Here is a 144,179-nt window from a genome sequence, read left to right on the forward strand (position 1 = left end):
TGAATAAGTGAACTTTTTCTGATGAAGATAGTACTCTTAGATGGTTTTGAAATCAGATCAGTGCTATAGAATTTGGGCAACTGGTTACCTGTTTTTATCCTCACCACACTAATTACATAGGACATTTATAAAAATGCTTCAAGAAATTATTTAAGCAAGCTAATTTCACACAATTTACGCTAACTTAATTTTATTTAGGAACATAGTATTATTGTCAAAAGTTCTGTCATTCCTCACAGTAATTCATATATTTATTAAGGTGTCAAGTAAATATGTCCTAGTTTTCCAAGTTGGATTCAAGCAGTGTGCCTTATTAATTTTTTTATATAACTACTGAAACATTTAAAATAAAATAACTCCAGGCAGATTAAAACTGTGTGCCCGACCGAGACTCGAACTCGGGACCTTTGCCTTTCGCGGGCAAGTGCAAGCAGAAGTAAAGCTGTGAGTACCGGGCGTGAGTCGTGCTTCAGTAGCTCAGATGGTAGAGCACTTGCCCACGAAAGGCAAAGGTCCCGAGTTCGAGTCTCGGTCGGGCACACAGTTTTAATCTGCCAGGAAGTTACATATCAGCGCACACTACGCTGCAGAGTGAAAATCTCATTCTGAAAATAACTCCAGTTTACTGCCTATTAGATCAAATGAAAAAAATTTCTATAATCAATAAAGTTGGTATTGTATGGTAAAGATTTTTAGTGAGGTCAAAATCTGTAGAGAAAGAATTTGTACCAAGTTTCTCCTGGAGCAGTTCAGTATAAAGTATTTGTTGCAACAAAGATAGAGTGTGAACTACAAATGATGCCAGAAGATGATAATGTTGAAAGGGAATCTGAGAATATTAAACATTACAAACAATCGGGAAACTCCATGGATATATGATGACCTTAGGAAGTTGATTTTGGAAAAGAATTTATACAAAAAATGTTATCAACTAAATCACCTCAAGGTTTACAAAATTAACAGACGATAAAATGGGACGAAAGAAACAGAATTAAATCAGAAAAGAACAAGATATAGAACAGAAATCCATTCAGACAGAGTTTAATAGAATGAAAGTGTGACAGACAATTACTGATATGAAAAAAACACTGGTAAACAAAGCATACGAATTGAAAAAGCATTACACAGATCTAACTGAAGACAGACCCCAGTACACAAAAGAGGAAGAAGCTAAGACGGAAGAAACTGACATCTTGAGGTGTCGGGTGTTCTGCCGGATATCAGCGTCATCCATGCAAAACATTTCAACATGACATGTTGGCTTCATCAGGTCCTACTTGAGACTGTCAATCTCAAGTAACATCTGCTGAAGATAATGAATCATGTTAAAATATTTTGCATGGGTGAAGCTGATATCCAGCAGAACACCCAAAACCTCAAGATGTCAAGATATTGCATGGAAAGTCTGAAGAATTATACTGAAGAAACTGTTATAAATATGACCATTGTGATAAGTCATTAGCTAAAACAAAAAGTGACTAATCACCTGGTCCTGGAAATACTCCTGTAGAATTAGTGGAAGCTGGAGTACACCGTTTGAAGAAAACAATGCTGTCCCCTAAGAACAACTTGTCAACAGGTTGAAATTCCTTCAGAAACGGCAAGATCATAAATGGTCTCCAATTTTCAAGAAGGGCAATGGAAGAGAGAGTAATTGCTAGAGGCATTAATGTGAACTAAATGATGAGCTGCTTATTTGTCAAAATTACATACAAGAAAATAAGGCAGAATTTTGGTCACTATACTGTGGAATACCAAAGTGGGTTTGGATAGAACAGATCCTGTAATGATAACCTCATTATTTTACAACAGCTAATGGAGAAATTTATACAATACAGGCCTTACACAATACCTTTGTAGATTTCACAGAAGCTAACTAGAGCAAAACTGCGGGAAGCTTTGAAAGATACAGATATGGATAAACTTTTACAGATTATTATTGAAATGTACACAGATAATAAGGTACAGATTAATAGATCGTCAAAATTATCCAAACCTATTAATATCACAAAAGGGCTGAAAAAAGGTTGCACTACGTCACCCAACTTGTTCAACTTATACACAGAAGTGGGTCTCCAAAGATGGGACAACAGCTGTGAAAGAATGGAAATCATTGTTAATGAGATATATATGTTTTCATTAAAATTTGATTATTATTATTTTATTGTGTGGCAATTACTTATCACTTTAGAAATACAAATATGTACATAATTTACAAATTTACAGACATATTTTTTACATAGTTTATCACATCTGCTGTCGTGTCCAAGAGGTCCAGGTCACGAATATTGAAGGGCACTCTTCAACAATGTGTCTGACAGTCTGTCTTGAGTGGCCAGCAGTTTTTCCCCATCTGAATAACTGGTCACTACATCTCCAGTGGTTTGTTATTAACTTGAAGGAAGGTATGGAGCTCTGGTAAAGTATTATACCATTCTTTCATCCAAGCTCCATGGAGATTGAGGTTATGGTCCACCAAGTTGGCAGCTGTTCTGAATGGGGAATGTCTTGAACAGAGTCTGTCAGTTCAGATATCAGGTATATCCTCATGAACTGACAGCTGCTGGTTGTTCCATATCTTATTCCACAGGAGGATATTCTTTCTTCTTAGGTCAATGATGGAAAGTGGTTCAGGGCAAATACACTCCTGGAAATGGAAAAAAGAACACATTGACACCGGTGTGTCAGACCCACCATACTTGCTCCGGACACTGCGAGAGGGCTGTACAAGCAATGATCACACGCACGGCACAGCGGACACACCAGGAACCGGGGTGTTGGCCGTCGAATAGCGCTAGCTGCGCAGCATTTGTGCACCGCCGCCGTCAGTGTCAGCCAGTTTGCCGTGGCATACGGAGCTGCATCGCAGTCTTTAACACTGGTAGCATGCCGCGACAGTGTGGACGTGAACCGTATGTGCAGTTGACGGACTTTGAGCGAGGGCGTATAGTGGGCATGCGGGAGGCCAGGTGGACGTACCGCCGAATTGCTCAACACGTGGGGCATGAGGTCTCCACAGTACATCGATGTTGTCGCCAGTGGTCGGCGGAAGGTGCACGTGCCCGTCGACCTGGGACCGGACCGCAGCGACGCACGGATGCACGCCAAGACCGTAGGATCCTATGCAGTGCCGTAGGGGACCGCACCGCCACTTCCCAGCAAATTAGGGACACTGTTGCTCCTGGGGTATCGGCGAGGACCATTCGCAACCGTCTCCATGAAGCTGGGCTACGGTCCCGCACACCGTTAGGCCGTCTTCCGCTCATGCCCCAACATCGTGCAGCCTGCCTCCAGTGGTGTCGCAACAGGCGTAATGGAGGGACGAATGGAGACGTGTCGTCTTCAGCGATGAGAGTCGCTTCTGCCTTGGTGCCAATGATGGTCGTATGCGTGTTTGGCGCCGTGCAGGTGAGCGCCACAATCAGGACTGCATACGACCGAGGCACACAGGGCCAACACCCGGCATCATGGTGTGGGGAGCGATCTCCTACACTGGCCGTACACCACTGGTGATCGTCGAGGGGACACTGAATAGTGCACGGTACATCCAAACCGTCATCGAACCCATCGTTCTACCATTCCTAGACCGGCAGGGGAACTTGCTGTTCCAACAGGACAATGCACGTCCGCATGTATCCCGTGCCACCCAATGTGCTCTAGAAGGTGTAAGTCGACTACCCTGGCCAGCAAGATCTCCGGATCTGTCCCCCATTGAGCATGTTTGGGACTGGATGAAGCGTCGTCTCACGCGGTCTGCACGTCCAGCACGAACGCTGGTCCAACTGAGGCGCCAGGTGGAAATGGCATGGCAAGCCGTTCCACAGGACTACATCCAGCATCTCTACGATCGTCTCCATGGGAGAATAGCAGCCTGCATTGCTGCGATAGGTGGATATACACTGTACTAGTGCCGACATTGTGCATGCTCTGTTGCCTGTGTCTATGTGCCTGTGGTTCTGTCAGTGTGATCATGTGATGTATCTGACCCCAGGAATGTGTCAATAAAGTTTCCCCTTCCTGGGACAATGAATTCACGGTGTTCTTATTTCAATTTCCAGGAGTGTAGAATACTGCAGTGGACTTGGTGGGGCAATGACAATCTGCATTTTTAATTTAATTGCCTATGTACCAGCATCGTATGCCTGCTGTTTATCCAGACAGGACTGTCAATTCTACCACTCGGTAGATAAGGCTGGGTCAGATGATAAGAGTCAAAACTGGAGGATCCAATGTATTACGGCTGTATTTTTGAACAGCATTATTTTTTGACCTCAATTTAGCTGCAGCCTGATAGATGCTGTTTAAATGACAGCACCCTGTTAGCTATAACTCTAAGGTACCACGGATATTTGCTACAGACCACGCAAATACACTCGAATAATATGGCCAGTTCACAATTGGCTAGGGCATTTCTCACATGAAAACAAGTGTGTACAGTTTTCTAAAGTTTGGTTGAAGTTCCCATTTACAAAAAGATTTTCCCATTACATTTAGCTTAAAATATTTTCAGTGAACTCTATTTGATTGTGCTTTGTTGCTTTCACACAGTTATCAGCAAAACCAAACTTCCTGGACTGAGTGGCTGGTATGTCTGCAACATACACGCTAAGTAGTAACAGTAGTGTCACTGCTGTGCCTTGAAGCAGACTACTGCTGAGGATCAGTTGGTCAGTAGTGGCATTACCAATTATTACCAGAAATGGTGTCAGTGAACATGTTGAGAAATTGTGCTATTCTTCTGCAGTGTATTGCACAGAGCAGCTGTCTCCCCACGGTATCGCAAGCTGCAGACAGATGAATAATCACAGCAGAGGTATTTGGCTGTTTCTGGAAGCCATCTTTTATGTAAGTTAAGGTACTTGATCCACAAAAATTATGTTTGGTTGGAATCAGGCCTGTTAAACAGCAATCTTTCCAAGTATTTTGATGCATATAGATAGACAGCAGCCTCTCAAGAAATTTGTACATCATACTTGACAAAATTATTTAATTGAATAGATAAAAAATCTAAGCTCTGAAAGCTTGCCAATTAAACTGTATTTTGTGTGTGTGTTCTGCCGCCACTTGGTGAGTAGATTTTTTATGTATCCAATTAAATAATTTAGTCAATATTGACTGTTTTTGTTGGTACATCATACGCGGACGGACAATAGGATGAAAACTTTGAGGCTTTTTATTGGGTTTACCTGTTTTTAAGGTACCAATGATCTTCATCTGTTTTGTAAATTGTGGAATGGATTCTCTTTGCAGAATGTCAGAAAAAAATTGGCCTACCCATATTTTGGTGTATTTGCCACACTGCAGAAGAAATTCTAGATGTGTACCATCAAAACCTGGAGCCTCACCTGATTTAATGTCTTGTAAAGCCATTGAAATATCTTCAGGAGTGAACAGGGGAGAATATGTGCTATGATGTGAACATTCTTCCATGCATCCTCCTCAGTTTTCACTTAACTTGTATGGCGTGAGTTTGGGAAATTATCAGGCCATTCTAACACAAGATGAATACAAAATTGAGTTCTTTATACTAGGTATATATCAAGATTATTACAAATGGTCGTACAGATGAGTCTAACACAAGCCGAGTATCTAGTAGTGAATAGTAACACTAGATTTGAAGTTCACATCAGAGCAGTTCCAAGACGGGTCGAAGAATTTAGATATGTAAGGGCGTATACTGACAAAAATGGATTGAGTAACACCAAAGTAAAATACAGAATACAACAAAGCAGGAAAGTAGTAGAGCATATGAATTCTTTTTGGTAGGACACAAATATTTCTAACAACAAGAGAAGAATGGATTGGATTTTAAACCCCATCTACAAAATAATGAACCACTGTAGTGTACACAAGGAGGATGCCCAGAATAGACACTTGGCAGAAGGTAAACGGATTACAGCAAAATGTTATTAATTGATTTTTGAGTTAATTAATCCTATAATAATAAAATCTGTAGAGCAGATATTACGAACTACTACCTGACAAACCCAGCATTGTCCAGGTATTCATTTTGCCAATTTCTATAGAAAATGAAAACAAAAAATGAACTGTTTGTAGTGAAGTATACAAAAAAGTTCATTTCCATGTATTTGTGAAAACACCTTTGAAATTATGAAGTGGTCATACAAATAAATATGCATAATGTACAAATGTGTAAGTACAGATTCAAATTAAGAAACAAGATCGCAAACAGTTTCTGTACCCAGGGTACAGCTCTTCAGCACATCCACAACCTGATTTTGTAAATGTCTCTTGGGCATCAGCTCTTTATAGCTCTATAGACTGCTATCGTTTTCATCTAAAGCTGTTTGCACTTCGCAGATGAAAGCTGTCAAAAATGCTGCCAGATGTCAGGGATTTCCATAAGTTACCTTGGCTGCAGGAGTGTCTTAATACAGGGTGTATACGTGGACAAGGAAAAAAAATTCCCGGATTTCCCGGTAAAAATACACTTTCTCCTGGGTGAAAACATGCTTATTCCCTGTTAACTGACAGTATATTTTCTCTCGGAACAGTATAACTTATCAGTCCTTTGAATGATTATGGTTTTATACACGGGCGTAGAATTTCCCGGCGCTTTAGAAAACTAAACACGAGGAAAAAACACATTTCGGAATGATCTTTGATGTGCAGCAACAAGTATTACGAAAGTATAAATTCGAATTCCACCAAACATCGCATGTTACTTTCCGAGTATTGAAATCGCGATTGCGATGCGCTTTGGAAAGCCAGTCATAGCTCATGTCACGAGATCTTTCCAGCCGATGATTGCGGGTATTCAGAGCTTAGGACACGTGATGTAGTCAGCCAATAGCAACATCACTGTTAAGCAGTGCGAACGCACAAACAGAAAAAGTTAATGGTTTAAATTAATATACAGAGTGTTGCTACACGAAACGGAAAGCTTTCACATATAATATTGGTCTATAAAATTAATAAGCTGCAAGAGAAGCTAAGCTTTCACATATAATGTTGGTCTTTTGGCGTTTATTACAATTTACGATATATCACACAAATGTGCCAGTAAAATTTTTGATAACGACATAAATGTCTGATCTTCTGGGCTCGAAATTCATCTAAATGGCTCGTTATCAAAGAGTTGATTTTTAAATGAGAGTCAAACGCTCTGTGATTTAGGAAATTCATTGTACGAGGTGCATTCAAGTTCTAAGGCCTCCGATTTTTTTTCTAATTAACTACTCACCCGAAATCGATGAAACTGGCGTTACTTCTCGACGCAATCGCCCTGCAGACGTACACATTTTTCACAACGCTGACACCATGATTCCATGGCAGCGGCGAAGGCTTCTTTAGGAGTCTGTTTAGATCACTGGAAAATCGCTGAGGCAATAGCAGCACAGCTGGTGAATGTGCAGCCACGGAGAGTGTCTTTCATTGTTGGAAAAAGCCAAAAGTCACTAGGAGCCAGGTCAGGTGAGTAGGGAGCATGAGGAATCACTTCAAAGTTGTTATCACGAAGAAACTGTTGCGTAAGGTTAGCTCGATGTGCGGGTGCGTTGTCTTGGTGAAACAGCACATGCACAGCCCTTCCCGGACGTTTTTGTTGCAGTGCAGGAAGGAATTTGTTCTTCAAAACATTTTCGTAGGATGCACCTGTTACCGTGGTGCCCTTTGGAACGCAATGGGTACGGATTACGCCCTCGCTGTCCCAGAACATGGACACCATCATTTTTTCAGCACTGGCGGTTACCCGAAATTTTTTTGGTGGCGGTGAATCTGTGTACTTCCATTGAGCTGACTGGCGCTTTGTTTCTGGATTGAAAAATGGCATCCACGTCTCATCCATTGTCACAACCGACGAAAAGAAAGTCCCATTCATGCTGTCGTTGGGCGTCAACATTGCTTGGCAACATGCCACATGGGCAGCCATGTGGTCGTCCGTCAGCATTCGTGGCACCCACCTGGATGACACTTTTCGCATTTTCAGGTCATCATGCAGGATTGTGTGCACAGAACTCACAGAAATGCCAACTCTGGAGGCGATCTGTTCAACAGTCATTTGGCGATCCCCCAAAACAATTCTCTCCACTTTCTCGATCGTGTCGTCAGACCGGCTTGTGCGAGCCCGAGGTTGTTTCGGTTTGTTGTCACACGATGTTCTGCCTTCATTAAACTGTCGCACCCACGAACGCACTTTCGACACATCCATAACTCCATCACCACATGTCACCTTCAACTGTCGATGAATTTCAATTGGTTTCACACCACGCAAATTCAGAAAACGAATGATTGCATGCTGTTCAAGTAAGGAAAACGTCGCCATTTTAAGTATTTAAAACAGTTCTCATTCTCGCCGCTGGCGGTAAAATTCCATCTGCCGTACGGTGCTGCCATCTCTGGGACGTATTGACAATGAACGCGGCCTCATTTTAAAACAATGCGCTTGTTTCTGTCTCTTTCCAGTCCGGAGAAAAAAAATCGGAGGCCTTAGAACTTGAATGCACCTCGTACGTTCTCGCACATAGTTCAACTTGCGTAAAATGAAATGTGCTTTGATTGTAACGCTTTTCAAACCATTATTCGGAATATTTTTCCGCGACCTGTTAGAAATAGGTTCGTTTCTGCAGTTGGCAGAGAGCGCCAGTTGGCAGGTGTCACCGCGCTTGCGCAGCTATGGTGCCCTAAGGAGCCCCATATGTTCGTATGTGTAAAACATTAAAAGATCTTACATTATGTCATAAAAGAAAGAAGACATCAGAGGATACTCCAAGAGCATCGGAATTTCGTGACCCATACTAAAATGTGCACATTTAAAGTGCACATTCGTATGTCCAGATTCCCAGTGAAGTAGGCCACGACCTGATATTAAGCTTATGAATGTTGTTTTCGGGATGTAAATTTTCTTGGAGTACCAATACTGTGTTATCTCATGATTGGTTGTTTATTATGGAATAGCGCCATACGTGCTAGAAGTTGAAAACGCGCACTTGAAATGCAGCAAACAGTGTGTGGAATTAAACATTTCGTTTCAAATATATTGTCTGCGTCAGCGGAAAAGATTAATAAAAGAAAATTTCCTCAGCAAACCGACAAAAATAACTTCATTGTTGTGCAAGGCAATTACTGCTTGACTGTCAGGAAGGTGGAAATAAAATCAAATCTGCAACTAACAACACATTTTAGCCTTCCATAATTATGTGAACGTATTTTAATTCACTTGATAGCTCCCGGCCACAGAAATCTGTTTTGTTTTCATTTGACGTGAGAGCAGTAAACGAAGAGGAAACAGCAAAATCACTAAATGTAAACACGGGTCACGTGGAGACTACCCACTTACCTACTATTACTCAGACTGCTCTGCGCACCAGCCCCGGATCTACGATATTTTCGAACCGGGGCAATACCCCGCCACTCCCCGAGCATTTGAGACAGGACGCCAAAAATAGAAAAAAAAGAGGATTTTCAAAAATATGTTCATTTTGTAGCGCTCAGCTTTCTGAAGAGTCTGAAAACATATGTGTTCGAGGATATGTAAAACGTTATTTGGTCTAAGTGTGCCAAAGTGCAGTGCCTCGCCTCCTCACACAGCATTTTTCTATCGCATGTCACTGTACTTCGCTCTGTGGAATTGAAACATGTATATTTTGTATTTTGTAATGGATGCCATCAAACCATATTCAGGACAATGGAAATTAAAATGATCTGCTTACAGTCAGCCGGTTTGAAATCCTGTCTCTCCTTTTTATTATTATTTAAAAAGAAAGAAAGAAAGAAAAGAACTCTTCAGAAAATATGCACTCTCTATTCCCTACCAGCTAACAACTTGCTGCTTTGTGTGGCATAAAATTAAATATAGGACACACAGACCCAGTAAAGACATGAGACAAGCAGGACAATATACAATCCTTAGCCCCTAGAACTTTTTTCCCTCTAATCTTGCTACAGCTTTATATGGCGTGCTTTCCTTTCTGCGAAAGTTCGACAAACGTTTTGCTACATGAAAAACCGAAATGTTGCTGTCTAATACTGAAAAAGCTGTTAATACAAATAGGGCCTAAGACAGGTGTGGTTTCCCGATCTAATTACGTCTATTTTGTCACGGCAACAATTGTAACATACACTAAATAAACGAGACTGTTTTGGCACAAACGGTCTTTTTTGTAACGACAGAATATAATTCACAAAGTACCAATATCAAATGCCTATTAGGCCTACTACAAGCAAAAAGCTTTACGTTAGGGGATGGTTTCACACTTCATTCATACGCTCCAGTTTCTCAAACATGATCGAAAAGTAGTAGTACGGAATTTTTATACAAACTTGGAATCGTCATATTGTTCCATAATTTGTGTAATGTCCCCGTTTCTTCTCCTTCCTCGTTCTAACAAACAGGCTTGTTATCACTAATTCTGTAACTATTCCTGACAATGTCAAAGCTTATTCACAAGTTAACTTCACTAACTCTGCTAGAATCACCGGTTTAGCTATTCCGCGATTATTCTCTGGTTAGGCGTTGTTACATGTTCGTACAACGCGTTTTCCGCACTTCTTCCAGATTAGAACTTAAAGCGGCTGCTAGCTGGGCACTGTGCAACTGGCCCTTACTAGTATAGCGATCTGGCCAAAAATTTTCCGTCAAAATTTCATTTTCTTCGATACACCGAGAAGGGAATGTGTAATCTTTATTACCTGTTATTCGTTTATTTCCACTTCTGTAGTCTGAATCTATGGATTTCGCTGATGATTATAAAAACGCTCATGATTCGCAAACCCAATCAACCAGACAATCAGACAGCGGTTGGCATTCTGCCATTGGGCTCTCCTCCGGTCAGCTTTTGCCTGTAGGAAAGTTTGTTTCCACATGCGCCGAGGATTGACCCGACGGACACATGTACACTATGCACGCATTCATAAATCAACTTAGGATTCATTCAGAAATCAACTTATGTGTTCAAAACACGACAGGGATGCGTTTCAAAGTCATATGAATACTCGATAGACTTCAGTGCGCTGGATGCTAGTCGCTTTGTGAAACAACGTTTTTTTCCCTCTCAAGAATATGAATTTGCCCACACCCCTCCCCCTCCTAGATCTGGACCTGCTGCGCATGCATGAATCTGGCAAGTTGGGCGCTCCAGTAAAATATTTCCCGGTAGCATCTAGCTGCTTGCTGCGACTGCTTACACGGCCAACAGCCACATTTCTGTAGCCAGAAGGAGAAGGTACTACTCAACTGCGCATGCGCTTGATCCCGCTCGTAACTGCTAAAACGAATCTAATGTAAACAGTTGTGACGTCACGCTCATCAGAGGCAATTTGTTGTTACTAAGCATCGCATAGTCTTCCTAAAGCCTTTGATTCATTTTGCTGTTGGTAGACGCTTGTGTGAGCACTGTATTTTGTTGCTGTATATGGCGCATTTAATTTGCAATTTGTTTTATTTTCGTTTTTTCTCTCGTTCATGTCTTATTGCTTATATCTGTAGTAGCGGGATGCAGTAATATCCTTTGTTAGAGTATCAGTTCTTACCAGTCAAAATTACAAAAATTTAACTGAAAACAAAAACAATGAAAAATTCCCGGTTTTCTCCCAGTTGAAAAAATTCCCGGGTTTTTCCCGGATCGTATGCACCCTGTAATATATTAAAACTCCACGCACTATGCGACATTTTTTCACGTCTCACAATCAGCATTTATGATGTATCTCTTTGTGTCATACAGTGATATAGTTGTGTAGATACATTCAGTGGCACATGTGCATACTGTCAGCAAAATATGTTGCGAACAGAGTTAGCAGCAAAGTAATAAATTTAAATGTCATGTCTATATTTCTGATTTGCAGCTCCTTGTATTGGTCGTGCTTGCAATTAAAATTTTTGGATGTGAGGTCCGCCAGTTATGCAAAACAGTTTTTCTCCGTACCCAAACATGTTTCGGCACCGCTGTGCAATCATTAGTGGGTTTTTGTTTTTTATTTATTCTGCAATGTTAACATTTTTGTTACATGATTATAAAATTAAGTGTGTTTTTAATTCAAACAACAGATCGTTTCTTTTTGTAAATACATTTACATTTGGTGTGCATGAATTTTCTGAATCACTTTTTACTACAGGTAGCTTGTCATCTGCAACCAAATGATGTTGAGAAAGTTTTTTGCTGGGAGTTAACGTATCTTTCAGAATGTAATTCAGTTTTTTGCGATGTTTTCGCACCTATTTTCGTATTTACTCACGTTTTCGTGTGGCAAGCACTTCCATTCTCCGCATCATGCTGAGATGATGTGATGCATACGTAACTATAACAAGTATTTTCCACAAATAACTTCGTAAAACACTTTTCACTACACCAGAAAACAGTGTGATTGTGGTTTGTTGTGTGTCGCAGCCCAGTCAGTGTTCATTTGTTCACCAGAGAGTTCGGAGCCAAATTTGAATTTTGTTTGCATTTTATCTGTGTGTGTGTGGGCGTGCGCGCACTGGTGGCTTAGCAGTTCAGTAACCACACCTGTTTTCACAAAATCCACATCTATCCTATGCAAAGTATGCTGTTCAGAACACCACTGGTTCCCTGACAACATACTTGACCTGAACAAGTCAACTGCTCACCAACGTTAATGTTCCAATCCTGCCAAATGTGACCCAAAAGGTGACTAATGTCGCCCCTTGAAGAAATAATAAAATACGCCTTTTACTCATGATACTGTTAAATTAACTTCAAACATACGAGTTGTCCATTCCCTTGCATACTTACTTTATCTGTCCACAAGGAGGAGCCCTGCCTCTGAAAGCTTGTAAAAGTTAAATCCTTTTTTGTGGGTGTTCCCCTGCCATCGCTTGGTGAGTAGATTTTTTTATCTATCCATTTAAATTATATTATCAATAATTGAATATTTTCTCTGTCGTATTAATTGATACAGCTTCGCCGGCCGAAGCGGCCGTGCGGTTAAAGGCGCTGCAGTCTGGAACCGCAAGACCACTACAGTCGCAGGTTCGAATCCTGCCTCGGGCATGGATGTTTGTGATGTCCTTAGGTTAGTTAGGTTTAACTAGTTCTAAGTTCTAGGGGACTAATGACCTCAGCAGTTGAGTCCCATAGTGCTCAGAGCCATTTTTTTTTATACAGCTTCAGGCACATTTAAAAATATAACTTTATAACCAGGTGATTGTCCTGGTTCATAAGACAATGTTAAGTTGTATATTGTGCCAAAAATTATCATCTTCCATCTATCCTATTTTTCACCACCAGTCCCATTGTCAAAATCTAGTACACCTTCTGAACTGAAAATGCTCTTTGTGTGAAATGGTATTACAACTGAATATGACGAAGCTGCACAGAGTTATTACTCCTTGGCAGTTCAAAGCTGAAGATTTTCCCACAATGTTGGAGCTTTTCAGAATGTGGAAAACGGCTGAAAAACAGCCTAAATGTAATTTAATGGAGGAAAAGTTTTTTAGACAGAGTGGAATGAAAATTTGGCAAACTGAAACCTTATGCCACATCATTAACTAACTTTATGTCTGCCTTCTTTGGAAGAAAAAACTGAAAGACTACAGCCAACTATTGTTAATGAAAAACATTTAGATGGTTAACTGCATATGAAAGTTTTAACCCAAACTACAGAGAATCAAATACTGGCCTATTGTAAATATTTCTTACATTTTAGAACACTATGGCTGGCAATTATTTACTACATATAATTTTACTTTCAAAGTGTAAAGGTACACAACACAGTTCACATCAATTTTGTAGGAAAAACATTTGGAAAAATCTCTGGACAGCAGCCACACATGAAGTACTTGAATAATGAGAAAACCAACAGCTGTACAGTTGTCCAACAATGTTTATTGAATGAACGAAGTTGGATTACAATGCAGCTGTTGTTTTCATCACTATTAAAGTAAATTTGGGAAAGGATCATCAGCATTACAAGAAACATGATTAAAGAAAATTTTTGTAAATACCAATTCTGATAACCTTTATTGAATTTATTTGAAAATATACACAAAATAAAAAATTTTACAGTCTTACAAGTGTTCAAAGTTACTTAGCACTGCTGAGATTCAAGTGCACGCATGCGCGCGCGCGCGCACCCACCCACACACACACACACACACACACACACACACACTATTTACATGAACAGCTTCCATGTATGTTATCACATTAGATTTTTGCAACTGCTGTAATGAACATGTGGTAAAGGATTAAATTTTACACGTTCTTTGGAAGCAACTAGTCTTAACTACTGAGAAAGTTACCTCCACCTAAATAAAATGAACTGTAGGCTGTTCATGGTATGACATTGTAAAAACACTTCAAGCCTTTAGCTTGTCAGTATACTCATTACAAATAACATAAACAAAGAACTGAAATACTTCCAACTAAACAGACAGAAAACTAACATTAACAGCAACATATTAAATGTATCAGCAAACAACTAAATGTGGTTTCTCATATTTGAAAACATGATGACTGTTACTCAATTCATTTTTTATTTCTTGTCCAGATGTAGTCAGCAATTTAATAGACAGGAACCTGCCAAAGAAACATACTAAAAATTTGTAGACCTATGAACCTCTGAATTATGCACCATATTAAGCATCTTCTGAACCATCAGTTTTCCCGGAGTTTTATTTTAGTAAATGTTGAGGAGAGGACAGATGTAACCAAGTGTTTTACAAATGGTATGTCATCCAAGAATAAGAAAGAAAGAGCTCACAATAAATTTTGGTATGACAATTATAGCTCATATACAAGGTATCAACAAGGAATACATTAAATTTGGCTCCACCAACCAGGTACTGACAACAGAATGATAAATCATGTAAAACTGAATTCACACTGAATACTGAATAATTTACGTTTTCTCATTATTTTTGTTTAAAATCTTTCGGTTCAAAGCTTTTCATACTCACTAAAAACAACAACTCCAAAATTTAGATTAGGGGAAATGGACTCAAGATCAGTAAGAAAATGAATTGAAACAAAAGAACTTAACTGTAAATAATGAGGAAATGTAAAATATGGTAACAATTTAATATTACCCTTTCAATGCTCTACTCTCACTCTCTTCTTAATTACTCACAGCTTCCAGTTTCTCCACTAAAATGCGAAGAAACAGCACTTCACTGCACCAGTCACCAACTGGTGCACACTACCATTCCCCTATGTGACATTTTCCAATACATTTGATGTAGGGGAATTACTGAAAAAACTGGCTCAACATCAATATTTTACAAACAGAGAAATGTTTAGTTTTCTATCTGTCAACAGGTTTACTGTTGCCTGTCTTAGGATAGCCCTTTCTGCTTGTTGCCATTGACACGATAGTGTTAATGACACAGTTTCCTTCACAGAAAATGCTTGTCAGCAAATAAAAGACAGCAAGGATGAAAATAATTCAATTCTAAACACGATTCTCCAAAATTAAGTAAAATTTATAATGTTGAATGACATTCTAAAACATAAAAGCAAAATGAAATGCAAATACTTTACAGATATTTACATTTTTGCTAACTCTATTTAAATTGCAGTCAAGTGTTCTTACAATGTTAAGTTCTTACAATGTCAACTACAATTCTTGTCTGAAATTCTATAAATCAGTTACTAACAACATTTCAGAAATATAGCATTTATCACCCCAGTAAAGTCAGGCCTTAAAACTCAGCACAAATGCTACATAAAACATCAAGCTCAAATTAAGGAAAGAACATTTTAAATGCAAGAACACACTTTTGTAAAAGAGAACACACTTTTGTAAAAGATGGCTTAACACATCATAGTCAACTTAGAAGTGCCCTGAGGTGACAAAGGAGACAGCCAGTTCAGCCTTGTAGTTCCTGTAACTATAAGGCACTAAAACCAATGCAGGCCATACATAACTGCTTTACTCCACATTAGAAGCCTGTTACACTATGACTGCGATTAATTTTCTTACCAATGAGGCGAGAGGATCGAGAAATTATATTCACTTGGGGACGACAATTGGCATCTACACTAATGCCACCTGCACCAGCGACTTTCATGAGGATTGTAGGAGTAACTGACTTGAGACACTGTGCAGCCGCCTCCAGGCGGCGTGACAGGAACTCATTCTTCAGACGTTCTGCATTCAGCTCTCGCTGAAGCTGGGCCTTACTCTTATTTTCAGAAGAAAGCGCACGGTGCTGCAGGATCTCCACTGCACTCGGGCGGTGACTGGCATCACGTTGTATCATGTCCTGAAAATTTGAAATTTGTAGTGACAGCAGCATTTAACACTATAAAGCTAGCTGAGTCAATTGTAAAATATTACTTCACTTTTTGTTCCATTTTCCATGCAACAAATAGATCCCTCTCAAACTGAGGTATGAATGAACTGTCTCTTCCATTCCGAACTTCCCAATATATCCCCTCTTTCCTACCCGAGGAAGGGACAAAGTTCCAAAAAGCTAGGAATATTGTTTTCTGCCGTTATGTGCGCAAATTGGCAGTACTCGGTATTTTACCATGTACGGGTAAGTGCTGGTAAGCTACCATCTTGTTTTTATTTTATACAACTTTACAACCCCAAGGAAAGAATATTCTTTTACATTTTTAAAAAGCATACGATATGTTTCTACAACTTATCAGACATAGCAGAGTGGCCCATTGGCAATTTCCCATAATCATGAGATGTAACCTTATCTTTATAAGTTCTCTCTCTCTCTCTCTCTCTCTCACTCTCACTCTCACTCTCACTCGCTCCCCCCCCCCCCCCCCACAAATTTTTTTGTCTCATTCACATTACTACTACTATATTGTTTCTTCTTCATTTGGTCCCTTAAAGAGCATGTAGAGCCATTATTAGCTTTTCTCTTCCTACAACTTACTCTCCATATCACAACAGGTCTGTAAGTTTTACAAACCATACACTTAGTTTCAACTAAGTTGTTTGAACATGAACTTGTTATGTGATGTTTAAAGCTTTCCCGGCGTACTGATTGTTCCATAAAAACACGGGAGAACTGCCGGATATCAGTAACTTCCTGCAGGAAGTTACTTATATCCGGCAGTTCTCCCGTGTTTTTATGAACTTGTTAGTTCATAGTTGCTAGTGGGTCACCAGTGAGGTCCTCAAGGTCTTTTTGGATGTTATGTTCACTTTCAATTCTTTCACATGCTGAGACCCTGGGTATTTAAAGATAAATTACAAAGAGGAATTTTCACTTTTATACTTACAGCTATGAAGAAGATTATGTTAAGTTCTAACCCTGATATGTAATTTGTGATCAAGGCAAATAAAACTTTTATTTGACAATCAGATTATATGTTCCATGAACTGACAGTCAAGTTTTATAAAATCTAACAGCCAATCAACGGGTTTAAAACATGGTATAACATAGCCTATAAAGCTGTGTGGTGAAATTAACTGAACACAGACATTGTTAAGGAATGGCACACTCAAAGAACTTGTGCAGCATTATTACCGTAAGAACATCTGATACTGATGAAACTGGTTTTCCCTTCAGAGTCCTCTTGAATAAGAAACTAGCTTTTAAAGGTGAAAATTGCCATGGAAGGAAACACATAATAACTTTTGGTGTTAATGTTGATATGACTGAAGAGATTGGAAAATCACTAAAAGAAGTCCTTTTAAAAATATGAAAACATGACACACTAATTACAGTGAAAAAAATTCACAATGTTTGGTTTGAGAACTATTTTTAAAGAAGTGCATAGCCCTAATGCAAAACTAGGAACCTGTAACAGGAAAAGTCTCATCTTTGTATATTTTTGCCAGCACTTTCCAAGAATGTGAATGTGTTGTTTGGCAGCAAGAACTGTAACTGCACAAATAACTTTCAGTCCTTGGAGATCTGAGCATTATCAATGCTTTCATGACATTATAGGAAATCTATTGTGCATAAGGCAGTAAGTTTGAAGGAGAATGAAAAGGACCCAACCTCCTTTGAGATATCAGTTCTTAATGTACTGTCAAAGGCATGAATGAAGGTTGAGGAGACCATCTTCAGCTGCTCCCAAAAAGCAAGATTATTTCAAACAGTGAAATTATGTGGAACTGGCTTACCAGATCTGAGCAATAATAATCAGAGAGTGGAACTCTCCTAATTTCCGTGTGGGGAGTTGCAGTTGAAACATTCAGTGCAAGATTTCCTATACAATAATAATGGCACCACTGAACGCACGCCAATGGACTGTAAGTGATCAAAGGGAGTGCCTCCCACTGCAAATGTATATGCCAAGGAAAACAATAATGAAATATATTTATGCTGCGGATGTGGACATCTAACCTTTTGAATATATTTATGACCTAGAGAAATATAGTGAAATATTTCACCAAAAGAAATTTAAACAATACACAATCCTGGATTTTTTGGTAAACTGTAGGAACTACCAATGTTTTCATTAATTGTCAAGACTTATGTAAGCCAATGAGTTTCAAATTAGACAATAGTAGAATTAATAAAATAACTGTTTGTGCTTAAAGAGCAATTTCCCACCATTTAAATTTTCTCACGATTTACAGTGTTCTTTACAAGGCCTTGAATAGTGTGAAATAGAAGTTTCACTGTAGTGCGAAAATATGTCTGCAGCAGTTTGATCTAATGTCACATGTACTAATATTCCCTAGAGATACATAGACAACAAAACTGAGCATAGAGTGCAGATGTTTCTTTTACTGTCTGAGTGGCACATTAACACTGTCACACGCACACCAGGGCACCACAGAACTCACAAGTGAGTATACCAGAGCAAGTTTTTTTACACCTTTCATGAGTGGAGATTTAAACAAAAAATAAATGAATAAAAATGAAATGGAGGTGGGCAGGGAGAGAAATGGGTGTAGCAGAGTAGGGCCACTGTAGAACCCTTTTGCAAAAGTAAAATAACATCTTGGTCCATGAACAATGACACCCTTCTACTACCTACTCCAGTCCTGTCTCCCACCCCTATCAAAGGCAGGGCTACCTGTGAAAGCAGCCATGTGAACTAAGCTGCAACCATTGTTCTGCTTTCTTCTACATCGGCATGACAACTAACAAGCTGTCAGCCCACAGTAATGGACACAGTGAAACTGTGGGCAAGAAACAGATGGACCAGTTGCTGATCATTCTGATCAACATGATGTGCTTGGTTCCAGTCTCCCACATAACTATCCCCTTCCCTTCTCGCATGCCAGTTATGCATATACACCATCTGTCCCACCAGCATGCCGACAAGTCCTTCCTCTGTCTCTACTTATCCCCTCTCCTTTCCCCCTCACCTCACACAGCCTCCCAATACTGCAACTAGCAGTCCTAAGCTGTCCCCACCACATCCCTGCACACTCAGACTCACAGCACTATCACTCCAGCCCACCCCACCTACTAACCCCCTACCCATCTCATGCTGCCTCTCTACCCCCATCACCCATCCCAGCAGATACCTGCTGAAATTGGACACAGTCACAGTCAGGCCTCAGTGTCCAGAGACAGCGGCCATGTGTGTACCAGTTGGGCTTGTGTGACTGTATCTGTGTTTTCTACTTTGCCCGAAAGCTTCATGAATTATTTCCAGAAGAACAGAAAAACTGGTAGAGGCCACCCTCAGGGAAGATGAGTTTGGGCGGTAAAATGAAACAACATGTGATGGAATACTGACCCTACAATTTATCTCTGAAGATAGATTAAGCAGGGGAAACCTACTTTTATAACATTTGTATGTTTAGATGAATGATTTTGACAATACAATCTTCGAAATTCTGTTAAAATACAGAAAGTAAAATGTTGTCTACAACTTGTATAGAAACCAGACTGCAGCTATAAGAATATGAAAGGAAAACAATAGTAGAGAAGGGGAGGAGACCAGCTTATAGCCTATCCAGAGATCATTCGATAGGTATGCTGAGCAAGCAGTAAAGGGCTCCAAAAAGGAATTTGGAAAGGGAATTAGAGCTCCAATTAAACAAAAAGAAAAATGAACTTTGCCATCTCTGGCAGTATTACAAAGTCATGGACAAACCTCAAAGGACTTTCAACAGCAGCAAAACAGAATGGAAAATATCGAAGATTTAAGACAAATATAAACCAAATAAAATAGGTTATCAGAGTACAGGAAATGGAGCAACAAATACAGTACATGAGTTTTTAGGATTAGGCAGAAAATTCATTGATGAAACAAAATGCAGATTGGCAACAGCAATGACATCATTGCTGAAAGAGAGAAAATTGTTAATATCAACTGTAAATTTAAATGTTATTAAGTATTTCCTTGTTAAGATATTAAAACAGTTCAGGCAAGAGGAGAAATGAAGCTTTTAAAATAGAATACTACAAAAGAATGATTTAGGTTAGACAGATTTTCGTGTAAGTAATAATGAGGTAGCGACTCACATTGGGGGAAAGAAAGTAATTCATAGAACAGCTTGATTAGGAGGAGGTAGACGTTTTCACGACATATAATGAGACACCAAGGAATATTCAGTTTCATAATAAATCTGACCACCTTACGTGACATATACAGTCCCTTGCAATATCACAAAAGAAAGTAGACCATGTTGGTTGAGCTTTGTTTACTGCAGGGCCGGCCAAACGCTGCATAGTGTGCACACGTGCAGAAGTGCTGCACATGTGAGCACGTGTGCGACAGCAACATCTGTTATTAGACATGTGTCCTAAATGAATGGCAGCGGCTCCACTTCCCTGTTTATGTGGTACAGGCAAGAGCGCAACATACCCAGTCTCTTTTACCCCTGGTGACCGTAACCTTAACAGAGAAGTACTGGGAAATGGCAGGTATTGTGAAAAAGCAAAGGACGGGAGATCAATGTTCTCAGTCGTTTAAAAATGACTGGGAACTGCAATTCTTTTTTGTAGCCATTGGCGAAAACTCGCCGTGTTTGCTGTGCCGCTAAATAATAGGCAGCCAGTGTAAGTTTTCAATTGAAAGACACTACAATACGTATCACAAAGACGAGTGTAGTGTACTCAACAGTGGCGAACGACAAGCAAAATTAAATGTCCTTAAGAAAATGGATGAGACACATCAACTCGATTTTACTGTTTGTCAAAGTAACTGATACTTCTTGAACTCTTAGTTTCTTGTGTTACATTTATGTCTATTTCACTGTACGCTGTACAATGTACTGTTTTCAATTTTCCAGAATGACAACCACAGTAAATCTTCACTGCAAGCAAGTTTTAAAATCGCATTAAGAATTGCACAATCTGGGAAACCCTTTTCCGAAGAGGAGTTTGTGAAAGGGTGTCCAATCGATGCTGCAGAACTTGTGTGTCCCACAAACATTAGCAGGTTTCAAGAAATCAGTCTATCCAAACAAACAGTGACAAGACGTATCAGTGCTATGGCCAGCGATGTGCACAGGCAGCTAATAAATAAGGCTAAAGACTTTGTTGCTTTCTCTGTTGCGCTTGATGAAGCAACAGATCTTACAGATACAGCCCAGGTTGTGATATACATACGAGGTGTCGATAATGCACTTTGTGTAACAGAGGACGTTTTGGACTTAGTACCTTTGAAAGGGACTACTACAGGTGCGGACTTACTCCAAGCTGTCGGGCAAGCACTTGATGGTGTCGGTATGGACTGGAATCTGTTAAGTCTCAGAGACCACAGATGGAACACCATCAATGCAAGGCCATTAGAGAGAACTCATAGCATGAATGCGCAAAAAGCTAGGGCACACAGATGAGACGTTGTATGGAATTCACTGCATTCTGCATCGAGAGGCGCTTTGTGCAAAATCAGTAATGTTAGCAAACGTCATGCAAATTGTTGTGTGTACTGTATACTATCTTATGTTGGAAGATCCTTGTTGGATATCAGACCTTGCATTTCTCATGGACATTACGTCTCACATGAACAGCCTGAATGTCATTTTACAAGGTCAAAATAATTTAATTTCAGACATGTTGGAAAAAGTAAATGTCTTTGAAAGGAAGCTTGCGCTTTGGGAGAGCCAGCTATTGACAGAAAACACTGCACATTTCCCGACTCTTTGACTGGTCCATGAAAGTGCTAGATTTCAAGAATACGTGTCAATAACTGTAAAAATTAAGGAACAATTTCGAGCACAATGTGCAGATGTTACAAGTTTGTCTCCTGTCATTCGCCTCTTTGCTCGACCATTCTCGTCGTCAGTTGAAGATGCTTCAAATGATCTACAGATGGAACTGATCGACCTACAGTGCAATACAAGACTAAAGGATAAGTTCTTTGCAGTGCGAAGTACAAAAGAATTCTACAAAAATTTTTCACAACAAGAATTTCCATGCCTGCACCGAGGAGCCGCGAGAGTTATGTCCGTGTTCGGGTCTATATATGTTTGTGAAAGATTTTTCTCAGTAATGAAAATGAATAAATCAAGGTTTCGATCAAGCATAAGTGATGAAAATCTTCGCAACTGCTTGCGTTTGTCAATGAGCCGTGCTTTTGTGCCAAATATTAACTATATCATTGCTCATGACCATTGATAAACGTGTTTGGATTTATTCCTTTCATAATTAAAAATTATTGTTTACTAACTGTGCATTATTGCCTCATTCTGCTCCATGTTACATTATTCACAGGAAAATTGGTCATTAAACCGATTGTTCCAATTTTTTTTTTTTTTTTTAATGTGTGAAGGGCTACGCTCAGTTGAAGTCGATAAAACGTAACATTCACCTAATTGTCGGTTATTATGCAGATTTCAGACGGAACTGATGAAAGATGTAGCAATAATGGTATTGAAATAACAGGTGATTACCGAGAGGTCTGTGGTTATCATTCTGTTCAGAGGTCAGTGAGACAGAAATTATGTGAGTGTAACTGAGGGCACCGAGAATTAGTTATAGGAAACCTTGCATTAGTTTAATGTTACTTGAAATCATGAATAAGGTTCGTTAGGAGTTGCTAAGTGCTCTCTTTCTTAAATACTAGATCAAAAATATAACGCGTATTTATGTGACATCAGTCAAGCTGCCTTAATAAAAACCCACGGTTGTTAACTGTATTGCTTGTCTTACTGGGTTAAACTGTTAACATAAAAGTAGACGTCTCAATGAGTAGACTGTGACAGTATTTTAAATAGAATGAAATTTTCACTCTACAGCGGAGTGTGTGCTGATATGAAACTTCCTGGCAGATTAAAACGGTGTGCCGGACCGAGAGGCGAACTTCGGACCTTAGCCTTTCGCGGGCAAGTGCTCTACCGACTGAGCTACCCAAGCACGACTCATGCCCCGTCCTCACAGTTTTAATTCCGCCAGTACCTCGTCTCCTACCTTCCAAACTTCACAGAAGCTCTCCTGCAAACCTGTTTGGTCTCGGTCCAGCACACCGTTTTAATCTGCCAGGAAGTTTCAGTATTTTAAATGTTTAATACGCGAAATACCTTCCCATGGTTGGCTTGCAAGCTGTGGAAAGAGCACCAGAATGCGTCAGAACAGAGTATCCCAGCAAGTGGATAAAGCGACATCTGTGCGTAGAAACATGCACTACATGAACACTGACGGCTGCGGCATGCACGCTGTGACCCAGAAGTTGCACATGTGCAGGAGCACCGCAAGCGTGCAGAATTTCTGGCCGGCCCTGGTTTACTGCACATTCCATATATCATATTCGCAATAACTCTATAAAGGGGCGTTTACATTGGGCCCAGAACATATTTTTGTTCGGAACATTGTGTGCAACTTGTTCCCTCAACATGTTGGCCACATTGTTCGTTGCTCGCATTCCCGTTTACACTAGCGACCAACATTTCTATGTATTCGCATAGTCTGCTGCGGTGAACTGATAGGTTACTTGGTGTATTCACATCAAGAGATATGCTATGCCAAGTGAAGAGGAAGAATTAATGACATTTGGTGCTGCATTAATATTACTTAACGAAATAAACGGACGAAGAAAACGTTGAAGTAGTTGTCGGTGGCCCAGAACATACTATAGAAGACGTGGCGGGAATGACATGTTTGTGAGCTGAATTTGGAAGACTGTTCTGGCTTTCGTAACTTTACTAGGATGTCGCCGTCAGATTTTGAAATGTTGTTGAATATTATAAGACCAGTTGTTTCAAAGAAAGTCACAAATTTCAGAAAAGCAATCACTGTGAACCAAATACTTGCTGTTACTCTGTTTTCTGGCATCAGGAGACTCTTATCAAAGCCTGCCATATTTCAAATAGTTCCATATCATCCAGGAAACTTAGATATTTAAATCCAAACCACTTCGTTTCGTAAAGTGTGTCAGTAACAAATACAGATTTTCTACTTTTCTCTATTTTTCTATTCTCTCGCCGGTACTGAGACGAGAGATTTAACTTTTTTGTCCTCGTCACCGCTGCTAGTGCCAAGCACCACAGCAACTTTTTGTAATGAATCATGTTTGATTTTTTAGTATTTTTGTAACCTGCGCAACGTACATTCCACAGGCACTCCCCTGCCTCACAGAGCGACATCAGCTGGAAAATTTTGTCTCGTGACACTCCATTTCAAATAAAAATGAAGGGACATAAAATAAACGCACCACTACACTCCAGCAAAACAAACACCAAAACACTCACTCAGAGCAAACTAACACTAGTGCTGCGTAGCGGAATTTAGTGGTAGCAGGCCACGAACAATGTTTCTTTGATCTCTACTGACGCAGCCGTCGAACATCGATTTTGTGTTGCGAACATCGGTAGTCCAATGTTGCAAACAATGTTCCGAACTCAGTGTAAAGGCACCTTAATGGAGAATGTGTTTGTAGGCGTACATACAAGATATCTTTTCTTTGTGAAAGCAAGGACATAGGCTGGTCATTTAGATAAAAAGGTAAAGTTTTTATTAATTTAAACTACAACGGACCTGATAAACGAAAACCAACCACATATACACAGTATCTATTCAGAAATTTATTTATGGAGTAGGAGTTGTCAAGCAGCAATGACTTTCAAATCGTTTTCAAAACTTTCATTACCAGCCAGCATAAATTCTGTAGCACAACTGTAAGAAGAATTAGTGTAAGGGGAATTTTATGAGTAAAGCACATCTGCAATATTTACCCATTTTACCAATGCTGCACTGTTTGAAAGCAAGATGGGTCAAGACAACATTCAGCCAGTGATGTGGGTGAATTCACATGGACATTCTCCTGAATGATTACATTGGAGGCAGTCAGTTCTATACGCAATATACCTTTATTGCACCATGTATATACCTGGCATTAATGGCCAGTTTTGCCCTGTTGCCATTTTCAAATGTCAGCAACTATAATACCAAACACCGCAGAAAAGTAAGACACATAGTAAACATTGTAATGCTTTGCATATAACAATTACTGTTGTACTACTACTACTACTACTATTGCGTCAGTGATGTATGTGGCACACTGAAAACCTGTTTCATAGTAGGTGTTGTGTGCATTATTGCATGCCTGTCATTATTCTTAGTGAAAGGTCCTTCTACTGTTACGCTTTCACACTCTGCAAAATCTCTTGCCTAAGCAAAGCCTTTGACGCTGCATGTTCCCCTGGTTTAGTAACATCTGTATTAATGAATGAGGAAGCAAAAGGACATGTTGAACTGTTAAATGTATTTGATAATGCCCTGTAAGCCAGCTGTTAAGAATATGTTACTTAGATGACATATATATAGCGAAATGTGTTCTTAGAAGCTGTGCGTGATGTGCAAGACCATTTATGTAGACTTTCTAAATTGTGGTTATTTGTGTGTGTGTGTGTGTGTGTGTGTGTGTGTGTGTGTGTGTGTGTGTGTGTGGGGGTGGGTGGCGGGGGGTGGGGGTGCGCACACAAATGGGTGGGTTTGAAGTCCACATACATGGCCTTTCACATCACAAATTGCTTCCAAGCACATATTTTGCTACAAATCATTGAAGTAAAACATTCTTAACAACCGGCTTCTTGGATGTCGTCACATACATTTAGTGGTGCTTCCTAATACATAAATACGGATGTTACAAAACTGCAGGAAAATGTAGCACCCAAAAACTTTGCTTAGGTGTGATTTTTGTGAAGTGTTAAAGTGTAACTACACAGACTGAATAACTACAGACACACAACATTGAGGACACATGACTGCAGGTCCCTCCACCATTATACTTTGACACTTTGCAAAATGTCATATCTACGCATATTCTTTGGGAAATGCATGTTCCTGCAGTTTTGTAACATCTGTGTTCATGTTTATGACGCAGATAGGACACATTGTACCATTAAATGTATTTGACCAAGGCCAGGATGTTTGCTGCTAAAGACACTTACGTGATGTACTGCAAAATGCATGCTTGAAAGCTGTTAGTGATGCGCAAAATCATAGCTTTTAAATACGACATGCATCACTGACAAATGTAAGTAATATAACAAGAATTCCAATATGCAAAGCATAATGATGTTCATCTAATTCATTCAACAAGAAAGAGGAAAGCCTTAAGGTAAACGGATCCTGGCTTCCCGTTCTGCAGCGAACGACCGTCGCAGGTAGCAAGAGGAGAACCGCACCGGAAATGACCGCTGAGAAGCCCTCGGACGTTGGCGCGCCAGGTACATATAGTCTGCGGCCGCGAGCTCGCCTCCAGTTCACCACCGGCAATGGAGGGTGAAGCTTTGACAATGCCAGCCACTCGTGCTGGCGAAACGTCAGAAAAATCATTAGATGAACGTCGGCCGAAGAACCCGAGACAGAAGCCAATAGGCAGTTTGTCAACAAGTGGCCACGAAAGCCTTAACAATTTTGTATAATGATGTTCACCACATATCTTGCCTTTCTACTGAGTTTGTTATTATAATTGCAGACTTTGAAAATGGCAGAAGGCCAAAACTGTCCAGTAATGCCACACATATCATGATGCAATGAAGACATCTCACATGACACAACTGACAATCTATGATGGTTTTCAAAAACAGTTTCATCATTCAGGATTTATGTTGAGGCTATGGAGCCACTCAAGAAGCAACTAATCACATTGACATTGTGAATATGAAGGCCACCTAGCAGATCCACAAGGATAATCAACAGGCAGGGACGGTTATGATGCAATGATGTGACAAAGGAGACATGATGGGTGCCAGCTGTATGGCTTCAAAGCTTTTACCAGTCACTCTGGTTATTCATCATTAAGCCTTTTCCATAATTTGGCAAGTACCCAACAATTAACATAGATTAACCTCCGTGTTGAAAACTTCGGGTCAAGGCAGTCAGGCAGATGCGATATTTCTTGATTTTCAAGAAGCATTTGACTCAGTACCATATGTACACTTATTGTCAAAAATATGATCGTAGTAGGTATCAAGTGAAATTTGTGACAGGATTGAGGACTTTTTGGTAGAAAGGATGCAGCAATTATCTTGCACGGAGACTCATTGTCAGATATAGCAGTAACTTCAGGTGTGCCCATGGGAAATGCATTGGGACCCTCACCGTTCATGTTGTATACTGATGACCTTGCATACAATATTTGTACTAACCACAGATTTTTTGCAGATGATGCAGTTATCTATGCTAAAGTATTGTCTGAAAGAAGCTGCATAGATATTCAGTCAGATCTTGATAAGATTTGAAAGGTGCAAAGATTGGCAAAGTGCTTTAAATGTCCAGAAATTTAAAACTGTGCACTTAACAAAATAAAAGAACATAGTATCCTGTGACTATATCAACGAGTCACAGTTGAAATCTAACAACTCAACTCATACAAATATGTAGGGGCATGTAGGGATATGAAATGGAATGATCACATAGGTTCAGTTGTGGGTATAGCAGGTGATGGACTTCAGTTTATTTGTAGAATACTGGGAAGTGCAATCAGCCTACAAATGAGACAGCTTAAAAATCACTTGTCATACCCATGTTGCTCAAGTACGTGTGACCCTTACCAAATAAGACTAATCGGATATTGAACATATACAGATATGGGCAGCACGAATGGTCACAGGTTTGTCTGACCCATGGGAGTATGTTATCAAGTGGTTTAGGAAACTGAGCTGGCAGACTGAGGTAGGCGTAAACTAACCGGAGAAAGACTATTAACCAATTTTCAAGAACCTGCCTTCAATGACAACTCAAGGAATATACAACAATCTCCGACATATTGCTCACATAGGGATCCTGAGGACAAGATTAGAATAATTACGGCATGCACAGAGGCATTCAGACAATCATTCTTCCTACACTCCTCCGTGAATGGAATGGGAAGAAATCCTAATAACTGGTACAATGGGATGTACCCTCTGCCATGCACTTCACGATGGTTTGCAGAGTATATATGTAGATGAAGTACTACAATTTGACATAATAAAGATGTGTCTAACACCATGCAACTTTGTGCTTACAAGATTGCAATAGTGTGTGGTTTCAGGTCATGTCTTGGTTATGTGGGAGGTAAGAAGAGCATAGACTGCACTAAGAAGTTTCTCACATCCCATTTTGCTACCACTTCACCTGAAATAGCAAGTATAATTTTGTAGAACACACTGTTATCTATATAGTTTGTGCCACAGGATGAACTTCAACTATTTCTCCTTACATGTATCAAATTTACCTTGATAAGTTCATTGAAGTCACGACTCACATTAGGCAAATACTTAATTTTGCCATCTCTAATGTCATGCCATTCCTGACCATTCTTCGGGAGAGGACCAGCACCTCCAGCTTCGTAGACAGTTAAACCTGGAATTAATTTTGAAGAATTATCTAACTGAAGTCAAGAACACAGAGTTGAAGTTTAGTAAGAGACACACAATAGTATGTTAAACATTAATCCTGAGTACATAATTTACCCCCCCCCCCTCCCTTCCCTACACACACACTTTTTTTTTGTCAATGTGACAGATTTGATTCTTAACAGATTATTATGAATTTCACAATTTTTTTCAGAGGATGATTCCTCTCCAACAACAGTTTCACTTACCTAACGTTACAACCTATCTTTCAGAAATTCCTTGCTTCTAACCTGGCCTCATCTTCCTTTCTTATAACCCTCCTTGTTGAGGTCAACACCTCTCCTCTCTTAAGCTAGTGTCAGTGCTGTTTTCTGTTGTGTGTTACTGTGCTCCATGCATCGATCCACTGCAGGTGAGTGGCTGCCTTTCCCTTATTTTATGTACTGCCCCCTCTAGGACTTTTCATTATTATATTATTACCTACAAATATATTTTAGTAAAGAAAAACCTCACAAGATCCGCATTTAAACAACTGTCCAATACCAAAGTACTTATTCAGCATAAGTATTGTACTGCATAAATCAAGAGAAGCTGCGGCTAAACAAATACTGCTCAGGTGAGCTGTTAAACTGCTAGTGCATGTCTTTCAAGCCCTCTCAATGTTCAGTTTTGAATTATTGAGGAAATGTGCTTTGAAGGGAGTAGACTTTAATTTAGAGTGTGGTAAATTACATAGCTGTCAGCATATGTAAATTTTTTTTTCTAAAAATATGGACAACACATGATCATACAATAACTTCTCATCAGTAGTGTTGCTCATTTGGCTGCAATACAATACAGACAAAGGCTAGCTTTAATCCCAGCTGCATGTCAAAATCTACAAAATAATTATTACTACTGCAGTCACTTTTTACCAATCTTTATTAGCATTATACTTTTTGGCAGCATTACGCTACAGTTTGATGAGGATTATTTGCCGACTTTCATGTTGTACAAAAAGATTTTCATTCATTTTAGTACACACCATGGGTGAGTTATATGTTTAAATCATCAATTTCTGTATTTACTTATCTTTTGATGGGAATTAATTTCTCTGGTACATAGAGCATAAGAATGAAAACATCACCAGCACGTAGTACTTTCACATTCAGTCATTTACATTCCAAAGACTTAAATGGTAAGAAACTTACTTCAGTTTCTAAGATCAATGAGAATGAAACCCTTTCTATATAACCATATTTATGTCATGGTACATATTTAAATATTAAGATTATATGGTACTTCGTAGCGTCAAGACAATTTTAAGTTAACTCTTTCAATTAATAAATTAAGCATTTCAATTTGGATGTATTTTTGAACAACTTTATAACTTATCAATTAGTTGCCAGTTATCATGTACCATGCCTTGAAGGAAAATTTACAGTCTTTCGTACAAGTTCATTTGGTAACCCTTCTCCATTTATTATATGGCAAGAATTTGTGATATTCTAGAATGGGTAGACAGTGCCCCTAATATAGGTGGCTACTGTGAATTTAGTATAATTGTTTGTGTGAAACAAATTTGTGTGTTCCTTTTATCTTTTTCAGACATCTCTCCCAGTTTGACCAACAAAGAGGCTTTGCGTGTACACTGTTTTGTAACACATACCAAGACACAAAATGAAATCTGATAGACACAATGAAGCACTTACTAAAAATGATGTAGCACATGCAAAGCTCTCTATATAGGTCAAACCGAAAGAGACTTCCAAAATTGATATAACAAATACAAACAAATGTTGTACAAACAGTTATGCTTAATCATCAATAGCAACACACATTAAGAACACTGGCCACCCATCCTGGGGCATTGTGAATGGTGCTCACATGTTACATAAAATGAACAAGGTGAAATGGACTTCTAGTTCTTCATACAAGTTTTCAATCATGGCACAATACAGGGTAACAGGCTGCTAAATGGTAAGCTAGAAAGTAACAATGTAAATTTCTCCAAATTAGAATGCTTATTTTATTAACAAAGAGTTAACTGAGATAAATAAATAAAATAAAAATTATATGAACATTACTAAATAAAACTGAGAAATACCAAATGATCATTATTTACTGTGCCATGACATAAATATGATTTAAAAAACACCAGTTGTATCTTGATCGATTGTACCATCTAGGCAATTGAAATAAACTTTTCTTAGCCATAAAGAGTCTTTGGAATGTAAAGCTGCTCAGCCATAATGAAAATCTCCACAAAATATTTATTTTAGTTCTTCATTGCGCACTTCAGTAATTCACCGTTGTCGAAGGAACCAAATGTAAAACTTGAAGAATAGCCAATAATGCAGCAAAGATTAAGCATCTTTGCTGCATGACAATAGCAGATACTGCAAGGCAGGGTGGTTTGCAAGTTACTGCTGGGGTACTGGTCAGTCATGTTGTGCTGTCCCTCTTAATACATATTGATAAATCAAGTATCAAACTCTACTAATCTGCAACGTTCTATCAAGTAGGCACGTGAAGTTAATTTTATTTGAAATGGGGAGACAAAGTGACACTTTCCACAGACACTAGGCATCATATGAAAAACAGTATTTGTTGGGCTGACTGACAACAAATTATAAAAATGACACTGCAAATATCTGTTAAAACACCAGAGAAAATGGAGTCAGTTTTTATATACGCTTAGTAACATTAAGTTGGACATGATACTTTGTATCTACACTGTTCTCATTGGTGCAAGTTCTGCTGTCTGTATCATTGTATTCAGTATGTGATGTAGGTATGTTTCTCACTGTGTGCTGCTTCTTTTACATTTCATTCCTTTGAAAATGGAGAAATGTGGAAGGAATATACGAAATAAATATTTTGTAGTCATGACAAGAGGTTCATCTTAAGTACAGAACATTATCACCATGTCTCTAAGCTGGAATATATATCCAAAAGCACAAAGTGGTGATGTGTTTATTATTGTGCTTTGTGCCAAACAAAGCAATTTCCATCAAAAATGTAAGTAAACACATTAAATAAATGACTCTCACATTCAATTCAATTAACGTGTACACACAAAAATAAATCAATCTTTCTGTATGGGATGAAATTTAAGTACATTACCTCCCTGGAACACCCAGAAAATAATTGTCATGCTTTAGACTCATGTAAATGAAACTGTAAGGCACCTGATGATGGCAGCATGCTGCCAAAACATGACCTTCTAATAAATATTAGTAAAAAGAGACCAAAGCAGTAAAAATTTCTTCATACATTTATAACAGTTGCTTACTGTTACCAATTCCATCCAGCACGGATAAATTCAGTATGCTTATCAAAAACAACTCCCTAGTTCTAAAAAGTTTTTATCCTTCAGAAAGAGATACATATTACATGTTGACGTACTTACATTTGTTGTAAATTTATTTCATAAATAACGATGCTTTATTTTCATTTTTCCTGTAAAAAATAACTGTCTTAGAAGCTCTTATTATACTTTTCTAAACATCACATTCATACCTACAATGTTTCCTGAAACCTACAGTGTAGCTTTGTTTTCTGTGCAATTTCCCAACAGTCACCAGGGAACCAATATTCTCAGTGCAAGTAACTGGATGTGAATATCTTTTTGGTACAACTTAGCATGCTTCAAAAAGATTCATCCAACTTCACAGGAGTACATTTTCTTTACAAACGAAGATGGAAACTTTGGGGAGATTTTAGTTTATGAATTGAAACTGAAAGTTTATCCTGACTCTTCTTAAGTTTCTGGTTTACGTGGCTTCCCATTCAGGTCTTTCTGCTGCAACTATCTCATTCATTCGCTACGCAATGGTGAGAAAATGCCAAAAATTTCACTTGTTAACAACATGGCATACTAATGCACTAGTTACTGGTTGTAAGAATTTATTAACGATTAGCTGCCTCAATGATGGACTGGCCGTAAGATGCATGTGTATCTCACAGCACACTACTGGCCTCCAAGGTCAATTTATTTCATTATACATATTATTTCTCTTTCTTTGTTTGTGGTGGTTTTTGAAAGACTCCATGTAACTCCCATCACAACAACTTCGGGTTAGCTGTTATGTCACATCACACAGTGACTGCAGTCACGCTAGACATGATCGTGCAAGTACCTGACCAAGTTTGACATTGTCCTTATGTTTATTATGTGACAAGAAGAGGCCACATTGCACATTTGTGAAAGGCCTATGAAAACTTTGATCCCAAGCATGATAGTATAAAGAACCCCAAGGTTTTATGTGCATGCCTTTAAAGTACCCTTGCAATTCTGATGGTTCTTTTGAAAATAAATGCTGTGTTTCTGTCTACATTCATGAAAATGATACGAGTCTCGTGAAATTCGAAGAATATTTTTGGAACCTCTTGCATTCGAGTGATGTAACTCAGTGCCATCAACAGGGTACTGCTGATATGTCAAAAAGGTGCCCCACACTTGCATACTGGGGTTAGTGGAATACTAAACTCTGTCATACACAACTCTTGATTAAATAAAATGTCAAATAAAGTATCTGGAGAAGCGATTATCTTGTTGATGAGATTTACAAATATTAAAGACACAAACTTTTACAAAACATCTATAGAATTCATAGTTTCTCCTGAGAGTGCTGGATTTCAAAAGCAGTTAGCATTAGTGAAAAAATTTGTCATTACTGAAACATTTGTTATTGTCACTGCAAAATTTGGATGATGCATGCATACCCTGTACTGCACTACTAATACTTAAATTCACTTCGATCTTGTGTGTGTTTTTTTGCGCGCGCGTGCGAGTGTATACCTGTCCTTTTTTACCCCTAAGGTAAGTCTGACTCGTTACCCTCTCCCTTAAAACCCACATCCTTTCGTCTTTCCCTCTCCTTCCCTCTTTCCTGATGAAGCAACCTTGGGTTGTGAAAGCTTGAAATTTGTGTGTGTGTGTGTGTGTGTGTGTGTGTGTGTGTGTGTGTGTGTGTGTGTGTGTGTTTGTGTGGTTTTTATTCTGTCTATCTACCAGCGCTTTCTCGTTCGGTAAGTTACAGCATCTTGTTTTTACCCATTTTCAACACTACTAATACCAAGTGGCAATTATAATTTCTTTCTTTCTCTCCATTTATTACATCCTCAAAATGAATGCTTATATTCATTTCCAGAATCTAAACAGCAAAAAACATTATGCTACACACACACACACACACACACACACACACACACACACACACACACACTCACCTAAAGCGAATATGTCAGCCTTTGCAAGATGGCTGAAATCTTCTTGGAGAATTTCATATGGCAAGTATCTGCAATCACCTTCTTCCACTTGTGGATCAGCAACTGATGTCACATGGCCGAGGTCACCTACAAACAACAACATACAAGCAACTTTGATTCTGCACTTTTTGACATAATTGTAAGGGAAGTAATCCATAGTAAGTTCATATAATACACGACACACAACTTGCGATACAGACTGAGCAATGGAAACTCCAGGTCAGAATATTAACAATATAAGGAAAAGATAGATTTTTACTTACTGTAAAGATGACACACTGAATTGCAGATAGGCAAAATGAGAGGACACCTACACATTAGCTTTCAGCCAATGCCTTCTTCAGCAAATGAAATGCACATTCAGTCATGTGAGCAAGCATGCCTCACATACACACGACTGCAATCTCCGGCTGCTCAGACCAGAATGCAACTGTCGCACAGAATGGAAGCAGCAGCCTGGAGGGGTAGCTGCATACAGGTGGGGGGGAGGGGGAGACGGGAGAAGAGCACTGTCTGGCCCGAACATGCAACGACTAGACTGTCAACAGCTGTAGTGTTGGGAGGCTGCAGGACAGAGAGCTGGGGTGGGGCAACTCCCCATTACATTATTCCACTTAAGCAATGAAGAGGTTTACAGCTGCCCTACTTCCACTAGAACACATCTTGTGACTGCCTATAAGGGCACTTTTATCATACCTTTTATATAAAAAAAAGTGTGATCCTAGCTTTTACAAAAGATTTGTGAAGGGACATTGACAGTGTAATATGGGCCCAGCATTTACAAATGAGCTTTTGTAATGCTAACAATTAACTAAAAAAATGAGACTGAAGGAAACATATTAACTGGCATTTTATTTTATCTGGAGGGACAAAGCTTTCTATATTATGAATTGTAGAGCCTTGGAAATTATAAATGAAGAGTCAACAATGTGGTAATTAACATGTGAAATGTAACGGATCGGACAGCCCCCACATACAAGGAATTCTCCAATTGTGAGAAAGATAAAGCTTCCCAACACCTGGAAGCTGGTCTGAACACAATAATGCTTTATGAGGCACGGTACCATTGGAGGTAGGCTGACACTGCCTTCCTCCGATCTACTAGTATAGTTTAACACAGATTCTGGATTTTAACATCTTAGTTGACATTTTAGCATCATCTGCCATAATCAGCAGTAGTGCGCAGTAGATTTAGTAGTCCTTCCCAGCATACCGATACTTATCAAACAAAACAAAAAAGGCAAATTTTTTATAACCCCAATTTACATTCCACCTAGCAATGACAGGTAAATGTTTATAAAATTTTATTTCAATATTTTTTGGTTTTAATTTAGTTCCAAATATTGTCAAAATTTTGTTTATTTTCTGTTTCATTTAGAGCTTATGAGAGCATGGCAACATGATATCCTCCTCTGTGGATACAGCACTTTGCAGTGCAGGACAATGTGCTGTTTTAGCTAACTACTAATAACTGCGAGAAGATGGGATCCTCACTGTCAAGAGCCTGTAATTGATGTAATGAAAATGTTTAGTATCCTTTACGAGTTGATCGCCAGCAGATGTGGTTGGTACTGCACACGGCAGCCTCAAAAGATTTTAACCACATATCTAACAGACACTGAACTTCAATCTGAGAAGATCTATTAGAGAAAAATGGGAATGACATAAATGAAAATAACAAATGTGATGACTGAAAATATATTCTCAGATACTGCTGAGTTTTAAGTATATCATCATCAAACAATAGTCTCACTGACATACTACTTCAGATAGGCCCAACAAAAAGACTGTCACAAATATAGCTTTCAGCTGGTAAGGCCTTGGTCAAAATTAGACACACACACACACACACACACACACACACACACACACACACACAAAACTGCAGTCTCAGGCAAGGCAACTGAGGTCACACAGCAGTGTGGCCTCAGTTGCCTGAGACTGCAGTCATGTTGCGTGCTGTGTATGTGTGTGTTTGTCGCCAAATTTTGACGAAGGTCTTACTGGCCAAAAGCTTTATTGGTGACAGTCTTTTTGTCGTGCCTATCTGTGACTCAGCATCTCCACTATATGGCGAGTAACAACTTTCTTTTTCACAGTATTGTTATATTCCATCCCGACTTTTCCATTGTTTGACCTAATACTTCGATGTTTTTTCCAACAATTACAATTAATTAACTCTGTTCTCTATTGAGTATTGTCTGCAGAACATTTATATTTACAAGAAGAGTACCGTATTTACTTGAATCCAAGCCGCACTTTTTTCCGGTTTTTGTAATCCAAAAAACCGCCTGCGGCTTAAGAATCGAATGCAAAGTAAGCGGAAGTTCTGAAAAATGTTGGTAGTTGCCGCCACAACTAACTTCTGCCGTCGAATATATGTAGCGCTACACAGGCGTGCTTTGCAGGCCCAAAGATAAATACTGGCGCCAAAACCTCTGCGTCAGTCAATGAATAAAAAAAGGTGGAAGACGAGCTTTTTTTCTCTGCCCCGAGTTTCGACCACTGTATTTTCATACATTATCCAACGAAGTAAATACAAATTCCGTATTGTTCATCTTCGAATGTAGCAGCATTTTGATGTACTACAAAAATCCGACTGGCAAGACTGTTTGGGATGTTTGTCAATAGGGCCAACTCTACATTCTGAATTTTTTCCTACCTGTGAGAAGACGCGGTTGTTAATAGGAACTTTTATGAATTGTGAATCACATGCAGTATTCTCCTCACCATAAGAATAATATGAATATAAAGATTTTGCATGTATTCTTTCGTGGTTGCAGTTATCTCATTTAAATCCTGTCTGCCTAATAAACTACGAAACTAGAGTGAGACAACAGTAAACGCGAAACAATATACATATCATGTCATGTTTATATTCGTATTATCCTTATGCCAAATAGTGATACAGTCAGCACGGCAATTGACTAGATTTTTAAATCTAAGATGACTAATTTCTGTGCAGAATGTAATGTACTAAAGAGGCGCCTGCAAAGATTTTCAAACGGAGAAAAATTTTCGCCAAACTCTCGTTCAGAACACCTTCTATCATACGCAGTCTATTATTTGGTTCTTGTTGATCATTATCAAAGAAACACCAGTGTGAGTCACAACAAATAGCAGTCCCTTGCCATTGTTTCGCTAATGAGACGATTCCTCTCTCTCTCTTTTTTTAAACTGTAAGTGCGGTAGCGTGCACAAAAGCAAGCCATGCCGCGAGCGGCGAAAAGCCGTAAACACTCATTATCAGAATGCATTTTCAGCTTAGAGTGACGTAAACACCTATAACAAAGAGAACGGCACTTATCAGATCAAAGAAAAAAAGCAATCAATCCAAACCAGATGAAGCACGTGAAAAAGGAAGGGTACCCATATAAATACGGACGGAGCGACTGACACATAGCAATGGCTACCTGGTAAAGCTCAACTGCTAAGCTTACAACTCGAACCAAACTACTATAGCTGTATCGTCATTCATTCGACCTAAACTGTGTCTCGTATTACAATGGACCAACTTTGTTTTGATTTGGAGGTGCGGCCTAAAACTTTTCTCTCCCCTTGAATTTCGAGTCTCAAATTTAAGGTGCGGCTTAGATTCGGGAAAATTTTTTTTTTCCTCGATTTCGAGTCTCATTTTTCATGTGCGGCTTAGATTTGAGTAAATACGGTACATTAAAGCACTAAGAGAACTTTTATTTTGTATGAATATAAAAAGATAATAAAAATACTATGAAATAGTTCCTGATATTTGGTGTTTCATAGTTTCTTAGAAGTTCGATGCTAATGAATTAATAAATTGCGTTATTTACAGATGTTGTTGGGGCGAACTAATGTTGTAATTGATAATGTTAGAGACAGTCATCGCTTGGTGTGAAATAGTTTACTTTATGATCAGTTTCAATAGCAACTACCTGTCATCCTCAAATTTTCAGACCTACAATGTACAGATACAATAATGATAATGTAGTAGTCTGCATGACTGTACAACAATTATACACGAGTCTGACTGACATAAGGAGGACAGGTCCCAACTACAATAATACAGCCCACACTGGGTTATCAAATATATATAACTCGCTAAATAAAATATCTGTAACACTAGTAAGCAGTATAGGAACAAAAACAGGTACATTAATATACGTGATCCACTAACGACAACTCGGGAAGCGTGTGCTGATGCACTTCAGAGTCCACGGTAAGTCGTTTCAAGTCGGGTTGTCAGGTGGTGCCACTGCACTAAGGCAAACAATGTGTACACGATTTGTTCGAAGATTGTACAAACTATCTATTCACCAGAAAAAATTTAAATCATATTACATAACAAAACTATAGACAGGAATATAGATCCAACTAGACAATAAACATTGACACAGCTCATAGCATACAACAAGTACATAACCAGAGTCAAATAGTTGCAGGTATCTATGATTACCGAGTACCCAGATGTAGGTAATGGTAGGCTCATACCTCGAACAAGAGAGGTTATTACATTATGCAACTGACAGCCAGTAAACGGAAGTATATACACACAGCTTAGCACAGAGTACTTCCTTAGATATAGCAGAGGCACGTAACGTAGTATAACAGTTATGAAGTGTGAGCTAACAAAGCAACTGGATACAATTGGATTCATAAGAAAAAATTGTAAGCAGTGAATGAATCCAATCTTATGAAGTTGGACAGTTAGTTTAATATAATGGATAGATAAAAGCTCTACTCACCAAGTGGTGGCAGGGGAACAAGATGCACAAAAGGATTTAACTGAAGGGGGTACAGTTCAGAAAAGTCCCGTGGAACCCCAGGTCAAGGGAGACTTACTGGACGGGATGAGAAAAAATGACTTCTTTCCTTCTCATCCTATCAGGTAGGTCTCCCTTGACCCGGGGTTCTGGGTGATTTTTCTGAACTGAACCACTTTCGCTCGACTCTCCAGTCCTTTCCCTTCACCAGGGCTGCCACAAGTTTACTCAAGTGAAATTCCTTGATTTCGAGACAAGTTTTAGCATTTTTCCATGAGAAATTTTCAAATCTGAAGTGTAAGTAAAGACTTAAGTTGACAAAAAATGTAAGGATTTCTGTATTTCTCCCCCACACGAGAAAAATTTTTAAGCACTAGCATCAAAATCTTTCTTCACTTAAAACTTCCGGCCCGATAAGCCGTGAATGATGTATAAAACTCAACCCCGACATTTCCTCTCTGACTGTGGGAGGCATCCTCCGAGGTAAAGCAACAAACTGGAAAGAGAACTCGAGTAAACGCTGATTCTATAAGCGGCATAGAAAGCGCCACTGTCCAACACGTGGTGTCGGCTATGAAACTGTCTCTGGAAATCCCAACACACTCAACTGAAAATAATCGACCGTAACGCTTCCGGTGCAATGCTGACATCCAAATTTTAACTAGTTTAACACCATCTTTCCTGTTAAAATTATTATGGTGTTTATCAATCTCAATAGCCTCTCTATACATGCGCACATAATAATGCTATTTTATGCATAGCGGATATTTTTTCCTACCGCTATTGTGTAACTATTCCGACACTGCCTCACCACAACTTACTTTCAATACAATAGTAACTTTTATGGCTATGGGCAGTCCTCTTAGTCCTGCTGAGGCTAACTTGTTTACGGAGACTTCTGAACAACGGGTGTTGCAGAGTGCCGGTAAGAGACCAGCCAGATGGTATCGCTATATTGATGACACATTCGTAGTATGGACACACGGAGCAGAGGAGTTGGATGCCTTCCTGAATCATCTAAACAGCATTAATCCAAAAATCAAATTTACTATGGAGACAGAGTAATAAGCAACTGAATTTCCTGGATGTGTCTGTGATTAAACGACGGGATGGAACGTTGGGCCATAAGGTGTATAGAAAGGCCACGCATACTGATCGTTATCTGCATAAAGATTCAAACCATCACCTTAGACAAAAAAGGGGTGTAATAAAAACTTTGGTAGACAGGGCGCACAAAATTTGTGAACCTGTTTATTTAAAAGATGAGATTGAACATCTACCGTCAGCTTTTGTCAAGAACGGCTATTCTAGCAAGGATATAGATCGAGCACTTCGCTCGAGTCTGAGAATCAGGAGCAACGACGAACAACAGTCGCCCAAAGGCACGGGTTTTCTTCTGGTTATTAGTAAGGTCACAGATCGCATTGGGATAGTGTCAAGCAAGTATGGGGTGGAAACCATTTTCAAACCAACCAGGAAAATAAAATAATATTTAAGATCTGCAAAAGATGCACGACACCCTTTGGCTACATCGGGGGTATATAAAATTCCTTATAGTTGTGGACAGGTGTATAGCGGTACCACAAAGAGAAGCGTGAACATGTCTTGTTTAACATAAGAGGAATTGCCGCCTGGGTCACATCACCCGTAGCAGAACACGTTTACCAGGAAGGTAATCATGAAATAAAATTCAGCGAGACGAGTGTCACATCTAAAACCTCACTGTTATTATGCACGCATGTTTAGAGAGGCTATAAGATTGATAAACACCACAATAATTTTAACAGGAAAGACGAAGGTGTTAAAATGGATAAAATTTGGATGTCGGCATTGCACTGGAAGCATGACGGTCAATTGCTTTCAATCGAGAATGTCGGCATTACCAGAGACAGTCTCATAGTCAAAGCCACGTGATGGACAGTGGCACCTTAGGTACTGCCTTTAGAATCAGTGTTTCCTCAAGTTCTCTTTGCAGTTCGTTGCTTTACCTCCGAGGATGTTGAGCAATGCAAGGTGAGTGACATGGGCGTGCATTTAATGGTTCAAATTCACTGAGTAGAGCAAACTTGTAAGAAAATTTGACGGGAGCGACAAAAAAATGTCGTAAATGACAGGAAAACGTTAATTCTGGGTATATAAAAGTGGGGTTATACTGTATGGAGAAATGTGGTGCCAATGTGACATCATTAGTCCCACTTTACACTTCACATGAACTTCTGAGCTCTAGCATGTGTTGACACCTTGCTGTTTGAAGTATAGTCAAGCCCGAGGGTGGCGTCACACAGCACCATGCTTTCGCACCATTACAGATGAAGGTTGTAGGCACTGAACCAAATTTCATATTTATGCATGACAACAGGAGACAATTATGGGTTTTGACATGAGATCCTCAATTTTGTTTTGCAGGGTGCACTAAAGCACTTCACACTGCACAACGGAGCCAGATGAGCTGTATTTATGGTAGAGCATTTTTATTTATTTATTTGTGACATTGTGTATCACATGATGACTAAGTTTGGCTTAAGATGAACTTTTTCTAAGAAAGGGCTAGTGACTTAGAAACTAGGAAAGTGTTATTGAAGTATTAGGATTGTATGGCAGCGAGAACTAGGAAAACGTATGAAATATTAAGAGTTATTCGCACTATAATCAAACTTTAGTCTGGATCACAATTGTTTTTAACATTTGCTAATCCTTATACTTCTGAAAGTTTTAAAATATGACGCATTTATTGTAAGGGCAGTCGTCATTGTACATCAGCACTGTCTGTAACAAATTGCACTAAGAAATTGTATAACAAATGCCTTCTATGACAGGTCTTCTGTACTTTAAATCTGAAAAGTAGAAGATAGGGACTACATATGTCTTAAGTTAGTGTGACTGGATTAGCAAAATCTAGAATTTTTCTGAATGCGAGAGCATGCATGTGTTGCATATTAGATCAGCACATATGGTAGTGCCATCAGGTGGAGAGGCTTTCCTCACACCATTATGAGTGCATTCCAACCAGTTTGCACTAATGCTTCATGAAAGTAACTTTAATGAGGTACTTTGAATCAATATGTTCTAGATAGGTCGGTAGGTAGCTAGGATGGTTGCTTGGTTGGTTTGGCACCAAACAGCAAAGTAATCAGTTCCTTGACCCGTTGTTGTTGTTGTGGTCTTCAGTCCTGAGACTGGTTTGATGCAGCCCTCCATGCTACTCTATCCTGTGCAAGCTTCTTCATCTCCCAGTACTTACTGCAATCTACATCCTTCTGAATCTGTTTAGTGTATTCATCTCTTGGTCGCCCTCTACGATTTTTACCCTCCACGCTGCCTTCCAATGCTACATTTGTGATCCCTTGATGCCTCAGAACATGTCCTACCAACTGGACCATTCTTCTTGTCAAGTTGTGCCACAAACTCCTCTTCTCCCCAATCCTATTCAATACCTCCTCATTAGTTATGTGATCTACCCATCTAATCTTCAGCATTCTTCTGTAGCACCACATTTCGAAAGCTTCTATTCTCTTCTTGTCCAAACTGTTTATCGTCCATGTTTCACTTCCATACATGGCTACACTCCATACAAATACTTTCAGAAACGACTTCCTGACACTTAAATCTATACTTGATGTTAACAAATTTCTCTTCTTCAGAAACGCTTTCCTTGCCATTGCCAGTCTATATTTTATATCCTCTCTACTTCGACCATCATCAGTTATTTTGCTCCCCAAATAGCAAAACTCCTTTACTACTTTAAGTGTCTCATTTCCTAATCTAATTCCCTCAACATCACCCGACTTAATTCGACTACATTCCATTATCCTCGTTTTGGTTTTGTTGATGTTAATCTTATATCCTCCTTTCAAGACCCTGACCATTCCGTTCAACTGCTCTTCCAAGTCCTTTGCTGTCTTTGACAGAATTACAATGTCATCGGCAAACCTCAAAGTTTTTATTTCTTCTGCATGGATTTTAATACCTACTCCGAATTTTTCTTTTGTTTCCTTTACTGCTGGCTCAATATACAGATTGAATAACATCGGGGGTAGGGTTCAACCCTGCCTCACTCCCTTCCCAAACTCTGCTCCCCTTTCATGCTCCTCGACTCTTATAACTGCCATCTGGTTTCTGTACAAATTGTAAATAGCCTTTCGCTCCCTGTATTTTACCCCTGCCACCTTTAGAATTTGAAAGAGAGTATTCCAGTCAACATTGTCAAAAGCTTTCTCTAAGTCTACAAATGCTAGAAATGTAGGTTTGCCTTTACTTAATCTAGCTTCTAAGATAAGTCGCAGGGTTAGTATTGCCTCACGTGTTCCAATATTTCTAAGAAATCCAAACTGACCTTTCCCGAGATCGGCTTCCACCAGTTTTTCCATTCATCTGTAAAGAATTCGTGTTAGTATTTTGCAGCAGTGAATTATTAAACTGAAAGTTCAGTAATTTTCACATGTGTCAACACCTGCTTTCTTTGGGATTGGAATTATTATATTCTTCTTGAAGTCTGAGGGTATTTCTCCTGTCTCATACATTTTGCTCACCAGATGGTAGAGTTTTGTCAGGACTGGGTCACCCAAGGCCGTCAGTAGTTCCAATGGAATGTTGTCTACTCCCAGGGCCTAGTTTCGACTCAGGTCTTTCAGTGCTCTGTCAAACTCTTCACGCAATATCATATCTCCCATTTCATCTTCATCTACATCCTCTTCCATTTCCATAATCTTGTCCTCAAGTACATTGCCCCTGTATAGACCCTCTATATACTCCCTTCCACCTTTCTGCTTTCCCTTCTTTGCTAAGAACTGGGCTTCCATCTGATCTCTTGATATTCATACAAGTGGCTCTGTTTTATCCAAAGGTCTCTTAATTTTCCTGTAGGCAGTATCTATCTTGCCCCTAGTGAGATAAGCCTCTACATCCTTACATTTGTCCTCTAGCCATCCCTGCTTAGCCATTTTGCACTTCCTATCGATCTCATTTTTGAGACGTTTGTATTCCTTTTTGCCTGCTTCATTTACTGCATTTTTATATTTTCTCCTTTCATCAATTAAATTCAATATTTCAAAATGATTAATGGAAAATCTCATATAAAGATGTGAAGCAAATACTAACAAAGGGATAGAGGGGCTGGCCAGTACTTACCTCAGCTCAGTACAGCCGATAGATACACAAAAAACAGAACCGAAAATTTACGTTCCTAGCTTTCGGAACAAATGTTCCTTCATCAGGGAGAAGAGAGGGGAAAGAAAGGGAAGAAGGGAAAGTGGATTCAGTTACTCACAACCCAGGTTATGAAGCAACAGGGAAAGGAAAACAGGGAGGGTAGCAAGGATGCAGGCATGGTTGTCAGAGGGAAGCCAAAGATATTCTACTGTAAGTACTATGCCAGCTTCAAACCAAAGAGGATGCATACAGAAGTAAAGAGGTATATAGTATAAAGATAAACACAACTATGTAGGATGAAAAAATGCGTGAATGGCTTAAGAGGAAAGGGAAAGAAGAGAAGACTGAAGAGTAAATGGGAGAGAGGTTGTTTAACGTACGTTCAGTCCAGGGGGATGGCGGGATGAAAGGATGTGTTGGAGTGCAAGTTCCCATGTCCGCAGTTCAGAGGGACTGGTGTTGGGTGGGAGAAGCCAAATGGCTCATACGGTGTAGCGGGTTCCTAGGTCCCTAGAATTATGCTGGAGGGCGTGCTCTGCTACTGGGTATTGGACATCTCCTAGGCGGACAGTTCGTCTGTGTCCATTCATGTGCTCAGCCAGTTTAGTTGTCATACCGATGTAAAAGGCTGTGCAGTGCAGGCATGTCGGCTGATAAATGACGTGTAGTTTCACACGTGGCCCTGCCTTGAATTGTGTATGTTTTACCAGTAGCAGGGCTGGAGTAGGTGGTTGTGGGGGGATGCATGGGGCAGGTTTTGCAGCGGGGTCGGTTACAGGGGTAGGAACCTCTGGGTAGAGAAGGTAGTCTGGGAGTATTGTAGGGTTTAACAAGGATGTTACGGAGGTTAGGGGGGCGACGAAAGTCAACTCTGGGTGGTGTGGGGAGAATTTTGTCAAGGGATGATCTCATTTCAGGGGTTGACTTGAGAAAGTCATATCCCTGGCGGAGTAATTTGTTGATGTATTCGAGGCCAGGATAATATTGGGTGACAAGGGGAATGCTTCTGTGTGGTCTGGGGATAGGAACATTGTTGTTGGATGGGGAGGAATGTATTGCTCGGGAGATCTGTTTGTGGACAAGGTCTGCAGGATAGTTGCAGGAGAGGAAAGCACTGGTCAGGTTATTGCTGTAATTGTTGAGGGATTCGTCACTGGAGCAGATACGTTTGCCACGAATACCTAGGCTGTAGGGAAGGGAGCGTTTGATGTGGAATGGATGGCAGCTATCAAAGTGAAGGTACTGTTGTTTGTTTGTGGGTTTGATATGGACAGAGGTGTGGATGTGAGCTTCAACAAGATGAAGGTCAACATCCACGAATGTGGCTTGGGTTTTGGAGAAGGTCAGGTGAAATTCAGATTCGAAAAGGAGTTGAGGTTATGGAGGAAATTAAGGAGTGTTTCTTCACCTTGAGACCAGACCACAAAGATGTCATCTATAAACCTATACCAGGCCAGGGGAAGCAGCTGTTGGGTCTTCAGGAAAGCCTCCTCCATGCGGCCCATGAAGAGGTTGGCATAGGACGGAGCCATCCTGGTTCCCATGGCCGTTCCCCTGATTTGTTTGTAGGTCTGGCCTTCAAAAGTGAAGTAATTATGGGTGAGGATGAAGTTTGTCGCAGAGTGATGTACTTCTCGCAAGTGAGAGACTGTTTGTTTACTCTTAGGACAATGTATCTTTGACTTGTTATACTGTACAATGTATCTTTGACTTGTTAGATTGGATGTTCTGTGACTAGGGAATAAAGGGTTAGACTGCAAATCGCTGCTCTACTGTGATTCACGACACAAGAGTTTTTGGTGCCGAAACCCGGGAGACAGACTTTGCCCGAGACAATTCCACGATTGTCGTAGTGAACAGAATTCTGGACGCACGTCACGCGGCAATACTACGACGGGGTTTACTGCAGCGATTTGTTACACCACGCAACAAGCTCTTCGACGACAACCGCCATCATACACAGCTAAGTTCAACTGAATTATCACGCAACATGTTTTGTAGTGCCATTTGTAAAGGCAACTGATTACATTATTGCCGCTGTGTACTGCTATTGTAGCTGTTCGATTAGCGCTTTAACGAATTATCAGATCCTACGCTACGCCTGTAGATTGTTTTTGACTAGTGCTGCCATCTAGCGACCATCAATTGAACTACTTCGACTAGCGATCCAAAGATAACGCCTTACTAGGACCAGCTGATCGCTAGCCGACACTGCTTTAAACTTTCGAGTAATCTGACGGAATGGACGTGCCAGACCACAAACCAGAAGCGCAATTACACTCTCTAAAGAGAAAACGTACGAGAGAAAGAGCAAACATTACGCGACTCGTGGCGGAAGTTGCAAGGTTGCCCGACACATCGGAAATCGCGGATTATAAATATTACAATGACAGATTGGGAAGCGTTCTGGACCGCCTCGTTAAATTAGATGGAGATATTCACGAGTTGTTAGACGATGGCGAATACGAAGAAGATGTTCCTAAATGTGAAGATTATATAGACACCGCGAAACTCACAATTTCCCGATTGTCTCACGAAATAGAGAAACAGCTTGCGAAATCGGTAGCAGACATAAAGATTCCCGACAATCCGCCGGCACAATCTGTAACAATGAGTGTTCCCACAGCTTCAGTAAAACTTCCGCCGATCAAACTTGAGCCTTTTTCAGGCGATATTGAGACATGGGCGCGATTCTGGGAGCAGTTTGAGCAGTCGGTTGACAAAGATCCGACGGTAACTACAATCAATAAACACATTTTTCTTCGCGGCTATCTCTCGGGAGAACCAAAGCATTTAGTGGACGGTATTGCGGTGACGGCCGAGACGTACGCAGAAACGAAGAGGATTCTCCGAGCGCGTTATGGCAACAAGGATCGAATAATTCAAGCCCACTTAGATTATCTCGAAGCCATAAGACCAATTAAGCTGTCCACCCCAGAGGAACTTAATTCAACATTCATTGAATGCCAGCGACGTATTCAAGCTCTCCGGGCACTTGGGGAAGACGTGAACGGATACGGTCGAGTCCTAGCGCCGAAAATTTTACGCGCTTTTCCGGATGACATATGCCGCCGCTGGATAATTCACGCCAAGCGTACAGGAATATCCGAAGGGGACATTTTGCAACTGATGGAGTTTCTGAACGAGGAAGTCGACGGGGCGCTTACCACGCAGAAGATACGCGGTGAATTTTCAAGCACTTTTAGTAACCTTCCCACAGCGTCCACACTTCACGTACATGCGAAATCTAAAAGATCGACTCCGAAGGATACCAGCGTAAAGGAACCATTCTGCGTCTTTTGTGAATCCGACGGTCATTGGGCGCAAGACTGTAAGAAGATCGTACGCGTTAATGATCGAATAGAGAAATTGAAACTAGCAAACAGATGCTTTCTTTGTCTTCAACGTGGGCACAAAGTGTCAAATTGCAAAAAGAAAGAAAAGGCTCGGTGTGTTAACTGTAAAAGACTGCATCATAAGTCCATTTGTGAGGAACGAAAGGATATTAGGGGTCCTGCGGGTCAGACAAACGTTACTTCCGTTGGAAAGGTATCTGTCGCTCCCCACGGTTACACGTACCTTCAGACAGCCCAAGTATGCGTCTCAGGACCTACAGGATTGAGCAGGACAACGCGATGTCTACTGGACGCAGGCAGTCAGTCCAGCTTCATAGCAAAATCGCTGATTGATGATCTGAAACTGCAAACGGTAGACCGACAAGAACTAACCGTTTGTTCCTTTGAATCAAACCCTACACGCCCACGCCACCGCAGGCTTGTTCAGTTTAATATGAAGGGGCTTTGGCAGAATTCTTCAGTGCCACTTACTGCCTTCGAAAGTACTCACGTTATTTCTCACCAGCCTTCAGTTCCACACCATATAAAGAGTTTACCAGATGCCCGTAAGATTACGCTAGCAGATCCGAAAACCGATTCAACAGAAGATCTTCCCGTGGAGATTCTTGTAGGAGGCGATTTTTATTGGAAGATAGTGAAGCACAATTCGCCCATACGCATCTCTGAAACCTTAGTGTTAGTTCCTTCTCTGTTTGGCTGGATACTTAGTGGTAACAAGTCACAAGCCTGTGTGCATACAACCGTGGTAAATTTTGCTCAGACTGACCGATCTCCTCTGCACTCTGACAATGATTTCAGACGCTTTTGGGACTTGGAAACTATAGGGATTACTGCCGATCAGGATCTACCTGTGAACAACAAGGATACGAGACTTCTTGAAGAGTTTAGAGCATCTTTCTCTATAAAGGATCATCGAGCAGTCGTTACACTTCCCAGAATGCAACATAAAGTGCTTTCGAGTAACAGACCTATCGCGGAAAAACGATTCAAGCACCTCAGGGAAAGATTTCAACGTCAAGAGACATTTAAGCAAATGTATTTCGATCTTATGCTAGACTACATTACGAAGGGGCAAGTAGAGGTCGCTCCCACCCCACTCTCAGGAAAGGAGCTATTTTATCTCCCTCATCATGCAGTGAGGAAGGAGAAATACGGAACCACTAAGTGGAGAATAGTCTTTGACGCCTCATCTCACGAAAACAATGCACCTTCTCTGAATGAGGTATTAGAAGTAGGACCGAACCTATTACCAGAGATTCTGGAAATTTTACTGCGTTTCAGATTATATTCTACGGCTATCGTCGCAGACATCACACAAGCTTTCCTTCAATTAACCTTGAACGAAAAGGACAAAGACTTGACCAGATTCTTCTGGTTCAAAATTAGCCAGGATCAAACAGGAAATCTTCAAACGACGGACGAACTAACAGAATACCGTTTTAACAGACTCCCATTTGGCCTGATCTGCAGCCCATTTTTACTTTCTGCAACACTAAGAGAACTTGCCGACAAGTGTATGACAGCATTTCCCACCGTAGCGCCACTTATAAACAAGACCGCATACATGGACGATTTTGTGATCTCAGTAGAAGGTGATAATTTGGTGATAACTATATACTATGAACTTGTAACCCTAATGAAATTGATCAGTCTCCCCTTATCAAAATGGGCTACCAACTGTGAACAACTCCACACTATCTGGAGGGCAGAAGGGCGAGAACTCCACACCCAGACTCAAGTTTTAGGTGTAGACTGGAACACCGCAGGTGACTACTTCTGTATCGACCCTAGCGAAATCATCAGAAGGTCGTCAGAAGAGCCAGCCACCAAACGACTCCTTTTACAATGTACGGCTAAATTCTATGACCCACTCGGACTGTTTTCCCCAGTTTCTCTTGTTGGGAAATTGCTATTCCAGGACACATGGTGCCGAGGAATTGGCTGGGATGAACTTATGCCCTGGGACTTAGGGGCACGATGGCGCACTTGGATATCTAGCTTACCTTCATTGTCACATATACGTGTCCCTAGATGGATAGCTACAGCTCATGGAAGAGACTCTCAGCTGCACGTATTCTGTGACGCCTCGGAAAAGGCATATGGAGCAGCTTTGTACATTCGTACTGTCTTAGATGATGACGTCGTAACCCATTTAGTCTGTAGCAAGAACAGACTTGCTCCTATTAAGAAGGTGACATTGCCTCGACTCGAACTTTTAGCAGCAGTAGTTGGGACCAGACTATTGTGTTACTTTTGCCGCGCAACAGACTTTAAAATTGCCCGTGCAATACTGTGGACGGATTCTACAATAACACTAAGTTGGATTCGCTGTGATCCTAACAAATGGAAGACCTTCGTTTGTAATCGTGTAACTGAGGTACAAACACACACGACTCCCACGCAATGGAAACACTGCCCAGGACCAGACAATCCTGCTGACCACCTCTCACGTGGACTCCTCGGCTACCAAATGAATTCTTTGGACATTTGGTGGCATGGGCCGCCTTGGCTTACACGCCCCCCTGAATGCTGGCCAAACAACGATACTCCAACGATGGTACGACTTCCTGCCGAAGAAAAGAGGAAGAAAACGCAGAGCCAAGTTTTGTCGATATCTACGCCAACCAGCCTTTTGAACTTACTTAAATTCAGCTCATACTGGAAGCTCATTCGTATCACCGCATGGACTCTCCGTTTCCTACACAACATTCGTCAGAAGAATAAATCTTCAGGAGAACTTACTGCCACCGAATTATCAGCTGCCAAAATGTATTGGATTCAAGTGGGCCAGAGAGATTCCTTCCCCAACGAATTACATGCACTTCAGAATAACTTACCACTGCCAAGAGAGTCAAAAATCGCACGATACAATCCTTTCCTAGAAGATGGACTGATACGTCTAGGAGGTCGACTGCAGTGCACTAGCCTAAATAGGGAACAAAAACATCCTGTACTCCTTGACGGTTCCCACCACTTCACACAATTGGTTATTCGAGAGACACACATCCGCCTTCATCACTTTGGTGTTCGTTCTGTACTATCCGAACTGCGAACCGAATTTTGGATCCTTAGAGCTCGTCAGGCCATCAAAAGAATCCTACACTCATGCCTCGCATGCAAGATCTTGAAGAATCCACGAGGGCAACAGATCGAAGCACCGCTGCCACCTGAACGAGTTTCACCTGCCAAACCATTTGCTGTAACCGGAATAGACTTTGCTGGCCCACTATTCATCAAAGTGGGGAAGGAAACGCACAAGTCATATATCACTCTTTTCACATGTGCTACCACACGAGCTGTACACCTCGAACTCTGTACAGACTTGTCAACGGACAAGTTTCTTATGGCACTTGAGCGATTCGCCGGAAGACGCGGACTACCCCACACGATATATACAGATAACGCGAAAACATTCCACGCCACGAATATGGAACTAGCCCAACTTTGGAAGGCATTAACCACCACAAAATCTTATCAATTCCTCGCCCACCACGGTATTACTTGGAAATTCATTGTCTCCCGGGCGGCTTGGTGGGGAGGATGGTGGGAAAGAATGGTGGGCACTATAAAGCGTTGCCTACGGAAGGTACTGGGACTCGCAAAGCTCACTGAGGAACAACTGAACACCACCTTGATCAGTATTGAAGCCGCGGTGAACTCCAGGCCCATCACACCAGGAGATGATTGTGATGCACTCACACCATCCCATTTTCTGACGGGAGAAAAACTTACGACTATTCCGACGGGACCAGAGCCTTCAGCGAGCACGAATTTAACAAAGGAATTCCGACTGAGACAGCAACTCTGTGACAGTTTTTGGAACCGTTGGGTTAAAGAATACCTATTGGAGCTCCGGAACTACCATGAAGTTAAACGCCCATCGGGACGAGTCATCCCCTTTCGCCCTGGCGACATCGTGCTGATCCAAGAGGACCTTCGTCCGCGACATATGTGGAAGAAGGCCAGGATAGAAAAGGTACTACCAGGAAGAGACGGCAGGGTAAGGACGATAATACTCCGAACACCAGAAGGTCACATCATAAGTCGTCCTGTGCAGCTGGCCGTACCTTTGGAGGTCGACCAGGGTGGGGAGGATGTCGCAGAGTGATGTACTTCTCGCAAGTGAGAGACTGTTTGTTTACTCTTAGGACAATGTATCTTTGACTTGTTATACTGTACAATGTATCTTTGACTTGTTAGATTGGATGTTCTGTGACTAGGGAATAAAGGGTTAGACTGCAAATCGCTGCTCTACTGTGATTCACGACAAAGTTGGTAAGTGTGATAAGGCGGATGAGCGTTGGGAGAGGTAGTGTTCAAGGGCAGGGAGACCATGGGTGTGTGGGATGTTTGTGTAAAGGGATGTAGCATCTACGGTGACAAGAAAGGTTTCAGGTGGGAGAGGAGTGGGAATGGATTTGAGGTGTTCTAGGAAGTGGTTTGTGTCTTTGATGTAGGATGGGAGTCTGCAGGTGATAGGTTGGAGGTATTGGTCTACCAGAGCTGAGATACGTTCTGTTGGGGCTTTGAAGCCTGCCACAATGGGACGGCCAGGATGGTTCTCTTTGTGGATTTTGGGTAATAGGTAGAAGGTACGGGTACGTGGCTCAGGTGGAGTGAGCAAGTCTATGGAAGCCGTTGTGAGGCCTTGTGAGGGACCTTAGATTTTTAGGATTTTCTGCAGCTCAGTCTGGATGGAGGGAATGGGATCCTGGGTAACAGCTTTGTAGGTTGAGGTGTTGCACAGTTGACGCAGTCCTTCTGCCACATACTCCACACGGTCAAGTACCACAGTTGTGGAGCCTTTATCCGCCGGGAGGATGACAATAGAGCGGTCTGTTTTCAGCTCCTTAATGGCACGGGATTCAGCTGGGGTGATGTTGGGGGTTGTCAGGATGTTCTTCAAGGAGGACTGGGAGGCAACACTGGATGTGAGGAATTCCTGAAATGTCTGCAAGGGATGGTTTTGGGGGAGGGGAGGAGGATCCCTTTGAGAAGGCGGTCAGAACTGTTCTAGACAGGGTTCAACACTGGGTCTAGTATTTGGGGGCTGTGTTTGGGTAGTGAAGTGATATTTCCAGTTGAGGTTTCGGGTGAATGAGAGGAGATCTTTAACCAGGGCAGTGTGGTTGAATTTAGGCGTGGGGCAAAAGGTTAAGTCTTTTGATAGAACAGATGTCTCTGGAGGAGAGAGGGATCTGGATGAGAGGTTTAGAACTGAACTGGGACTGGTGATATGTGGCATTTGACTGTGATTATAGTTGAGAATTGGTCTGTGTGGAGTATGTGCTGGGATGGGGAGATTGAGTAGGGTGGCTAGGCTAGGTTTGTTGGCTATGAGGGGGGTTTGTTGAAGGTTCTGTTGTGGTTGGTGTTTGTGGGGGATAGGGAGAGGGACCCCACTTCTTAGGTGTTGCACTAGCACTGTGGATAGTTTTTTCAAGTGGTGTGTGGCATGGAACTCAAGTTTGCAGCTGGCTTCTAGGATGATGTTCCTGAGTGTGTTCTCCAAGCAAGGGTTTGAGAGGTGGAGGATTTTGAAGAGAGATAGGAGCTGTTGGGAGTGGTGGTTACAAGAAGTACTGTAGAGATTCAGGAGAAGTTGGGTAAGGGCTAAGGATTGAAGGTTCTGGAAGTCTACGAGAGACTGGTGGAAGGAGGAATTGCACCCAGAGATGGGAACTTGTAAGGTAAGTCCTTTAGGGGTACTTGCACTCCAACACATCCTTCCATCCCGCCATCCCCCTGGACTGAACCTACGTTAAAAAACCTCACTCCCATTTACTCTTCAGTCTTCTCCCCTTTCCCTTTCCTCTTTAGCCATTCACGCATTTTTTCATCCTACATAGTTGTGTTTATCTTTATACTATATACCTCTTTACTTCTGTATGCATCCTCTTTGGTTTGAAGCTAGCACAGTACTTACAGTAGAATATCTTTGGCTTCCCTCTGACAACCATGCCTCCATCCTTGCTACCCTCCCTGTTTTCCTTTCCCTGTTGCTTCATAACCTGGGTTGTGAGTAACTGAATCCACTTTCCCTTCTTCCCTTTCTTTCCCCTATCTCCTCCCTGATGAAGGAACATTTGTTCCTAAAGCTAGGAACGTAAATTTTCGGTTCTGTTTTTTGTGTATCTATCGGCTGTACTGAGCTAAGTATTGGCCAGCCCCTCTATCTCTTTGTTAGTATTAAATTCAATATTTCTTCTGTTACCCAAGGATTTCTACTAGCCCTCGTCTTTTTACCTACTTGATCCTCTGCTGCCTTCACTACTTCATCCCTCAGACCTACCCATTCTTCTTCTACTGTATTTCTTTCTCCCATTCCTGTCAATTGTTCCCTTATCCTCTCCCTGTAACTCTGTACAACCTCTGGTTTGGTGAGTTTATCCAGGTCCCATCTCCTTAAATTCCCACCTTGCAGTTTCTTCAGTTTTAATCTACAGTTCATAACCAATAGAGTGTGGTCAGAGTCCACATCTGCCCCTGGAAATGTCTTACAACTTAAAACCTGGTTCCTAAATCTCTGCCTTACCATTATGTAATCTATCTGACACCTTCTAGTATCTCCAGGATTCTTTCATGTATACAACCTTCTTTTATGATTCTTGAACCAAGTGTTAGCTATGATTAAGTTATGCTCTGTGCAAAATTGTACCAGACGGCTTCCTCTTTCATTTCTCTCCCCCAATCCATATTCACCCACTACGTTTCCCTCTCTCCCTTTTCCTACTCTCGAATTCCAGTCACCCGTGACTATTAAATTTTCGTCTCCCTTCACTACCTGAATAATTTATTTTATCTCATCATACATTTCATCAATTTCTTCATCATCTGCAGAGCTAGTTGGCATATAAACTTGTACTACAGCAGTAGGCGTGGGCTTCGTGTCTATCTTGGCCACAATAATGCGTTCACTATGCTGTTTGTAGTAGCTTACCCGCATTCCTATTTTTTTTATTTATTATTAAACCTACTCCTGCATTACCCCTATTTGATTTTGTATTTATAACCCTGTATTCACCTGACCAAAAGTCTTGTTCCTCCTGCCACCGAACTTCACTAATTCCCACTATATCTAGCTTTAACCTATCCATTTCCCTTTTTAAATTTTCTAACCTACCTGCCCCATTAAGGGATCTGACATTCCACGCTCCGATCCGTAGAATGCCAGTTTTCTTTCTCCTGATAACGACGTCCTCTTGAGTAGTCCCTGCCCGGAGATCCGAATGGGGGACTATTTTACATCCGGAATGTTTTACCCAAGAGGATGCCATCATCATTTAACCATACAGTAAAGCTGCATGCCCTCGAGAAAAATTACGGCTGTAGTTTCCCCTTGCTTTCAGCCGTTCGCAGTACCAGCACAGCAAGGCCGTTTTGGTTAGTGTTACAAGGCCAGATCAGTCAATCATCCAGACTGTTGCCCCTGCAACTACTGAAAAGGCTGCTGCCCCTCTTCAGGAACCACACGTTTGTCTGGCCTCTCAACAGATACCCCTCCGTTGTGGTTGCACACAGAAATCAAGGGAAGAACAACACAAACAGCACAGTTCAGTCAAGGGGAAGGGATAATGTGCAAGCAAATAAGTGAAAAGGGAAATCAGGACAGCAGGAAGAGAACAGAACAAGAGGAGGGAGCGTGGGCACTGGGAGAGCAGGGGCACCCCAGCAACGCTATGTGCTCTGTGGCACCAGCAACAACACTGACCCGTTCCGACACACTATACCATTATCATGATACAAAGGGGACATCACATGGGGAAGAAGGCACAAGTGGAAATGAAACAGCACAACATATCACACAAAATGTCGGGAGAAGGCAGGGAGAAGCTGGGCAGAGTGGAGGCAAAGTCAAGGCCTCCATAACCAACACCTACACCAACAGAGGGACTCAAATGCCATAGGAAAATTAAGGACTTTTATCAGAGTACAAACCACTTTCACAAATAAATCCACAGACAGATGTAACCATGCAAAGGTTGTCAGCTAATACCAGAGACGAGGAAGGTGGGAGGGCATATTTAGTGGGAAGGGCCAAAAGGCTGGATCAGTCCAGCAGAGTAAGAAACTACGGGTCAACCTAGTACTGCCAATACGAAGACAGCAGAGGATGGTAGATTCCCATTGGGAGAGGCAGAGGGAAGAACACCACATGGTGAAAGTTTCCTTGACAGCACAAATGTTATTGGACTGGGGAGTAGCCTCCAGAGTCTGCCTACAAATGAGCTCACAGGGATTTCATGTAAAGCCACAAATCTGCCCCTGGAGAGTGGATGGACAGGTGGTTGCCATCTCACCAGATTATCAGCAAGTTCATTATCTGGGACACCTACATGGCCAAGGATCCAAAGGAAATCAACCAAACAAGCAGAATCACCAAGATCAGCACGAAGGTCGTGGATGGAAGAGACCATTAATTCTTTGTTGTATCCTGCAGTGTCTGGAGCTATGCTCAAACTGCACAGATTCCGTCAGCTTGCAGTCACAGCATTGACGCCATTCAGTAACTCATGTTTACTTGTGACAGAAGATGTGTCTCCCAAAAATCTCTTAACTTTTAACTACATTTCATTCATAATACAGTACGCTCTAAAACACAGCAAATGGTAAGCTACATGCTATACTACTTGACAAACAGTATCAATCTGCAAAATCCATTACAAATTATGAAAATGTAAATAGTTTATTAGGAAGCAAAGATGCTATACCACCACATATACAAAGAAACAATTTTTAATTTCCATTTTTTCTTCTAAATTAATTGAGAAACATTACAAAACTAAAGTATCACATGAAACGAAAGTTCTCATTTTGCATGAGGACAGTAAAGCTTTCAATGAAAAAGTAGATGTGGCATAGTCGTATAAAAGCCTTTTATAGTTGGAAAATTGGAGAAATGGATTTTCCCTCTTCTACAAGGAATCCCATGTCCCAGCCAGCACATCTCACACCAGCTCTGCTTGGCAGACAATGAACAAAGCCCAACTGAACTTGGGTGATAGATTATACTGCTTACACCTCCATGCTGCTTTAAGTTATCTGCCAGGGTCATCTTAGTGGCTGGCAGGTGGTGGCATGCCAGTCTCTCAGCAACCCACAACTAGATGTTTACAATGAGCGAGACATTTACCTAGTGCCAGTCTTAATGCCCTCTGCACCAAAGTAGGTCACCACATCATAGCAACATGCAGTCTTGAGTTACTATGTTGAAACATAATGTTACAGACAGCGCTACCAAAGGGCACAGCGGCTGGCCTTAACATATCAGACAAGCAATGGCTATTATTCAAATTACCAGACCTGCAAACCAGAGAGGATCTTGCTGAGTATGCAATGGCATTCAACATACCATCATCACCCAAGGTGCTCGGCACCATACAATGACTAATGCAATCTGTCAATGTTCCTTCTCCTTGGAGCTTCCACACACGGATACATCCATTGTGGCGCTTCATGCAGATTTGGTTACTCGTCTGAAAAGACAAGATGGTGTCATTTCTGTGTCTAGTGTTATTGTTGGGTGCACCAGTGTTTAAAGAGTCTCCCAGCTGCCACATTAAGAGAGGCTGTGACCACTGTCCCTCTTGCTGATAGTCCACAGTGCTCCAGACTCGACGCACTGTTGGTGTGGGTATTTGCCCTGCTGCAAACAAAACCCATTCCTAACTCAGTCTGCACAACACGTTTATGTTTGTGTAACAATCTTCTGATACTGACCAATGCGAGGAGAAATAGTGGAATCCCATTGACTCAATATGCTATGATCCGGCTGCTTTTCAATTCAGTCACATTCTGTTAGACATTTCTCTTTCTTACAGAAGCCCTAACAATATTCTCACAAACAATTCAACTTCAAACAGTATTTTTTGAATGAGAAAACCACTGCATAATCTTTCCTTAGAAGCAGGTGGTGTTACTCATACCTTTGTGTGATCACAATGAAGTGCTAATCATTTCCAAATCCAAGTATGAAGTACACTTCAAGCCAATTTGATGTTTGTCACATACCGCCTTCATAATGTTGCAATTTTAATGAGCAGTGGTGTAAATATATATAATAAAAATGAAACATACATCTAGCCACATTTGTTAAACTACGATTTAGATAATCGTGGAAGGTTTGATGACTATCTAAAAAGGATCAGTCACTAACACAGAGTAGCCTGAGTAATAATTTGGGCTCCAGTCTAGACAACACACAAATCCTTAAAACATTTTCCACTTTTGTCTCACTGTTATTTAAGACTGTGGACATATTAAAAAAAAACTCTCTGCCCTCTTGACACAATATAAATGCAATGAAGTAAAATATGGTGCACTGACAAGTATGCCACATGCACAGCATACTATAATCTAATTAAAATTACTCGATAGTTGACACTTCCCATGTTGGAACTGGTTTCCTTCGATTAGAGCACTCAACATCATGCCCTAGCCGTTCACCATTGTCAAACCACCAACAAAAACCGGTCAGTTCACTTCCAATTCCTCGTCTACTTTTCTTTGTTGATATATTTTTTATTTCTATATTGTGAAAAGGATAGTTGCTACCCACCATATAGCAGAGATACTGAGTTGCAGAAAGGCACACCAAAGAGACTGTCAGAGAGTGAGCTTTCAGCCAACAACACACACACACACACACACACACACACACACACACACACACACAGTTACTTTTCATAATATTGTTACATTCCATTCCGGATTTTGCATTGTTTCATTTTGTATTTCATCACTATTTTTCGTTGACCAGGTACTGTAGTAACACCTAAATAATTATTGCTTTCATTGGTTTCAGATATTACATCTTTTATGGAATAACACTACGGAAAATTACATAGTCCTTATGTAATCCCTGCAACATGTGTTGAAGTCAAACCTAATGAAATATTTATGATGTAGATTCCGAGGTTCTCGAACATTATCATTAAGGAGGAGACTGAAATCAAGTTTATGAGAAAACTGAAAAATAGGGATGCTGATAACCAAATCAGCAAAACCTGGGTTCTTGTACTCAAATCATTTAAGGAGCAATGAAATCCAAATGCAGTGAATGGAGTCTATGACATGAATATGAAAGTAGCACTTCCTTGGCACATCCTCCAGTGGTGAAACTGACATTAGAATTTGATATTCCAGCAGTGAGCCATCACAGACAAAGGCACAGATTTTATAATGGAGCACCACCAGCTGGACAAGTTATGTGGGTAGGGGGCAGGTATGAAGGGAGGAGCAGCTACTGCAACAGCTCAGTACATCAGGAGCACCTGATTATGTCAGTGAGGTATGTTTACAAAATATTGTGCCAGTCAGACATGATCACCCGGCTGAAAACACGGGCAGACTCAAATTATCAATGGTCAGTTCTGATAGCAGCCAGTCCAATGTCACCATTTGAAATACTAGCAGCAACGTGACAACATTAGCTGTCCTATGTCTGCTGAAACCACAGATTCAGAACTAGACTGGGAATTGAACCCTCAACCTTTGAGTTTTTAGTCTGACACCCATTGGGCTACCAAACCAGAAAAAAGTAATTCAGACAGCCAACAAGGATCACCAACTGTGACATAATCGCGTATACAAACAGTGATCCAATACTGTAAAATGCTTTTTTATTCCGGTCACTGATCACAATATGAATTCTTTAGGCGATGACTGGTTTCAGTCTGTAATGACTGACTGAAACCGATCATCGTCTAAAGAATTCATATTGTGATCAGTGACTGGAATAAAAAAGCATTTTAGCCAAGGATAACACTATGGTCCTAATGCCACATGTGGATACAAGATTTTATATCATTTTGAATGGTGCTGCCTACATAAATAAGCTTATTCTATGAATGAAATTGAGAAGATTGCTCTTCTCAGTACATCAGGTTTGCCACATTATGTCATTATGGGTTTTAAATATATCAGTGTGCTATGGTAACTAGATGGACTTCCGAAAAGTATGTAATGAAGGCATACCATCTAATTTCTATAGTTTGGCAAACACCCTCAGCATATATGTGGAGTAGTGAACTGCAGATTTGGGATGAAGATGATATCGTCCATTTCAACGTGATCTCCTTTACAAGAGTCCCACTTTTTTGTTTCTGGAAACTAATTGCAATGAAGTTTCACTGACCTCTAGACACATCCTCAATTCAACTTTTTTACTGTTTGACAGAAAATACTATTCACAAGCTGACGAGTAGTCCACTATGACCTGTCATAATAACCTGCAAATTGAACACTTTGATGTGAACACACCAGAATCCACCAAGTTAAAACCAACAGTTGCTATCAATATGTGGGTGAAAAACGAACGAAGAACTTTAAAAGTAGCTGTAATACTTCAGGTTTATCCATCGTAACACAAAATTTACGATGGAACTTTTGAGGACCTGTTACCTTTCCTTGATAGTTAAGAGAGGAAATGACTGATCCCTGGGTCAAAATGTAAAATACTGACCTGATAATATGATAAGGTTTTTATCCCCAAATTCATCTTATATTCACAAATTAAAGTATCGCTGCTGAGGTTTACATTTTTATGTTGTGTGATACAGTTGTCTTACATTTGCAGATGAAGCTTTGGGGACTGACATCAAATAAAGATTTATTTAAAATAATTTTGGGAGGTTTGGAGGAGGAATGATTACACCAGCTTGGCTGAGAACTTGGCGAATGTGAGAGGAGAGGAGATTGGAAGGTGGTGGTGGTGGAGAAGGCAGCAAATTTCATCCTGCCAGCAACCATAGCAATGTGTACCATCTATCTCGGCATTTTATGAGTATCTGTCACATTTAAACTACAGTCTGCCTGAATCAAATTGTAGTCTGAATTGAATAGATGTTAAAATTTTACAAATACTTTCAACATGAGTATACATTTCTGCAAGAGATGATTGTCTAATATAAGCCAGTGACATATTATTGTGTTTCATGCAGCAACATTTTCAATGCATTCTGTGAGGTACAATGCCAATGGAAAGGGGTTGCGCCACCTGTTGGTTCTACGCAGCCGGTGAGACAGCTGCGGGCAGAGGAGATGTTTGAAGGCAAGAGACAAAAGAATACTGTCACACTCCCACGTGAATATAGATATAAAATCCATTACGTATTCAGAAACAACAGTTGTGTTCTCAGATCCCATCACAAACCAAACCTTGGAAACTGCAATGTGTTTGGACAAAATAGCCAAATATTTGACAAGCAAAATTATAAATTTCACTGCTACTCATATATAGAAACACATTAGCTCTTTCTTTGCCTCTCACTGATTTGTTGAAATTAAGATAAAAATTTATGTAAATCTTTTATTTTTGTTTATTTCTCCTTGCATTATCAAAATGTAGACAAACAATAAACAGCACAAGTTTAGAATAGGTACAATGTTGGCAATTCTTTACATCATCAATAAAATAGTTCATAATTTTGATTAGTGAGAATATGTTGAAAGTAAATTTTTCTCAAAGAAACTGAAAGAGGGATGGGGTCATCTTATATTCGGATTCGAGCTGCTGAAGGTGGTGGTCATGTGTGTAAGAGCTGTGCTTACTTGTGTGAATGAATGTGTGCGTGTTTCCTCATCTGACAGGCTTTGGCCTAGAGCTTATGTGCAAGAATCTTTTAGTTGTGTCTGTCTGCAACTAACTGTCATATTTATAGTAAGTAGAAATCTATCCTTCCATTACATTGCTGATATTCTGATACACAAGGTATGTAGAAAAACCCACACACATGGGTCTCTATCCTTGCACACAGAACCACCGGCATCTGCCACAAAGACATTCCTTGCTTAAGACAAGAATAGCTCACTGCAGAATAATTACAACATCTACGAACAGTGTTCTAAAGGAATCTGTATTCTTATAGACAAACTGAGAATGTGTTTTAGTCAAAACCTGCACCAACTCGAACTCTGGAGGAGCAAGACAGAAATTAAAGGAGCAACACAAATTAAAGGAAGCTGATAATTGCTCATCTGTAATGTAGGAAAATATAGATTGCTACTTACCATAAAGATTACATGTTAAGTTGCAGACGAGCACAATTCACAATTAGAAGACACCTACACAAAGCTTTTGGCCACATCCTTCATCAACAAAAGAAAAACACACACCATTCATACACACAAGCAAGTACTCCTCATGCACATGTGACCACCAATTCTGGTAGCTTGGGCCAGAATGCCGGCCCGAGCTGCCGAGTTGGCTGTCACGTATGTGTGACGTGTTTGCTTGTGTGTATGAATGGTGTGTGTTTCTCTGTTTCTCTTTTGCTAATGAGGGCTGTGGCCGAAAGCTTTATGTAAATGTCTCAATTGTGCCTGTCTGCAACTTAATGCATCTTCTTTATGGTACATAGTATTCCATCTTTTCCTAAATTGATGACACTTTACCTGGAGTTAATTGCTTCTCTGTCTTTTGTTGGCCCCATGTCTGGAACGTTTGGTAGACTTGTGAAGCTAATGGCATCTAATCCACTTCAAACCCATTAACAAAGGCACAAAGTCTTCTTTGTAGCATTAAAGGTCATTCCAGATCTCTTACAGCCAAATGTTTACCACATTCCACTCAATGCAGCAGTCTTATACATGGTAGACAATTAAAAAAACAGAGGTGCAAGGAGCAAGAAACAGCAACACACGACTAAGCATCCTAGGAGAACAGCTGTCGCTGAATCATGCCTCAAGTGTAATCATGGAATGAAACAGAATAAGATCAGCATCATGGTTTATGGGAGACACTATCATTACGGAATCTGCCTAAACACTGGTGTCAGAAAACCTGATCAGCCATTATGGAGTTTCCTTGGATTTCTTCTCATCCCACCAGGTACATTCCCCCTTGACCTGGAGTTCTTGGCTACTTTTCCATAACTCTCCCTGTTTCCTCAATTTCCCCAGTGCTTTTCCTACATCCCTCTTCCTTTGCCTTCAATCCTCGTGCCAGAAGAGGGGAGGCCACTATCTCTGAAAGCTTGCACATCTCTCTAACTCATGTGTGTTTTCTCCTGCCACTGCTTGGTGAGTATGCTTTATATCTATCTAATTATATTATTTGTAATTGGATAGATAAAAAATCTACTCACCAAGCAGTGGCAGGGGAATACACACATAAAAAGAAAGGTTTTAACTGCAAGCTTTTGGAACCAATGTCTCCTCCTCCTGGAAGAACGGTTGAAGGAAATGGAAGAGGTGTGAAGGAAAAGGACAGGAGAGGTTTAGAAAAAGGGGTAGAGTTCAGAACAGTTGCTCATAACCCCAGGTCAGGAGGCGAGACTTACTGGATGGGATGAGAAGGAAAACTGTCAAACTTGACAATTTTCATTGTTAAATTATTTGTTCTTGATTGTGTTTGTGTAATTGCAAGTGACTAAAATACTTGGAGAAGGACACACACACACACACACACACACACACACACACACACACATTCTTAAGGCTGACGTTTCATATTTTTGTTTTCATTGATTTTTCCAAACAACTCTAAACAAATGTTGGGACGACTAAAAGGCCATATCAGACACTTTTCCATTTCATGGCCCTTTATTAAAAACTGATAAGCGAAAAATTCTTATACTATCCACCACAATAACAGTTTGGTTTTGTTTGTTTCATTTTCACTGCAACAATTCACAGCTTTAAGTTCTATTAATCAGTTTTGTTTTATTTCAATTGACTGATCGTATGTTATCAAATGTTTTATGAGACTGTAACTAACAACATTGTTCAACTGAATAAAAAACTAAACAATAATATATTCACACTTGAAAAAAATTGATTGTAAATAGATGCTCTCTGACTCACCAATTTTGTATGTTATTTCCTCAGTATCCTCTTCCTCAAAACCATCATCTGTCTGATCAGCTTTCAATAATTTTAGCCTCTTTTCTCTGGATATAAATATATTTCCAGGTTTGATGTCCATATGAACCAGCTGAAGAGAATGGATGTACCTGAAATTAGAATCCACACAACTTAATTCAGTAATTTTTGCATCCTATTCTCCTGAAGAGGAGGAAAAAATATCCGTAATATACACCACTCTGACATCATTAGACACAGCTGGGATAGGTATGGGTGGAAAAAAGGGGATGGGAATGGGGCAGCATTTCTACAACAAATGTAGAAGAGATAAAAAGTTACATAATTTGAGCCATTCGATATTCTTTGCATACTGATCATACCATGGTTAGGGCTGGCCACGTATAAGCATAACTTGAAACCTACATTAATTTGGAAAGTATTGCATGGAAAGGCCTGGCAAAATTTAAATAATTTACAATTCACTAAATAGTGGGAGCATTTAGTTTAGTGTGCACACTGATGGCTCAACACTACTTACTGTAGAGAACCTTCCAGAAAGCATTTGACACTGTGCCCCATTGAAGGCTATAGACGAAGGTATGCACATATGGAATAAGTTCACGGATATGCCAAGTGGCTCAAAGAGTTCTTAAATAATACAACCCAGCAAGACCAACTACAATACATCAGACCACAACACAGAAACCAAGATGGCGGCAATCTTAGGCCAAGTATTTCAGTGGTACCCTAATATGAATTATTTACAAACTTCATAAATGGAAAGTAGATTCTAAATTGCCTAAGAAATGTCGTATTGTTATATATTTTTCTATATTCAAACTTAAATAAAAAGTTGTTACTAAAGTCACAAATTGCCTAATAAGTATTATGACGAAGTAAAATTTGGAGATGCAACTCCAAATCAAATCCAAACAACTACTACACAACACATGTAAATGGCATATTTTGACACTAACAATAATTTACAAAATGAAGCTACCTAGCAATAATAAGTGAAGTGTGTAACTACAGCTCAAAATTGTATTAAACAATATGCAGTTAATTCTAGTCACTGTCATTATGTAATATGCTAGAAGTGGTTTGATTCTGAGCACCTGTTGGATTTATTTGCTGCTCAGCTTGGCCACTCTGCATTTTGTTATTTTTGCTGCAATGTCTTCGTGAGTTCCTCTTTTTTGTTTTACTAGGGTTCGAGCAATTTCCTTTGAAACACACTTTTCATTCAGGAGTTTTGTGTAATTATTAATAAAAATATTCGAAAGCACTTTAATACTTTTCTTGGTTACTGTCTTTAAAGGAATGCCATGTTTGCACACATCACTGAGGTTACTAAGGGCATTTTCACACAATTCAGTTTGTAAGGCAAGTACTGCATCTCTTTGATTTTCAAGTTTGAGAAATTCTGATTCATATGTGCTGCTAATCAGAACTTTAAAAGTTTATATATATATATAAGGAAAAATCATTATAGAAGGACATTCAATCCCCCACAATTCAGCTGGTTGAAATAGGAAAGGACTTCTTTAGTTTCACACTGCAATAAAATTTCATCCTCTGTTTGTAACATTTCTTCACAACCTCAACATTTTCCACCTTTTTGCAGCTTTTCAAACACTGTTTTGCTGGTGTATCTAGCAATACAAACCAAGACTTTCAAATCTTCATCCATCATGGGAATGTTTGCTAGTTCCTCTAGAGCAGATTCTAATTCATCTAAATTTTCACATGTTTGGTGTTTTATGCTGTAATTTACTTTTGCTGCAAAATCATTTAATGTAAATTCACCATGTTTAGTAGATCTGAGCTTTAGAAGACTTATTACTTTGAGTTTCAGATTTCAAGATTTGCTCGACTGAAACATTATATATGCACGACTGAAACATTATATATGCAGCCACTTAGCCTTCTACAAGCTCCAAATCTTGCTTCTAAAGCAAGAATGTGTAATTTTGCTGTGAGAATATAGGACCAGTTGTAGGTGTTAAAAATGTATCTGCATAACTGAACTGTTGTTGCAAGTGTGTGAGAGAAAGCAGTATATGTTTCATTGGTTTGTTTTCCATGAGTAGGCAATGCATGCCAGATGTCAAGATATGTTTTCAAATTTTCAAGAAACCGAAGTTTCTAGTCAGTAGGTCCAGTGATTGGGCTAGAATTATCATCTTATGTCTATTTGCTTTTCATGGGATGCTGTTGTAATGGTACTTTAATTATGCAACCATTATGGTACCTCACCTGAACCTCTCGATACCAGTAATATTCTACTGTGTTTCTGCAAAGTAGTTGATGTATTTCTGCAACAACATTCAGATTTGCTTTCATTTGTGATACATCGATATGTTTATATTGCAATGATATTGTTCTTATGTGTATTCTTTCTTTGTCACTATGATCTTTGACGTACTTGTAACTCTGATTTTTGGGTGCGTAAGCGATTATTAGTTGGTTGTTAACTTGTTAGAGAGTCGGACCTTGAGAAGGTCAAGTGTTGGACGTCATGTTGGAAAGACGCGTAACGTAGTCAGCTTATAAAATGTGAACTTTAACAGTGACTGTGATGAAGATGTTTTCAAGTATGTTTTGCATTGTGAAGTTTTTTGTGTTACGTGATATTGCAATAAAAGCAATTAAAAGGAAGTGTAACAATTTCGGAGTGCTGATTATTTTTTTCACATCACCATTGTCCAGCAAAAGTGTAATCTTCGAGAATGGTTTGTGAAGTGCATCTACAAAACTTTTGAACATAGCAGGATAAAACCTAGGCCTCTTTGCATCCGAGCTTGGAATCATAACCACCTAGATTTTCAACGATTGAGCCATGATTTTACGACGAGACCAGCGTGGGAAACACAAAAAGATGAGTGCCCAGTTTTTTGATTATTACATCAAATGACTTTATTAACTGTGCTCTAATGACACCTGCCACATAATGACTGTTGTTGCCCGAAAATGCAGTATTTAGCAGCGTGAGCAACACCACAATCATTAAATTTTGACCTTTGTTGTGGTAGGGTTGTCAGACTGTACATTAGAAACTGTCCACCATTTAATGATTAATTTTAAAAACTGAATAGTGCCATCAGAAATCTCAATCCCTGACTTTTCAAAATTTCTAGTGCTGCCACATTTTTAGAATAAAAAACACTGAGAGCAAGGGTAACATTCTCTCTCTCAAAAGAAGTTGGATATTCTGCCTTTCTCACTAGCTTTGGGCAAGTTTCAACTGTTTATTTTTCTCAGAATGAAACAGGTTCCTCAAATCTGAAAACTTGACTTCACTGACAGTATATTCACATGCAGCATTCCCTTCATCACTGTGTAGAAAGGTACTGATGAAAGCAAGTGTATCCTCAATATTTGGCATTATGAAGGATTCATGTTTTCCATTCAACCAGTTATTTCTGATACACTTAAGCAAGTGCACACTGTCAAACAGAAGAAAGACAAATTTGGATGGAGTGACTGGATTTGTAATACACGGCTGTAAAGTGCCACCACACATAAGCTGATACATTTTCCTGTTAGTGCTATGGTTATCTGTTACCAGGCATATAACATCATATCCAAGCTCATGCATTAACTTTAATACATCAATTGTCATTTTTAGTAGTGTATCAGAATTAACACTTTTTACAGGAAAGAGAGCTATTACTTCTTTATAATCAGAATGTAAAGATGATGCCATGAAAACCAGCGTAGTACCTGCTGTTGTTGTATCTGAAGTATTCTCAACAACACCAAGTATCTTTCCGTAAGAGAATTTTGAGTTAATATAAACTTCACCTAGCATCACTGAAATTACCTTGTCACTTTCCTGAATAAATATATTTTTTTCCCTCAAAAAAGCTACCGGTGATGGACCAATACAAGGTTTATTTGGACCCATTTTGCATAGAAACTGCCTTAAATAGACAGGATGCGGTAATGTTTGCACATTTCTTTTTTTCAAGTGATGGCAGCCACCAGGAAATGGAAAGCAAATGGTTGCTGCCCATATCAAAAGCTCAGGAGAATATCTACATTGCTTTGTTATTGCAAACTGTAATTGCTCCAAAACAAATTCTATTTTAGGGGCTATTTCTTCATCAAAATCACTACCAGCTTTCAGTGCTTGTTTGAGAACACTGACTAAAATTATAATCTTGACAATGGTGCCAATAGAGTTATCTGTGAAACCATTTAGGTGACTCACCAGACTGTCAAATTTTGTCCACTAGTCACATTTCAAGTTCTCTTCCTCCCCAGACTGTAATATCCATTTCAAGGTTTCTGAAGGCAAACACACATTTTTGTGAAACACTTTTACTTCCACGGAACTTGATATCTTTAAGCACACTGAAACTAATGGCACATCACTGACTGAATCATCCTTTAATTTAATGAAAGATATGTAGCCATCCTTTAAGTGTAAATGGACAAACATTCCTTTTCTGTACTTCGCTTTTAAAATGCTGAAAGTCAGGTATATTATCATTTTTGCACAAATTACTGAAACTACATTCATCACGTTCCAGTAGCTGTTTAACACGATCTTCAGGATTCTTCCTTTCCTTACAAACTGGTACTGTATGATAAGAAGGTTGATTAGGAACGATAGTAGGAATCGCATCATTTGTTAGTTTTCGTATTTTTCGTGGCACACGTATTGGTTCACTATTTTCCACAGGAAAAATGTCTTCCCTAACCACAAACTTAGGCTCAAAATGCTTAATGCATACCACAGCTTTATCGTTCACTTCAAAATTATCTCTCTGAATTAGTTTAATCCATTTGCTCCTCAATGCTGTTTCTTTGGGAAACTTAAATGTTGAGATATCATACGTTTTGCCGTAATCTGATTTACAACCTGGTACACAACAGCTACAAACCATCACAAGAGCAGTTTACACTTTAAATTATACCGAACTTACTAGAGAATCTATAAAATAAATACTAGCGTAGCACTTGTGACGACATTCACAGCATATAGCGTAAATAATAGGCAGTAATAAATGCTTTCACTTCTCTTGAACGTCACGTATACAATGTACACATACGTTACGCAAACACAAGCACGCTGGTTTGTTTCCCCCACGATTGCCGCCATACTGTCAACTATCAATATCTCCCCTAAGGTCTGATTTATTGTAGGTGGTCTTGAATCCATTATGTTGTCCTCAACGGCGAGTGTTCGTTAGAGACAAGGGTATCATCAGGGGTACCCCAGGGAAGTGCGATAGGACTGCTGCTGTTCTCTGTATACATAAATGATTTGGCAGACTCGGTGTGCAGCAATCTATGGTTGTTTGCCAATGATGCCACGGTGTACAACAAGGTGTTGACGTTGAGCGACTGTAGGAAGATACAAGATGATGTAGACAAAATTTACAATTGGTGTGATGAATAGGAGCTAGTCCTAAATGTGGAAAAGTGTAAGTTAATGCAGATGAGCAGGAAGATCAAACATGTAATTTCGGATAAAGTATTACTAGTGTCCTGCTTGACACAGTCAAGTCGTTTAAATATCGGGATGTAACGTTGTGACGTAAAATGAGGTGGAACAAACATGTGAGAAACTTAGTAGGGAAGGCGAATGGTCAACTTTGGTTTATTGGGAGAATTTTAGAAAAGATAGGGGTTTACTTATAAAGGAGAGCACATATAGGACACTGGTGCAACTTGTTCTTGAGCACTGCTCAATTGAGAAGGTAGGAGTGCGACCGAACCACCAACCATAGGCAGCCATGGGCCCCCTGGGTCAGAGCAAGCGATGGGGCACCCCATCAATCCCGCAAATGGCCATCAAGGTCAATGCACCTTACCCTCACAGAGAGGGGTAGACACCACATACACAGATAAAACGTAAAACCAGATCAGCCACTTTGGCATTGTCTCCTAGCATCACATGTAGTGTGCCACAAAGTTTAAAGTTTCACTGTAAGACAGCCCAGGAGGATGTGAGCCACCCTTAGATGGGCACCACGTCGCCAGATTCCAATATTAAGGGAGGAAATATGGCATTACATTCAACTTGTAGTCAAGAGCTGTCCACGAAAGATGGCGGAAGCTTTGGCGCAATCAGTTATTCAACCACCGACAGGCTGGTGACAGATGGTATACAGACTGTACACATTTGGAGACGGACTAATCAGCCAGCATACGACCCAGATCCCGTACAGCAGCACGTCACAGTGACTCAAGTTCATCACGAGTTGCCCCAAATATGGTAATGTACACACTGTTGCCAGCGATGTGCGTCAGAGGGAATGTTCCAGCAATTTGGTGAGCACTATAAAGGGGGAACTCGCCCCGAACCAAGGAGAGCACAATAGGTAGTTGTCTGGGATGCTATCCCTGTAACAGTCATCAAAAGGCTGAGGACTTCGAATATGTAGAGTTGTGTTGTGAATGACTGAGAAGACAGTCTCAGGACTTCAGGACTGCGAGTCAGGAAGCTGCCGATTGTTAGAGCTGAGTGAGCTGCATACAGTAGTATCATGCATTGAACAGATGAACTGTCACTGATTTTTGCTACTTGGAGTTTATTTAATCTAAGATTCCTTGAGAGTTACACCGAGTTCTGTGTCTCTGAACACCCTCGTAGTCTGCAGATTCTTCACAGGGTGTAGTTCTCCCAGCCACGGACGTGAAAGTCTCCCTTTGATGCCAACGATCAAGGTAAGCCCTTGGTAAAATATGTACTCCCTTACCCCCTCTCGGGACAAGACTACCACTCTGACAATGTGGAGCATTCTCACATCATAGTATGTGACCTCGGGTTAGCTAAGTGTGGCCAATGCAAAGCCGACAGAATGGTAGACTCCCTGTGGAAAGCACAGAGAGAAGGTTGGGGGTTGTTTTGGGGAAGGAGACCAGACAGCGAGGTCATCGGCCTCATCAGATTAGGGAAGGATGGGGAAGGAAGTCGGCCGTGCCCTTTGAAAGGAACCATCCCGGGATTTGCCTGGAGCGATTTAGGGAAATCACGGAAAACGTAAATCAGGAGACTGCCACATAGTCATGAGCCCCTTTATTGCTTGCAGTTAGTTTGGAGAAACCAAGGCACACAAACTTGTGTTCCAAGCCTCCAACAACTGATGGCATAGATTTAAGAGTCGACGCAAGGTCTGGTTCCAGTGCCCCCATTTCCAAAGTTGGCATCCCTGCTGCAGCCATCTTTGCCACTAAGTCAGCACGTTTGTCCCCTGGGTTCCCAATGTGACATAGGGTCCAGAGAAAGACTACCGAGCCGGCCGCTGTGGCCGAGCGGTTCTAGGTGCTTCAGTCTGGAACCGCACGACCGCTACGGTCGCAGGTTCGAATCCTGCCTTGGGCATGGATGTGCGTGCTGTCCTTAGGTCAGTTAGGTTTAAGTAGTTCTAAGTTCTAGGGGACTGATAACCTCAGATGTTAAGTCCCATAGTGCTCAGAGCCATTTTTGAAAGACTACCGAACATCCAGATTGATGAAGGTCAGAAAGCAGATACTGGACAGTCACAACCAAAGGGTGTTGAGGGTAGCACAGGTCGATAGCCTGGAAACTACTCATGGAGTCGCTGCTGATAGAATGTCTCAGCCCTGCAAGAACAAACATGACTGAGGGCTGACCAACATTTCTGCAGTGAATACACTGCATCCATTAGGCAAGAAGCATAGTTCAACACCATGCATGTACGTAGGCAAAACTTGTTTGTCCATCGACTGTAGAGCCATCACTGTATACCACTTCCAAACACCAAACTACATCACAGACAATCGGAAACAGGCAGTTAAAAACCATTGGGACAGCACAGGATTTTGGTCTAAATGCTAGGTAGGGACAGATCCAAGGACAGGTACACACCAATTGTGGTGTCACCGCCAGACACCACACTTGCTAGGTGGTAGCTTTAAATCGGCCGCGGTCCATTAGTACATGTCGGACCCGCGTGTCGCCACTGTCAGGATCGCAGACCGAGCACCACCACACGGCAGGTCTCGAGAGACTTACTAGCACTCGCCCCAGTTGTACAACGACTTTGCTAGCGACTAGACTGACGAAGCCTTTCTCTCCTTTGCCGAGAGACAGTTAGAATAGCCTTCAGCTAAGTCCATGGCTACGACCTAGCAAGGCGCCATTAACCATTTCAAGATAGAGTCTCACTTGTATCATCAAGAATGCTGTATACAAATGATGGAATAAAGTTAAGTATTCTAGCAGCTACGTACTTTTCTTTATAGCATTCATTACGAATCCTGTTTCAGACCTAAACAAGCCACTGGACTCGCATTCGGGAGGACGACGGTTCAATCCCGTCTCCGGCCATCCTGATTTAGGTTTTCCGTGATTTCCCTAAATCGTTTCAGGCAAATGCCGGGATGGTTCCTTAGAAAGGGCACGGCCGATTTCCTTCCCAATTCTTCCCCAACCCGAGCTTGCGCTCCGTCTCTAATGACCTCGTTGTCGACGGGACGTTAAACACTAACCACCACCACTACCTAAACAAGCCTGCGTGAGTTGACGCGTGCCCTTTCGGCTTCCTCGCCTTGTGTCTCGACTGTCTTGTCTAGACACAACACCAATGATGTATGCGATTACTCCCGACAAGCGGTGACAAGTGGGGGAAGTTTGAGTTCAGTGCAGAGACACTGTAATTATGATAGGACTCCATTCCTTGGCCACTGTTGTGAAAGGTGAAAGGTACTTCGGCTGCTCAGGGGAGCAATTTTTTTTTTGTGGTTTTAGGACGCACAATTACAGTGGTCATTAGCACCCAGACTAAGTTATGAATGCACTGCGAGGCACAAGGTTAAAACAGCAACTAAAAAGGACAACACTATAAAAGGCACATTAACAGGCAAGGGAGTAAAAGAAAACAGCATAATCAAATGTCCTTAGACAGGTTTGTCAAGTGGATAAAACGAAGAACACGAGCAGCTGCTCCTAGGTCATCTGCTAAAATGGCATCCAGAGTACATGGCAGGCCAATGGATTAAAATTCGGACAGGACATTAAAATGTGGCGTACCGTCAGCAATTGCCCACATGGGCAGAACGGCGCCGGCACAGCCATCGGCACATGGCGATGGCTGAACCGGCATTGTCCAATTCGTAACCGGGCCAAAACGACCTCCTCCCACCGAGAAGGGCGTGAAGAGGTCGTCCAAGCTGTGGGGAGATGTTTCAAGGCCTGAAGCTTGTTTTCAGTAAGAGTAGCCCAATCGGCATGCCACAGCGATAAAATGTGCTGACAAATGACCCTGCTAAAATCAGATGAAGGCACACAACAAGAAGCTGTCCGAGGCTGGAGGACCACAGCCTTGGCTGTGGCATCTGCAGTTTAGTTTCCAGGGATACCGACATGGCCAGGAATCCACATAAAGGTAAGCGGAGAACCATCGTCCGCCAGCTGCTGAAGAGAGCGCTGGATCCAGTGCACGAAAGGGTGAACTGGATACGGATCACTGAGGCTCTGGATGGCGCTCGGGGAATCAGAGCAGATGACATAAGCAGAATGTCAGTGGCGGCGGATGTAAAGGACAGCCTGATAGACGGCAAATAGCTCAGCTGTGAAGACCGAACAATGGCCATGGAGCCGGTATTTGAAACTGTGTGCCCTGACAATGAAAGAACACCCGACACCGTCATTGGTCTTAGAGCCATCTGTATAAATGAAGATCGTATTAATGAACTTCCAACGAAGTTCGACAAACTGCGAGCGGTATACCAAAGCTGGGGTAACCTTTGGGAGCGAGCTGAGGTCAAGGTGAACGTGAACCTGAGCCTGGAGCCAAGGTGGCGTTTGGCTCTCACCTACTCGAAAGGTTGCAGGGAGTGAAAAATCAAGGTGCTGAAGGAGGCGACGAAAGTGAACTCCAGGGGGTAGCAGGGCAGATACATACAACCCGTATTGACTGTTGAGACAGTCTTCAAAAAAGGAACGATAAGACGGGTGGTCAGGCATTGACAATAGCCGACAGGCATACCGACAAAGCAGTGTATCGCGCCGGTAGGTTAGTGGCAATTCACCGGCTTCAGCATGAAGACTCTCGAAGGGACTAGTATAGAATGCTCCGATCGCAAGACGTAACCCCTGATGTTGTATAGAGTTGAGGTGGCGTAAGATGGACGGCCGTGCAGAGGAGTATACAAAGCTGCCATAATCCAGCTTTGAGCAGACGATCAACCGATATAGGCGAAGGACGGTTCGATCCGCTCCCCACGACATACTGCTGAGAACACGGAGGACATTTAGAGAACGGGTACAACAGGCAGCCAAATATGACACAGGTGGAGACCAGCTAAGTTTCCTGTCAAATGTAAGACCTAAAAATTTTGTTGTCTCTACGAATGGGAGAGCAACGGGACCGAGATCTAAGGACGGTGGGAGAAACACTGTGGCGCCAGAAGTTAATACAGACCGTCTTCTCGGCAGAAAAACGGAAGCCACTGGTGACACTCCAGGAGTAAAGATGGTCAAGACAACGCTGAACACAGCACTCCAGGAAACAAGTACGCTGCACACTGCAATAGATGGTAAAATCGTCCACGAGAAGGGAGCCTGATACATCAGCTGGGAGGCAATCCATTATTGGATTGATCGCTATGGCGAAGAGAGCGACGCTCGAAACTGAGCTCTGTGGCACCCCATTCTCCTGGTGAAAGGCATTGCACAGGACACAACCCACACGCAACCTGAACTGTCGATCCATCTCCAACAGGTGTCGTAAGCCTTCTCCTAATCAAAGAACACAGCCACAGTCTGGTGCTTCCGCAAGAAGTTATTCGTAATGAAGGTCGACAAGGTAATCATATGGTCAACAGCAGATCGGCGCCTACGAAATCCACATTGTACATTGGTAAGTAGGTGTCAAGATTCAAGCAGCCAAACCAAATGAGAGTTAACCATTTGTTCCATCACCTTCCAGACAGAGCTGGTAAGGGAAGGCAAGTGCTTGTCCTTCCCCGGCTTAGGAATCGGGACAATAGATTTGCGCCAGCATTTGGGAACATGACCCTCAATCCAGATGTGATTATAAGTACGTAGAAGAACACCTTTACCCACAGGAGAAAGATTCTTCAGCATCTGAATATGAATGGAATCAGGCCCCGGAGCAGAGGACCGTGACCGGGCAAGTGCATTGTTGAGTTCCCGCATGGTGAATGGGGCATTATAACTTTCATGATTTGAGGAGCGGAAGTTAGGTGGCCTGCCTCCTCTGCCTGTTTTCAGGGGAGGAAGGCAGGGTGGAAATGAGCGGAGCTCGAAACCTCTGCGAAAAATCAGACGAAGGCATTGGAGACATCCTCAGGGGCAACAAGGACATCATTCGCGACCATCAAGCCAGAAACTGGTGAGTGGAACTTAGTGCCAGATAGCCGGCACAGGCTACCCCAGACAACAGAAGGAGTAAAACTGTTGAAGGTGCTTGTGAAAGCAGCCCAACTGGCTTTCTTGCTTTCTTTAATAACACAATGACACTGCGCACGCAATTGTTTATAATTAATACAATTCGCCATCGTAAGGTGGCGTTTAAAGGTGCATAAAGCACGTCGACGAGCACGTAAAGCGTCTCTACATGCTGCGGTCCACCAGGGGACCGGTATGCGATGTGGAGAAGAAGTAGTATGAGGGATGGAATATTCAGCAGCAGTGAGAATGACTTCCGAGAGGTGTGCGACCTGACTATCGCAGCTTACGAAGTTTTAATCCTGAAAAGTCGCCCTGGAAGAGAAGAGCCCCAGTCTGCTTTGGAGATGTTCCAACTAGTTGAGCATGGAGACGGGGTATGATGCAGGAGATGGGTAACACAAGGGAAGTGGCCACTCGAATACGTATCAGAAAGTGCGTACCACTAAAAACCGGCGTGCAAGTTGGGTAGTACATGTAGAGAGGTCTAAATGGGAATAGGTATGAGTTGTGTCCGAAAGAAAAGTAGGGGCACCAGTACTGAGGCAGACAAGATTCAGGTGGTCGGAAAGGTCTGCTAACAGGGAGCCTCTCGGGCAGGATGCTGCAGAGCTCCAAAGGGGATGGTGGGCACTGAAGTCTTTAGTCAACAAAAATGGTGCAGGTAGCTGAGCAATAATGTGCATCATGTCTGCCCTAGTAACGGCAGACAACGATAGAGTGTAAACGGTACAAATGGAAAATGTACAAGTGGGGAGAGTAATTTGGACGGCAACTGCCTGTAGGTCGGTGTGCAATGTGATGGAATCGTAGTAGATATCATCCTGGACCAGCAACATAACCCCTCCATGAGCCAGAATACCTGCTACAGGGGATAGGTCAAAACGCACAGAGGCATAGTGTGCCAAGTCAATTTGATCGCATGGGCATAGCTTCAGCTTCCTGGAGAGCTACGACGAACGGACAGTGCAAACGTAGCACCAACTTTAAGTCCTCTCGGTTGGAGCAAATGCCACGAATATTCCAATGAAGAAGTGCCATCGTGAGAAGAAAAAGAAAAAGGAGAAGCAAGAAGGGGTCACCTCGAAGGCCGCTGATGGCCTGGCTTTGAGTGAGCACTGCTGCCGCTATCAATAGGCGGAGAGTCATCGTCCATTTGTTCAATAGGTTCGTCGGCCATCTTGTTAAGATGGCCGGGAGGGGGAGCTTCCTCCGCCGGTGAACGGCCAGATGTTCGGCTACCAGCGGTGTGGCCAGGCGAAATGGATGACGGCCTGCGGCGGCAACCGCTGGGTGGCGCAGGGAAGAAACGTGCCGTGGCGGAGAAGGAGAACTTTGCTTCCTATGAGCCTTCTTGGAAGGTCGTTTAGTCGAAGTACTGGTCAATGGCTGGGAGTTCGGGGTACGTAAAAAGTCTTCACGGGACGGTTCCTTCTTGAAGGCCCATGCATCTGACTTCTGGGTCGTAGTCTTGGCAGAAGCTGATGAAGGTGCTTGTGTCTTATGGGTGACGGGAGGAAGAGGAGACGTTGACCAGGCGATCTTAGCACTGGCCGAACGGACGACCGTAACGCTAAAGGTCAGATCGCATGTCTGCGTAGACACCTCCCTGGTAGTCCGAGGAGAGGCAAGGACAATACTGTATTTCCCCGCTGGGAGCAGCGTGGGCTTCCTACTAGCAAATAGCTTGTGAGCATCCGAGGTGGACACTTTCTCTTTGACCCGAATTTCCTGTATACAGTGTTCATCCTTGTAGATGGGGCAGTCGCGGGAGACACTGCATGGTCACTGACAGTTCAGTTCATGCAACGAGGAGACTGAGGTGGACAGTCACCCTCATGGGCGTCCCTGCCACAAGTGACGCATTTAGCCACATTAGAACAAGACTGGTGGGTGTGATTAAAACGCTGACACTGGTAGCAGCGCGTAGGTGTTGGGACACAGGTGCGAACACAGATAACCTCATAGCCCACTTTGATGCGCGACAGCAACTGAACACTATCAAAGGTCAAAAAAAAGTGTGTGGTTCGGTACAAGGTCATTGTCGACCTTTTTCACGACCCTATGGACAGCCATCACGCAATGCTCAGCGAGGAAAGACAATCTCCTCGTCAGTCAATCCGTCGAGTGATCTAGTATATACCACACCACGTGACGAATTCAAATTGCAGTGAGCCTCCACCGGGACAGGGAACGTGTACAGGAGTGTGGCCCGAAGGAGTTTTTGTGCTTGAAAGGTGCTCTCAGTTTCCAACAACAAGGTACCGTTACGCATCCTGGTACAAGACTCGACAGGTCCAGCTATGGCATCTACGGCCTTCTGAATAACGAAAGGGTTGAAAGATGAAAAACCCTTTCCGTCCTCAGATCTAGAAACTACTAGGAACTTTGGGGCAGGCGGTAGGACTTTTGTCACTGGTGGCTGGTCAAGTTTCCGTTTTTGGGCATAAGTCGAGAGAGAAGGATAGAAATCCATTGCAGATGAATCCCTCATGATTGCCAGTGTCTCCGATGGCGCACTCCTTCCTTGTGGGGACCCTCTCAGAGGGCGCTCCCGCCTTAGGTGAATGTTTACACCTCAGGTCACACCCCCGAGAAACGTATGGAGGGACCAATCGGAATGTTAAGAAGGTGTCAGCTCAGGCAAGCGCACACCTCCCTGGGCCTGGCCTTTACCAGGGGGTAAGTGCGTGCCTTACTTGTCTACCCAGGGCGGGGAATTACGTGTTACTCCGTCACCGGCTACACGTGCGAACGCGTGGGTCGGCCTTCAGGCACGCACAGGGAGGAAAGAAGAATAGGAAAAAAAGGGGAGAGAGGAAGAGAAAGGACAGACTGTCTCAAACGCCGAGGCGGAGACCATAGGGTGAGCAAGAAGGCAACGCGTAGAAGGCAAGGTAAAAAGTAAGGAAGACAGTAAGAGAGGGAGAAGGAAAAAGAAAGGAAACAAACAAAGAAAGGAAGAAACCAGAAGAAGCAAAAAACCAAAATGACCACAAATGTAAGTTGTTAAACCGTCCGTCTCCAGACGAAAGCGCAAACTTCCCCCTTGAGGGGGAGCGACTCCTTTTAGTTGCCTCTTATGCCAGGCAGGAATACTTCAGGCCTATTCTTACCCCGGACCCACAGGGGGGCAACAGAAGGAGAGGTGCCCCCAACCATAGTTAATAGGTCAATCCAAGCAAAGTGGTCCAATAAAAATTAAGTTGGTTGCTTGACCATTTTTAAAATATTTTAATTTTTTTTATTATGGGATTACCCTATAATTGAGAAGTTCAAAACAGTTTTTTACCTTTCACCTTTATTGAATGGTGGCCATTTTCATTTGTAAGTGCGTGACAATGTTTCAGTTTAGAGACATTAGCAAAATTATGAATATCTCTGCACTGGGTTAAGTTACAACATTGCAAATGACATGTTTTTAGAAAAGTGTCCTCTGCAACATTGTCTATTGCACAAAATACCTCAAATTCAAAAATAACCAGCCCAAATGACCTCCAAAGTTTGGTATCCAAATTTTCAAAAAACAACTTTTTCGGCCCAAAAATAACAAACAAGAAATGATTTATGAGAGTAATTTTTTTTCCTGTAGTTAGATATCATACACTACTAGGCTCATATGGAGCAAGAACACTTACTAATGTTTCCTTAATTTTTTATGAATTTTTGAATTTGAAAATTTTCATTTTTTGGTAAGTTTGGCGTTAGTTCTCTCAGGTGGGACTGAAAAGTAGGATTTTTGCACAATTTATACACCTATATGATAGCAACGTACTGTAAAAATTTCAACATTTATATCTGACTAAAGATATGAATTTTTGAAAATGAGGAGATATTCACATTACTCTACAACTGATCTTATGGCTTTTGCCTATTCATGTGTGATATTGGCGGGATACAATCAATTATTACTGAAGTAAGGTACTGAATTATATACAAGAATAGGAAACATCATTGAAATTAACATTTATATTATTCTGACATACTTAAAATAAATATTTTCAAATAACACCCTTCGAGATGCGACTGTTCCTAAACCTGGTGGTGAATGTTAAGAACACTTATTTCTTCAGACAGCTTCTGTAATATAGAATAAGATCTCCCAGTTGCTGTGGGAAGTCCAAGCACTGAAAGTTTCCTTAAAACATTTTTCATTGGTATCCAAACTGTCACTAGTAGATTTCTTGGAGGATGTTCTTGGGCCAGCAGGGTGGTAAAAATGCACAAAAACATAATTGTTTTCAAAAATTTTTCTTTCAATCTCTGCAAGCCACCAGTGTCCATCACACACACGTCACTATGTCATTCAATGTTAAACACAGAGATGTAATTTTGCTCGCACAATGATCCTCATAAATTTCAGTTTCTGATGTTACATAGCATCGAACTAAGTTTTCTGCAATGCCAAGGACACTCTGGAAATGCCTTGTTCCTTTTATTGCTATACAGTTTTCAAATGTGGTCTGAAGTGTTGTTTTTATACGCAGAACCACTTCTTTCTTAATAAGAAAATAGGTAATGCCTTTAATATTATCCTTGCAAAGGACATACCACGTCCTGTACTGTGAGAATTTGGTCTGTGGTTGGTCTTTGTAGGCTGGCTTTACTTACTTCACGTTTTGTTGTACCTCCTACTCCATCACATGCATTTTTACCATGGCAAAAAAAAAAAAAAAAAAAAAAAAAAAAAAAAAAAATGTGCTATTCATCCTGCAACCGAAAGTCTACTTCGTGGTTGCACAGATTTGAAAAATTCTTTTTGTTCTTATACTGAGTACCACTTCCATCTGAAAAGTATATCAGCTTCTCAACCTTGGGAAAATTTGTTTTATGTAATTTATTACATACTTTTGAAACACATGTACAGCCGAAGTGTTGTGCTCCAAGTAGTCACTTAGAATGCAAATTGAAGAACTGCAAACTTCATCTTTCTCATTTTTTAAAGTAGAGAATAAATGGATGCACCGTGGCTTGGTCACTGACCGAGTGGTACACTTGTATTGCATCCTGAATCACAAATGTAAAATTTTCTGTGAAACCAGCTAGCACTATGCATTCAGTTTCATGAAATTCTGCTTTTTTGTCCTTCAAAAACTTACTTTGGATTTTAGAAACATAGTGGTGACTTTTGAGTTTTTTTAAGTTATCAATTAAAGACCCCAAGTACTCTTCCTGAGATTTAACCACTGTTATCATTTTTGCCCTGTCAGTTGTGACCCACTGTTTGAAGGTAATACAGCCTGGCATTTCCTCATCATATTCATGAAACAATTCAATAACGGTTACCTTAACAGGGGTCACAGACCATTAAATCTAGTAACTCTTTGTAGTTTTCATCATCTTCAAAAAACTGATGGATCTTTTTAATTGTTTCTTCACTTATACCTACTCCTTTCTTCTTTCCTAAAACTGGAAGACCGCCTTGCTCTTTCACAAATTTTCAGGTTAATTTAACCAAACGATGAGAAACATTGAATTCATGAACTATTTTTTCTCTTGACCATGAGTCAGGGAGCAAATTTAAAATTTTAAGTTTTTCCTCTTTAGATGTCACTAAACATTTAATTTTCAATTTCTCTATTAAGCTCAAATATTCAGTGTCGGATGATGCTGGTGGTAGGTTTTCTTCTTCTTTAGAAATAATGTTGGTATCTGTATTATTAAAGCACGATTCCAAGTCTCTTCTAATTTTGTCTAGAGTTTGTTGTACCTTATTTTCAATAGCTGCTTTTCTTTTTCTACTACTTAATTTTATTATTTTCGAAACAGGAGATACGTCTTACTTAGAACAAGAAAAATCCAATATGCTAACAGCTTCTTCATTAGGAATATAAATGTCATTAACAAGGCTACATGATTCTGGTTCTGGATTCACAACAAATATTTTTGAGTAACAATTTGGGCACAGGAAATTTCCAGGAATCACATTACATTTCACTTCGGAAGCTGTTTCATTCTCACACCTCAAACCTTTAGTAATAGGCTTTTTATGAACTTTAAGAGGATCACAGCACTTTCTTCCAAAAATGGGTTGTTTTTCAGAATCTATTTCTTCCCACGATACTCACACACTGATGTTACAGGAGAACTTACTCAAAATTTAAACTAAGTTTGCTAACTTCATCAAAGTCACTGACATTTTTCAAGTTTTCTGAAACTGAACTGTAAACTGTTTTGTAACACACTTCACTTGCTATCTGTCCAACAGAGCACTGTTCATCCATGTTATTGCATTCCAGTTAATCTCTCAAAATTAATTACAAATTACACAGTTCAAAGCACATAACACATTCTACACTCTCGAAGTACGTATATCCACTCTAACAGAGATTTCAGAACAGACTGACAACTACAATGCCACACCCAGCAATAATGTACCAGGTGATCAAAAAGTCAATATAAATTTGAAAACTTAATAAACCACGGAATAATGTAGATAGAGGGGTAAAAATTGATACACATGCTTGGAATGACAAGGGGTTTTATTAGAACCAAAATGCAGGGTGGCGCTCCACCCCATATTGCTAGACGCGTGAAAGATCTCTTGCGCACATCGTTTGGTGACAATTGTGTGCTCAGCCGCCACTTTCGTCATGCTTGGCCTCCCAGATCCCCAGACCTCAGTCCGTGCGATTATTGGCTTTGGGGTTTCCTGAAGTCTCAAGTGTATCGTGATTGACCGACATATCTAGGGATGCTGAAAGGCAACATCCGACGCCAATGCCTCACTGTAACTCCGGACACACTTTACAGTGCTGTTCACAACATTATTCCTCAACTAGAGCTATTGTTGAGGAATGATGGTGGACATATTGAGCATTTCCTGTAAAGAACATCATCTTTGCTTTGTCTTCTTTGCTATGCTAATTATTGCTATTCTGATCAGATGAAGCACCATCTGTCGGACATTTTTTGAACTTTTGTATTTTTTTGTTCTAATAAAACCCAATGTCATTCCAAGTACGTGTTTCAATTTGTACCTCTCTATCTACATTATTCCGTGATTTATTCAGTTTTCATATTTATGCTGACTTTTTGATCACCCGGTACTTCTTTATTGACAATAAACCTAAACGTAAATGGCCATTTTTATTACCATAGAACAAACTTGAAACCACCTATTGTTTAATACTGCATTATTAAAAATAAATAAACTAAATGAATATTGGGTGATACTGTTAACTATGTATGTCACAAATTTTGTTACAATGAAACAATAAACCATTTAAACAGGCAACAGCCTTAAGATCAGTTGTAGAGTAATGTGAATTATTTCCTCATTTTCAAAAATTCGTATGTTTGTTCAGTCAGATATCAATGTTGAAATTTTTACAGTATGTTGCTATCATATAGGTGGACAAACTGTGCAAAAATCATTTTTATATTCCGTCCCACTTGAGATAAATAATCCCAAATTTTACACAAAATGGAAACATCAAAAATTCATAAAAAATTAAGGAAACTTGCTCCATATGAGGCTAGTAGTGTATGATATCTAACTATAGGAAAAAAATTAGACTCTCATAAATCACACTTATTTTTGGGCCTAAAAAGTGGATTTTTGAAAATTTGGATACCAAACTTTGGAGGTAATTTTGACTGGTTATTTTTGAATTTAGGGTATTTTGTGTAATAGACAATGTTGTAGAGGACACTTTTCTAAAAACAATCATGTCAATTGCAATGTTGTAACTTAACCCAGTGCAGAGATATTTAAATTTTCGCACATCTTTCCAGACTGAAAAATCATAGCAATCCTACAAATAAAAATGGCCGCCATCCAGTAAAGGCGCAAGGTAAATTATTTTAAATTACTGTTCTGAACTTCTCAAATATAGGGCAATCACATATAAAAAATCAAAATATTTAAAAAAGGTCAAGCAACCACCATTGTACCACTTCATATGGATTGACCCTGACAAGTGGGAGGAGGTGCACATGGAGAATTTGGATGCAGAGGACGTCCGCAGTCTTGACATGTTGTGTTGAAATTGCAGTGGGAAGACGTGCCTGAATTCCCAGCACTTAAAGCACTGTATAGGGGGAGGGATGTATGGTTTTACGTCACATCAGTAAACCATCACCTTGACCTTTTCAGGCAATGAATCACCCTCAAAGGCCAGGATGAAGGCACTGGTAGCAACCCTATTGTCTCTGGGTCTCCTATAGATGTGCCACATGAAGTGAACACCTCGCCATTCTAAACTGGCGTGGAGCTCGTCGTCAGACTGCAAGTGAAGGTCACGATGGAAAATAACCCCCTGGACTATTTTGAGCCTTTTATGGAGAGTGACGGAAACGTGAATACCACCCAGGTGATCACAGGGAAGCAACGCCCGTGACTGGGTTGGGGATGCTGTCTAAACGAGGACTGCCCCACTTCTAATTCTCGACTGCGCAGTCACTTCCCCAACCTTGTCCTCCAGGTGTTCAAAAAGAAATTAAGACTTTGTAGCTAGAAAGGAACCCCATCCATTCTGCTGGAGACTAAATACCTTGGCGAATATGGATCTCTCTTGACCACAGATCTACGTTCCTCCAATGATGTGGCTAGGGTGGGGAACGATTTAGAGTAATATCTCTAAACATTAAAGTCAACTTCTCCTTTTTTTAGAGATGGCTGGGGCCATTCAGTCTCCAGCAAAGGATGAGTTGGTCTGCTTCAATGCGGGTCATCTGCCCTGATGCCACCCACTCCAACCAGGGGCTTCCCTTTGTTGCCCCAAGTCCCCATGTCCCAAGAAGACTGGCATCTACTCCTTGGCATATGTGGTGATTTTGTAGTTCAGACATTACCAGTGCATTCCCCGTGTTGTCAGGGGGCTACCACCAAATGGGTACATGACAGCCCCACCACAATGGACCGGCTACCGTGCTGGATGTCGGGTGCCGAGAAATCCAATATTCTCATGGGGGCGAAAGAGGACAGTGGACTATGGAAGCAGAGGTGGTACCCTTTAAGGTGTCCTTGCCCTGATAACTGGATTGATGGTGGAGTTGCAGCTTCAGGACAATATGAGGTGTAGAAGGTGTAAGTGCACACTGGATATATGGCACACCACAAAAGGCGTCCTTCCCCAAATGGCCCGCACTTCGGATAATTTGGAGAGATGTGTAGGTCAAACCCTAAACAGGGACCATAACTGCCTCTTACAACAGGCAGGGATACCTCAGGCCTATTCTAACCTCCGGACCTCCAGGGGGTGGGGTGCGGGGGGTGAAACCTATGAGGAAGGTGCATAACTTAAGAGTAGCAAAAGGATTCCTATGCCAAAGGCCAACAGAATGTGTTTCAAATGAGCTGTGAAAAGTTAAGTAGTTCTAAGTGCTATCACTGAGACAACACTCTTTAGAATGGGGGGGGGGGGGCTAAATTCTTCTAAGAATGGAAGAATGTCATGGCACAGGTCAGAGGCAAGATCATTTGTAGTAATATAACAACACCAAAGCACGTGCTTAGGCACCACAGCCTGTCTGCCAGTTGATGACCAGTGAGTTATGAACTGTTGGAAAGTAACTAAAAGGCTTCTACTGTCATCGAGATCCTTTCCATTCACCCTGTCCCACCAACCGCCACAGGAGAACACCCATACCCTCACAATCTGATTACAGTTTGGACGGGAGTCAGAATAATATGTTAAATATGAAACACACCAGAAGCAACATAGGCCATAATACACATATTTAGACAACCAATTTGACATACCCTGTCTCTGTCCTGACTCTGGGGCAACACTTAACTGTAAGATAGTATACTTCAGGTAAGTAAAATTTCCGTGCGAGGTCTGTTGGCAAGCATCCAACATTTGAAGGGAAGGGTGGGGGTGGAAGCTTACCTTGAGTGTTGGACACCAACTCACCCTTCTAAGGATTTTCCTTAGGACTCCATACACTTCTCCCAGCAGCGTCACCTTTGTTGGAAGCATGCTGAAACATGCCTCTTTCAGAATGAGTTTAGCTGTGTTGTTCTTGCTTTCATAATGTCTTCTCCTGTCTGAAATCGCATTCCTTTCAATGGCCTCTTGAGTTTGGGAAGAGCCACAAGTCACAAGGGGGCCATATCAGGAGAGTACAGAACCTGTTTGAGGACAAAAAATATGGTTTTTCACCAAAATAGTCTGAATCAAGTGTGACGAATGTCCAGGAGCGCTGTCATGATCGAGGAGCCAATTTTCTGTTGACTGAAAGTTCGGTCTCTTGCGCTTCACAGCATTGCACAGGCGATGGAGGATGTCCCTGTAGTTCTCTTTGGTAATTGTTTGACCCTGTTGTGCTCACTCATGATGTACCACACAACGGGAGTCAAAGTAGTAAGCATCACTTTGACTTTGCTGCGCACTTGGTAGGCCTTCTTTCGTCTTTGTGATGAGGAATGCTTCCATTGTAATGACTGGGTTTGGTTTCCGGGTCATTCCCATATACATCTGACTCGTCACCAATGATTCCATGTTCACGAAGTTGGGATCACTGTTTGTGGAGTCCAGTATGTCCTGTGAGTCTCTTAACACAAAGTTGCTTTTGCTCAAGCAGCAGCAGCTTCAGCACAAATTTTGCCGACATTCTCCTCATGGCACAATCTTTGGTCACAATGCAATGTGCCAAAAAAGTGCTGATGCTCACCACTTATGCAATTTCTCTGATAGTCACACAATGGTCCCACACCACCACAGTTTTCACTTTGGCAATGACCTGGTCATTTCAGCGTAATGATGGCCAACTGGAGCGTGGCTTGCTCTTCATCCATATAAAGCCGTCTTTAAACCAGTTTTATCACACCTTAATCTGTATCATGTCCATAGCATCATCACTAAAGCCTTCTGAATGGTTTTCACCTGGCTGTCACTCAGGTTCTGGCAAAATCTGATGCAGTAGCACTGCTTTACAGATTCAATCATTTCCCTTGCAATGAAAAACTGATGCAAACACTACACACTACCTCACCGAACTTCCGCTTGCCAGCAACCGACATTATCAACAGATGGAAAAAATTCACGCAAGCATGTGCATGAGGGTTCAAGGTCAGCTCATGCAAGTTAGCTAGATCCAAATCATCTGGTGTTCACAAAAGAAGGAGGAGGAGGAGGAGGAGGAGGAGGAGGAGGAGGAGGAGGAGGAGGCAAGTCCAATGCTTTTCTAACAGACCTCTTCATCTACAACTGATACAAAATGATACAATAGACAATCAAACGAATGATACCACCAGATGGCATGTTTATAAGTGAAGCTACAATACAGCGTAAGGGCCATTCCATACCAAGCAGTCAATAAGTTCCTGCACGACAATCATGGATTTTTATGGAATTCTGTATGAAGATTCGTGTGTGTTCCCAATAAATACTGGTACAGTTTCACGATTCCTAAATCAACAGAGACATAGTTATTTGTTTGACTCCATAGTGCAGCTATCAACAGTGTGTCCGAGTTTTCGGCAACTTTCAGACATAATACCACTGGCAACATTTTCTTAAAAGAAAACATTTTCTTGAAACAAAACTAGGTCACCTTGTAGAACTTTTTGTGCTCTCTTAAGCAACATAATAAGAAATTTTCTGAGCAATATTCATATAGATAACTTGAAGCAAAGTTGGCTGAATAAATAGATGCTTAAAAAAAATGTGAACTTTAGCTTTTTATATCTCCAGAAGTAATTTTGGGGTAGACCTGAAACTTTTCATGTAATATCTCACTGATACAAGGTCTTTTCTTATTGCTTTCCAATAGTTGAGGCACAAATTGAGGGCACAGCTGATTCCTAAAAATGCCAAAAATGGCTATTTTTGGCTTACATTTACTAAAAAACAGTCTTCTGCAAACTCTTGAACCATTTTCATTAGAAATGTCCTAAACCACATAAAAAACTAAATTTTCTTTAGTAATGCTAGCACATAATATTCTAAAAAAGACAAGGTAGACATCTATCGACAATGATCCCATTTTCTGTGGTACTCTAATTAAATCGGACATATTTTATTATGTTACACAATTGTTTAGTACTCTCTTGGTAAGGTAATATGAAAAGTCTTTTAGACTAGGAAAAGAAGGGAGATGGGGTGGGGGTCTTGTCACAACTCACCGGACATATTTCGGTCTGTTTTTCTGCTATAACTACAGAATAAAACTACTTACAAACCTCACAATTTAACTGTGCATTTCCAAGGCAGTGGAGATCATGGTAGTAAAATCACTGTGTAACAGCTGTAGCACAAATCTTATAGGAATGATTCATGTTATACAGAATTGGTAGTACGTCGTCTTCCTGTGTCGTGTTATTGATGTGTTAATTTAACACTAGAAGCAAGGTCATTTTCTAATTGTAGTAGGCAACCATTGTTTCATTGGTATTTGAGTGGTGTTTGGGGTGCTGACATGTTAACAATAAGTTCAGGAAGATTCTAAAAGTGTAACCAAAGGGTAATTTGGTCTCTAAAATGTACTTTGTCAAAAATAATTTTTCAGAAATAAACTTTTTGTTTTAAGTTTTAGAGAAGAAATCCCTCAGCCTTTCAGCAAGCATAATTAAAACAAGTAACACGTCACACAGTTTTCTTTATAAAAAGATTGAAACAGAATCAAAACATACTGTCTGTATGAGTACTAATAGTATTTTTACTTTTACAGACAAATAATGTGAGTACTAATTATTTGTTAAAAATTAGTTTGACCAGTTACTGTAAGGAGAAGTTGGCTCCTCTCTGCAGTTTGCAGGGGCCAGCAAGATCAACTGCTACTTTGAGGATGACGTCACACTGAAATCTTATTAGAGGTTAGAAACTTAAAAATTCTCTGAACACCGATTAATGCAATGTCAATAATGTTGGAGAAGACAAGCACAGACCATCTCTGGATACTGTAGAATCTATTCATTTGGTTAACTATATCGACACCATCCTTAGTTTCATTATAAAACTTCAGTTTCTGGAATTTCCTTGTTACTATTCTCACTGTCCAGACATCCAGCATGCCCGTTACTCACGACGACGACTTGTTTTTTCCTTTTTCCCTTGGTACACTGTGAGAAAACTGTCTCTTCACTTGTACAAGTGTGTCGCATACAATGCATCGTTGCAGGAGAGAGCTCTGAGTGATGTCCGAAGAGTGCCAACTAAACTTGCTCCTTTTTGTTTCAGTTCATACGCCAGTTTCAGTCTTGATGTTATGACCACAGTTGAGGAATGGCTGTGACAACTTCCTAGCGACATTGTGGCCAAGACCCTTGCTCAGACCATGAGTTTCGTGTTTGCCACAGTAAAAGAATACATTCAGGTAGTAGTGCTTGTCAGCACCTTTTCTTGCCCTAGCTTTCAGCAGGCAATGCAATTATCAGTAAATAAATTCCATATTTCTGAAACAAGGCAAATTTTATAGATGTCCATGCATTGTCTGGTTGATGATATTGACTCAAACCTAGGTTGACTTCTTATTCCTGAAAAGCCACGCATATTTTAAGCATCATCCAACCTCCGAATTCTTCAGATTTCAGATTATTTTTGTCCTAAACTGTCTTAATATACTCCAACACCTTGTGAATCATGTCAATGCACGCCCAGAATCTATTTAGAGTCGAAATCAGTGTTATTAATATCAAATTATGTTAAACGCTGTACTAGTCAAAATGACCACATGATACTTCAGGTATAACAGGCAAATTATTCATATTTTTAGGTGGGCTAGGGGAATAAATTCTGGTGGGATGTACAACTCCATATGTGATTAAAAATCATGGGAGAATTTCATCTTGCAATGATTATGGAGGGGCATAGGGGCCTTGGCAAACCGTCAAGAGTCAAAACTGATCTACGTGGTACGCCTACTGTTAATTCTGGTTTAAGATACAACGTACTTTTTTTAGCATAGTTTACAGTTTATGTGGAACATTAGCGTACTGATTAAAAAGTGTATAAATGTGTTGCTATGGTCCAGTCCGTGGTGGCTTAACCAATTCTGGTTCCTCTTAAAATTAGAAAACCAACATCCACATTGCCATAGGGGCCACACCTGATAGCTATGCAGCAGCTTACATGGGTGAGTGTTTGCCCCAAGTTCCCAAACCTAATAAGGGTTTCACAGAATGAGAAGTTTGGAAGGTAGGAGACGAGGTACTGGCAGAAGTAAAGCTGTGAGGACGAGGCGTGAGTCATGTTTGTGTAGCTCAGTTGGTAGAGCACTTGCTCGCTAGGCAAAGGTCCCGAGTTCGAGTCTCAGTCCGGCACACAGTTTTAATCTACCAGGAAGTTTCTGATAAGGGTTTCTTTAGACAGGATCCCAAGCATGACATTTCATTTCTATAAGTGTCCGAGCCCAAAGCTAGAAGAGGTATCTTACGTTTGCTTCAAGCTCATGAATTTTTTTACAAGCTTCATTAATTTGCTGTCATGAGGAAAACTTTACCAGAGGCCATATCACGTCACTGGCGAGATTGGCATGGAAGAACTTCTGATAAGATAAAAACCAAAAAAATTACACTTTTCAAATGCAATTGATAAAAATTATTAGAAACACAACAAAGAGAAAAGTACTCTTTTTACCGGATTCCCTATCCAACTTCATTAAAAAAAAAAATTTGTGTAAGTGAATGTTTTAGAGACATCTAAAAAAACAAAAATGACTACTTATTTGCAAGTATCCCGAATCGAGCTTATTTCCTAGTCATCAGGACTTTTGATATTATCTTCCACAGAGATTACTGAACAATTGTAGAACACACTAAAATATGTCACATTTAATTTGACTGCCAGCAGAATATTGACCCACTTTCAATACATCTCCACCTTGTCATTTTTTATGGTGTTATATGTTTTCATTGTGATCCTACATCCACTTTTCGGGCAATTTAGAACATAAGTTTTTCCAATGAAAATGTTTTCAAAGAGTTTGCAAATGACTTTTTGTAAAAGTGGGTCAAAAGCAGTCATTTTTCCAGTTTTTAGAAGAATCTTCTACTTTTCCCTCGATTTGTAAACTATTAGAAAACATTAGGAAAATGAAATTTTGTATTTTATCACGTATTAGTAAGGTATTACATGTTCAAGTTTCAGATTTATCCTGCAATTACTTCCAGAGATATAAAAAAGCTAAAACTTTTTTTTTTCAAGTGTATTTTTTCCAGTCAACTTCGCTTCACATTACGCATATGAAAAATCCTTAAAAAAATATTTTTCGCTCAGGAGAGTGCAAAGAGTTGCACAAGGTGGCCTACTGTGAGGGTCATGCGGGAACTTATCCTGAGATTAGATCACTTTCCATGGAATATCCCATAATTTAAATGACAATGGAGGAGAAAAAGAGACAACTTACTGAATAGTAGGAACACTGATTTGCCAAAAAAAAAAAAAAAACCCACTACTACTACTACCTTTTAGAATGTAGTAACACTGATCTGAATAAAAAAAGCCTTTGGACAAACACTCCTACTATTCTGTGAGTTCTTTATTTATTTATTTATTTTGTAATTGAGATCAAAGTTACCAAAATTTATATTTACATCTGCATACATACTCTGCAAATGGGAAGTTTCATGGTGGACAGTACCGTGTACCACCACTAGTCATTACTTTTATTGTTCCATTAGCAAATAGTGAGAGGGGAAAAAACATCTGCAGGGTGTATATGCGGACAAGGAAAAAAATTACTGGATTTTTCCCGGATTTCCAGGTTAAAAATACGCTTTTTCTGTGTTAAGTGACAGAACTGTAAAACTTATCAATCCTTTGAATGATTGTGTTATGGTTTTATACACCAGTGTAAAATTTCACGGCACTTTAGAAAATGAAACTCTGGGAAAAAAAACACTTTTTGAAAGATGTTTGATGTGCAGCAATATGTACACTGCATATTTTCGTAATATGAAAGTATTAATTCTAATTCGAACAAACACTGCATGTTACTTTCTGAAGCATTGAAATCTAGAATGTGATGCGCTTTTGTACGCCAGTCATAGTTCAAGTTACGTGATCTCACCAGCCAATGACAGTGGATATTAAGAGCATAGGACGTGATGTAGTCAGCCAATGGCAATATTGCTGTTAAGCAGTGCGAACACACAAATAGGAAAAGTTAATGGTTTAAATTCATATACATAGCGCTGCTACAAGAAAAGAAAAGCTTTCACATATACTATTGGTCTCTAAGATTAATAAGCTGCAAGAGAAGCTAAGCTTCCTCATATAATGTTGATATTTTTAGTGTGTGTTACACGTTAAGACACATCACACAAATGTGCCACTAAATTTTTTAACAATGACAAATGTCTGATCTGTGCTCGAAATTCTTCTAAATGGTTGTCCTCAAAGAGTTGATTTTTAAATGAGATTCAAACGATCTATGATTTAAGAAATTCATCGTACATTCTCGCACATAGTTTATCTTGCGTACAACGACATTTACTTTGAAAGTAACACTTTTCAAACAAACATTCGCAATATTTTCGCAAAACTTGTTAGAAATAGCTTCGTTTCAGCAGTTGCCACAGAGCGCCAGATAATATAAATCACCGCGCTTGTGCAGCTACGATGACGCAGGAGGCCCATATGTTCGTACGTATTAAACATTAAAAGATCTTACGTTATGCCATAAAAGAAACAAGACATTAGAGGATACTCCAAGAGCATCAGAATTTCATGAACCATATTAAAATGCATAATTCATCTTAAAGTGCACATTAGTGTGTCCAGATCCAGATGCAAATTTACTTGGAGTACCAGTACTGTATTATCTCATGTTTGGTTCTTTATTCTGCCATAATGTCATATGTGCTAGAAGACGTAAACATGCACTTGAAATACTGTGAACAGTTGAAACTAGTCAGTAGTGTGGAATTAAAAACCTCATTTCAAATAAATTGACTGCCTCAGTGGAAAAGATCAATAAAAGCCAAAATTCTTTAGCAAACCGACAAAATTAACTTCACTGTTCTGCAAGGCAATTAATGCTTGACTATCAGAACCGACAAAATTAACTTCACTGTTCTGCAAGGCAATTAATGCTTGATTATCAGAAATGAGGAAATAAAATCTGAAACTAATAGCACATTTAATCCTTCCCTAATTATGTGAACATATTTTAATTCACTTGATAGCTCCCAACCACAGAAATCAGTTTTGTTTTCATTTGACGTGAGAGCAATAAACGAAGAGGAAACAGCAAAATCACTAAACGTGAACACGGATCACATGGAGACTACCCACCTCCCCACTACAACTCTGACCGTTCTGTGCATCAGCCATGGATCTACATTATTTCCGAACTGGGGCAATACTAGATAGTGAATCTGGCAGCTTAGGCACGCCAGTAAATTTTTCTTGGCAGATCTGGCTGTTTGCTGCTATTGTTTATACAGCTAACTGCCACATCCTGTAGCCAGAAGCAGGAGAAGGTACTACTCTACGCATGCGTGTGAGCTCGCAGCTGCTCAAACGAATCAAAGCCAAACAGTCGTGACATCATGCTCATCGGAGGCAATTTGTTGTTATGAAGCATTGCATAGTCTTCCTAAAGCATTTGACACATTTTGCTGTTGGCAGACGCTTGTACGACCACTGTGTTTTGTTGTTGTATATGGCGCATTTTCTTTGCAACTTAGGTTTTATTTTCGTTTTTTTATTGCTGCAGTATTATTCTGCAGTAGTGAGGTACAGTAATATCGTTTGTTAGAGCATTGGTTCTTACCAGTCAAAGTTACAAAAATTTAACTGAAAACTAAAATAATGAAAAATTCCCACAATTCTAAAAAATTCCCAGGTTTTTCCCAGATCTCCCAGTTCATATACACCCTGAACTGCCTATAGGCCTCCGTACAAGCCTTAATTTAGCTGGTAGTCCTTACACGAAATGTTTGATGGCAGCAGTACAGTCACTCTGCGGTCAGTTTCAAATGCTGGTTCTCCAAATTTTATTACCGAAGTTCCAAAAAAGATCATCCTCCCTCCAAGGATTCCCTCTCAAGGTCACAAAGCACCCCCGTAATACTAGTGTGTTGACTGAACCAGCTGATGACAAATCTAGCAGACCACCTCTGAATTTTTCAACATCCTCCTTTAACCCAACCTGATTGGGATCCCAAACACACTAGTAGCACTCAAGAATGAGTCACAATAGTGTTCTATACGCGGTCTCCTTTACAAATGAACCACAGTTACCCAAAATTCTCCCAATAAACTGATGTCAGCCGTTCGCCTTCTCTAATACACCTCTTGCATGCTCATTCCATTTCATATTGCTTTTCAATGTTACACCTATACATTTAATCAAGCTGACTACTGGGCAATACAATACTGATGTTGTACTCTAACATTACGAAACTGTTTTTCCTACTCATCTGCAACTTACACATTTCGACATTTGGAGCTTGCTGCCATTCATTACATAATTTTTGTCCAAGTCATCTTGTATCCTTCTAGACGCACAATGACTACTCCTTCCTGAACACCACAGCAGCATTAGCAGACACTCCTGAGGATGCCCTTATCTCTCATGAATATTCGCTGCAAAGGGCACTGTATTGGATCCTATTACTTAAGAAGTCTTCGAGAAACTCGTGTATCTGAGGAACCTATTCTTTATGCTCATATCCTTGAAGTGGCTGCAGCGGGACACCGTGTCAAACACCTTCCAGAAATCTAGAATATGGAATTTGCTGTTGCCCATCATTCATAGTTCACAGAGTATTTATTGTGAACTAAATCCATGCTGTTTTATAGACAGAAGCTTTTCTGTCTCAAAGAAATTTATTGTATAGGAACTCTGGCTATGGTTGGTTGGTTTAAAAGGGAGGAGGGGGGGTGGGGGTGGGGGTGGGGGGACCAAACTGCTAGGTCATCGGTCCCACGTTCCGACTGAAATAATTCCACAAGGATGGGAGTAAAATAATCGAGACGTACAAAAAACAGCTGGAAGAAAGAAGAATACCACAAGAATGACAGAAGGGCAACAAACACTAAAATGGACAAATTAGACATGAAAACCACAGCAAGACGCCAGGAACACATAGAAGAAATATAACAGGAGAGCAGATTACCATGGCTGGCTGACTATGACAATAAAAAGGAGAAGCCAGGCACTCTGCAACACATTACAACCTCCGCCCTAAAAGCACTAGGGTGGAGGACACAGGGACAAAAGACATGCACTAAAACTTTGATCAAATGATAAAACCCACCCTCAAGAATAAAATGTAAAACTAAAGCTGCTATTGAGGCATAGTCACCCAGCACTGAAGGTAGGGTGCTGGGAAAGTTAAAAGTCCGACACAGAGTGGCGGAAAGTGGGCAGTCCAGCAAGAGGCGGACAATAGTCATTTGTGAGCGACAGCAAAACCGAGGTGGGTCCTCGCGATGGATTAGGTAACCATGCGTTAGGCATGTATGGCTAATGCGGAGCCAGCAGAGGACAACTCATTCCCTGCAAGAGGACTGCATAGAAGACTTCCACACACTCGTAGTCTCGTTAACGACACATAGTTGTACACCATTTCATCTCCCAAAGCCGAAAAACCCTGCAGTGTAAGACAGAACGCAGGTCAGTTTCAGAGATGCTCATCTCAGAAGCAGCGTCTGTGTAGCCTGTTGGCAAGTTCGTTGCCTGGGATTCCGACGTATCCTGGGGTCCACACTAACACCACTGAACGATGGGACCATTCCAGGGCATAGATGGAATCTTGATAGATGCTACCAAAGGACGGTGAGGGTAGCACTGGTCGACAGCTTGTGGGCTGCTCAAGGAGTCAGTACACAGGAGCAATGACTCGCCAGGGCATGAGCGGATGTGCTCAAGAGTACGAGATATGGCCGCCAGCTCTGCAGTGAAAACACTGCAGCCATCTGGCAAGGAGTGCTGTTCTATATGTCCTCCATGAATATACGCAAAGCCTACATATGACCATCTGCCACGAGCTGTCGGTTTAAACCACTTCATGGCCCTAGTACCTGTTGAGAATCAAGAGGAAGTGATAGCGGAGAGCCGCAGGGTTAACTGAGTCCTTAGGGCCATGCTAAAGGTCCAGAAGAATCTGTGGCCTAAGTGTACACCGTGGAGGTGTACACGAATGGACCTCGAGCAGAAGTGGTAATGGGAAGGACTCCATTTTAGACAGAAGGGACCGGGCACAAACAGCAATCTTAAGCCCTGACCTGGGCCGCCAATGGGGGAGATCAACCGCCATGGTTGGGGAAAGGAGACGGTAATTCGGATGCACAGGAGAACTACAAACGTGTGCAACGTAACTAGCCAGCAGTTGTGCACACCTAATCTTCAATAGAGGGCCTCTGGCCTCCACCAGGACACTGGTCACCGGACTTTTTCTAAAACCTCCTGTCGCTAGGCGAACGCCATAGTGGTGCAGGGGTCGAGTAAACACAATGCTGAGGGTGCCGCCGAACTGTAAACCAGACTCCCATAGTCAAAGCAGGGTTGAACAAGGGCTCTGTAGAGCTGCAGCAGCATAAATCGATTTGCACCCCACTTGGTGTTGCTCAGGCAGCGATGGGCATTGAGGTGCAGCCAGCACTTCTGATTAAGCTGACGAAGGTGAGGAAGCCATGTCAATCGGGCATTGAAAACCAGTCCTAACAATCGATATGTCTCCACTACAGTGAGTGGATCGTCATTAAGGTAAAGTTCTGGTTCGGGATGAACGGTGTGATGCCGACAGAAGTGCACGACACAAAACTTCGCGGCCAAAAACTGGAAGCCTTGGGCTAGAGCCCATGACTGTGCCTTGTGAATGGCTCCCTGTAGGCGCCACTCAGCAACACCAGTACTGGAGGAGCAGTACAAAATGCAGAAGTCCTCCACATACCGAGAAGATGAGACAGACGGCCCTATAGTTGCTGCTAGACTTTTAATAGCCACTCAAAATAGAGAGCCACTCAAAACAGAGCCCTGTGGAACACCATTCACCTGAATACGGGGAGGGGGGGGGGGGGGGGGGGAACTATGGGAGGCACTGACTTGGGCACGGAAAGTACGAAGCAACAGGAAGTTTTGGTTAAAATCGGGAGCAGGCTCCAGAGACCCCAATCATACAATGTGGCATGGATATCACGTCGCCAGGTTGTGTCATATGCTTTACATAGGTCAAAAAAGATGTCAACCAGGTGTTGGTGTCTGCAAAAGGCTGTTCGGATGGCAGACTTGAGGGACACAGGATTATCAGTGGTACAGCGACCCTGGCGGAAGCCGCCCTAACATGGAGCCAATAGGCCACATGACTCCAGGACCCAACCCAACACAACCGCCGACACACCATACATTCCAGCAGCTAACAAATAAAGTTGATGTGACTGATGGGCCAGTAGTTATGCACATCAAGTGGGTTTTCACCGGATTTGAGCACCGGAATGATGGTGCTCTCCCACCATTATGATGTAAAGATGCCATCGCACCAGATCCGATTGAAGATGACGAGGAAATATTGCTTGAAGTCAGACAAGAGATGTTTACTCATCTGACTGTGGATCCGATCTGGCCCAGGAGCTGTGTCGGGGTAATGTGCAAGGATGCTGAGGAGCTCCCACTCTGCAAATGGGGCATTATAGGGTTCACTGTGGCATGTAGTGAACGAGCACTTTCCTTTCCATCCACTGTTTGAGGGTGCGAAAGGCCAGGGGGGTGGGGTGTGGGGGCCTGGGGGGTAGTTCTCTAACGCAGAGGCTCGAACAAAGTGCTCGGCAATTGGTTTTGCGTCGGTAGACAACACGCCATTGATGTTAATGTCAGGGTATCCACAAACATGTCTGATCTTCGTTCAGACTTGGGAAGGTGACGTACGGCACTCAGTGGAGTCTCCAAACATTCCTGTTTCCGCCGTTTTATTAGCTGGCGAATGGGGGCACGGAGCCGCTCAAAGGCTATTAGATGCCCTAGGAAAGGGTGCTGCTTATGTCACTGTAGAGCTCGCCGAAGCTCCTTAATTGCCTCAGCAACTTCCAGCAACCACGAAGGGACTGTCTTTCACTGGTGGCACCTTAAAGAACGAGGGATCGCGTTTTCCACTGCAGAAACGATTGTTATAGTGAACTGCTCAATGACAACATTGATGGCAACATGTGGGGGAGAGTCAGCTGTGACAGCAGAGGTGAAGGCTTCCCAGTCTGCCTTGTTTAAAGCCCATCTGGATAGGCGTTCATGGGAATGACGCTGGTGGACTGACAGGAAGATGAGGAAATGATCACTACCACACAGGTCGTCATGTGCCCTCCAGTGGACAGATGGGAGAAGGCCAGGACTGCAAACCGAGAGATCAATGGCCAAATACGTGCCATGTGCCACACTGAAAAGTGTTGGAGCACCTGTATTTAAGAGGCAGAGGTCGAGTTGCGACAGTAAATTTTCGACCTCCCTACCTTTGCCAATAAGTGCCACCCCACAGGGGGTTATGCGCACTAAAATCTCCCAAAAATAGGAAAGGTTTAGGGAGTTGATGAATCAGTGCAGCCAATATGTTCAGGGGTACTGCACCATCTGGGGGAAGATATAAATTGCAGACAGATATTTCCTGTGTCATCCTTATCCTGACAGCACAGCTTCAAGAGGTGTTTTAAGGGTCACAGGTTCACTACATACCGAGATCAGGACATAAATGCAAACTCCACATGACACACTATTATAGTCCCTACAGTTCCCGTAATATGCCTTATAGCCTCAGAGGGCAGAGGTCTGCATTGCCGGGAACCATGTTTCCTGGAGGGCAATGCAGACAGCAAGTGTAACGCTTAACAGTTCCCGTAGCTCAGCCAGGTGGTGAAAAAACCACCGCAATTCCACTGGAGGATTAAGTGATCACGAGACTGGGAAGGCATGACACACTCACACTCAATGAGGCAGTCTACGCCTCAGGGTCACCTGCTGCCACCAGATGAGTACCTGTGCAATTGACATCCACTGGCTCTGGGGACCCAGCGAGATCTAGGTCCTCAGCAGATGCCAGGAACTCCACCTCATCCTCAGACACAGAACTTGTAGGTAGGGGTGGTGTGGGTACCACCGCAGTGCATTGGCTCTTTGAAGTCTTTCTTGTTAGGTTTCTCTCGCTGCTCCTTAGGTTTGTCCGGCTGGGAGGGCTTAGCTACCTGTGGTTGCTTCAGCCACTGATGGCTGTCAGCTTTGCCAATGGTATGAACCTGGGAAGGGAGTGACCCAAGGGATCCTTTCCTGGTAAGAGGACTTACGCTTCCCTGGCTGAGAAGTGGGGACTGATGTCCTTGAGGGCTGGGGAGGGGAGGGGGGGAGTGTTGCTCCTGAAGTAGGCTGTGCAGGAGCAACAGGGAGGGAAGTGCCCCCATCAAAGCGGCAGGTGCAGTCTGACGGCTCTGAGAGCCAACTGTATGTGGCAGAGCGGAAGATGATACAACCGTTGTCATAGCGGCGGCATAGGTTGACGTCATATGCACAGGAAGTAGCCTCTCATATTTTCTCTTAGTCTCTTTCTGGAGACACAGATGGGAGGTGAGGGCACAGGGAGTATTGGGATGTGAAGGACGTCCGCAATTTCGACAGGTGGTGCTGGAAGTACAGCGGAAAGACATATGGCCGAACTTCCAGCAATTAAAGCACCGCATCGGGAGAGGGATATATGACTTTGCGTCACAGTGGTAGACCATCACCTTGACCTCGTGCAATGTGTCACCCTCTAAGGCCAAGATGAAGGTACAGGTGGCAACCTGATTATCTCTCAGATCCTGGTGGATGCATCAGACGAAATGGACACCTCGCCACTCTAAACTGGCGCACAGCTCATTGCTAGACTGCAGAAGAAGGTCCCCGCAGGGGGCCTCGGGATATGTTCAAGAAGTCTGCAGTAAATCAAAGTTAAGAATACTGGTCTGTAATTTTACAGGTCCTTCTTATGTACAGTGAGTCACGTGCATTTTTCTCATCATTTGCACGCAGAGAGGAATTTGCAATAAATGAAAGTGAAATACGAGTTCAATGCCATAGGGTACTCTCCGTAAAACCAAATTGGGATTCCATGTAGACCTGGTGATTACTATTTTTCTCAACTCTTTCAGTTGCTTCTCTATGGCAGGGATTTTTATTACTATGCCCTCCATGTAAGAGGGTGTAGAACAATAAAATGATGGTATGTTTGTATAATCATCATGTGAGAATGATCTCCATGTTGCCACAAGTTACCCCAAATGAAACTCCCTGAGATTTCCCTGGTTTCCAGACAATTTCTGGCACTTTTCCCTGACAAATTTTGAGATCTTAATTGTAAGTAAAGACACAAGACGACAAAAAATTTAAGGACTTCTGTATTGCTTAACATGTGAGCAAAAATCTTAAATATTAACATCTTTTGCAATGAATTGTTTTTCAGTGGAGAAAGCAAACCAAATGGTATATATGTCGTTAAGACCACTGATGTAATTTTATTTCAATAAAATGAAACACATTTGGTGACAAAAGTATACACTTCCTTGGAGTCGCAAGAAGAATTTGAAATACCTTCACTGATTTCAGAAATAACCTCAGAAAAAGTAGGCCTCTTGAAAGAAGTTACATTAGATTCAGTTTTCGTTCCATAGACCCAAAAAATGAGATGATTCTCATGGGTTGAATATAATACTTACTACCCTGATCATTTGTCACGAGATAGTCGAAATAGGATAATACAATGCAGGGAAGAGTTGTGTAAACCAACACTACAGGTGGCCGCTAATAAAATGTTGGTTCTACTACGTTTGTTTTTGTCAGTTGTTACCAACTGTGTTATGTCTTATTTTACAGGTATTGTGCGATTTTTCTTTCAAGGAATACACGAGTGTATAACTTACAAACTGCCAGCGACTACCACAATTTTCTTCTTCTTATAGTCCATACTTTCTAATGTATAAATTACTTTCAAAGTGTCAAGAATGTACTAGAATAAATAAAATGCTGCTCTGTACAATGTACTTGTGGCGAGACAGTTGCAATTCCCAAAACCCATCTCCTGTGGCCTCTGGCCTTCTGAGGAGCACTGTAGTCCTGGGTCCATGGATAAACCACGAATATCCGCCACATTTTAAACCATGGTGGGTCTTCTCCATACTTAACCCTCATACTCAGCATGTGTTTCTCCAGGGTGCAATTTAAAAACAGTTTAAATTTTGCCCGTAAGTCCTCTATGTCTATTATACTGGAACTAAATGACGTCCATTCATTGTCTAATAAGTAGTATGCTAACAACTGCTTATCTGCTCTTTCCAGCACAAATAGTCTGCTGTATTGATTGACCAAGTCACTATAACAACACCATGATCACTAATCCCTGTCCCTATACTAGTGCCACAGACAAGGTAACTGGGCAGTCTGATAAGCTGCTCAAGACAGTTTTCACAAGACTGTCTGTCCATACCACCTGCAATAATCCATAGGTGTCCCAGTCTATACTCAGTAGGTTAAAGCTACATTTAACTAATACTGCATTATCTGAGTATTCTGATGCTATTAAGCACAGACCTTCTTTCAATGATTCTGAAATTGTCACAGTGGACTCAGATGGCTGGCAAAAACACCATAAAATTAACACGAGTTCACACAGACCTGTTACGTGGATCACAATAACTTCACCACCAGACTTTTACAGCCTCAATACACATTTTCATCAACTGCAATAAACACACCCCCTTCCATGGCACCTACAAGTTGGCTTTTAGGTATACTTTCCACACCTTGCTAATTATTTCAGAGCTGTTTACTTTGGGTTACAGCCAGCTATCAGTTTCAAGAATAATTTGAGCGTGACAACTTTCCTGGGGGTGAGGGGGCGCCAAGTGTTGAAGACTGTGACTAATACTTCAACAATTTAATCTTAATATTTTGACAGCCCTAGTGTCTTTTTTGCACGTGGTCTGACTTTGGTCTCTATGTATGGACTGACAAACGTTCTTCAGAGGGTGTCACATCCCACATGCACTCTACAAATACTCTGCTACCTGACTAGCTGCTCCCTTTGTGTAGTGCACCACTGACCTATCAAGAGATGTCTCACACCTCCATCCCTTAACGCAGACCATAAATCTACAGAAAAGAAGATCACAGAATCAACATAACCTTCAGTTGAGGCCTTCCGCTCGGCTTCAAACCAAAGAACCCCAATCAACTCTTGGAACAATGCTGCAAACCATGAGCCCTACTTGCACTCCACACCTGAGGCCAGCAGTCTTACTGCTTTCGTCACGCATCTGGATGAAATGAGGAAGGGCGTCACAACCCAAGCAACAGACATCAATGCTGACATTAGCCACAAGTTGCAGAAGACTGGACCAAACATGCATGACAGCCACAGTCAAGGCCACCTACAAACCTCTAATGGTATTTATAGCCTCTGGGCCGGGAATGCACAGACGACAGCTGTGCAGCTAGCCAATCAGGGATCAGTCTGTTTCTGTATTCCATACTGTGTGAACTCGCATCATATTGAGCATTCTACCATGCTTTATGTGCTTAAAACTATGACTGACTGATTTCTGTGGATTTTATCATAATGGTTTAAACACCTAAAAGACAAAAAGTGTTTCGCGAACAGGCAAGGTACCTTATTTTTAAAGTGTAGTCATTCTTCAAATGTGAGGCAGATTCAGGCAAACGAGTGAGCGACACTGCCAAGGTGCAGGAACATGACATAAGTCCACGCAGTGTTAGCCAAATTGAAAACGCACCATTCCTTGTAAGATGGATGGCCAGAGGTCATTAATGCTGTTGCCAACTATAATATTTGATGAAATAAACTATTGGTTTTGAATTTTATTTACTGCATTCCACTGCTTGATTAAAATACTAATTTTTGTACGAACTCTCAACTAGATAGTATGGCATGGTACCATATGTGTTTATAAAAGCTGGGCAGAAATTCTTAAGTCTATGCAGTCCACCCCCAACCTCTCCCAACACAAAAGAATGATGCAAAGTAACATGTTATCAGTGGTGAAAACAATTGACCGTGAAGTCATAAATAAATAATTAGATTAAGTTATGGTTTTAAGATCATTAATTTATCTAAGCTACACTGTTATTGTCAGTCAATAACCCTGCCACAAAAGAATTTTTTTTAAGTTACTAAACCGACTGAAATCTGGGCCTATGAGTAAAAATTCAGCATATTCAATAAAAACAGAACTACACTCCTGGAAATGGAAAAAAGAACACATTGACACCGGTGTGTCAGACCCACCATACTTGCTCCGGACACTGCGAGAGGGCTGTACAAGCAATGATCACACGCACGGCACAGCGTACACACCAGGAACCGCGGTGTTGGCCGTCGAATGGTGCTAGCTGCGCAGCATTTGTGCACCGCCGCCGTCAGTGTCAGCCAGTTTGCCGTGGCATACGGAGCTCCATCGCAGTCTTTAACACTGGTAGCATGCCGCGACAGCGTGGACGTGAACCATATGTGCAGTTGACGGACTTTGAGCGAGGGCGTATAGTGGGCATGCGGGAGGCCAGGTGGACGTACCGCCGAATTGCTCAACACGTGGGGTGTGAGGTCTCCACAGTACATCGATGTTGTCGCCAGTGGTCGGCGGAAGGTGCACGTGCCAGTCGACCTGGGACCGGACCGCAGCGACGCACGGATGCACGCCAAGACCGTAGGATCCTACGCAGTGCCGTAGGGGACCGCACCGCCACTTCCCAGCAAATTAGGGACACTGTTGCACCTGGGGTATCGGCGAGGACCATTCGCAACCGTCTCCATGAAGCTGGGCTACGGTCCCGCACACCGTTAGGCCGTCTTCCGCTCACGCCCCAACATCGTGCAGCCTGCCTCCAGTGGTGTCGCGACAGGCGTGAATGGAGGGACGAATGGAGACGTGTCGTCTTCAGCGATGAGAGTCGCTTCTGCCTTGGTGCCAATGATGGTCGTATGCGTGTTTGGCGCCGTGCAGGTGAGCGCCACAATCAGGACTGCATACGACCGAGGCACACACGACCAACACCCGGCATCATGGTGTGGGGAGCGATCTCCTACACTGGCCGTACACCACTGGTGATCGTCGAGGGGACACTGAATAGTTCACGGTACATCCAAACCGTCATCGAACCCATCGTTCTACCATTTCTAGACCGGCAAGGGAACTTGCTGTTCAAACAGGACAATGCACGTCCGCATGTATCCCGTGCCACCCAACGTGCTCTAGAAGGTGTAAGTCAACTACCCTGGCCAGCAAGATCTCCGGATCTGTCCCCCATTGAGCATGTTTGGGACTGGATGAAGCGTCGTCTCAAGCGGTCTGCACGTCCAGCACGAACGCTGGTCCAACTGAGGCGCCAGGTGGAAATGGCATGGCAAGCCGTTCCACAGGACTACATCCAGCATCTCTACGATCGTCTCCATGGGAGAATAGCAGCCTGCATTGCTGCGAAAGGTGGATATACACTACACTGTACTAGTGCCGACATTGTGCATGCTCTGTTGCCTGTGTCTATGTGCCTGTGGTTCTGTCAGTGTGATCATGTGATGTATCTGACCCCAGAAATGTGTCAAAGTTTCCCCTTCCTGGGACAATGAATTCACGGTGTTCTTATTTCAATTTCCAGGAGTGTACAAAGGCAATAAACCCACATAAATAAGTAGAACCAGCTCCGAACACCTCAGAAATAAATTGTGGCTAACTTCTTCATTAAATTTACAAAAGCAATAAAGAGGTGTTTGGGAAAACAGAAATCTAAACAGGCTTACTACATATCACTAGATTAACACTGTCAATAAAAGGTAAAACATTTATTCTAAAGTATTTATTTAATGCTTATAAAACTTCTGTCCACGTCTCTCTCGCTTAGGAGACAAGTAGCATTCTTCCAGAAAAAGCTAATAAATAACGTTTAAAACTCTATTCCTCATTCTACAAATAATTATTTAGCAAGGTGAAAAATGTGCCCTGAATAATTACTACCCTTCAATACTGAGGAAACAACACTTACATTACGTAACAGCAAGAAGGGAAAAAAAAGGACAAGTACTTTACCTGAGTCCTTCAGCCACATGAGTCAAGAGTTGACGCATCTCTGATTCTGAAAATGCAGTGCCAGTTCTGTGATTTTCTACAATGCGATCAGCAAGGCTACCACCATTGCAATATTCATTCTGAATTATCATATGGTCATCTTCTGCCCATGCAGAATAATAGCGCACAACATGTTGGTGTTTTCCCAGAACAGCATGAGCATATACTTCATTGAGAGCAGCTTTCCTGTCAACCAAGACATTTTCTAATCACAAACTATCATAAAATAACAAAGATGTCTCCATACCCGAGGCCAAACCAGTAGTGTAGAATGCAATAAACAGAAACACTAAATACGCCACTCTGACAAGAAATACCCTACAGTTCAACTATAAAATTTGGGTCAACATAACTGTCCAATTCCACCAGTCTGCTTCGACCCATGGCGTAAAGGTGTTATGGTCTCTCTCCGTGTGTGTGTGTGTGTGGGGGGGGGGGGGGGGGGTTGTTTTTCATAGTTGTAGGTGTTGGTTTTTTTGTATCAGGGTCATTCCATGCCAAGTGGTCTAATATCGAGAAATGTTCCCACATGACCATCATGGATTTTGATGAAATTTTGTATGAACATTCACGCTTGTTCTCAATGAACACTGGTAAAGCTTCAGTTTCAGAAATTCAATACTTGCAGAGATAAAGGCACTTGTTTGAAACCATAGCACAGCTTCCAATAGTGCATCCTTGAATTTTCAGCAACTTTGAGATGAGATATCTCTGTAAGTATTTGCATGAAAGAAACAAAACTTGGTCATCTTATACAACTTTTAGAGCTCTTTAAAGTAAAATATTAAGAAAAGGATTTCTGAGCAATTTTGATATAGATAATTTGAAGCAAAGTTGGGCGAAAAAATAGCTGTTTAAAAAAAATGCGAACTTTAGTTTTTATATCTCCAAAAGTAATTGTGTGTATATGAAACTTTGCACACCATAACTCACCAACACAAGGTCTTAGAATATAAAATTTCATTCTCCTATTGCTTTCCATTATTTCACAAATCTAGGATAAAGTTGACGATTTTTCAAAAAGTGCTAAAAATGGGTATTTTTAGTCAAATTTTTCAAAAAAGTGTTTTCTCCAAACTCTTCTAAACTATGGTCATTAGAAAGAGCATATTCTAAACTATCTAGAAAAGTGGATTTGGTTTTGCAATGCAAGCATATAAGGCCCTAAAAAGTAGCATCATCAAAGAGGCACACTGGAAGTTTGAACACATTTTTCTGGCACTCAAATTACACCTGAAACCTTTTATTATGCCTAATAAATGTTTATTAGTGCCTTGAATAATTGAAATAAAAAGATCTGGTAAATAGGCAATGAGACTGTCAGAAAAACTTGAAAACTATGAGAAGTAGCCCTTCTGCTTTTATCGTAAATTTTCATCTGCATAAAACTCTTCTCATTTGTAAAAAAATGAGAGAGAGAGAGAGAGAGAGAGAGAGAGAGAGAGAGAGACACAGAGACAGAGACAGAGAGAGAGAGAGAGAGAGAGAGAGAGAGATAATTCAATGAATAATAGCTTCATATTTTTTGTACTTCTCAAAATTGTAAATATTTACAAGTGGAAAATGAAGACCTAATTTTTGGATTCAATTGTATAAAACATTTTTCCAAAAAAAGAGTTGGTTTGCTTGAATCATGCATCAAGTGATGTAAATTTTCCAATCAATATTGCAGAGATTTTAATACCTAGGTGTTGTAACCTGTGAATTTTTGTCTTAAAGTTATTAGGGAAACATGTGAAATTGGTTGGTTAAACATCTACGAGTTTTAATTTTGTGTTTAATCACACTTAAATGTAGCCTACTACCTTGGTAAATACGTAACCACTAGTTTCACAGAGAAAATTCACGAGGTTCACTGTTTATAGAAAAATTAATGGCAACAATTATTTTAACAATCAGACTGTTTCATTATTGTGAGCCTTGTTTGAACGACCAGTATCTCAGTGGTGTGTTTGTAGCATAGTGAGTGGCTTGGCTGAGTGTGGCTTGTTAAGTGATTCGTAAGACCATCGAAGTTTGTAATCTAATTTACAAAAAATTGTTTTGATTGTCTTTTATAGCATATATCTCTTATTAGATTTTTTCATTGGTATTATACATTGTGTATTCATTCAGTAGCAATTTGTCTGAAATTTAAGCAGATTATAATTTGCACTTAGAGGCCAAATACATTATTTAGTTGCTGGTTAGAGATGGATGCAGAAGGGAACAGCATACCTTCCTGCTCAATTGGGCAAGGAAATAGTGGAACAAAGTGTCATGTCACTTTCTTTGCCAAAAAAGCTGCTTTAAAATGGTTTTTAGTGATGAGGAAAAAGAGTTGTTGGTCCGACATTCTGAAGCAAAGCTGGACAATACCTCTCAAGTTTGCCTACACCATGAAGCCCTGTTATTGACAAAATATGAGAGGTTACAAAAAAATTCTTCAATCCCCTTGGGAAGGTGAATCATAATGTTAAGGCAGGAATTCACACTCTTGATACTGAAACAGCTAATAAGGCTTCTGATATGCTGAAGAAGCAGCTTGTTAATAAAATGAAGCCAGGTCAGAAAATTTGTCTGGCTTGCAGGACTACCTTAAATAAACACTTGGACAAAGCTTTATCAGCCTCATCATCACATTCTGATGAGGACTTTACACCAAAAAAAGAATTAAATAGTAGCTTATTGTCTATCAGTATTTCACCCCTGAAGAGAACAGTAAGTTACAGAGATAAGCCCCAATATTTGAAGAAGAAAAGGCTCAAAATGTGATTAAAAACAGAATTGTAAGGGCAATGGGAGTAAACCAACAAATTGAAGATGCTAGTGAAATTACGGAATGTGGAAACTCTGCCGACTATGCACATTTGCTGACTGAACTGAAAGCCAAGATGCAGAATGCAATTCATAAAGAACAGATGCAAATTTTAACCTTGGCACCTGTAAGTTGGACAGTCAGACAAACAGCAGCTCAGTTCGGCGTGTCCGAAAGAATGGTGAAGAATGCTCGGAAGGTTAAGGCAGAGAAGGGCATTCTGGCACTTCCCAAAAATAGGCAAAGCAGGAAATTACCAGCAGAAGTTGCTAGTAGAGTGCGAAATTTTTTTGAAGATGATGAGTATAGTAGGGTGTGCCCTGGAAAAAAAGATAGTATTTCAGTTAGACTTTTAGATAGAAAGACATACATGCAGAAAAGATTGTTACTTTGCAATTTACGGGAAATGTATGTTATCTATAAGAATATAAATGGTCCAGAAATAGGGTTCTCAAAGTTTTGTGAACTTAAACCCAAATGGTGCGTAACAGTAGGATCAGCTGGAACACATGCAGTTTGTGTCTGTGCAATTCACCAAAATGTTAAGCTTATGCTTAGCGGAGCTGGTACACGTGAAAATTATAAGGAGATTCTCAGCAAGGCAGTTTGAACTCTAAACAGTGCATGCTACATCCCTGTGAAAGGTGTCCTGGGCCCGAAGCTATAGCATCTGAAATTGCCAGCTATTTCCTAGATCATGAGCCACAGGAAGTTATTGTGTTTAAGCAATGGATACATACCGATCGGGCCACACTGGACACTAAGCAAATGATAGTGGATGAATTTATTGATGATGTAAAAAATAAAATATGGAGTCTGTCATGCCATCATTACATTGCCAAACATCAAACATCAAAGCTTGCATCTTAAAGGCCTTAAATGTCATCTGAAAGACGAAGAGCTTGTTATCCTAATGAATTTTGCAGAAAATTATTCTTTTATCATTCAGGATGCTGTGCAAGGCTTCCACCGGGACAATAGTCAAGCAACAATTCATCCATTTGTTATCTACTTTCGTCAAAATGAGAAAGTAGAATCTTTTAAGTTTTTGCATTATCAGTGACTGTTTGTGGCATGCCACTATTACAGTTCACGTTTTTATCAAGGAGCTCATCAAATATATAAAAGCACGGTTTGCACAGATATCCCACATTCATTATTTCAGTGATAGCTCCAGTGTTCAATATAAAAATTTCAAGAATTTCCTAAATTGGTGCTATCACAAGAGTGATTTTGGAATGACAGCCGAATGGAATTTTTTTGCTACTAGTCACGGGAAATCACCTTGTGATGGGATTGGAGGTACAATAAAGCGGTTAGCAGCAAGCTTGCAACGGCCACTTAATGGACAAATTCTTACTCCCCTAGATCTGTTTCACTTCTGCTCTGAAAACATTAATGGAATTAAATTTGTTTTCGTCAGTAAAGATGAAATTGAAAAAAATATTGTGTCACAAGAAGAGAGGTTTAAACTTGGACAAACTGTAGCAGGCACTAGAGAAAATCATCACTTTTTACCTATTGATGAAACAACAATTCAGGTCAGCAGAGTTTCAAATGATTGTTCATCTTTTCTAGCTAAAAGGGGCCACAGTAATGAAGGAGGCATATTAATGTCTGTTCTCCAACCAGGACAATATGTTGCATGCATCTATGAAAACATGTGGTGGATTGGGAATATCTGTGAGACCTCCACAGAGCAAAGGGATGCATTAATGAACTTTATGCACCCACATGGTCCAGCAAACTCATTTTATTGGCCACCAAGAAGTGACAAGTGCTGGGTTCCGGAACACCACATTATTGCAGTTATTCCAGCTCCATCAGTAAATTCGTCTGGCCAGCAATACACCATTCCTCTTGATATTCATCAGAAAATTAATGTAGCATATCAAAAATTGAAATAGGTTAGAGGAAACGATCTAAGGAACCCAAGAGTGCCTTCTAATTTTACACAGGGCACTTAAATAATTTTACTATCAGGCTTGGGAACCTGTGTAAAGAAACCCACCCGTGGCTGTTGTTGTAAGCTATCGGGTGTGGCCCCTATGGCAATGGGAATGGGAATGCTGGTTTTCTCAGGTGAAATGAAACTAGCAGTAGTTAAGCCACCATGGACCATAGCAACTCATTTATACACTTCTTTTCCACCAGTAAGCTGGTATTGTTCATTAAACAGGCAACTAATAATTAGATGATTATGCAAATAAATTTTACGATTTACATTCATTCTTAATAGTAATTTTGTGTGTGTGTGTGTGTGTGTGTGTGTGTGTGTGTGTGTGAGTGAGTGAGTGAGTGAGTGAGTGAGAGAGAGAGAGAGAGAGAGAGAGAGAGGGGGGGGAGGTGACAATTAAGAAATAACATTGTTTCTATTGTTATTCTTTTGCTATTCAGACTTAAGCTAGGTCCTATTCATCAGAACTTCTTATTTCACTTATCCCAGACATTAATAAACATGTATAAGGCAAAATAAAAGGTTTCAGGTATAATTTGAGTGCCTGAAAAATGTTTTCAAATTTCCAGTGCGCCTCTTTAATGATGCTACTTTTTAGGGCCTTATATGCTTGCATTGCAAAACCAAATCCACTTTTCTAGATAGTTTAGAATATGCTCTTTCCAATGACCATAGTTTAGAAGAGTTTGGAGAAAACACTTTTTTGAAAAATTTGACTAAAAATACCCATTTTTAGCACTTTTTGAAAAATCGTCAACTTTATCCTAGATTTGTGAAATAATGGAAAGCAATAGGAGAATGAAATTTTATATTCAAGACCTTGTGTTGGTGAGTTATGGTGTGCAAAGTTTCATGTACATCCAACAATTACTTTTGGAGATATAAAAAACTAAAGTTCGCATTTTTTTTGCCCAACTTTGCTTCAAATTAGCTATATCAAAATTGCTCAGAAATCCTTTTCTTAATATTTTACTTTAAAGAGCTCTAAAATTTGTATAAGATGGACACTTTTGTTTCTTTCCTGCAAATACTTACAGAGATATCTCATCTCAAAGTTGCTGAAAATTCAAGGACGCACTATAGAAAGCTGTGCTATGGTCTTAAACAAGTGACCATCTCCGAAAGTATCGAATTTCTGAAACTCAAATTTTACCAGTGTTCATTGAGAACAAGCGTGAATGTTCATAAAAAATTTCATCAAAATCCATGAGGGTCATGTGGGAGCCTCTAGACCACTTGGCATGGAATGACCCATCAACAGTTATGGTTGACTCATATAGATCAAGGGAAATGACTGATTCTAATTTCCATAGTTTTATGTATAGGTACTGGTGTTTTGGTATCATCAGCTGTGGTCAAGGGAAATGTCCGATTCCAATCTCCGTAGTTTTTGCTGTAGGCGTTGGTGTTTGGTATAGTCAGCTGCAGTTGACCTATATAGGTCAAGGGAAGTGGCCGATTACTGTAGATTTTGTAATTTTTTTTCTTTTTGTTCGTCATTTTGAGCGTTTTGGGATCGTGGTGTTTTTTTTTTACTGTTATATTTAGTTTGTCCCCTCCCTACAACCCCCAGTTTCCCGTGGTTGTCCCGATAGTTTGATTGTATTTTAGGAGGGAGATGTTGCTGTCTTATTTATACGTATTTTCGTGTTTGTTACAGTGTGTATGTTGTGACATCATTGGCGCCATATTGGAGACACTTAGAATAGCCATTTCCGCCATACTGATGACGTCATAGGTCAAAGCAGACAGGTGGAATCCGACACTTCTGCAATCCCTAAAATTCAAAGGACATTTTACATTAAGTAGGATTCAACATTACATGTAGACTGAGATGTAGGTGCCCCATGATATCACAAATTTAACAGCGTCATAGCAACTTCTAAGTCAAATTATCGCATCTCAAAGTAACTAAAATTCCGGACTGCACAGAAAACGAATTCTACAGTAATAACAATATTATTTCTTACTACATCGGTTCTGCCATATGTATGTCAAGGGTGCTCACTTTTTACACAGCTCCTATAACCAAAAAAATTAAAAAACCTCTAAATGCAAGGTAACTGAGCAGCTGAGTCTGAACTTAATAAGGGTGCGCACAACATTTGCCATAAAACCATAGCCCAAACACTTCCTAAGCTCACTATACCCCAGAAACCTTCAAATCTGAAATGTTTTACATCAATCTAATTAAACATTGGTTGCCATGATTTATGTCAAAACATGTTTCCTACACTACCCTAGAAATATTTTAACACTACACAAATTATTAAAACACTTACTCATTAGCACTGCCAGCAATTGGTTTTATACTCTTCTTTACTGCATATATACAACCATCAAGTCTGTTGATACACTTAAATACAGTTCCAAACTCTCCAGTTCCAATAAGTTCAAGTTCATGAAATTCCTGGAAAAAATATGGAAACAAATTGTTATTTCTTATTTATATTTTTTCAGTCACTGCATTCATCTTCCAACATGTTCTCAAACTAGTCATTTGTAATAGGCAAAAGATGAATATACCTGTGACCAAGAGCCTTCTACAGACCTAAGAGCAAATCCTGACAATTGTCACCGCCTTCTAAGCAAACCCTCACTATCTGTCTTCATTTTGTAATAACACAACACATTATCTACAGCAATTTCTTCAGTGCCTTCTCTCTCTCTATCCAAACAGCAAATTATATTGGTTTTACTGTTCAGCAATTTCAGTTGACAGTTTCTTCACTGTAGAAGCAGCAATTCATAACAGTAGACAACAAGAAGGAGAGTAGATAAAGTTGCAGTACAAGACACATTGTGGAAGATATAGCTTTATAAATAAATGAGAATACTTTAGCACTCAACATATATACAATATACAGGAACAAACAAGTTCAACAATATTATAAAAAAAGATAGTTGCTACTCACCATATAGTGGAGATGCTAAGTCTCAGATAAGCACAACAAAAACAGTCAGTAAACAAACAAACAAACAAACAAACAAACACACACACACACACACACACACACACACACACACAATCATTGTCAGCTGATGAAGCCAGAGAATATGATTTGTGTGTGTGTGTGTGTGTGTGTGTGTGTGTGTGTGTGTGTGTGTGTGTGTGTGTGTGTATGGTGTGGCTGCATTTGCACAAGTGTGTATATGTCGTCTATTTTTGACAAAAGCCTCGCTGACCGAAAGCTTATTTTCTGACAGTCTTTCCGTTTTGCCTATTTACGACTATATATGGTGAGCAGCAGCTATGCTTTTCATAAAATTGTTATATTCCATTATGGATTTTCAACTGTTTAACAAAGAATTTCAGGACGATCAGGTCACTACCAATTTCTCAAGATACGTCTAAAATGTAGGGCATCTTCCAGTTTTTAGGAATGTTTGCTATCAAGATGAATGAGTTCACACTATCAAAAGCATTAGTTGCTGCTAAACGCACATAAAATGCAAAACCTTGTTACGTCTGACAAGGATAAAAAAGTGAATCGCATAAGGAAGGGCGAGAGACCCAATTTTGACATAATAATGCTAATTACACAGACATAAAACATTAGACTCTAGAGTATACAGAAAGTATTTCACAGAAAATATTCCTATGAAACCGACAAATTACCTTCATGACAATTTAGAGAATTTAAATTGTCTCGTCTGCTTAAAGCTAACAGAAGCCCCCCAGTTTTATGACTTTAACAGTGGCTCTTATGAAAGACTGCAATACAGAGACTCACATGATTACTCACACTGATGAAATATTTGTAGCACACAGTTCTGACTGCAAGCCAAAATAATAAAAACGCTATACACAATATATAGTTATATGTTTAACCTTGTGGTATCTTGAAATATTTGAATCATGGAGAGCCAGCTTCTTTGTAGGTTGTTCCACTTCATTATCTGAATCATCTGATGTTGCCTGGATAACAACCGAGCAATCACGTGAAGGCGGAGGTGGTGATCTACAAAGGAAAATTAAGTACTGCAATATTGATGAAAGTTGCTGTAAGATTTCAATAACTTAAAAGTATTATACTTCGCATACACATGAATAAGAGTTTGGGTTTATACTGTTATTTTAAAAAAAAAAAAAAAAAAAAAAAAAACAGTCGCAGGAAACGCTTAAGCACTAAACTACCTCCCCATATTGACACACACAGCAGACGCCAATTGTGCAACACTGTACAAATATGACAGAACATCACATAAAATACCACGATACGCACCCCACAAGACTCCTCTTGGATCTAGATCTCTTTTTGCTTGAAAGAAGCATTCCAGTTGGCGTGAATGGGTTTATGTTAGCTGCTGGCTTATCGTTATCGCTGTTTTCTCCTGTCGAAGCTTCGGGGGCGGTAAATAATCTTGATCGAGGACGCCCATTTTGTCGCCTGGCAAGACAGAGGTTGGAACGACGTAAAAACGGCGTCGAAAACGCTGTTCCAGAACTATTTTCAATTATTGTCTTCGGAGTAAGGGGCGAATCGAGAAGCCTGAGTGCACGGACTCCTTTGTAAGGCGGGGAAAGGGACACCTTTAAATTTGTAGAGTTTGTCACATCACCACAACTGTTACCACTAAACTCGCGATCATGACAATCTAGTCCAAATTGTAAACTTGATTTTTCTTGCTGTAGTTTAGGAGCTCCGTCCTCATTCGAAGTGTCATGATCAAAAACCGAACTGTTGTTAAAATCATAGTTATCATCAACCGACGAATCAAAATCTAAAATCCTCGAGCCTGACTCTTCCATTTTTCGAAAACTTCATACATTAAAACGCTTCACATAAACACAAGCCACTAAATCTTACAAAACGAATGGCGGCAAATCATAACTATCACACGTTAAACCTGTAACCAACCACTTCGCGGGATTCAGAGGCAAAGCGAATAATACGAATACCAACATAACAACATCAAAATACGACTGTTAGCAGTTTCGATTGTTGAATTTTACTTTAATTCCCACTAACGACCATTTTTTTCAAAATTTAGTCACAAGAAACTTATAGCTGCCATATAATCATCAACAATAAATGGAACTCAAACAGCACTCCACTTATAAAAACGATTTTTGACAAACGCTGCAACTTTCTGAAACTGAGAAATAGAAATTATTTCTAGATAAACGTGACATACAGTTTAATATTAAACAAATTTTTCGATCATCGGTCATATGAGAGAGCAAGCTATTAAGGAAGGACAATCTTAAACAGGGACAGTGATACATCTTTCAGATCAAGATAATTTGAATACTGGAGTACTTCAAGGAAGTTTGTTTGGCTCAATACTGTTTCTCATTTACATTAAAGACTTCCCACTATATGTTTCACAAGATAAAACAGTGTCATTTGTTCATCACAGCAATAAAATAATTACTGGGAGGACAGCAGAAACATTAGGAGTAAAAGCTGACAAGGCACTTAGAGGAGGCCACAAATGGTCAACAACGCTTAATACAAAAATACTAATAACATGAACTCTGATACAAATAAAAAAGAATTAACACAACAAAGCTTAAATTATGTAATAAGTTTACAGCATGTGCTTGTAGCACAGAAGTTTTAGGTATTTGTGTTGATCAGTAATTAAAATGGGAAATGAAGATATCAGGGTACTTGGAAAAAGAATTAGCTCAGCACGCTATGCCCCACGATATTAGCAATAATGTTTAATAGCTCGCTTCTAAGAATAACATGTTTTGCAGATATATGTACTTCTATCATCAATTATGACATACTGTAATACTCTGGGGTCCAAATGCTCCCAATATGGAAAGTGTGTTCAGACTGCAGAAACAGGTCGTCACAATAATAAGGATGAGTCATGAAAAGGCCCACTGCACCGAACTGTTTAAAACATGGGGTATTTTGAGAATTGCAAGTTCTTTCAAACTACAGTTTTTATGAAGTAAACTTGTAGCAATGAGTAACAAACATCTCAACACAGGATCACCAAACCAGACACGGCAGTTGCTAGTATCTGTATAGAAAGAATAGCGTTAAGACCCAAATACTATGTATTACCAAGTAGTCAAACTATACAGGGCGAGTCGCGTAAGACGTAACATCCCCATTATTCTGGATGCGATTACACGTATCGACAAGCGGTGTTCGGCGAATCATACCCTTCGACAATTCTATGGTCGAAGATCATAGCCGACTATGGGGCAAATACTTTGGTACATGCACAACAATCACAACGTTTATATTGACAGATATAATGAGGCAAGTACATGTTTTTTAAATAGGACGCTATACTTTTTTTACCATCATCCGAACGCTCTGGAAAAGACGCGTATAGTGATGTAACGCATGTTGCTATTGTGATTCAAACTTCGCTTAAAAGACGCTGGGAAACATTGCACGATTGAAGGTCGAGGCGGTCGGAAGCGCCTGTGACCAGCACGCCGAGTTGCCGTGCTGTATGCAGCATGCACGGCCTACGCGACGTAGGTAAATCCTCATACGCCCTCTTTTAAGCAAAGTCTGAATCACAATAGCAACATGCGTTACATTACTATACGCGTCTTTTCCAGAGCGTTCGAATTATGGTAAAAAAAGTATAGCGTCCCATTTAAAAAACATGTACTTGCCTCATTATCTCGATCAATATAAACGTTGTGATTATTGTGCATGTACCAACGTATGTGCCCCATAGTCCGCTATGATTCGCCGAAAACCGCATGCTGATATGTCCAATCGCTCCCGGAATAAAGGGGGTGTTACGTCTTACGCGATTTACTCTCTATAATAAATTACCAAAAAATCAACAACATAAAGGTACATGTAAACTTGAAACATGTCTTACACTATATTTACTAAAAAATACTTTTAGCTTGGTTGAAGAGTTCATGCAATAAAAATTATTACAAATAAATCATTAGGGTGAACAGCAATAAAGTAGCTAAAGTGGCTGGGATATATTTGTAGGCTAGGCAGCACATGTCTAATTTCGTAAATTATCTCACATAATCTAAAAATCGATGTTTATTATGAGAGGAGCCTTGTGATTCATTTCTCTTGCTTGAATCAGGTTCTAGCTGTTCCTTTAATCTTACCTTCCTTATTTCAGTGATAAACAGCATCTCCATATTGTGAATTTCTTATGTAGATCATGTTTTTCATTATTCTTATTTAACATACTCTGTTGTAATTAAGTATATAGGAAGGTAGAATGTTGACATCCATACAAACAAATTTGCCTACAAATGGATGAATAAATAGAAAAATATGAGAAAGGGAACACATTCAAAACTCGCCAAAACCTTACCACAGTTATCATGTGAGACTCTTTGAATTTTATCCGGAAATGGACCAGCAAATAACTGCTTTTATCAAAAGCGATCATCATTCTTCATTTGTACTGATCACCTAGTGCTAACAGACACTTTTTTTAAAATTTGGTAATAGAGGTTTCAGACAAAGTTTTAATACCAAATAACAATATATGTTTGTGTGGAGACATAAATAACACACAAATACAATGGATGAAACCAACAGCAGTCTCATGTACATTGTCCACATTCGTTGCAAATACAGATATGGAACATTGTGTCGTACATGTATACAGGAAGCAATGTAATGGTAAAATTCTCTTTGTTCTGTATGATATTTAAAGTAAACTGAATTTAGGTGTGGAATTATCTTCCGTAAAATATTAAGATTAGGTATTAGACTTTTAGACAGACAATCAACTCGATGTTTCCAGGCCACTTTATTATCTATATACATTTACACAAAAACTTGCAGAGTGTGTGTTAGTCAATACGCTTTCATTTTTTGTCATTTGTTCATCTGATCCACTCAACCGAAATCACACGATTTGGTTTTTGTGTGGTTAACCTTAAATTTTCACCTGAAAACTAATGTAAAAAAATTAAAAACGTTTTCGTTATAAATTTTTGCACTTGCTTAGGTAGACTACCTGAATATTTTGTCCATCAAAGAACACACATATCAATGTCATACATAGTGAGGATTTGTTCATTATCTAGAAGTCAGTTAAATTTCTCATCATAATAAATGGACCTAATAATGAATCCTGTGAAACACAAAATTTTATGATTATTGGTCTGAATCTTTTCTTGTCTATGATAGTTCTGTTTCCATATATGTTTTAGAGCATTGTGGCTTGTTTATTAAATATAACTCCAGTAATGTCATAAGAATTCCACTGAGAGCGTCATCTGCAAGATTTGACAGTAGTGTATTATGATGTGCTCTGTTGAAAGCTTTTGAAAGGTCTGAAAAGACTCCTGTTGCTTTCTTACTTCCACCTTTTTCTGTAGAACTTTTTGTAATAATTGTACTGCTGGTGACATTGTACTCCAGTCTCTTCTAACCCATGCTGGAAATACCTTAACTGTTCTAATGACCCAGCACATATTTTACTAATTTCTTTTCAGTAATGTTACTAAAGGAGTAAATTAATGTGATAGTCGCAGTTCTGGAGAAGTTTCTTATCTCATACATTTAAACAAAGACTTGAGAATTTTCAACTTCAAGTTACCAAGGAATATACTATTCTGAAAAACACAGTTTTTTAAATGATACAGTGATATAACTAACTACAGCTTACATTTCTTTGAAAAGCAAAGGAAAACTTTCGTCCTCTCTACTGATTTTTTGCTCTTCAGACTATTTATCAGCTGAAGAAGATTCTTTATATCTACATCAAGACTCTCACATTATTGTAATCCTTTCTGCTGTTGATGAGTAGATAATATACCATTCTCATACAAATATCACTTTCTACAATGTCTATAAAAAGGCTTTAAAAAGCTTTCTTACTATAATTGGAGCACTTACCTGTCCATTGCTAACATTAATTTCTATATACTTTAATTTGCAAATTGATGTTTGAATTTCTCTTAACCTGTTCACTGTAGATCATCAGGCTTTCGCAACATATTTTAATTTCTTTGAGAGACTGATACTTATACGACATGTATAGCTCTCTACGTACATTTAAAAATTATGTAAATGTAATACACACACAAGAATTTATCATAACCTCGATCATCAAGAGAGAAGTGAAGCCAATACTGTGTTTGTTTCCATTCTGCAAAACCCATTTGCGCTAACACCAATAAGTCGGATGAGTTACTGTATTATCAGTACATTTTAAGTCTCCTTACATAATTATTGCAACAAAGAAAAGCTATCATCTGCATATCGTACAGTAAACATTCTAATAAATGACTGTGGGTCATAAGCCATTTTCAGCAGAAAGAAAGGGCCCAACATGGGTCCCTGTTGTACACTTACCTGAGCTCGTTCTATATCAGGCATTTCTTTGCCAACATAGACAATTTGTTTACGATACTGTTAGAAAAGATTTTAATAGTTTATGGTTCTTGTATGTTATTGCTTGGATTCCATAAACGTACATTTTTTCTACAGAACCAAGCGTTTTCCTTAGATGTATCATTACAGAATACAAGGACTGGAAATTTGCAGAATAGTCTAACTACACTAGTACACACTCATTCACCGACTAGCAACACTTGGAATACCATACCTTTCCAATTAGATTGGAAATGCAGATCGAACTTGTGGAGTATTTTTGAGCAAAAGATACGATATTCCGTTTATTTTGCCGTCATCTGAAGAAATATGAATTACAAAAATAAACAGTCGAAACGTCAGAGTTACATTCTTAAGGACATCCAGAGACCATTGGCGATCATTGACAGCTTCAAAAACTTTGATAAAGCAAGAGAGTTGAAGTCATGACATCCATACTAGAATTCTTTACTCACATGAAGTGTTGAGTACTATCGATATGGGACTTCAAATTGATTCCATATTTCTAGATTTTCAAAAGGCTTTTAGCACAGTACCTCACAAGCTGCTTGTAATCAAATTGCATGCTTATGGAATATCGTCTCAGTTACGTGGCTGGATTCGCGATCTCCTCTCAAAGAGGTCACAATTCCTAGTAATCGACAGAAAGTAATCGAGTAAAACGGAAGTGATTTCTGGCGTTCCGCAAGGTAGTCTTATGGGTGCTCTGCAGTTCCTTATCTACATAAACGATTTATAAGTCAATCTGAGCAGCTGTCTTAGGCTGTTCGCAGATGATTCTGTCGTTTATTGACTAGTCAAGACATCAGACGAGCAAAACAAATTGAAAAACGATTTAGAAAAGAAATCTGTATGGTGTGAAAATTGACAGTTGGCCCTAAATAATGTAAAGTGTAAGGTCATCCACATTAGTGCTAAAAGGACTCCGTTACACTGTGGTTAGTGGTGATCAGTCGTATCTAAAGGCCATAAATTCAAATAAATACCTAGAAAACACAATTATGAACAACTTAAATTGGAAAGAAAATGTAGCAAATGCTACTAAAGTGACCACCTACACTACCCTTGCCCGTCCTCTTTTGGAATACTGCTGCATGTTGTGTGACCATTACCAGATAGGATTAATGGAATATATTGAGAAAGGGCATTTCTCATTGTGGCAGGATCTCACGAAATTTCAATCAGAAACTTTCTCCTCTAAATGGGAAAATATTTTGTTGGTGCCGACCTCCATAGAGAGAAACGGTGATCACAATAAATTAAGGAAAATCAGATCTCACACAGAAAGATATAGGAGTTCGTTTTTTTTCTGCTCGCTGTTTGGGAGTGGAAGAATAGAGAATTATTGTAAAAGTGGTTCGATGAACCCTCTACCAGGCACGTAAGTGTGATGCTAAGAGTAGCCGTATAGATATAGATGTAGATATAGAGGCTATTCGAATTTCTTAGCGACCTTAAACACAATGACAGAAGCAAAATCTTGTTGTTACCACAGACTGCAACAGACATGTGGTGTTTCACTGCAAACTAAATTGAGAATATTTGCAGAAGCACAAGCAATGTGTGACGTAGCAAGTTATTATGGGATAACATTTATTGCAGTAAGATACCTAGATGTGGAGCCCAGTGAATGTACAGAAGGCTGCAAACTTATGTCTTAGCCATGACTCATATCACATCTGTAGCTATTAGCCAGCATGAGAACGGGCTTCTGTGTCACTTAGAGTGACCGTATATTCATACCCCCTACGAATCTAAATAAAACATATTAAATATTAACCGATTATATTCAGACTTGGTATACTATTTTTTGTTATTCAGAAGAAGATCTCCTCCAAATTTCAAAGCAGTACATATAATAGTTTCAGAGATTCAGAAAATTAGCTAAAACCCACCAAACTGACACTCAGGGTGAAAAATTCAGTTAGGAACGATTACAGTTTGTCTTTTGTTACCATTTGAACTCAGAGTTCTCAATATACAAAATCAATTAGTTTGTATTTTTATTTTCAAAACTTTAATTTTACATTTTGTAGTATAAAAATTCAGAAAAGTTAATATCTGTTTATTATGTTGTTGTGTGAATAAATGAGAATGAGTGAGAGTATGTGTGTGGGACATACGAAAAAATTCAATATTGTATTATGTACAACACTACGTAACTGGAACGTGGGAAAGATGTAATTTTCCCACATTGCTGATGACATATTCTAGACGTGATTGATTTTGTAAGCAGGCTGCCAGAATATTAGTTTAAAGTGCAATCGTTTTCTAAATTATTTTCAAGATTAATTTTATTTCGTTTTGTTTTATTAAATGTTGTGTTAGTATTTTCATTTCGGGATGACGTAAATTACGAGTACTTTCTGAACAGTGATTGGCTTAGGCGAGTTTTGCGGCGAGTATGGTCTCAAAGGATCATTCTGATTGGTCCATCAGAATGATCAGCCAATGAGAATTAAGTAATTCCCGCGCACAGCTAGTTAGATACGCTGTGAGTGAGGCAGTATCGAGAGAGCCGCTCGCCTGCCTTGGACGCAGAAGGACATGTTAAATGTGATGATTCTCATTATGTGTAAAGTGAAGGAATATTAAGTTCCTCGCATTTGATACAGGTCGTGACTATCGCTGATGTAGTTACGAACAGTTTGACGAATGTTTGGGGTTTTGGGAGTATTTTGTTGGAAAGTTAGTCGAGTGTGAACTTTCTGCCTTTATGAAAATTCTCTGTGGCGTATTCTGTATTCAGTTATGGAGTATTTGGAGAGCAGTTACTTTAAAAGAAACCCACTGAAAAGGACCGAATGTGAAACTCATTTACAGTAGCGGATCTGTGACTGTGAGATCGCGTCATCAATCGGGACGGACCCATCTAAATTTCTTGCAGCTTTGCGTGTGAAATTGGTTGTATGAACTGTGAAAAGGGTACTGTAGATACGTTAGTTAGGTAAATGTGGACTTGATAGCCCATTTTCATGTGTGCTAGAAGCAATAAAAGGCTTACCTACAAATTTTTTTAACATTTTCTGTGAGAAAAAATGCACCATATCACTACCCGAAATCTTGATATATGTGAGATCGCAGGAACTGAAATACTACTAGAGTTTAGGCGGACTTTGCAGGACAGATATTAGGCGGCGTTTTCTTCAACGCTGCTTTTTCACCGTCTAGTAAGTATCTACACTTGCAGTGTGAAGGGACGTCGTGCAGAAGCCGTATTGAGGTAGGTGAACATTTATTTTGAACAGTATGATGAACAATTTTTTTAAACCGCCTCGCTACAAATGGTAATTAGTTGTCAAGAGAGAAAACGTCGATTTCCAGAACGACATTGTTTGTCATACTGTATGGGATTTTCACGACTGTGGTGAGTATCCTACAAGGCAAAAGCAGCAGATGTTTTACATGACAAGATTTCTTTCACAGGAGGTTGACATTCGATTCCAACAATTTTGGAATCTCTGGCATTCAGGTATAGAAAATGCAACAATGAAACACGCAATCTGATGGAAACAATCAGTACTGCAGCGGCTAGGACAACTTTTCCAAGGAAAACACACAACTTCAGAAAAGAAAATCATCTCCCTGCTACTTATCTTGATGAGACCTGACTCAATGGAAATGGCGCCTTAGAGTGATGTGGTAAAATTCGAAGGGTAACTGATCTGCCTTCAATATCGTCTTTGAAATGGAGCACAGTTTGATGCACCATGAACAATTCCCCAGTGAATGCCGACCACCTGGCTGAGGAACAGTCAGTTTCTTGGAAAAAAAGCTTAACAGTTGCTGAAGTACTGCACTAATGGTGGTTTGAAATTACTGACTGGCAAAGGAAATAAACTTGTGGCGACTCAACCATCAATTACCTTAGCAAACCCTTTGGTATGTGGGACAGAGCTCCGCTGCAGCACAATGTCTGAATGACATGCATGTGTTCTCCTGTGTACCACGATATCGACAAATGAGATGTACATTATCCTCACTAGCTTGCTACATTATTCTGGTTCCAGCATCACTATCGGCATCCGCTCCATGCTGGCGACCCCAACGGCATGAATAATGCAGCGTGGACTTGGCAGATATTTATAGACAACATTCTCGTCAAGTCGCCTTCTGTTACACATGCCTCGGCGATGTTTTAGTTTGTTCGTCTCCTCCACACAAGCACGAGGAGCATTACAAACTCGTTTTTCAAAAAGTGCAGCAGGATCCCTTTCTAGACAATTCCCTTGCAGCCACAAGTTTCCCCAGGAATACGACTCAGACACAGTTATACCATGATTCATCTGCTGATGGAGCCCTTACTGTCATGGCCAGAGGTAAACAACTTCCACTTCCACACACAAATGTAACGTGAATCAACTGCAGCTACGATCTGGTCAACCCCACAACCCAGCTCCTTGCCACCTCCCTCCAAAGCAGACAAACAATCACCTACAGCCAGCCACAATGTGTCCCCCTTCTCCTCGCACAATATCACCTGTACAGAGATGCGACACAGACAGCTATGCTGTACCCTCTCAACCATCCCATCGAGAAATGGTCCAGCCATACCCTGCACAAGCAGCCAGCCATGACACAGCTGGTCACGCGTGCCTGCCCGAAAATTATGTCACCTACAGCGAGCTATGGCTTTGTACTGAGGCTTAAAGTAACTTTGGAATTCGAAACTGGAATATTCACATAATCAAAATTGAAATACTTTTATAATTTACCAATTGAACATTAATAATATATTTGGCTCTTATAGAGATTATAAATCACCCAAAAATACATTAATATGGAGAGGATGCTGCTTCACTACAGTATATTCTATACATATACTTGATGTATTGTTTCACAGTCATAATAAACTGTTTAAAACAAGTCACTGCAGTTATTGCAGTGTGCTGTCCACCAGATTTCGAGTGTCATATCATTTTCAAGCTCCTTACGCATGAACTATGGACTCTGCCGTTTGTGGGGAGGCTTGTGTGCCTCAACAATACAGATAGTCATACCGTAGGTGCAATCACAACAGAGGGGTATCTGTTGAGAGGCCAGACAAACGTGTGATTCCTGAAGAGGGGCAGCAGCCTTTTCAGTAGTTGCAGGAGCAACAGTCTGGATGATTGACTGATCTAGCTTTATAACATCAACCAAAACAGCATTGCTGTGCTGGTACTGCGAATGGCTGAAACCAAGAGGAAACTACAGCTGTAATTTTACCCGAGGGCACGCAGCTCTACTGTAAGGTTAAGTTATGATGACATCCTCTTGGATAAAATATTCTGGAGGTAAAATAGTCACCCATTCTGGTCTCTGGGCGGGGATTACCCAGGAGGACTTCGTTATCAGAAGAAACAAAACTGGCGTTCTACGAATCAGAGCGTGGAATGTCAGATCCCTTAATTAGGCAGGTAGGTTAGAAAATTTAAAAAGGGAAATGGATAGGTTAAAGTTAGATATAGTGGGAATAAGTGAATTTCGGTGGCAGGAGGAACAGGACTTCTGGCTAGGTGAATACAGGGCTATAAATACGAAACCAAAAGGGAGTAATGCAGGAGTAGGTTTAATAACATATAAAAGAAAACACGATTACGGATAAGCTACTATGAACAGCATCGTGAATGCATTATTGTAGCCAAGATAAACACGAAGGCCACGCCTACCACAGTAGTCCAAGTTTATATGCCAACTGGCTCCAGAGATGACAAGGAGATTGAAGAACTGTATGATGAGATAAAAGGAATTATTCAGATAGTTAAGAGAGACGGAAATTTAATAGTCATGGGGGAGTGGAATTCGATACTAGGAAAAGGGAGAGAAGGAAAAGTAGTAGGTGAATATGGACTGGGGGTAAGAAATGAAAGAGGAAGCCACTTGGTAGGATTTTGCACAGCACATAATTTATCACCGCTAACACTTGCTTTAAGAATCATGTAAGTAGGTTGTATACGTGGAAGAGATCTGAAGACACCAGAAGGTTTCAGATTGATTATATAATGGTAAGACAGGGATTTAGGAACCAGGTTTTAAATTGTAAGACATTTCCAGAGAAGCATGTGGACTCTAACCACAATTCATTGGTTATGAAATGTAGATTAAAACTGAAGAAACTGCAGAAAGGTGTTAATTTAAGGAGATGGGACCTGGATAAATTGAAAGAACTAGACGTTGTTGAGAGTTTCAGAGGGAGCATTAGTAAACGATTGGCATGAACAGGGGAAAGGAACACAGCAGAAGAAGAATGGATAACTTTGAGAGATAAAATATTGAAGGCAGCAGAGGATCAAGTAGGTAAAAAGACATATGCTAGTACAAATCTTTAGGTAACAGAAGAAATATTGAATTTAATTGATGAATGGAGAAATTATAAAAATGCAGTAAATGAAGCAGGCGGAAATGAGATTGACAGGAAGTGCAAAACGGCGAAGCAGCGATGGCTAGAAGATAAGTGTAAGGCTGGGGGTAAGATAGATACCGTATATGGAAGAATTAAAGAGATCTTTGGAGGAAAGAGAGCCACATGTATGAATATCAAGAGCTCAGATGGTGAACCAGTCCTAAACAAAGAAGGGAACGCTGAAAGTTGGAAGGACTATATAGATGGTGTTTATAAGGGCGATGTACTTGAGGGCAATATTATGGAAATGGAAGAGGACGTAGATGAACATGAAATGGGAGATATGATACTGCATGAATAATTTGACATAGCACTGAAAGATCTATGTCGATCCGAGGCCCTGGGAGTAGACTACATTCCATTAGATCTACTGACAGCATTGAGAGAGCCAGCCATGACCACACTCTTCCATCTGGTGGCAAGGTATATGAGACAGGCGAAATACTCTCAGACTTCACGAAGAATATTATGTTTCGAATTGCTAAGAAAGCAGGTCCTGACAGCGTAAAAATTACCGAACTAACAGTTGCAAAATACTAACCCGAACTCTTTACAGACAAATGGAAGAAACTGGGAGAAGCCGACCTTGGAGAAGATCTGTTTGGGTTCCATAGAAATGTAGGAACACGCGATGCAATGCTGACTCTACGACTTATCTGAGGAGCTAGGTTAAGGAAAGGCATACCTACGTTTATAGCATTTGTAGACTTAGAGAAAGCTTTTGACAATGTTCACTGAATACTCTTATTTCAAATTCTAAAGGTGGCAGGGGTAAAATACACGGAGCGCAAGGTTATTTACAATTTGTACAGAAAACAGATGGCAGTTATAAGAGCCGAAGGACATGAAAGGGAAGCAATGGTTGGGACGGGAGTGAGACAGTGTTGTGTAGCCTATCTCAGATGATATTCAATTTGTACATTGAAGAAACAGTAAAGGAATTAAAATCCAGAGAGAAGAAATAAAAACCTTGAGGTTTGGCGATGACATTGTAATTCTGTCAGAGACAGCAAAGGACTGAGAAGAACAGTGGAACGGAATGGACAGCGCTTTGAAAGGAGGATATAAGATGCACATGAACAAAAGCAAAATGAGGACAGTGGAATGTAGTCTAGTTAAATCAGTTGATGCTGAGGGAGTTAGATTAGGAAATGAGACACTTGAAGTAGTAGATGAGTTTTGCTATTTGGGGAGGATATAAAATGTAAACTGGCGATAGCAAGGAAAGTGTTTCTGAAGATGAGTAATCTGTTAACTTTGAGTATAGATTTAAGGCTCAGGAAAATTTTCTGAAGGTATTTATATGGAGTGTAGCCATGTATTGATGTGAAACATGGGCAATAAACAGTTTAGACAAGAAGAGTGTAGAAGCATTTGAAATGTGGTGGTACAGAAGAATGCTTATGATTGGATAGACAGATCACGTAACTAATGAGGAGCTACTGAACAGAATTGGAGAGAAGAGTAAATTGTGGCACACCTTGACTAAAAGGGATGAGTTGGTGAGGCATCCGGGGAACATTAATTTAGTACTGGAGGGAAGCATGGAGGGTAAAAATCGAAGAGGGAGACCAAGAGATGAATACACTAAACAGATTCAGAAGAATGTAGGTTGCAGTAGTTACTCAGAGATGAAGAGGCTTGCATAGGATAGAGTCACATGGAGAGCTGCATCAAACCAGTCTTTGGACAAAAACCACAGCAACAACAACAACAACAACAATCATTTACAAGTGAACAGCTTGAAATGCATTGTGCATACACGTGCCAGACAACATTAATGGCATAATTTTCCAGATCGAGATCGAGATTTGTGGCCAAAGGCTTTTGACTTGTGATGACAGGTAAAGAGTTAGGCCACGAGTAGAGCAAGGTTGCACAAAAAGTCGAAGTAGTTCTTCCCACATTGCCTCTCTAGCTGTCAGTTTCGTTGTTCCCTAGTATAATGAAACGTTAATGAGAAGCTTTTTACGATGCTTGAAAGCAATCTTTACATTGTAGTGTTATGTTCGGGACTGCCATCAGATCACACTGGAATGCAGTAACAATCAGCTGGTAAATGCGATAGGAGAGGCCCAGACCCTCGTTGTCATGTTTACTGTGTTCACTTAGACTGGTCGCTATTTAGATACATTTTTCCATAAATGTTCTTCATAGTAAATTTTTTTACCTGTTCTCTTCACTCATTATCAACATTTCTTCTTAGGTTCTTGTAGAATGCAGCTAATAGGTGGAAAAAAACTTCCTGTTGTTAAAAAGTTCCTTTTCACCTATTGAGTTTTCTGTAGCTGTTGGAATGCATGGCGATTCTCTGATTATGCTAGTCCAAAGACATTCCATAGATCGTCTGTTTCAGCTGATATGTTGTTAGTGAGCTTTTACTCACACTAATTATAATAATAACTATATACTTTACTTTTATCTTCACAAAAATTAATAGCTGAGAATGGAAATCTTCGGCCATTCACTTGCTATCTTTGTTTTAAATTGCTGTAAAATTATCTTACTGGTCAGGTATGCAACGAAACACACTGCAAAGTAAATGGGAATAGTGTCATATGTTTAGATGTGCCACAAAGCGCAAATCAATACTGTTGGCACAAAGGGCAAGCTAACTAGCATGTTGTCTGGTGCTAAAAGAAAATCCACAGTTCTTGATTTCTCTGTGCCCGCTGCATTATATGTTGTGACAGCGAACAGCATGAAAAGAAGTAAATGCATATTACAGGGAAGAAAAATGGATGATACAGAGATGGAGTGAAGAAACTTGACATTTTTGAAAATAATTTCTTTCAGAGGATAAATACATGTTTCGAAATTTACAAATTTCGAGAGTTGCGAGCATTTCTCATGCACATTAATTATTAGTCACTTATAAGAATATGATTCATTTAATGAACTGCTGATTACATTTAGCAACTTCCGAATAAGAAAAAATAATCTGAATCACAAAACAAACACATATCAACAAATAGAATAAAAAATAATTATCAGAGAGTTATCATCTCACGAATGAAGTAAAGGAGCTCTTCAATAAGCAGAATAGAAGGATTTCATATTGCAGCCTAAAATCGATTCTTCATATTTCATTTTGTGTTACCATTTATCATCGTAGCTATGGCTGCAATTCATTTGTTTTTCCTCCACCAAACAGGATCTAAGAATCTTTTAGGATTAAATGGGGATATTGAAAAAATTCTATTCCACACATATTTTACATTTATTAACTTTTCTTACAAAGTTCACTAAATAAATGAAATGAAGAAAACTTTCAAACCAATAAAGAAAATAAAAAAATTAAAGATATAGGTAAAAACTCTTTCAAGCTATATATATCAACTGATCATAACGAAACTGTGGTAAAGCCTCCCGGACTTAAAAATAGAAACAAAGATGAATTTTGTTCCATTAAATGATTTTGGTCCTAATGAGGTTTTAAATCGAAAAATGAAATGAGCATAGCGAAAAAAAGTAATTTGAGAGGTTTGAATTTGCGATACTCAAGACTCTTCCTCAATTCAATTATCTCTCAACCTACTTTGATACTGAAATTATAATTAAATTATTACGCTTAGCTGCAAGCAGGCGTTGATATACGTCAATGGGGACAGTCAAGAATGTGTGCCCCAACCAGGACTCAAACCAGGGATCTCCTGCTTACATGGCAGACACTCTATCCATCTGAGCCACCGAGGACACAGAGGATACTGCAACTGCAGGGACTTATCTCTGGCACGCCTCCCATGAGACCCACATTCCCAAGTTATTGTCCCGCACTATATTCATAGTGCCCCTGTCCATTATACTCATTACTAGCGGCTTTTTATCGATTTCCGTAAGAGTTCGGGCACTGTTCGTGCATCCGCACAGAAGAAGATGGTCAAATGGCCGGTGAGCGTTAAATATATATATATATATATATATATATATATATATATATATATATATAAAGATGGTATCTGTTCTTTCGGACATTTCCGAAAGAACAGATACCATTGGTGACCATGCAGCTCGTTTTTTAGAATTAAATTACAATGAAATCACTACGCCCCGACCGGGGCACACACTTTCGACAGTCCCTGTTGACGTATATCAACGCCTGCACGCAGCTAAGCGTAGTGATTTCATTGTAATTTCATTCTAGAAAATGAGCACCATGGTCACTGTGTCATGTATATACTTTGATACTGTTTAAAAGATGTTGTAACTTTTCAAACTGTTAACAAGGTAATAGCTTAATTAACAAGTGAGCCAGTTGTTCATATTTGTTTATGTAGCAAATACCAATAATTCTGTTGCTCACACAATCTCTGACAAATATTGTATTTACTATCGATGTGTTTCATTCTTTGATGTTGCCCCATCTTCCAAGCAAACTAATACAAGAGTTGTTGTCTTCGAAAATCTTTACTGGGCAGTTGATCTTGAAATCCTTGTCAGTCTACAGTTGCATGAACCTCAGAAGTTCAGCTGCTGTTGTGAACACAGCCACATATTCGGCTTCAATTGAACATAAGGAAAAGCAGCTTTGTCACTTTGTCACCCAGCGAACTATATTTCCATGGACTTGCAAAAGGGATCCTGATCAAGACTTCCTATCTTCTCCACTGTCAAAATCTGGATCTGTGTAGCAGAGAACCACTTCTGCTTCTACTCTTATACAATGAAATCAAATTCAAACATTTTTAAATATATCTTAGTGTTAGTGCTCTACATCTATATCCACGCCAATAATCCGCAAGCCACCTGACAGTGGGGCAGAGGGTACTTCTGGTGTCACTAAGTGATCCACCATTCCCTGTTCCACTCGCGAAAAGTGCTTGGGAACGATGATTGTCGACAATGCTTTGGATTAGCTCTAATTTATCGAATTTTTTCATCATGGCCATTTTGCGAGGTGTATGTGGGAGGAAGTAACATGTTGTCCAACTCTTCCCAGAAAGTATTCTCTCGAAATTTCAGCAGTAAACCTCTCCATGATGGACAACGCTTTTCTTGTAGCTTCTGCCATTGGAGTTAGTTTAGCATTTGTGTAACGCACTCGCGCCTCGTAAATTATCTGTTGACAAAACGTGTTACTCTTCATTGGATGTTCTGTATCTGTTCTATCTGGTTTGGGTCCCATATTGATGAATTAAACTCAAGAATCGATAGAACAAACACGTTGTAAGCCACTTCTTTAGTGAATGAATTACAAGCATCTCACTTTGGCGTCTGATTTTCATACCGTTTGCTTTATGTGGTCATTCCACTGAAGGATGCTCTGAGCAGTGACTCCTAGATATTTTACACCATATACTATTTTCAGTAATTTTTCATCAGTAGTATAGTTGTGCACCAGTGGATTTCTTTTCCTATGTATGAGCAATATGTTACATCTATCTACATTCGGGGTCAACTGCCAGAGACTGCACTATTTGTCAGTCTTCTTTATGTGATTTTGCAAATCTCTACTCGCTCCTGGTGTTGCTATTTACTTATAGACAACCACATTATCTACAGTCTTAAACAGCGTCCAACACTTTCTACTAGTTCCTTTATGTACACTGTAAATAGTAATGGTCCTAAAACAGTTCCTTGTGGTGCTCTGGAAATTACCTTTCCATCTGTCGATTTTGTTCCATTAAGAGCGACTTGTTGAGCTCCATCTGAAAGGAAATACTGAATCCAGTAGCAAATTTGGTCCGATACTCGGTAAAAGCTCATTTTTTTCCCACTAGATGGCAGTGCACCATGGTGTCAAATGCCTTCCCGAACTCAAGGAATGTGGCAACAAGCTGAGCGCCATTGTCTGCAGCGCTATGGATCTCATGGAGGAACAGAGTCAGCTGAGTTTTGCATGATCTATGCGGAATCCACATTGCTTTTTATAGGTCATAATTGTTAAGCATCAAACATGTTCCATAATTCTAAAACACATTAATGCCAATGATACATGCCTATAATTACATGTAGCTTTCCTACGACCCTTCTTATAAATGGGAACGAGCTGCGCTTTTTTCCAGCCGCCAGGTACACTTCATTGCTCTAGCGAACTACGGAAAACTGCTGCTAGAATGAGAACAAGTTCTTGCACATTATCTTTGCAGAAAATTGCAGATTTGTCATTGGTACTGATGCCTTTCCGCTACTAAGAGATTGTAGTTGCTTTTCTATTCAGTGATGGGTTAGCTCCATATCTGCCATTTTGCTGTTCGTAAGATGATTGAAAGGAAGGACCATATTATGATTTTCCATGGTGAAAAAAATTCGGAAGATTGAATTCAGTATTTCGACCTGTTCTCCGTTATCTTCCGTTTCGGAGTCTGTATGGTCTCTCAGTAACTGAATTGATGATTTCGACCCACTTACTGATTTCATGTAAGACCAGAACATCTTAGGGCTTTTAGACAGATCGGTTTACTAAATCTTATTTTCAGTCTCATTGAACACTCCTCTCATAGATCTCCTTATGCTTATTTTCACTTCTTTCAGCTTTTGTTTCCATGCTAGGTTTTGACTTCTTTTGAATATGTGATGAAGCTCAATTTTCTAACATGGCTACTAAACCAAGATGGGTCTTTTCCATCTAGGGTTGTCACTTTCTTCACAAAAAAGGAAGATTTTTCATGGACATATTTTTTAATGGCTAGTGCATTCATATTTTTATTAAATGCCATTTTCAATCAAAAATAGCTCATATTTACACCCTAAGCCCTATTCCTTCATATCACTATCGCATTTTGAAACTGATTTAGCTTTATGTAGGTGGTTAAAAAATCATTGCAGGACATGTCATAATTTATTACTATTTGAAGCTCTGATTTTATAAGTTCTGGTGAACACCTGTTCCTAACCTCAGTCCACTTGTTCTTCATCATCGAAAACACTCATTCCACAAATCCATTTGTGCCTGGTATGCTTAGTATAAAACACATGAGCTGAGAGATATTTGTCACTTTTTCTTGAGGCACTAGTGTGAAGAATTTTACCCACTTAGACGCAACATCACCATCCTTAGTGAAACAGTTAGTAAAGTTATCTTTCTCTTCACAAAATTCTTCACATAGCTGATCCAGGTTGATCCTATCTTGTAGATTAAGTGTTTCCACTGCAAGTTCAAAATCACAATATTGTAATTCCCCATTCAAAGAAAGAGGTTCCAACCTTGCACACTTATTACTAGCTGAGAAGTCATAAATGTTTTCAAGATATTTCAACAATGTGTCATAGAAAGAATCAAATTCACATGAAATCTTATTAAGAGATGTTGATGAAATGATTACAGATCTTCAAAACAAGATTCTCTACATCCATTTTCCAGCTCTTCCATAGCATGTTGTATCGCATTATGAACCATGTGGTTTGAACAACTGGCTTTCTGCAGGTTGGAATTTATGGAAAGCAGTAATTGATAAACAGATTGTTTCCTGCCAAAATTCACATTAGCACTGTCAGCACTTTATGCAGTTAAATTACTAATATTTTGTGAATGGCTCTCAGGCTATCAACAATTAACTTTGCCACTGCATTTTAAGTTTCATTAGGCTGTTCAATAAATGTCAACAGTTTGTTCTGTACACCTACTAAAGGTTCAAAGTATCTTATACAAATTGGGAACATCTTTCTGTTGCCTCTGTTCGAAGCATCTGTTGCTACTGAGAAAAACTTACTATATTCAGGAGATTTTAGAATATTAGCAACATTACTGGCACTTTTAGGTGCTAATACGTTTTTCATCAACATTTCTTCCTTTGTCTTGCCACAGGAATTTTTTACAGCGGTTTCTGAATCTGTGAATATACATGACGTCAATTTATTGCTACAACCCTGTTAAAAGAAAAGAAAAAAAAATTCCTTGTGGTCTATGTTTATGTGCTGCTCCATGACTCTGCTGTCAATATCTTTACTGTTTGGCTTTTGTGTAACTTCTGTGTTTTTTTCAGTAAATGTGTTTTTTTCGTATCCAGGGTGTAATTATAAAGTTCATAAAATGTTTTCTTGCCTTTAAAATAATGTTTTTCATCAGGTTATGGGCCCAGTACACATGTAAAGGCAAACAACATAGTTTAATCAAAACAATATTTGAAATGAGCCTATGTCTGTAAAGAAACTTGATTGCTAGCGGCGATTATAAGGTCAGCATTGATAAGCTTGAAGGACCTGAGGACTGGGCCAAATGGAAATGGCATATTTCTATGGTGCTGCGTTCATGTGGACTAGAAGATATTATTAACGGTACGCGTGAACGTGTAGAGTTGCCGCAAGATGCGACAAGTGCACAAAAAGAAGCGTATGTGGTATGGCACAAGGACGACGCAAAGGCAGCAAGCCTTACAGCAAGTGCGCGAAGTAAACCTGTTGCAGAACTCGTCTTAACATGCAAGAATGCTAAAGAAATCTGGGACAAATTACGCTCACGATTGGAATGTAGCAGTACTCAGCGTTTGAATATGTTGATTGAAACATTTTTCCGTATTAAACGTGATGAAACGGAAGATATTAGTGCACATGTGGCCAAACTGCAAAAGTTATTTGTGGACCTGAACCATGAATTAGCAAAACACGAAGAAAATACGCTATCTGAAAGAATCTTCAATGGTCGAATTTTGTCTACACTGGGAAAAGACTACGACAATTTTAAGGATCTCTGGGATTCGATACCGACAGAAAAGCAAAGCTTGAATTTATTAATTGAAAAACTCTGTACTATTGAACTGAGTGAACAAGACATTAATGGAAGTGCAGCTTTCGTCGTTTCTAAAACAAGAAAACGGCAAACAAGTAATCAGCAAGTAAAGATGACGGAGTCACAATTAAAACAGAAGTTTCCGTGTAATATATGCAAACAATTAGGTCACTGGGCAGCAGAGTGTCCACAGAACACTCGTGACTGCAATAAAAGAAAAGAGAAGAAGCGAGAAAGTGAACACGCTGCATTTACTTCATACACTATGGGTGTGTGTACCAGTAATCACACTGACCCAAATAAATGGTATTGCGACAGTGGCGCTACAAATCATATCACTCCCAATGAACAGTATTTTGTTTTGTATAGTAAATTTGATGCTCCTCAAGTAATTTCATTGGGAAAACAAGATGTCAAAATGTGTGCGTACGGTCAAGGAACAGTTTACATCCAAATTCGATGAAACAATAAATGGTACAATGCTAGAATGGACAATGTTTTGTACGTCCCTGATGCAGGTGCTAATCTGTTCTCTGTGAGAGCCATTGCCTGCAGAGGCTACAGTACTAATTTTAGTTATAATAATGTCTGTGTTCGAAAACAAGTCAATGGCAATATTGTTATGACAGGTTATGTGAAAAATGGACTTTATCTGTTGAACATGCATGTTGTTAGAAATTCAAAAATTAATCATGTTAACTTGATGATTTCATCTGAAACATTGCAAGTGTACCATGAAAGGTTTGGTCATCAAAATAAACAACATGTGAAGAATATTTTAAAACGAATGAATATTAATGTGGAAGATGTCAAGAGTGAATTTTGTGATGGCTGTGCAGTTGCAAAGATGCATAGGCTGCCATTCAAAACATGAACAATATGCTCTACCAGTACTGGTGAATTAATCCATACGGATGTCAATGGACCAATGAGCACGAAATCTTTTGGAGGTAAGCATTATTATGTATGTTTCAAAGGCGATTTTAGTAAATTTCGTCGAATTTTCTTTTTAAGACACAAAAGTGAAGTGTGTACTGTGCTTAAGCAGTTTTTAAATGTAGCACGAACTAATGGACATGTTGTCAAACAATTTAGATGTGATGGTGGCAAAGAATTTAACAATAAGAATGTCAGTGAACTGCTTGCAGACAGGGGAATAGAGCTTCTGATTCCTCCTCCTTACACTCCTGAACAAAATGGTGTGGCTGAACGAGAAAATAGGACCATTGTTGAAGCTGCCCAGTCAATGCTAAATCCGAGTAAGTTACCTAAAGGTTTGTGGGCAGAGGCGTGTAACACAGTAGTCTACCTAATAAATCGTACTGGAAAATCTTCAGTTGAAAATAAAACCCCTTATGAACTAATGTTTAATCGACCAGTAGGACGACTTGATCATCTCAGAATTTTTGGTACAGGCTGCTATGTTCACATAAACAAACAATTCCGTTCCAAGTTTGATGATAAGGCAGTTTTTGGACGACTTGTTGGATATGTTAATGACAAGGATGGGTTTAGATTTTGGATTCCATCTAAATGAAAAGTGGTGTTGAGTCACAATGTGAAATTTAAGCCAGAAATTGTTTGTGATTTACATAGTCATCATGTTGAATTTGAAGTCCCTCAGGAAGAATTTAATGATCCGAATTCATCTAAAGATAACCTATGTAAATCTCCTAGGCTGTACACTTATGGAGGAAGTCAAACTCAAGAAAAAATTGGCACTCTCGATTCTAGAGAAAGTCAAGAGTCGAGTGAACCTGATGAAAAAAAAGAATTAACAGAATTTCTAAAAGCAAAAGCTGCTGAATCTTCTAATGAAGAGAAACAGAAGAATTAAAGACAACGAAGAAAACCAACCTGGATGGAAAGTGGTGAATTTTGTATGGCAACAAAAGTTGATGCACTTGATTACAAAGATCCAAACTGTTTTTCAGAAATATTGCAGTCAAACGAGAAGGAAGATTGGATGCAAGCTATCAGTGAAGAACTTCATTCACTAAAGAAAAACAATACCTGGGTGCTGGTTGACCATGCGAAAATGCGAAAGTATTGCAAAACCGCTGGGTTCTACGGCGAAAGGTCTCAGTCAGTGGAGGTACTCGCTTTAAAGCCAGATTGGTTGCAAAAGGCTGTATTCAGAAAGCAGGAATTGATTATGACGACGCCTTTAATCCTGTGGCATGTTATGAAACCATACGAACTCTGTTGGCCGTAGCTGCTTCAAAGAAAATGCTACTAGAACAATTCGATGTAAAGACACCTTTTTTGAATGGAATACTTGAAGATGAAGTATATATGGAAAAACCAGAAGGTTTTGAAGATGGTACAGGTCGAGTGTGTTTCTTAAAAAAAGAGTCTTTATAGGTTGAAGCAAGCACCACGTTGCTGGAACAAACGTTTTTTAAACAATGATGCAGATCCATGCCTATTTTATAGTAGACAAAATGGAAATAGCGTTTATACGGCAATATATGTTGATGATGGCCTGATTGTCGGCAGTAACAAGAAAGAAATCGCTCTTTTTATGGATGTTTTACAACATTAATTCGAAATAACAACTGGCAGTCTTGACTATTTTCTTGGCATAAAAATAAAGCAATATGAAGATGGAGCAATAATGATAAGTCAAGAGAAATACACAGAAGAAATTCTGCAAAGATTTCGAATGGCAGAATGCAATACAGTCTCAACTCCTATTGGACGTGAGGACAATAATCAAAACGAAGAAGTTTCGTCATCTGTACCCTACCGTGAAGCAATTGGTTGTCTCATGTACCTTTCAATAGTAACTCTTCCAGACATCACGTTTGCAGTCAATAAAACTGCTCGAGCTATGGAGGAATCAACCACTGAAGACTGGAATAGAGTAAAGCGCATTTTCCGGTATTTGAAAGGGACCTTAAATTTTGGAATTGTATATAATAAAAAAGAAGAGTTAAAGATTTACGCTGATGCAGATTTCGCAGGTGATAACCAGACAAGACGCTCAACAACTGGAATTCTTGCAAAGTACTCAGGTGGTGCAGTGTCATGGACAAGTCAGCTGTAGAAAGTAGGGGCCACATCCACAACCGAGGCGGAAATAATTTCAGCTAGTGAAGGAGCGAAAGAGTTAGTTTGGTTACGTCGTCTGCTATCAGAATTAGTGGAAATGTCGGGGCAGCCTCCAGTTCTTTACATTGACAATGCTAGTGCATTGAAGTTAGCAAAAAATACAGAATATCATCGAGATTCTAAACATATAGAGGTCCGACATTTCTATGTTCGTGAAAGATATCTGAATGGTGAGATATTCTTGGAAGACATTGATAGACACAACCAGTTGGCAGATATTTTGACGAAACCCCTTGAACGAGTTCGATTTAATTTTCTATGTTCAGAAATAGGCATGCAAGAGACAAAGCAATAATTTCATGATTTTTTCTTTTGGAGGAAGTTTTAAAAAAAAGAAAAAAAATTCCTTGAGGTCTATGTTTATGTGCTGCTCCATGACACTGCTGTCAATATCTTTATCCTTTGCTTTTGTGTAACTTCTGTGTTTTTTCAGTAAATGTGTTTTTTTTTGTGTCCAGGGTGTAATTATAAAGTTAATAAAATGTTTTCTTGCCTTTTAAATAATATTTTTCATCAAATCCAAACTTGAATAACTTAGGTTGTGTTTGACTGTGTGATACAAAAGTCCTAACTCACAAGCTATGACAACGTTGGCTTCAGATTTCTTAGAGTTCACAAAATATTTGGAAACTTTCGTGGTTTGACTACTTGCTTTCTCCTTTAACTGCTGTCCTTTGTGCTGAGCGTGTTGCTTGAGATCAAACTGTCCACCATGAGAAACGCTGAATTCCTTCCTACACAACGTACAAAAAGCTTGTTTATCAAAAGTTAAACCACGCCTAACCCACACGAAAGTATCTTCCCATTTCTTTAAGTACACTTGACTGTACTGCTTTTACTTGCCGCGTTTCTTCTTCGCTGGTAAACTCATTACAATTCTTGAACAAAAGTAAATTAATAAAACTAGAATTTCCACTGTATGGATTCAAGAAATTATCACTGCAACGAAGTTTATTGGTTTACAAACATCTGTAATTGTACACATCAGAATCGGAAATAAGTATATCGACAACATTATCGATTATGCGATCGAGTGATCGTCAGAAGTACCAATTTAAACGTAGGCCAGCCTAAAATCTATATCTTAACGGAAATAATAACAAATATAACCAAATTAATGAAAATTTTTGTTATATGTATATTAAGGGGAAGAATTGTGTTGGGTTCTGCGATAGTTTAGCGCCAAATATTTAAAAAAAACGGAAGAAAGTGCTGTATGGGGAAATAAAAAACGTAAGGCGAAATTAACAGTAAAAAAACGTAAGAATACGGGAAAAACGTACAACCTGGCAACCCTATTTCCATCCCATGTGATGTTGTTCAAAATATACTTGACTAAGCCATACTGAACAATGCTTCTGAATTTTTTTCCAATTGTGCTCAGGTCTGAACATTTGTTGTCGGCTACTCAGCTACTCTGCAATTTGTATCATATCACTCTTGCTAAACAAATATGTTTTCCTATCTTATTTAACATTTCTTGTAATATCCATATTCACAGTTGCTTTCACAGCCTTATGATCACTGATACCTTCCTCTACGTTAAATGATTCGATAAGTTCATGGCTATTTGTTGCTAGGATGTCTAAGACGTTTCTTTCTCCAGTTCCTTCTCAAATTATCTGCACAAAGTAAATTTCGGACAAGAATTCAGAATAATGTCACACAAACCCCTTTCTCTGGCAGCTGTCTCGATAGCATGGCTCTCCCAATCTATACCCGGAGAGTTGAAATCGTCCTCTATTACAGTGATATGATTACGAAATTTATTGACTATATTCTGAAAATTCTCTCTGGAGCTCTCTACCACTACAGTTCCTGACAGAGGCAGTCTATAAAAGCATCTGATTTCCATTTTGACCGACATTAGATGCTTAACTTCAAGCTGATTAATTCACTTTGTGAATCCGTAATGACAGTGCTAGATATTATCGACGTCTTTGCTGCAATAAATACGCCGCCACCACTGGCGACTAACCTATCCTTACGATAAATATTCCAGTCTGATTTTAACGATTTCGTTGCCATTCACTATGGAATTCAACCAACTGTTTGATCCTAACGGTGTTTGGGCATTATAACCTTCAGTAAGCGGTACTAATTCTGGGGCATTTTCTTGGATGATCCTACAGAAGTTCGCAACTGATACCTTTGCACATTGGTCTGAGCCTCTGGTTTAGAACTTCTAATCTGCTCTAAACCAGAGGATCAGCATCGACCTTGGAATAACCATTCTTAATGTGAGCTTAGGATATCTTGGCTATTCACTTCCAGTTTTAACCAACTTCCTGTTCCTAATACTTTCTGTACATCATGACTTTCAATAGTGGTACTAATTCTGAGACCCTTTCCTTGGATGCTCCTGTAGTTAACTAATATATTAATCTTTCCTATATCTGATCTCGGAAGGTGAGCTTTCTCTGAGAACATTGTGGCTAATGTATTCTTGGCAAGAGGCAATGCTAATATCTGTAGTTAAAAATTGATCTGTAATATGTGATTGTTTTGTCTCGATATTTATTTATTTATTTATTTACGTCCTCAATCTTTGTGGGATATATACCATACCTTAGATGTTGGACAAAATGATATTACATTAATATACTGTTACATGGGTGTATACATTACATTTATAAATTGTTACATTTTTATATTGCTATATTGTTACATTTACATTTTTATATTGTTACAACCAACTTATTTTTCAAGATACTGTGTTACTGAGTAAAAACAGTTTTCCAAGAGATATGATGTTACAGATTTTTTAAAGCTATGGATTTTGTTTATGGCCTTTAGGTTACTTGGCAGCTTATTAAACAAATGTTAACCTGAGTGATATACACCTTTCTTGCACAGTGTGGTATAACAATGATGTCTGTGTATGTCACTATTTGCCCTTGTATGGTGTTCATGTACAGATTTATTTTGAATAAATACATTTCCATTTTTTAGCATGCTTTTTTTTAGGAACATTACAACTTCTAGTATATAGATACATGGTAGGGGTAGAATCCCCAGTTCTTTAAAGAACGGTTTGCATGATTTTCGGCTGTTGGCATTTTTCATTACCCTCACAATCTTTTTTTGTTTCTGGAATGTGGTTATGCAATGAGGAGAATTTCCCCAGAATATGATGCCATATCTTAATAGGGAGTGTATGCAAGCGTAATACACTGCTCTAACTGTTTCAGGACTTGTGTTGTTCCATATAATCCTCATTGCATAAGTCATTTTGGATAGTTTAGAATTTAATGAAGTGATGTGGGAATTCCATTTAAGATTGTCTTGTAAGTAGATGCCAAGAAATTTTGCTTCAGTGACACTGTTAATTCTTTGGTTTTCCATTGACATGTTTGGTTTTAATGGGTTTTTATTTTGTTCTGTATGGAAGTGTAAGACGACTGTTTTTTGAGGGTTTATCAGTAATTTATTCCTCATAAACCACTCTGAGACATTTTCACTTGTGACTTTAGCATTTAAACTTAGAGCCATTTCATTTTCACCTTCAATTAATATGCTTGTGTCATCTGCAAATAGCACTGGTTCGGAGTGTTGAACGTGTAGGGGGAAGTCGTTTATGAAAATTAGGAAGAGAAAGGGACCTAAAATTGAGCCTTGTGGTACACCGTGGGTTAATGTGGAAGGTGCGTTATTCGTGAAGGAACTGTCACAGATTAAATAAGATTATGTCCTTACATCCATAGATCGCATCATTCATATTGTGTGTCATGGATATCAGCGCAAAAACATTGTGACTGTGGTATGGAATTCAATGGTTATTTTGAAGCAGTAGTCATGTGCAATGCAGATATAGAAGCTAATGTAATGGAAGAACTTTCTAAAATTCAAATGGCTCTGAGCACTATGGGAATTAACATCTGAAGTCATCAGTCCCCTAGAACTTAGAACTACTTAAACCTAACTAACCTAATGACATCACACATATCCATGCCCGAGGCAGGATTCGAACCTGCAACCGTACTGGTCGCGCGGTTCCAGACTGAAGCGCCTAGAACCGCTCGGCCACACCAGCTGGCCTTTCTAAAGAACTATATGTCGTCAAGAAGTACAGCAAAACACTTGAAGAAGTGGTGCGAAACATGAGTACTCGTAAATCGTCTCAAACGTTATGTCAAAAACAAGTGTGAGGTGGAAAAATAGTGTTTAATGTACATGTAAAACTGTGGATGTACCATTAAAACTAAGCAGCAAGCTTGGTGCACTTAATAATCTCATCGAAAATGATAATGGTACTGAATTTGTAACATCAGATGTCACTACTAAAGACCCTGACATCTCAAAGAAAGGTGACAAATAGTGTGTTCAAGGAATAGTGAGTAGATATGCAAAGTGTAAACAGGACAGGCCGAGGAAGAAAACTAAAACTCGCATCTTTGCAGACAGTCTTGGGGGAGAAGTTGCGATGTTTATGAATAATATTCAGTCAGAGTTTAAGGAAAAGAGTATAATTAAGCCAGGTGCGCTGCTATGTGAAGTTCTAAAGGATTGTAATAAAATCCTGACAAACGGTAGTCATTGTGTTGTGATCGGCGGAGCAAATGACGTGTATCACAGTGAAACTCAGAGTGCGACAACAGCTTTAAAACAAATCGTTTATCAGAAAGCTCAAGTGAAATTCTATGTCGTCATCATTCCTAGAAGATACGACCTAATAGAAAATTCTTGCGTGAATACTGCAATTATAAGAGCTCACAGACTATTTGAAAAAATATGTAGAGGTAGTCCCAATGCAACATTTATAGACGTAAAAACCGATAAAAGACAGCACATCACAAGACATGGTGTTCAAAGTAATGTAAAAGGGAAAAAAGCTGCGAGTATGTGCTCTGAGATAACTGCTGCTATCAAAGAGTTAAGGGGAGTAGTGCAGCCTTCAATCCCTCTGCCAGGAAACCAAGTTTATAAATCATTATCTTATGCAACAGCGGATATACCATCAACAGCACTAACTGCCCAGTCAATAATAACAGCTGCACCACCAACAACAGCAGAATCATCAGCAACTGTACCAACAACAAGAGAAGAATCGTCAGCAGCTGTACCAACAACAACAGCAGAATCATCAGCAGCACAATCATTAGCTGCTGAATCTACAACAGGAGCAGAAACAACAGCAGCAGATGAAGAACCAGCAGTGACAGAACCAGCAATAGCAAGAAAACTAGAAGCAACAGCAGCCAACCATCCTGCAGTTCTTGATCACCTCAAGTACCAACAGCAATGGAATTTTCAATATCATTACAATCAATGCCGCTAACACCACCACCACCACCATACCCAACAAAAGCAACAACAATAGAAACCATTCAACTACACCTGCTATGCCATCTGCAAACTGTGAGTCCGCCAGGATGAGGAAACTAAGTAACTGAAACAACAGTTTTTTATGGAGAAGCATAAAAAAATCAGTCCTTGATAAAAACTGGGAATCTCACATCAAAATATTCAGTCAGTACGAAATAAATTGTTAAGTGTGGAATTATTATTGGGCACTGGGTACAACCTATATATTTAATAATTCACAGAACATTGGCTTAAAGAACAGGAAATACTTCTTTCCAGTCTAGAAAACTATACAGTAGCTTCATATTTTAGTAGAACAATCCATAAAAATGAAGGTAGCTGCATCTATGTGCAACATGGGCTACTGGGCGTGGGAAAAAAAATTGATCAGATTTATGTAAGCTAAGTACTGAAAAAGAATTTGAGTGCTCTGCCATCGAAATTGTACTTGCTGATCTATGATATGTAATCATTAATGTCTATAGACCATCTGACAATAAATTAATAATATTTCACAATAGCTTAGGTAAAGTATTAAACAAACCTATTAAATCTAGATGCAAATTAGTACTCTGTGGGGACTTCAGTGTTGATTACCTCAAGGATTCTAAACAAAAACAAGAACTCCAACCAGTATTCACCCATTTCAACACGCGCCATACAATCCCAGTTCCTACTAGAGTTTCTGTAAACACTGCGACTGCAATTGATTATATTGTCACAAATATTCAATCAGAGAATTATACGGCAGAATCTGCTGAAAACAATTTATCTGGCCATACAGAACAAATTATTGCCATAAACCAAAACCTAAAGGATAGAAAGTATAATATTAAGTACTGGTACAAACCTTTACTCAAAGAAAACATAAATAAGTTCACTAACAAACTTACTAAGGAAAGTTGGACCAAACTAAGAGATAAAAACAACAGAAAAATGCTAGTACCTTTATAACTAAGTATTGTGAATACATCAATGAGGCTTTTCCCTGCCAAAACAAATGTGTCTCTAGTAAAACAAATGAAAATAATTGGGGAAGTAGGGGCATTATGGTATCCAGTACTAGACTCAAAGAGCTGTATGGATTAGTTAACTGCAGAGCAGAGTGCTCAAATATCAAAATGTATTACAATAGGTATAAGAAAATATATCGCAAAGTCATAAAATGTGCCAAGAAAAAGACTACTGATAAGGCTATCAGCCTTTCAGAAAACAAGGCAAGGACAGTTTGGAAAATCTTAAATGAAGAAACAGGTCCCAAAGAAATTAGATGGAATAACACCTTAATAAAAAGCGCTGAATCAATAGCAAATGTCTTCAATATCTACTTTATTAATATCTGGAAACATATGACAGAGAGTATCACAATCTCAGGAACTAAAGCTTTGACTGGATTAAAGCTGAAGAAACAACCATTAAGTAATTCGATTTACCTGTTTCCTACTAATGAAGGAGAAGTAATTAGAATTATAAACAATCCAAAAAACACTAAAACACTGGATGTTTATGGAATATCAAATATGCTCATTAAATTGTGTCTTCTACCTTTATAGCTAAGCCACTGACCAAAGTATTTAATAAGTCAGTGGCAAAGTGCATGTCTCCGCAAAGCCTAAAAATTGCAAGTTTAATACCACTATTAAAAAAGGGTGATGCAAGAGAACCATAAAATTACAGACCTGTGAGTATTTTACCAACAATAGCAAAAATATTTGAATGTATTCTGTACAACATGTTCATGAGGTTTTCCACAACAAACATAATATTATCGAGAAGTCAACGTGGTTACCAGAAGAATAAGTTCATCACAACTGCTGCACAACATCTCTCTGACTACGTGCTAGATGCTTTTGAAAAGGAAGAAACTACAATAGGCATATTGGCGAGACATCTAAAGTATTTTACCTAGTAAATCACGAATTACTTCTGGAGAAATTAGAATTCTATGGGATCAGAGGTACTGCACTTCACTCGTTAAAACACTCTTTGGCAAACAAATGTCAAAAAAGTGGAAATATCAGTGAAAAAGGTAATAAATTTTACTTAGGTACAAAGAAAGTTATGCTTGGTGTTCCACAAGGAAGCGTGCTAGGGTTATTACTGTTCTTGATTTATGTAAATGATCTCCCAAGTGGCATCCAAAATAAGACCATCCTTTATGCTGATGATACCAATATTATGATAAAGGGTGCAAATTTAGAAGAATATGTTCTAAACAGTGAAGGAGTTCTTTGTTATTTGATAAATGGTTTTGCGATAATAGGTTAGTACCAAATTACAATAAAACCAATTTTATCTGTTTTAAGAACAGCAAGACCAAACGAAACTGCTATCAGAAAGTTAAGTGAAATTGTCAACATGGAAAAACTGATAAAATATTGCTATGCACAGTTTTATTTCATTATGTCCCCTATGGGACTGAACTTTAGGGGAGTGCATTAAATATGACTAAGATCCTAATTATACAGAAAAAGGCCATCCACATAATGACAAGGCAAAAGAGGCGTACCAATTGTAGGCCAAAATTGAAAGATCTGCACATCCTAACACCAGTAAATGCCTACATCTACAGAACTCTAACACTCTCAAAAAACACAGTAATCTCTATCAAACAAATGAACAGCTACACCAATACGAGTTGCTGCAAACTAAGGTCAATTCAGCATCGAACCAGCCTATGTGAGAAAGGGATTACATACATAGGAATGCACCTCTGTAACTTTCTTCCAAATGTCATTACGCAAAAAGAGAACATAAATGAATATAAAAAGTGTATTAGACAAATACTGACAGAAAATCGATTTTATTCAATTCAGGAATTTTTTGATCAAAGCAAAGTTGTGAATAAATGTCTAACATGATTATAAACCTGTGTGATTTTAACATGTATGATTATTAATCTGTATAATAGTATAAATTTGTAATTACACTGAAGGGCCAAAGAAACTGGTATAGGCATGCATATTCAAATACAGAGATGTGTAAACAGGCAGAATACGGCGCTGTAGTCGGTAACATCTATACAAGACAAGTTTCTGGTGCAGTTGTTAGATCAGTTACCGCTGCTGCAATGGCAGTTCATCAAGATTTAAGTGAGTCTAAACGTGATGTTATAGTCGGCGCACGAGCAATGGGACACAGCACCTCTGAGGCAGTGATGAAGTGGGGATTTTCCCGTATGACCATTTCACGAGTATACTGTAGCGGCACCACCGTTTAGGATAGGGAAAGCTAGTTTTGTGCAATATTGTGAGTACAAGTTACAGGCAGGTGTGGACCGGATTGATGTGAGTTACACATACCAACAGTTGCGAACTAGAATAGTGGCCACAGGGCCATAAAATTGCTGAAAGAGTATATGTAGCTGTTTTGAATGTCGCAAATCACAGGCAGA

At 40.1% G+C, this 144,179-nt stretch overlaps 2 protein-coding genes across 2 annotated transcripts; one reads left to right on the top strand and one right to left on the bottom strand.

Annotated features, from left to right (window-relative positions):
* Positions 1-13,918: 13,918 nt before the first annotated feature.
* Positions 13,919-112,871, bottom strand: LOC126203555 (wee1-like protein kinase). Its single transcript, XM_049937877.1, has 8 exons — positions 112,233-112,871; positions 111,839-111,968; positions 110,289-110,416; positions 103,214-103,438; positions 62,879-63,027; positions 33,793-33,918; positions 28,458-28,585; positions 13,919-16,180 (listed from the first exon to the last, which is right to left on the bottom strand). The coding sequence occupies exons 1-8, from the start codon at positions 112,757-112,759 to the stop codon at positions 15,857-15,859; spliced, it is 1,737 nt and encodes a 578-aa protein (XP_049793834.1). The 5' UTR covers positions 112,760-112,871; the 3' UTR covers positions 13,919-15,856.
* Positions 112,872-140,321: 27,450 nt separating this feature from the next.
* On the top strand, positions 140,322-140,759 carry LOC126204007 (uncharacterized). The gene has a single exon (XM_049938437.1). The coding sequence runs from the start codon at positions 140,322-140,324 to the stop codon at positions 140,757-140,759; it is 438 nt and encodes a 145-aa protein (XP_049794394.1).
* Positions 140,760-144,179: the final 3,420 nt, after the last annotated feature.

The sequence above is a fragment of the Schistocerca nitens genome, chromosome 9 (assembly GCF_023898315.1).
Source record: "Schistocerca nitens isolate TAMUIC-IGC-003100 chromosome 9, iqSchNite1.1, whole genome shotgun sequence".
Lineage (NCBI taxonomy): Eukaryota > Metazoa > Arthropoda > Insecta > Orthoptera > Acrididae > Schistocerca > Schistocerca nitens.

Excerpts from the sequence above, each read along its gene's own strand:
- LOC126203555 (XM_049937877.1), bottom strand. The coding sequence starts at position 112,759 with ATGGAAGAGTCAGGCTCGAGGATTTTAGATTTTGATTCGTCGGTTGAT. Across the intron at positions 111,969-112,232 it reads TCCAAGAGGAGTCTTGTGGG|ATCACCACCTCCGCCTTCAC; the intron begins GTGCGTATCGTG and ends TTTCCTTTGTAG. Across the intron at positions 63,028-103,213 it reads CATGTGGCTGAAGGACTCAG|GTACATCCATTCTCTTCAGC; the intron begins GTAAAGTACTTG and ends TTCTAATTTCAG.
- LOC126204007 (XM_049938437.1), top strand. The coding sequence starts at position 140,322 with ATGTGCTCTGAGATAACTGCTGCTATCAAAGAGTTAAGGGGAGTAGTG.